Source organism: Aphis gossypii, chromosome 1, assembly GCF_020184175.1.
Source record: "Aphis gossypii isolate Hap1 chromosome 1, ASM2018417v2, whole genome shotgun sequence".
NCBI classification, from domain to species: Eukaryota; Metazoa; Arthropoda; class Insecta; order Hemiptera; family Aphididae; genus Aphis; species Aphis gossypii.
In genome coordinates this window covers 85,982,819-86,104,752 of record NC_065530.1, presented here as the reverse complement: position 1 = coordinate 86,104,752, position 121,934 = coordinate 85,982,819, and the positions used below count along the sequence as shown (strand labels likewise).

At 26.6% G+C, this 121,934-nt stretch overlaps 6 protein-coding genes across 11 annotated transcripts; 3 read left to right on the top strand and 3 right to left on the bottom strand.

Annotated features, from left to right (window-relative positions):
- Positions 1-2,299: 2,299 nt before the first annotated feature.
- On the top strand, positions 2,300-19,774 carry LOC114127828 (aquaporin AQPcic-like). Of its 5 annotated transcripts, none has more exons than XM_027992504.2 (6): positions 2,300-2,554; positions 16,390-16,586; positions 16,667-16,810; positions 16,886-17,110; positions 18,572-18,652; positions 18,730-19,774. In XM_027992504.2, exons 1-6 carry the CDS (start codon positions 2,530-2,532, stop codon positions 18,823-18,825), a joined length of 768 nt encoding a protein of 255 aa, XP_027848305.1. In that variant the 5' UTR covers positions 2,300-2,529; the 3' UTR covers positions 18,826-19,774. The 5 variants fall into 5 exon arrangements, with proteins under 5 accessions (XP_027848305.1, XP_027848000.1, XP_027848154.1 ...); XM_027992199.2 differs by lacking the exon at positions 2,300-2,554 and adding an exon at positions 7,957-8,223; XM_027992353.2 differs by lacking the exon at positions 2,300-2,554 and adding an exon at positions 11,337-11,421.
- Positions 19,775-20,778: 1,004 nt separating this feature from the next.
- LOC114132677 (uncharacterized) lies at positions 20,779-24,893 on the bottom strand. 2 transcript variants are annotated; one of them, XM_027998202.2, is made up of 7 exons: positions 24,634-24,893; positions 24,350-24,556; positions 24,119-24,273; positions 23,891-24,056; positions 23,043-23,237; positions 22,771-22,964; positions 20,779-21,306 (listed from the first exon to the last, which is right to left on the bottom strand). In XM_027998202.2, the coding sequence occupies exons 1-7, from the start codon at positions 24,721-24,723 to the stop codon at positions 21,072-21,074; spliced, it is 1,242 nt and encodes a 413-aa protein (XP_027854003.2). In that variant the 5' UTR covers positions 24,724-24,893; the 3' UTR covers positions 20,779-21,071. The 2 variants fall into 2 exon arrangements, with proteins under 2 accessions (XP_027854003.2, XP_027854011.2); XM_027998210.2 differs by having other exon boundaries at positions 24,350-24,552; positions 24,634-24,802.
- Positions 24,894-26,149: 1,256 nt separating this feature from the next.
- LOC114132212 (uncharacterized) lies at positions 26,150-41,095 on the bottom strand. The gene is made up of 5 exons (XM_027997613.2): positions 40,319-41,095; positions 35,120-35,317; positions 27,597-27,874; positions 26,906-27,125; positions 26,150-26,790 (listed from the first exon to the last, which is right to left on the bottom strand). Exons 1-5 carry the CDS (start codon positions 40,623-40,625, stop codon positions 26,528-26,530), a joined length of 1,266 nt encoding a protein of 421 aa, XP_027853414.2. The 5' UTR covers positions 40,626-41,095; the 3' UTR covers positions 26,150-26,527.
- Positions 41,096-49,577: 8,482 nt separating this feature from the next.
- On the top strand, positions 49,578-52,391 carry LOC114132471 (interleukin enhancer-binding factor 2 homolog). Its single transcript, XM_027997937.2, has 7 exons — positions 49,578-49,968; positions 50,068-50,196; positions 50,267-50,447; positions 50,527-50,689; positions 51,525-51,645; positions 51,742-51,994; positions 52,055-52,391. Exons 1-7 carry the CDS (start codon positions 49,786-49,788, stop codon positions 52,189-52,191), a joined length of 1,167 nt encoding a protein of 388 aa, XP_027853738.2. The 5' UTR covers positions 49,578-49,785; the 3' UTR covers positions 52,192-52,391.
- A 1-nt stretch (position 52,392) lies between these two features.
- LOC114132588 (beta-sarcoglycan) lies at positions 52,393-56,666 on the bottom strand. The gene is made up of 4 exons (XM_027998094.2): positions 56,424-56,666; positions 55,118-55,410; positions 54,524-55,042; positions 52,393-52,856 (listed from the first exon to the last, which is right to left on the bottom strand). Exons 1-3 carry the CDS (start codon positions 56,522-56,524, stop codon positions 54,528-54,530), a joined length of 909 nt encoding a protein of 302 aa, XP_027853895.2. The 5' UTR covers positions 56,525-56,666; the 3' UTR covers positions 52,393-52,856; positions 54,524-54,527.
- Positions 56,667-56,828: 162 nt separating this feature from the next.
- LOC114132714 (proteasome subunit alpha type-2) lies at positions 56,829-61,213 on the top strand. The gene is made up of 6 exons (XM_027998258.2): positions 56,829-57,036; positions 57,186-57,262; positions 57,722-57,832; positions 57,949-58,090; positions 59,687-59,842; positions 60,851-61,213. The coding sequence occupies exons 1-6, from the start codon at positions 56,996-56,998 to the stop codon at positions 61,041-61,043; spliced, it is 720 nt and encodes a 239-aa protein (XP_027854059.2). The 5' UTR covers positions 56,829-56,995; the 3' UTR covers positions 61,044-61,213.
- Positions 61,214-121,934: the final 60,721 nt, after the last annotated feature.

Below are 121,934 nucleotides of genomic sequence, written 5' to 3'. Positions count from 1 at the left end.
TAAGTTCAATTTCAACGTAAATTTATATCGCGTATTCACTGAATCGTATGTCTCAAATTATCTGTTTAATAAAAATAAATAATTAGGAATAGCATCATAGTTGATATTAAAAAAATTATACAAACCAGCATTTGTGGTTATAAATCAAATTAACACAACTAAAGATATAGTATAGTATAGTGGCAGTGCCTGAATTAGGATTTAATTTGGGAGTTGGGCATTAATAGTAGGCAGTAGCATTGAGTATAGATACTCAATGGTAGTAGTTATCGTACGGTTACGAGATAGAAATATAATTTTATCACACACTTAATTACTTACCTATATTGACTATTGCATTAATAAAACCATTGATTATAAATACTATTTATAGTATTTATAATCGATGATAAAACCTAATATAGGCCAATGGGGGGGGGGGGGGGGCAAGGCCACTCGGGTCCCCCTTAAATCCATCACAATATATACCTAGTGGCGTTACAGCCGTATCTTAATATTTCAATTTTTCTAATTTTTTTAGTAGTATTCTTTATTCTGTAAATTATACAATATATTATATTATGTACGTGTCCACTATATAGTCTAGAATTCATAATATCATGAATGCGTATAATTATTGCAGTCAAGGTTGTATCTATGGGGAGTTTTGGGGGTTATCCCTCCCCCCGAAATTTTTTCGTGTTATATTATGTGGTTAGATATGCTATACTAAATACCAATACAATATTATAATAAAATGAGAACAATTTTTTAGCTTAAAACTGCTCCCGAAATTAATTTCCAGTTACGGCCTTGATTGCAGTATATTATATTGGCCTATTGCCTTATTGATTAAATATAAAAACGTATTTTTCATTGTCAATTGGTATTATTCGACTTATGTTTTTTTATAATACTTGGTTAGACTATATTATCTGCTATTTTATTATGTTTACTCGTTTTAGAACTAATTCTATGTTATAAAAACAGTAAATCATTAAAATATAGCAATGCGTCTTATAATAATAGGAATAAGGCACTTACTATACTGTATGTTGCTTGGGTGGTTTACATCAGTGTTTCTTAAACTGTTCAAGATCACGGAGTATTAAAAAATAATATTTTTTATAAGAAACCCATATAACATTTTCTTTTTAAAAAAAAGGAGAGTAGAAAAACATAACAACAAATGGCAACATTGAACAATGAACATACAATACAGCAAAACAAAATTTAAATATTTATTTAATTATTTAGGTATTAGATATAAAGCGGTAACGTAGCACATGCGTGGTGTTTGCCTATTTGGTTTCTTTTTTCATTATTGTTAGGTATTGTTAAATGGTTTATAAAATTATTGTAGAATTTTGAATAACTTTTTCTAAGCTTATTCAGAAGTTAGAACCCCAATTAGTTATTCGCGGAACACAGTTTAAGAAACACTGGTGTACGATGTACCTATATTATGCGAGATTTTAGCGATTTTATACAAAGTACTAAGTTATAGGTATTTTCCTTATCGGTAAGCGTTTGACTGCAATTAATCTCCAGAGATAAGCGCTGAGTGCATACTAAATGGATTAAAAACGATTTGCAATAAACAGTAGTTAGCCGTGTTAGGGTTGTCTTACAATCAATAATAATAAGTGGCTGACAATAAATAGTCCAATGAGAGGAAGTAACCGCGATTACTGTAATCCCTATCACCCTATCCATTACGTGCCGCGTTGTAATTTATAGTGTGATCCATCTTAACTAAACCACTTATATCGCTAATTAATTTCGTCAAGTATGCCATTTAAAAGTTTTAATTTTCTATAATAAACTTTTATTCTAGTTTATAAATTATTTTTACTTTTTAGCAAACATTCAATGTAAATTTGCTTGTAGTCTGTAGGCATAAAAGAAAATTGTACTGAATAAACCTACCCTATCTTTTATTATTGTCCCGCAATTATATGTTACGGGTAAATGGGGAATGTTCAAATCCTTGGACGAAGAAAAGCGTCATTACTCATCAGTCATCACCAATCGTGTATTTTTGTATCTAAACTTTTAACCCCGCTACAATCAATCTCAGTAATCAGCAGTCAGTATCCTTGTTGGTGAACGGGCGGCGCGCGGCGTGCGAATTAAGCACTATCACTCTCACGCCTGCGCACTCGACGTTACCGTTCGGCCGATAAAAATGTTATCGGATAAGGCAGGTAAACCGCGTAACGGATGACACGGAATATAATAAATATAAACAATTCCAACATATGGTTCAACGACCGCGGTCATGGGTGGTGGTGGTGGTGGTAGCGGTAGTGGTAACAACTGCAGCCGGTGGTGACTGGCGTTGGTGGTGTACTACTAACATGTAGTAGTACTGGTGTTGTTATAACGGTGAAAGCGGCAGTTGCGGTAGCATAGTATCTTAGGCGCGATTCGTAGTAAAACTGTCTACAGAATTGATCGCGACGGCACGCGGCGCTCTTCAGCTATTTAGCGTAATATTATACTTTTATTTTCGCATTCCGTTCGAACGGAGACTTCGAGGAAAATATCATGCCGACATACGTCTACAACAGAGGTAAATATTTAAATTTATTGTTATAAGTACGAAGATATTAACATTGGATAGATGAAAAATATTTCAATTATTTTGTATTTCTATGATATTAATGACGTCAACTTTTTTTTTATCTGCTATCGTCATTATTAATTACTATCATCTTTACACTTATCGTAAAAAAATTTATTTTTTCTGCTATTAAAAAATATATAAGAGTTGACAGAATGACTAATTAATACTATGAATTATAATAACGTTTGTTGTACTTACATTAAAGTTAAAATGTGCTCATTGATCAGGTTTACTTCTAGAAATTTCCACCGATTTAATGATAACAGCCTACGAGTAATCGTTTTACCACGCACCCTTAATACATCGAAAGCATCAAAATGTTATCATTTATCAGTTATAAGCGTTGTGTGCGCTTATCGGTTAGACCTTATTTTAGACGCCAAAATGTATTGATTTCGACGAGGTGAACTCCTGCCTGTAGGCTGTAAAATTACATAAGTATTAAGTTTAAATACATTATTTATGCTCGTTTTAATAAAAACGTTAATTTTAAGCAATTTGATGTTTATTTAATATAATTAACACTTACGAATTATAAATACATACAAATTCAATAAAAATTAACTACCTATAGATTTGTAAAAATTAATACAAATAATGATAATCAACATTTTAATAATTTATGATTACACGGTCACTTACGTTACAAAATTATACAATATTTGTACGTCGTATAATATAGTATTATATTATAATAAATAATAATGTACATAGTATATAACTTTTTCAATTGTTATAAATTATTGGCGACCCCCTATTACAATTTCAGGACGCCAAGGTTACGTATCATTAAGATAGATAATCATTGTTTTATTATCACGTGTATGTTACTACTGAAGTCTGCAGTTATGGATAATATTAAAAATCCTCGTAGGTTATAACACTATAAAAAAGTTACTCTTTAGATCTTTAATATACACCTCATCAGTCATCATACCAAAATATGTGCTAGAAATAATGATAAAAATGAGAAAATAGGTGTTTTATTCCATTCATTTATAAAAGTATACTTAATAATGGCACTTATGATATTCTTAATGAGTAAAATAACTCAAAACTCGAAAATGAGTAAAAAAAAAAGTTATAACTTACAAGTGACATTAGAAAAATGTGAAAAAACTTCGTACCTAACTTTGGATGTTCTAAAATTTACCATAAAAGTATAAAATATAAATACTAGAATTTCCAAGCCTTGATTATCAATATAATTTATCCTCCCGAATTCCGAATATCATCTTTACTTTGTTGTAGTGACATTTGTTTTTAGTCAGTGTCAACTTGTCAAGGCTGCGCGCCAGTGCCGGCTTGACATTTAAATCGATGTGACGTATTTTCCGTAACAACAATTGATTACAATATCCGCAGTCCATACTTAATACTACATAATAATGAATATTGATTTTATTATATTAATTATGATTGTTAGTAAAAGCATTGTAAATGTTAATCAGAATTCTGTACTTTCCGGAATTAAATTTACCACCCAATTATCAACTAGTACATAAATATTTATTTTAGTGTTATATTTTGACGATTTGGCCCTCTGCTTTATTCTAGATGGTGAATCTATGACTGATCAAATTTTAACGGCTTGCAAATTATTTTTATATCATTTTTTAATCATGTTTAATTATATTTAATAAAAAAAAAGTTCTTTATACCTAATCGCTGTAATATTTGTGAACGTTTATTTTCCTCAACCTTAATACTAAAATAAAAAAATATATTGTAAACAATATATTTGTATTACATTTTTTAACTATTTGTATAATTTATATATAAATAATAATTAGGACTATGCGTTTTCCTATTATTTAATTTAATTTGAACAATTTCCGAGGAACCTTGCATTAGATTTTCAAACATTTATCAACTAAACATATTGTTTATAGTGATTAAAAGTTATGTTTAGTACTGTTTACTTCTAATAAAAGAATAAATGACTGAAAGTAATATAAATAAATTATTAAATATTCTTAGAAATAGATTACTGACAAGACATCTTCGTCCAAAAATCGTGTTTTCGTATACAATTATTTATTATTAAATTTTAAAAATTGCGAAGTATATTCCACATCTTTTATTTAGCTGATTGGTTTTACCATATTTTTTTTCAATATGAATGTTTATAAAATGTAATATTACTAATATAAATGTATATTATGCAGTTTCATAAAACATATATTATATTGAATATTGATTGGTTCATTAAAATTTAATTGATCAATCATGGGCCACCAAATTATATTTAAGGGACCATTATTAGCTCAATATTGATTCATTAAATGTTCAGTGATTGTTTAAGCTACCCGATAATAATATATAGTGTCATGAGTAAAAATTTTTTAAACTTACATGACAAAAAATTATAGTTATCTTAAAATTTCAATGATTATTCCTTAATAGTTTTGTGAAATGACATGGATTTTGTTCTAAAAATTTCTAAAAAAATTTAAGTGTTTTATTTATCAAATAATTTATACACATAACATATTATTACATTTTATTAATCTTTAATGATTATAGTTTGTTATACTTAAAGTATAAAAGTACATTAATGTATAAGTATTAGTGTGATTTGAGTCTTCAATTATTCGTATTATAATTTTTATAATCTTAGTGATGATTAATAAAGTACATAATACATATGTTAAAACAATTATTAGTCCTTGATATTTATTTAGCAAGCTTAATATAGTAAAGTATTGATCTAATTCAATCTAAAAGTTGCGTCCTATTTATAAAGAAAATTCTAAGATAATATTATTTATGATAAATAACTACAGTAGGTATGTGGCACAAAGTCATAAACATAATTAATGAATTAATATTTTGACATTAATTATCATCAAATATAGTGAATAATATACAATATTTTACTTTGTTTTAAAATTTAAACTTAAATATCGTTGTATTGTAGTCTAACCATAAAATGTATTATTTAAAAAACCTATACAAATTGTTGACAAGTAACTTTTGAAATTTTTAATTGATGAAGTAACATAATGTAGTAAGTTCTAATTTGTTATACATAATTATTTTTCCATTAGGTCTTGAAATTAAACATTTAAAATTAGGGTCGCTGTAAATTGCACCCCGTTTAAAATTTTTTATGTAAATTGCGGCGGCCCGGATACATTTTATACATACGTACATTGCAGCCTGGGTATATTTTTGTATATGCCTACTTAAATATTTTTTATTCATACGTAAATTACGTCTAAAGCTTTTCTTGTTAAATTATTCAGTCTCTGTCTATTTATTATTGGTTCCGAAATTTTTAAATGATTGTGATTTTTAAAACTATATATACAATTATTATTAGGTATCGTTAAATTTCAAAAAATACTTACACGTAACTGTGCAACATATCAAATCGATCAATATTAAAGATAATATTAATGCTTATCTTAATATCTATTTTTTTAATTATATATAAAACTTGTTAATGTTACCTAATAATTAAATATTACTTGTATTCACTATTATATTTATATATTTTTAACTATTTAGAGTAAAGACTAAATCCAACTTGCTATCCAAAACCAACCTTAAAGTTTAAAATCGAAACTTTTTTGACTAATTATACATACACACACTCACACACATACACACAAAATACACATTTGTAGTTTTTTTTTTTGATTATAAAAACAATACAAATAGGTGGAAGAAAGTACTGGTATTATAAATTTTACTATAAGCTAAAATAAAATTTTTGAATAAATAAAATAATTATTAAATTTAAGTTCAAACATAAAACATTTACGCACATATCATGAATAATTATAGACGTATTCGTATGCATTGTACGCAGCTTTTTAATTAGCATCAATTAATTTAATTTGATGACTTTTATATTATTATTGTTTCATCGTTTTAAAATATATTTATTTCTATAAAGGATGTCCCGCATAATGTTTATTCCTATATACGTGCTGGCAGCTTAAATATATTAAACTTTATCGAACTATTTTAATGCTTAATGTTATCTATTATATTATCTTTTATTAAAAATACATTACCATAAATTAACTGTTTTAGATTTTTAAGAAACACGAAAACGAATAATAAAACATTTTTTATTTTAACTTAAATTTCCATGAACTATAATAATTGTAATTTTTAATTCAACGATAGCTACCTATTCAAAATCAAATTTCAGAAATAGGTATTATTTAAAAATAAATTAATTGTAAGGGACAAATTCCATAATATACACCCTGTATGTATAAAATATAAATATATGCATGTAAAAAAAAAACTGAAAATGAATTTCTATTTTAATGTACATAGTAAAATGTAATATGATTTTTCATGTAATCTGTTTTTTTAATATTATAATTTTTATGGTATGATTCATTTTTATAATTTCGTATATGATTACTGCCCTCATAAATGCTTAATACTAATTAGTGCTATCAGGGTTATTTATTCTAAAGAGTAATATAATAATACAATTTTTTTTTTTTTTTTGAATTAATAATGATATATTAACTGTGCGTGGTAAAACGTTTCCATATTATTTTTTTTTGAATTTCACAAATTGCTTATAACAGATTATTGGTTATTAAAAATGTATACAAAATTAAAAATAATTAAGAATAGGTATTGTATAAATAATACTTAAGAAAATAATTTTAACCATACACACACACATATATATATATATATATATATATATATATATATATATATTATACCTAATACCTATACATATGTATTTAGATAGTACTATAATAAATATTTTTTTTTATTCTTTGTATAGTTTTATTATTATTAATAATAATAATAGTATATTATTTATTTTTACTAATCTTAACTTCTTAAATACTAGCATACATATCTTTATTGACTTAAGATGATTTACTCCTATAAGGTATACAAGGTATTTATTTTATAGTTGATTGTCCATTTTCACTTGTTGAAAATTTTGACAAGATACTGATGAGAAGGTACAACTGAGATAGACTTGTTTTATACTTAAAATGTTGGCTTTCGTAATAGGGTCTAAGTTATATCGTGTAAATAACAATAAGAAATATCTAATAAATTATCTTAGTGTACAATTTTCAAATTAAAAAACATATCTTTACATTATTAATTAACTTACCAGTTTATATATGACATATGTATTATAATATGACGTAGGTACATGCTATATTATACTGTAATATATATATCATATGACATATAAGGGTTATCATATGTTTAATTATTTAATTATGTCTATATTATAGATTTTTACTTCATGCAATATGGTACAAGCGTATTATTAGTTTTACTGTTATTGTAACTATTGGATAATAATGGTAGGAGTTCTATTGTCACGGTTCGCTGCCCGCCATTGATTTAGTACGGAAACGGTGTTTCTTAAAAACGCACTTTTGGTTCTTTATACCCATTTACTCATTGTATTCTAAACTGAAAACAGCGTCCAGTGTTTTTGTCATCTGAAAAATACAGTGTTTTATACCATCCTTATTTATATTTTTCAAATTTATCTTTAATATAAATAAACATGCCCGGGTTTTTTGCGCGTTCGGGGAGTGTATCACGTAAACTATTCAAACAACTCGGATCATCAGTTTCCTTTGGTGATTTTTCAGAATATGGTAAATAATAAATGTTTGTTTAATATACAAGTTATAGCATATATATAACTAAATTTAAATATTTTCAATTTCAAAGTTGAAAATTGATATAAATAAACTCTGAAATTATGCTAAGGATTATAATACCTATGCATTAATAATTTTTGTTAATTAGTATTTTATGCGTACAGACATACAGTTATTTATTTGTAACTAAATATAATAATTTATAGTTGATATTTTATATCATCATTCAATTCATTATTGTGTACTTATTTTATTTTAAACTGCATGATTGTTATATGATAAAATCAGTAAATATACTTTGTTTTAGATTGGATTAAAATAATGATATGCGCTTGAGGTTGATATTTTTATCATTATGGATTGTAAATCTTCAAAAATTTTAAATTAACTTAAATTTTTTTTAATTACGTCACACACTTTCATATATTTAAAAATCTTATAATGTCGCGGTTGTATTTTTGATTTGGCTCCAGGGCCGCATCCAAGGTTCTAGATTTTTTACATTTTTCCTCAATGTCTTTTTATAAGTACTTGCAACATTCTGTTAGTTTGTGTAAGATATAGTTAGGATTACTTCACACTATAGTTTCCCATGTATTAACGAATTTTCTTTTGCCTTTTTAAACTGTGTGTTATTCTAATGTTCCACTCCTCGGTTTATTTTAATATAATTTTTTATATTAATGCTTCTTTCAATTTATTTTACTATTTTTTTTTATCATTTATAACTAAGTGGAAGTAAAAGTGTATACGTGATAAGTGATATTTTTATAACTATAAACTATTCTTTCAGCATTTAATTGTGCTGCATGCTCATTTAATGTTTTTTTTTATTTATTTAAAAGCAAGTTTTGTTTAACTAAAATGTAGTTTATGGTTGTTATTTGGTTAAATAAGTACGCAGTCGAGTCTCTATAACTCGAATTTCTTATTGTCCCTATGAAATTCTTATATCCTCAATGCAATATTTGTAACTCAAAAATACATATGTCAAATTAATTTCTATCTCCTTTGAAATCCGAGTTATCAAGACTCGATTGTATATGAATTAAAATAATAAGGTCCTATTTTAACTTAAATAATTGGAGATTTAAACTAATTTTATTGTTAGATTGGTTTCAATTTATTTTAGAATTTTATTTATTTCTCGATGTTGATTACTTCTTATATTTTGGCTATTTTGCTATAACATATATTATGAAATACCACTTAGAGAGTGTTTAATTACAAGTTAGATAGGTACTAAGTAATTTTTTGCAATATGTATAGGTATTTTAAAATATTATCCTTAAAAAACAATATTTTTTTAACTTTATCACCTATACGTTTATATAATGTCATATTGTTAAAAAGTTGTCTCATTACTTTTTAATATTACGCCATTATAATTAAATTTGTTGTTTTTACACCTAATATTTTAATTTAAATGATGTGTAATAAATAATCCTATTACAACTGATAATATTAATAATAATAAATTATAGGTATTTAGTTAAATTTAAAATAATTTGTAATTGTTTATGCCTTATTAACTGATAAGCTTTATAGTTCTTATTAATTCTGGAAATTTATGTTATGGTGGCTAATTGCACTTTTTATAACTTATTATAATTGAAGCAAGTGTATTTGACATTATATATTTCATTATTAAATAAATTTATTTCTTGTGTTGCTTTGATTGTTATATACTTATATTTATGATGATTATTTCAATAGTTACTACTTATATGCCTAACCTAAATGAGATCAGTAATGGTCCGTGTTCAAAAAAATTGTGTAAATTCTTCAGATACGTTTTATAAACCTAATAGACTATAATAAATCAACTTTCGACTTAATATTATCATGTCAATGAAAATTTCAATTTTTCCTATTTTATTTAAAATAGACTGTGTAGTAGGTATGTAGTGTGTACTAAATAAGTTAAATTTATTTATAATTTTAATATATTTAAGACTTATCAAACTTATCACTAGAAAATGTATGTTTTGTATGTGTATAATACACATATCTAGATTACATATATTTATGATTAAAATAATTAATATACTTTGACATTACTCTATGTAGGTACATGCTTATTTTATTTTATTATTGGCGGCCACTAAAATAATATATATTATAATCATTAATCAATAAATATGATCCAGTATTAATATTAATGGCTTTAAAATAATCTTTTAATATAAAATACAAATACATTTTTGGTTTGTCATTATTACAAAATAATTGGTTGAACACATAATAGGTATATTTATACACGTCTGCCACTCTGGTAATAATAGTCAACCATGCGAATTTAAATAAATACAAAATCAATTTTAAGAATTTTTTGTATGTTTAATAAATAAACTAAGTTCTGTGAACTTCAATTATATGAAGAATAAAAGAACTTATTTTAATAAAAAAATACTTTAGTCAGAGTTAGGAAATATAGTTTTAAACATGCAATACAGGTTCGCTCTGTAAGTGGTATAGTACTATATTCTATAGACTACCGCTGTAATATATATTATATTTATAAGCTAAAATAAATGTATTTATTTTGAAATTGAAATTATAATATGTCAAAACATAACATGTACATTGTAAAATGTACTTATAAACAATATACATGATATATTAGTATATTACGTATGAAAAATTAATACAATTGATCTAGTTTATAATTTCAATTAAAATTATCTTTTAAATAGGTACATTTAAAAATATTTACCATTATTGGTGTCTAATATAGTTCAACAATAATTTATTCGATGTATTATGTCATGAAAAAACTGACAACATGCTGACAGATGTATTTGCTTTAAACAATTAACTGCAATAAGTTAATATTTACAGTAATTATGTTATTTTTGGCTGTTTACAAATAAAACAGTTTCATTTTACGGGTGGGGATTGTAACACTTGTATCTAATGAGTATCATATTTTTCTAACTATTCAATAATGTTATTCAATTTGTACACTACATGTAGGTATCAGTGTACCACTTTACGAGTCTATTAAACTAAATTAAAATAATATAAATTGCTGCTACATAATATTATATTAACAGTTGTAAAATAACGAATTATAAGTTTATAAACCTAATAAACAATTTCATTAACGCTAAATAATTAAAATGGAAGACCTAGTTGAACTAACAAATCACAAACATTTCAATAAATATTTCTTTTATCGACACAAAACAGGTATATTGCTATATTATCACATTTCATTATTCATTTTCATTTGGTAGATAATCAAAATAAGTTTTTTTTATTTTAATTGAACATAATATTATTATATTATTTATAAACTTTATTAAGTTCAAAACTTCACACATTGATTTTTTCCTAAAAACATAGTTGATATATTTATTAATAAAATACGTTTTATTATTATTATTACTTTTATTATAATATGTTTTATACAGTTACATTGTTCACTAGTTTTAAATATAACGGTACCTATACATTTATTTCGAAGTTTCATTAATTTAGCGTTACGATTTCACTATTTTCTGGTCGAAGATCTTTGACCTACATCGATATTATATTTAGTATACATAAATAAATTTAGTATAAACATTTACATTTTTTTATTTTTTTTCAAGACAGTAAAAGTATTTGCTCGACAATTAGGTTTTAGTTCTTATGTAGTGTGTTTATAGGGCTTATGCATTCCGACCGTAAAGGTCCATTATGTAACAACAATTAAGTTATTGTTTGTTTAAATCTAAACTTATTCAAATGAAATAGATCTAGTGCGGTAGATGAATAACGATTTCAACATGAGAATTCAATCCATATTACGATTGATTTTTTTTTATAAATATAACTTTTAGATAATTTTATTATATAATATTACAATGTACAATGTACATGGAATATTAGGGTACACGTATTTCAAAAGCACCTATATTATATAATTTCCATATTTTTTGTACTGTATTTTTATAGATATTTACTTATTATTGATGTTGTATACTTTTAAGTATATAATAAAGTTAAACAAATTGTCGCAAAGTATTACAAACTTCGTACTTTTAGTATAAATATAAAAAATATAAAAAAAAATTAAACAAAAAAATGTATTTTTAAGTTTGGATTTATTGAAAATTAATTAAGAGTTCATTTTTTATGTATAAAAATTAAAAAAAATAAAATTCATTATTCATAATATACTTATTTATTTATGTATTTTATGTATTTTATAACCAATATTTTTTATCTAGAAAAAAATACTAGGTATCGTATTTGTCTTTCCTTTAAAATTTAAATAAAAATAAGTTGTACGTAGACGTTTTTAAAATTATTATTCACTATATTTTATTTTATATAAACTTATAGCAAAAAGATACATTTGTAGCTTTAAAATTTTAATATTTATGAAATAAACATATTTTATTAATATACTTCTATACATTTTATCGTTATATTTTATGTCATGTATATTATATAATAATGCTTATCTATATTGAAAAGAAACAAATAATAAGTTTCTTTATAATGGTACCTAACGTACCTAATAATTAAAAAAAAAATAAAATGTTTTACAAGATACCAATAACTTCTGAATAGCATAATATGTTATGTTATGTCACATATGGCACATGTTTGCCTATAATGTTAAGCGTTAAACGATAAAAAATTAGACCGCTCAGTATTGAAAAACATAACCTTATTTCGACACGTATACAAAAAGAAAAAATATATTAAAATACTAGGAAGATATTTTATTGGTTTTAAATTCAATTGATAAATTGATAATAATGCTAATATAACGAAACGTTCAAGATAATTGATATTAATTAGATATCCGTCTTGTCTATCGTTTTATAATCCCAATAAATTTATAATATAGTATATTATTATTTGCTATGTTATTGTCTAGGTATTGATATTAGCAATTGTTATTTGTAATTTGAACTAATAATGTATTTTCTTGAATTAGATATATTTATATATTTATTTGTGTGTATAACAACAACAACAAAATTATAATCTATTATGTATATTGTATATAGTTATTTTAAAAAATATATTCATACATAACGCCCCTCGTAGATAAACCAGTATAAGCTATTATATAAATATAAAATAATTTTTATGTTAATGTGACAACTATAACAACAAAAATTATTATAATACTAATAACCGATAGGTGTAAGAGTACTTTAAAGAATACATTTAAAACAAAATTGTATAGTTTTTTAATAATTATTATCACTAGGTAATATTTTAATCATAAATACAACTAGTTTAAGTAATTTAATTAATTATTCAATTATTTTATTAAAATTTTGTTTAGTAAACGGAGTCTAAAAATATATTTACCACTGTGACCGCAGTTTTTCTGACTTAACATTATACTTTTTTTTTTAATAAAAATTTTATTGAGATAACGAGTTTTGACATATTTTGACTGTTAAAAGAAGAAAACCTTTTTTGTCGGGTCATAGTATGTTCCTTAGCTGGACAAAGTATAAAAACTAATTAATAACGTCCCTCCTTATATATCTGAATGTTTGGTGTTATGTAAATTATAGAAAACATAATTTAGTATTTAAAATTTTAAACTACAGATTGTCATTTTGTCTTCATAGTGGATAATTTTTAATCGAAAAATACTCATTTCTTCTAAATCTATTAATGTTTTTGAATTTATTTGTCTTACATAATTACCGAATGAAATAAAATAAAAACAATTTTATCGTTTTTAAATTTTTGAATTATACCACCTTAAATTTTTATTTCATATTCTGAAGCATAATATTTTTAGGAGTATCTATTTTAGTACATAAAAATCGAAATTTAGGTGAGTTGTTTATGAAGAATAAGTATATAAAATTTAGATGAACAAAGTGGAGTGGTGTGGTAATATATCTTATCTACCTCGAGTCCCCGTATAATGTTGGCCTATTAGTCCGATTATTTAGTACTTATTTCAATTTTGTTTCATAGTACTCTATAACTGAATAATATATTATACATTATAATAATGCCTATGATACAAATCGCATTACAAATTTATATGTTATGATGATGAGTATATTGGACAAATGGAGTTTGGATTTCAAAAGAGGTCTTTGGATGTGGATTCTAAGAGTTGATGGTTTTACTTTATTGTTATTAACTATAAAATATATTTTAAATTATTATTATATTATATTGACATTTAATAAATTCATGTTTCTTTATTAATAGTCCTTATAGTAGATTCATTTTTATCATTGAGTTGTTTTGCCTAATATTGAATTGTCTGAGTACCCAATTAATTTATAATAAATAATAATAAATATTATGGTCGTGCTCCAGCGATGCAACACAATTCAAAATTTAAAAACGTTTTCTCTCTTGTTCTTGTTCAGTTGGCAGTTGATTGTTATTGTGGTTGATTAGATATTTCAAATTTAGATGACGCATTGACGTACGCCTGAGGTATAGTTTTCGTTTGTAAAACGTATATATGCGTGCTGTATAGTTAAGCAATTTCATATCTACAACCTATGAATATTTTCCAGTAAATTATCGATTAGCGATTTATAAATTATATTTTATATTCTATTCTATAAAGTTGGTGAAATCTTTTCAGACATTGGACCGATATTGTGTGTGGTAAATAATTTTAAAATGTTTGAATATAATAATTTTGTAACATAAAAGCATATCGAAAATTATTTCAAATTTAAACACATAAATAAATGCGATTATAATAATAAATTATGTGTATCGCATTACTGCAGTGTTATTACTAGTGTGATTATAATTTTAGAATTAATAAATATATTTATATATTATATTTTATTATATTTATAATATATAGTTTAAGATTAATAATCTGACAAAACTGATGATTTATCTGTGTTGAATTATGGTAATAGACTATTACTATTTAATCATAACTTATAAAACTATCATAATAAATATTAATAATGAGATTTTATAATTGTGTTTAATATAATTTGTGAGAAATAAAGTTAAAATAAACATAAGATAAATAATATTACAATAATTATTGTATTGTGTAGTTACTATAAAAATATAGTCCACGAATTTTTTTTATATTTATATTATATTCAACAAGAAATTATTTTCAGCAGCAAAAAGCCTAAATGGCTTGTAAAGCTAAAAAAAAAAAAAAGAAAAGAAATTATAATCAACAATTTCAACCAATAGCCTAAATAAATGCCCGCCAACATTGTTTTGAAATTTATTGATAAGGTAACTAATGATAACGTGTGATAAAAATTCGTCGATATAAATTGGAACGCATTACGCAGTTTATATACTATGTAATAACTAATAATATACTAAAGACTAATGCTTAATATTGTAATATGTCTAATGTCTCTATTAAACATTACTACAAACAGTATAACATTATTATAATAGAACTATAGAAATCTGTACGATGGAATTATATTATCATAACATAAGTAACTATAAATAAAGTATTGACATAAAGTACTTATCATTAAAAACTAAATAGGTATAGGTACTATGTACCCAGTGCCCACAGTATATTTAATTTGGTTCAGTAATGCGTATACTAAGGTTGGATACTCTCGCATTTTATGATCTTATTTTTTAATACAATATACATAATACCAACCACTAATGATAAGCAGCTGAAGCTCTCATCCTTCTTTTCTCTAAGTTGTGATCATAATATTCATAGTTTATACCTATTTAGATTTTAGTTAATTAGTTTGTTATTGTGATACATAGTTATACTTTATAGTATACCCATAGACTTAAGACTATACTAGGTTCATTATTATATTTTCTTAGTAGTTAGTATGTATAATTATTAATTAGGTAATATGTATTAAAGAAGAATAAGACAATGTGTTCATAAAATTTGAATTTTGTTCTTATTAGATATTCTAGTAACCATCTATTTAAACTTAATAACTATAACTTCAACTACAATAGGATGTATTCTTTTATTCTTTAACATTACCTAGTGATAACTCATTTTCATATTGAACACATATTAAACAAACCAAAACCAAAACAGTCACGACATAATTAAATAAGTTGTGTTTAAACTTGGTGTTCAACATTTAAATGAATTATTTAACTTTTGATACTGTACCTTTATTAACACAAGGTACACTATATTATACTCAGTTAACAACAAAACAAAACTCATAGATGTATTTCTTCTTTCAGGTACAGCTGAACAGAACCAATTATATGAGCGGCAGCCATGGCAGAAACTTTTGTTGATATTCTTAGTTGAACTGATTGGTACTGCGATTTTAATGTTATTTGGTTGCATAGGATTAGTTCCTAAACATCCAGGCAGTGAAGTTGGTGAATATAATGGTGCTATTGGATTTGCTGGAATTGTAGCTGTTATTATTGTTGTAAGTATACTATTAATTACTTGTATATTAATATACTTGTAATATATTGTTTACTAATTATAATTTTTCACTAAATTCAGATTATTGGTCGCATCAGTGACTGTCATATAAATCCATGTGTTACATTATGTGCATTACTGCTTGGTAAATTACCAATATTGACAGCTTTTGTTTATTTCTCTGCTGAGTTTTTAGGAGCTATCATCGGTTATGGAGTTTTAGTGGTAAGAATCTAAATTGAATTATTCAAGTAATCAAAAAGAAGATAGGATTTTTATTTTTGTTTTATTATTTTATAGGTTATTTCACCTTATAATATATTGAGTTCATCGACAGATTCTTCTGGAATTTGTGTAACAAGCCCAGTTGTTGGATTGGCTGCATGGCAAGCCCTTCTAATTGAAGCTATAACAACTGGAGTTTTAATACTTCTAGTATGTGCTGTCTGGGATCCTAAAAGTGGTAATGGAGATTGTGGTTCTCTGAAATTTTTAGTTATGATATTCTTGACATCAGTTGTTATTGTAAGTACTTTTAGAATGTGATTATTTATTATTGTTAAAAATATTCAGTTAACGATTACAAGATAAAAACGTGTTGGGTCATTTTAAATGTACAAAAAATATAATTATATTAAAAATAATATACAATACATATTTGTAGCAGTTAAGAGGTTTTAAATTTTAAATATTTAAAATTATACTTAAAATATTTATTATTTAACAATGATTATAGTAACACGTTTTTTCTGTGGTATTCGATAAATTATAAAATGTTTGCGCTTAATTTATGCTTTTTAAATTTTAGTTAAATATAAAAAATTATTAAGTATTAGCATGTCTATCAAAGCCAAAAGGTATATTATAGTTGTAGTAGTAAAATAAATAATCAAAAATATTTATATTAAATAAATATTTGGAACTCAATTTATTAATAGTTTGTATTTGTTTATTTACACATTAAATTTAAGTAGTTTAATAAAATAAATTAAAATCAACCTTTTATTTTCATGGTAAATTTACTACTACAAAAATTTAAAATAATTATATAATATAGTAATATAATTTTACCTAAAATTGTTTCTATCACTACTATTTTACTATTTGGTAGATATTAGAATTAAATCAAGTTTTAATTATTGATAACTCTTTGTATTAAAAATTAATAAAAATATACTTTTTTAAAATTTTTATAAATTTATGAGTATATTTTGTGTGTATACAACATAGTATTTTAAGAGGACGTATTATTCGCATGTGTTGTTTCCGTCTTACACACATATGACAAAGCAAATTTTCATTCACCAGATTCAAAAGTATGCTGTTAGTTTTGATATTAGAGTGAATTGACCTATTATATAATTTAAAGGAAAGATTATTATTTTTAGGGCCCATGTAGCCTTTTATTGATATTATTATTTTTAAGTAAATTATGACCTTTTTGAAACTATATTTTAAAATGATCATAACTTACTTAAAAATATTAATATCAATAAAAGGTTTCGTGGGGCCCTAGATAAAATCTTTCTTTTAAATTATATAATAGGTCAATTCACTCTAATATCAAAACTAACAGCATACTTTTGAATCTGGTGAACGAAAATTTGCTATGTCATACGTGTGGAAGACAGGAACAACACATACGGGTATGACGTCCTCTTAAGACAAAAACACAATATAATCTAAAATCTTTTAATTTATCACATATAATAAATCAATTTATTATCAATTTAATATTTAGTATCTTTTGTTAAATTTATTTTGAAGGATATTTTTATGAATTATAAATGTTTAACAAATGAGTTTTTCAATTGTTATTGGTTAAACAAAGACAGTAAAGCATTTTCTTGACTCATCATTTATAATTAATATAAAAAATAAAAAGCATAAAATATAAAATTTTGTCTCACTATTAAAAAAAAAATATTGGTTTTTTACATTTTTAATTGCCTTCTATTTTGTACTATATTTATAATTTTGTTCTAGGGTCCTTTCACTGGAAACAGTTTGAACCCAGCACGATCATTAGCACCAGCAATTTATAACAACTCATGGGATATGCATTGGGTAAATTTTATCATTATAATAAGTATAACTTTTAAATATTAATGTATAAAATATGTTTAATTATTTTTTTCTCTTAGATATACTGGGCTGGTCCATTTTCTGGAACAATAGTATCAACACTTTTTTACAAATATATTGTTATGGCATTAGATAACAACGAACGAGAGAAATAAAGTGATATTATTTTTTAAATAGACTTAAGTATCACATACCTGACAGCGCTCAAAGCTTCCATTGTGCTTTTTTTTTTACATAAAATGCAGAAGTCAGTGTAAATTGTGTCTTGTAATATCCTTTAGGATATATTTATCTCCATATTTACTTATCTACTTAATTATGTTTTTATCTCCACCAAATTATTTAGTCTTTATCTGTTTGATTGTATTTTACTAGTTTTTTTTTTTATTGTATATGAGTTTTCTTTATATATAAGCTATGTATACTAAATACTTTATACATCAAGCTATCTACAATGTTGTTTACTAACAGTATTATGTAGATTTATTTAAGTAAAAATAACTAATATTTATTTATTGGCAATAACTATTCATTGTTATACAATACTACATATTAATGATAATATGTATTGTGTATTTATAATGAATATATATTATATTTTTATTTTATGTGCATAATAAAACTATTATATTTTTAATGTAATTATAATGTGGTTCATTTGAATTAATATAAAATACATATGGTAAAACAATATGACAATCTAAAGTTAAGTTTTATAACTATATGAATGTCCTCATACTTGATGATGTCCAATGTTAATATTAATTGTGTCTCAGTTCAATAAGTGATTGTTTTATATATTATATGGTGCCTAACCTTATCTATAATAGTTTTGTACTAAAATGCACAAAATAATGTATGTATTATGTATTTATGCATGTAATATGTACCTATAATATATTATAGTATACCTAGTATAGTAGTTAATAGTTAATTAGCAATATTTATATTTTTTATACTTTATTTTTTTTTTTTTGCTGGGAAATCGATGTTTAAATATCTATGAAATACTTTTGTGATAATATAATTTATATTATTAACTATTTAAATATTTTTTTCTCATCCAAAGTTTCAGCAATATAATATTGGTTATTGTGTGTTTAATTCTTTAATTATTGTGCCCATAAGTATTCTTTATTTTGACCTTATAAAATTAATTAATATAGGTATTTATTGTGGATAACAAAATAATTATCTGCAATTATTATATATTATGTTTTTGTTACAATCAAATAATGTGTATATGCCCACTTATCCCCAATGAACCCGTGATACATTCAATATGAAGTGCATCTTGAATTAACTGTCAAATGATAATTAAACACTCAAATTAATTTAAATTAATTTTGTCGAAATAAAGTGTGCAAATTGATTCCCAATAATAAATTCATACATTTATATCAGTGTATGAATTGGTTTCCATACACATAAATAAGTAACTCTAATGTTGTTAAATTGTTATTTTTAAGAATATGAGCTACATTTTTATGTATTTCAGAGCAAATTACATATTGTTATGATTCGCTTGACAGAAAACTTTTTCAAAATATTTTCTTTTAATAACTATCCAAAACAGTAGTTTACTGACTGACTTGTCAGTTAATTTTTATAATTATGATTTATAAATTTTTTTAAGTTATGTGAATATTTAAAATTGACACCTATTCAAAGAAAAAGGTTACATTGTTAAAATAAATTAATGATTAAAAAAAAAAATTTACTTTATATTTGTATAATTGTGTTTAATTTGTTTATGTATTTAAACTTAAAGTACCTACCTACCAACACTGTACTAATAAATTAAGTATATTATGAAAACTGTAAAGTGTATAGTGTATACTTGGTATTCTAAAATTTAAACTATATTAAAATCTAAAAGTCTACAGTTGGGTAGTTTCAATGGTTAAGGAAAAAATGTGATACCTAATTTAAATATTGTTTGACTTTAAATCTATCCATTTAAAATGATAACATTTTTATTTGTAAAAAAAAAATTTATTACCTATTAGAAAATAAAAGTGTGATGATAGGGCGTAACATTATTAACTCATGATTAAATATTTTATATTAATGATTTTGGTATGAAACAACTGCACAATAAAACGATGTATTTTTTTATCGTTGAATTATTTTAATATTATTATAAAATCTAAATGAACACAAAATCCGTATAAATGTATAATTCTATAATATATTATTACGTAGGTATCCAGTACTATTATTAAACGACAATGATAATGTAACAGAACAAAAATTTTAATAAGAATTATGAATTAAAAAAAAAAATAAATAACAAAATCTCATGTTTCATAATATCTGCGGCTATATAGGTAATACATGCATAAATAAATGACAAAGTAAGACAATCACACATCGTGTTAACTAGCCCAACATAATATTATTATGTTAAACATCCGTTATCCACGAGTTCTTTAACTAAGTCAGCAATCATTTGACGGCATAAGTTGCTCGTGGTCATGACGGGGTAAGGTTCCTTGCTAGGTTCGTCGTCTATGTTGATCGTATCTTCGGTGTACATGTCGGGAGCTGACTCCGAGTCACACGTAATGATAGGTATCATGTCTAGTGCTACTCCTAGACCGAACACGTTGTATTCACGCACCTCTTCGTACAACCTGTATTACGACAAATACATTAATTTATTTTTTGTAAAAAATTAAGTAGGTAGAATCCATGCAATTTGTAGTAATATTGATAAAATATTATAAAAAAAAAAAAACAAGCAAAACTAATTGGAAATTGATAAAATACTAATACTAGTCCCATTTTAATAAAAACGATATTTATTTCAGAACAATTTACCCTACTCAGAATCAATACTAACGACCATATACGATTCGTTAAATATTTCAACTCGAGAATACAGAACTGGGATTTTATCGCGAGGAGATCAATATGAAATTTCTAAACGGATCATAAATAATTGGACAATAGGTATTTAAAAATATTTAAAATAATAGAAAAATATAGTATCTTTCCAAGTTCATATAATAAGAAGACAAATTAATGTATAATATTGTGTATTATATAATAAATACCTACCTACCTACCTATTAAAAAATTACAGTGATTTACCAGAATATATGAAAATAGAAACTAAATCAATAATCGATTCTGAGTGAAAATCAGTTAATTAGAGATATGAAATTGTTCATACTTTAAAAACTCATAAATCATAACATAATATTATATTGTTCTGATTCATAATGATATAATATAGGTATTTACTAATTTATTATATTAGGTACTTGACTACGCACGAGTTAAAATTAACTAATTTTTTTATTGTTTTTATTTTTGTTTCAGTTCAAATATATTATAATATCTACATTCTACGTATAATCACGATTACAATGATTAATTTGTATGATTTTCTACTTTCTAATAAATTCTGGACATATTTTTGATGTAAACACTAGCAATTGAAGACAGATTTCACTAACGCTTAAAGGCTATATAAATCCAATATTATTAAGATTGTTATTTCGTCCTTTTAATTTTACATGATAAATGTGTTCAGAATCATTCAATCATTGTAATTGTGTTCATAAGTATATTTGATTAATTATAGTACCTAATACCTATTTAATATATATATAACCATTATACTATAATATACATAATTTATTGAAAACAGTCCTGTAATTTTGAATTTATATAGTTATATAGTTATTATAATAGTTTTTATATTAACATTAAACAATATATAGATTTAGATTATAGCTATTATTAAATGTCAGTGTTAGCCAACAATACACTCAAACGTCTCAATGTATCATACTTAATCAAATGCAATACAATAATATAGACACAGTAAGTACATGGTACACAATTATCTAATCCCATTAATTAAATTATCATAAAAAGTACCTATATTTATAATAGAATGTTTAATTAGATTATTTGGTAGATACCTATACTCTGGGAAAAACTTATAATATTATCGTTGATATATTTTACATAATTAATTTTAATTTTAAAACTATTAACATAAATTTATCTGCAATTTTAGTACCTGCCTAGTTACTATTTTAAATAATTCAGTTCTAGGTAGAAAAAAGAAAATATTTCGTACTAACTTTTGTCGAATATTTGGATAATGGTTCAAACAGTTTGTTTGCGTTAAAACACTGACAATTGAATCATAATATTCTTCCAACAGCTCAGGTAAATATTGTTTCCTTAATTCTACGCTGGTACAGCAATACAATAGACTGACCAAGTCCAATGCAGGAGAGCCATACCTAGCCAACTGAAAGTCTACAATAGACACCTTGAAAATGAATGAAAAAATTATTTTATTTTTTTTTTTGCAATTACTTAGCTCATAAATAATGTTACATGTTATTACTTCAGATATACTTCCGTCTTGAGCGTACTGAAACAAAAAATTGTTTGTCCAACAGTCACCGTGACAGAGCACAGCTAACGACTCTTTTGGTGACACTAGTCCTACCATATATCCAAAGAACGATTCATGGTTGACAAATTTTCGAAATTTATCTAAATATTTTGGTTTCTCATCTTCGGTCAGTTCAGACTCCAGCTGTTAGAAACAAAAAAAATATCGTAAATTTTATCGTTGATATAATATTACCATGAATGGCACCGTTGGGGGAAACATAGAGAGACCATCTCCCCAATAATCACGGAAAAATATAATTTCTTTTAGTTTTTTGAAAAATTATTTTCAATTATAACTCATTGTCAAATACATTTTCTATGTACGTCTAAATAATATTATACACATGCCTGTGTTTGTAATGTTTTTAAGAACGAATCTATACGTTCTGAGCTATTCTTAGTCTAATTTGTTATTACTTATTAATTACGTAAATTTGTGTGATGCATCGTATATTTATCTCGTTTTTGATTTAATATTTAAATTATGGCATTAAGAGTTAAGACATTGTACGTTGGATAAATTATTGGACAACGATTTTCTTAAATTATATTATGATACCTAATTCTAATATAATATAGTACAAGTAACTATAAAATATTAATCTTTTTAGTTTAAATTAATTAACTTCTTAAGTACTTTATGAATTCGAATTCACAAATTCACTCAATAGTTATAGACAAAAGTTAAGTCTCCCTATACCTACATTTTATTCACACATCGCTACTGAATATTATACGTGACTTATATGATAATAGTTAAGTATATATAAAGGATATCGATGTGCAAATAGGTACCATTTTCACTGCGTTCTCTGCAGCTCGCCTGTAATATCCTTTGTACCACAATTCGTTTTCACTCTTGTAGTACACTTCATTTATTGCATCCGAAATGCATTCCTTAAATTTTTCTGGTTCATCGACTTTCATAGATAGCGATAACCCGTGGAATTTTCCCAAGACTCTATAAAAACATCACGCCAATTCAAACTAATAAAATCATATTTCCACCAAAGCTTTACCTACCTTAGTATGGCTCTACAGTGATTAAAATCAAGACCCTTCATTCTGTCTAACATGGTGAATCCTTTGCATCGCATATCTTCTAATATGACGATATCACTTTGGGCCAAATAACATTGCGGCACACTATTAAAAGTGTCAACCAATTTTTTTTGCTCCTAAAGCATTAGTTTAAGCCTCACGATAAAAATAAATATAGGTATTATAGGTAATATTATACTCTATTATACGGACTTGATATTTCATCAATGTTGTAAACGATTTCGTGTAGAATGTTACTTCGTTATTAAATAGTATTTCGGATTTATAAGTACTTCTCGCTTGTCTGTTATCGGGTAAACATTTATAAATCAAAGATTTTGACCATCCATTGTCACCATATAGTTGGATTCTGTACAACATTGATGTGTAGTTATCACCTCGTTTTGATCCTAACGCTATCTGCAAAATACAGTAATTAATAGAACTAAACATTAATAAACATACCTTATAATATTGTACTATTTTACACCACTCACTTCGTACGAATTAATTTTCACTCCAGGTTCGGTTTTGTCAATCATAGATTGTAGGAAAAACAAATCTATGTTTTTACATCCAGACGTCATGGTGCAGCGTTCTTGACTACAGGATGAATATGATTAAACTGAAGCTAAAATATTCCCGAGTACGAGACCCATTTGTCAATTATGAATATATTTTTGTTTATACTACTTATGTCAATGTGGGGACTGACGCACATCCGTGTACACTCAAGCAGTTAAGTACAATCAGCAAGACAACCGTGTAGCTTCTGTTATGTGATATAACTATTTTTTTTATGACATCACAAAGTATTATGCACCAATTGCACCAAATACTATGTAGGTATTATGTATTAGTAGAAAAATTTGTGCATATTGCATAACCAATGGAATAATGATTTTATTGTACACAATAATTTATATTTTGAACAATTGGCTCGAAAACTTACTATATTGAAAAATATAATAATTATTGAATTCGCCAAATATGAAGACCAGTTTTTGATTTAAATATCTTAAAAATTATCAGACATTAAAATATTTAAAAAGAATAATATGTAATAGTATTATTTGAAGTTTAGAATCTAATATTAATTTTTAAAATTAAACTTAAAAAAATGCTTATAGAAAAACTATATTTAAAAAAAAGTTTTTATTAAATATAACAATTCAATCATTATAGATCATCAGTTTCTATTTCTACTATCATATTACTTGAAGGCTAAAAATACTGATATGCTGTACTGTCTGTACTACTGTTAATTGTTTAAAAAGTATAACAAATCACAAATGTCAATATGTCATCATTGTTAAAATTTTAATTCTATTATTATTTGATTTTTACAAAATATATTTCACATAATATTTAACATAATATAGATGTTAAAACATATGGATAGTATGATTATAGACAGATGAATGATGACATGTAATCTAAATTACTTAGTTAAATGTTTCCTCAGGACTTACTTGTAATGTCTAAAATCTAAATATGTCACTATTGTTACTTGTGACCAATGACCGACCATATATAGTTTGTAAATAGATTAATAAAAACATATCTATTCAGTTTATAAAATTAATTTAAACAGTTTCAACTGCATATTTATTTTCAAATAACTATATAAGTATACCTATTTAAAATATATAAATTGACAATTATTACTATTTTGGTTCAAAAATGTTTGACATTAATTTAGTTTTAAATTATATTAAATAATAATACTAACATGTATTAAAAGGAAAAAAGTAATTAAAGAATCTATTGTGGCCTGTTTGACTCATTCGTTGAACCATTTGTGTCACCCATAGTATACGAGTTAAAATTTAACCAATGCATGAATGTAAATAGAACTAGGAAGCACTTTATAATAATATGTAGCTATTATGTACTCATAAGCCATAACCTACAATTTTCTGCCAGAGAGGAACGTTTGCACTATGTTTATTAACAGGAACGTTAAGAACAGAATATTAATATATAACTTATAACTACAAAACCAGTAAGTCATAAATGTTCATTATTTTTATTTACATAACACAGACATTGATCATTTACACGCTATAAAATAATATGCAAGTGAATAATTTATATGTAAAAAAAAACCAAATTGTCTTAGGAAATTCGATAATCAGGAAGTTCTACTTTCACTCAAAACATTAATCGCATAATACGCAATATCGATTTATTAGATCCTTAAAACTACTGAGACCCATCACGTTTATATAGTGTAGTTAAATAATAATAATAAAAACAATAACAATACAATGTAACAGTGATACACATTGACCTAAAACACGTTCCATCGCTTGAAAGTCGACTAGGTCATGGTTGATATTCATCGCAGCCATCCAACGAATTTCTCTTCCAGTCAGTAAGATACCATGGTTAGTTGGTCGAGTTTTGACATTGGAAATCGTGCGGCTTCATCGGTATACCTGTCGGCCCGTCGGTAAACTGACAAATCTGCAAGCCCATTTTGGAAAGCGGATGACATTTACTGTGCTGGTTTCCCCATTTACCGTAATATTGCATCCAAATGGGAAGTTTTTTCGACGAGTTTAACACGTCGATCTTAAGCCAAGTTTTCCACGGAAATCCGTAACCGCTGTCATCGTACAATCGTGGTATACGTACGTATTTGTGTTTTCCTGTAAAACGAATCGATAGAATTAATTTTGGTAACGCATTATGCATAATATCATAAATATTATTGTTATGTTTTTGTGACGAGAGAATCTATTAGAATTGAGTTATATATCTGACCTGGAGCGGTCCATAGACCGTGAGATCCTTTGGCCGCGAACAACACCGGATGATTGCCCTCGTCTGTCAAGTGCACTACTTCAGGAAACTTAGGTTTTTGCAAAAAACCTTTTCGAACTTCTTGTCGATTAAACACGAACTTCCGACGATTTCGGTCGAACCGGTAAAACGCGCCAGCATCGTGCACAGACACGTACATTTCTTCTGGTTCATCATAGCCCTGCAATAAAATCATATGGATATTATTATGACTTTATACTTATAATAGGTAAACGCAATGGTTATGTATATGCAACACTTTATAGCTGTTCGAAAATATCACTCTAATATTAATTGTATTGTAATTTGTTTGGTTATACTATGTATTTTGTCTACATTAAACAACGTTTTATTTTTAAATGAAAATATAATTTACATTGATTTTTAAATTACAATTGTAAAATTAATTGTTATTATTAGAAATACGAATATGTTAACATTATAGTCCTATTATAGAAAATTTATCAATGTGTATCCAATTGAACGAACATGATTAATACGAAGATTGAACTTAACTATTTCAAAAATCAGAATTTTAATAGATTCATACTTTGGGGGTTATGAACATAGTTAATCAGTAATCACCCTATATATAAAAGATATTACATATTATAACTTTTATGGTTATTTCATATTATAGTATCATACGTACGTTAAACATGAGACTCATGTGTTCCCAGTCACCCACATGACTGCCGAATTCTTTAAGGGTACCAAAGCATCGGTTGTTGAAGACTGGCAACGGGAGTGGGCCAAGTACGCCCATGTCCAATGTGCATATCGGTTTGCCCTGACTGAACGGGAAGAACAGCCAATATGACACGTGAAAATTTTTACGACCACATTGAGTGACGTGTGCGTAGATGGGAACTGTGGTAGTGTTCGGGTTCTGCCCATATAATATGGAAGTCGTGTTTTCCAAAAGTTGTTCTGTGGTAAACAAAAAATAGCTGTGATAAATACCATTAAACGTACTCGAAATAATTCTTATTATATAACATAACATTATTATTATTATCATATCAGGGCTCATGATTTATATATTTTTTTTTATATATTTTGATTTGAGAATTTTAAACTATACTTGTCACGAGCGGGCTATACTTTTCTGTTTCAAATAAAGAGGTATAATAACTATAGTAAGAACAATTCAACATTTAAAATTTCGTAATTTATATATGTATTGATTTTACAATTATACGTGTGTTAATATTTATTGTATGTATAAAGTAGACGCAATAAATAATCAAATCTCTAATATTTAGAGTGGTTTTTGGTAGGTCATTTAGATTTTTTAATCGTGTCGTTAATCTTATAGTTTGTACTTTGAGAGGTCAAAAGACTATAAGATTCCAATTATAATAAGGTTTTTTTCATGATTAATGAATTAGTCTCGGCAGTTTATAACGAGCTATCAAAATAGATATTTCAAGTTTTAACAAGTGTCAAAATAATTATTTTGGTTTTCATTCAATACGTTTTTATTTTTGTAGTTTTTAACATTTAAAGTGCATATTAATATTATTAATTAATTATAAGTAAGTATTTATAATATTAAGATTTTTAGATGTTTCATTCACTTTTGTATTTATCTAACATATATAATAGGTACTAGAATTAGGAAAAAAGTTAGAAAGTGTAAAAAAATGTTGAGCGTACCTGAATATTTAAAATTTTAAATGCCTTATTGATTTTATTAATTATGATATAAATATATAATTATAATGCGTACTAGGCTTAATAACTCAAAATTTAAGAAGTGATGCACGAATATGATAAGTGATAAGCCTAATGATATACTCTTCTATTGCAGCAGTGAGTTCAACGTTATTGTTAACCATAGACAAATTAGTCAGCAGTAATTTTGAATGATGTCTTAAATAATTGTGAAATGAACTTTAATTACTTAATTGGAATCAGTTTTATCTCATCAGGATCGGGTGTTTGAAAATTGAGATTCGAGAGAACAATAAATAAGCTGTACATAAGATGACAGTCATTTTTTGAATAATGTTTAAGAGGTACGTGATAATAAAAAAAATGCATTAGAAAAAACAAAAACTTTCAAATATAATTCATTGAGTTAAATTAATCTTATTAAAAATTAATCCCTAACACTTAGACCATAGTAGATAAGTATAGACTATAGATATTTATAGTACCTATATCCAACTATATTATAGTTCAATATTAAAATAATTGATGAAATAATTTATTAATAATAATTTTTATTTGGTTAGTTTATTCTTTTTTAATTTCGAAAAAATATATAATCTACTTAAACGATTAACGATATAATAATTTTAAAATGAAAAGCCGTGTTACTGAAACGAACAAGTTGTAATGAATCTATCACATTTTAGAAAGTTTATGTACGTTTATATACCTATTTACGTCTTAAAAATACGCGTTCGTTATTCATATAACAAGAACATAAAATATTATCTGCCGAGTAATGAAAGCTGTAGAGTTATTATCAAAATAACTAATTAACTTTTACACAAGGTAACAAAATATAACATATACGAATACAATTTGAAATAAATCTATGGATTATAATTTATAAATAGTCAATAATCAAAATATCATTTTCATAATCTGCAGAGTGGAGAATTTATACCATCACTAAAAAGAACTATACAATAAACCATAAAAATACAGAAAATAGCAACAAAAAAATGTTTTGGTTTGTATTAATTTTGATTTATTATAATCATCACTCATTGAGTATTTAATTGTAAGTACTTAATATATTTTAAATTTAAATCGTTACAACAATTTTATTATTAATTAATTATTTAACGATCTTGAAATTGAATAGATATTTAAAGCAATCTATAATATATTATGTCAACTTTTCTCAATTATTTTTATTCCAAGATACTTCTATTAATAAACTAAAATGTATGAGGATCATAAAACAAATATGATTTTAAACACAAAACATAGTGAAAGCACTGTTATTACAGAGAAAATAGCACTACAAATTTAAAATACTTAAAATATCAAATATGTAACATAAAGATTATGTTTGCAATCCTAGATACATATAAGTTATCGCATATTCACATTGTACATCTGTTACCTAATATAAACATAGCAATTTACTAATTGGTTTGCCCAAAATGAGTATGTACTTTAAAAGGTACTTATGTACGACATTACACATATAGTTATAATAATTATGTACTCACCTAAATTTGAAACTAATACTCTGTTAATTAACTATTGACAATTTATGTAAATAATTTGCCACTTTAAACAAGGCATGTCAAACGTAAATTATCAATTCGGCCAATAATACTGAATATAGTAAATAGGATAATATGCGGGTCACACAAAAAATGTATGAAGAAAAAACATTTCATACAAATATATAGCAATTAAATTATCATTAGGAAAACACATATTCTATCTAATGTGTTTATCAAAATGTATCTCTCTCTAGCATAATTACAACACAAAATAAAAATTGTGTTATCTATTTTACTTTATTTTCACTTAATTTTCCAATGAACCTGGTTGCTGCGAGACGCAAAAAAAGAAGCCGCGGACCACAATATGAGCTAGGTTTGTGAGCTACGTGTTTGACAATATGACAATGTTTGCTCTAAAAAAACATTAACTTATATGAACAACCTACATAAATATCAGTAATTAGTATTAGCAAATAGTTCAAATATTAAAACATGTATTTTTAAAAAAAACTCATAATTTATGGAGATATAATAAAATATTAGGTATATATTGAAAAGATTTAATTCTGATTTTTTTACATTTTTGAATAATATTTTAATATCAATGATTGAATAGCTGAGGCGTGTCCTCGAAATCATCAAAACAAATACTTACTGATTGAGTTAGGTTTAAGTACATAATTTTAGCAACTATAAGTACCTATAATTCTAAATGCTCGCTATATCCGGTAGCAATTAACATTAAAATATGTGCTACAAAATAAATTATAAGTATTTCTAAGATATAACATATCAGCATAAGCCATAAATTCTATAATATACCAATTCATTATGTACAATATAATTAATAATATTATCATAGTTGAATGGCTGCAATCAATACTACATTAGGCTTTCAAACATTGAACTTGAAATTTTAAACATGTTTTTGACCAACCCATCTTTATGTTTTGTCAAAAAAATATATAAGTAATATTTATCGTTGTTATTTCGTCTAAACACTAAATTATTCTAAAAAACATTAAATAAGTTTTGACATAAAAAAAAAAACCAAAATTTGTATTATTTATATTATAGACTATAGTGGTTATAAGTATTTTTTTAAACACATAATGAAGAACAATATATACATAAAAGAATCAATGTATATCATCGCTTTTCCTTACTAGATTCTAAACGGATCGATGAATATATTGACTTCAAAACAATAATATGTTATGAATTTTTTTTGGTTGTCATTATATTTTAGAGTAGTAAAACTGTTTCAATTTTCTACCATTAAGGCGATTTTTAATAAAAATTGAATTGAGTTGGTAGGTAGTTTGGAGGATAGAAAGTAAAAAATTACCAGTAGTCAGTAGGTACTATAAAAAATAATAGATAGGTATATGATTAATTATATTGATGTGTTACTCTATTTAGTTATTGATAGGATTTTGAAATGTTCAAATATTTATTTAGTTTTTTTTTCTTTGAATACTTGATAATAATTTTAATGTTATACATTTATAAATATCAATAAAAATATTTTCCTCGGGAAAATGCTTAAAAATGTTGTTTAAAGTTCTTCATACATTTATGTTGCCACAATTAAAATATATAAAACAAGTATAGTGAACATTTTTTTTATAAGCGTTTAAATTTCAAATTTTCACAAGAATATATAAATAATTTAATATTTTTAAATTCAGAACAATTTTAATTTCAGAACCCAAAGTTTAAAACACAAGATTCCTGATAAATTTTACTTATTTTTTTTTTTTAACTATCGAAAATACATAGTCATGATTTTATTTTATAAAATAGATAATTAGAAATTTGAAGTCAAAATTCATACAGAATTGGGTAATTAAAAGAAAACTAATTAGATTAGTTTTTTCTTAGACTTTTAATTATTTTATTTTGATTTTATTTTATACATAGTCAATTCAAAAATATTATTCGTTTGAAATTGAAATTTTTCGTTCGTGCGTATATATTATTATTTATTATACCTACCCGCACTATGAAAGTTTCAATATATTTAGATTTGTTTAAAGTTATATTTTATACTATGAATTTACATAATTGTGTAAATATACACAGTTTTTCGATGGTATTGAGTTATCAAGCTTATAACAGCAATAGTAATATTACGTATATGAAATTGAAATAATGTAATATAAATAAAAAAAAATACTTTATTATAAATATTTTATAATATAAGGATGTGATTTATTTATTTCAAAAATGTATTTAACCTACCAAATTATTTATTAGTCATTAAACTAATAGTAAATTGTATTGTTTATACCAATACAAACATTTAACAAAACATTCTTAGAAATATTGTCTTACAGACAGACTACACGTCTACTACGCTTAAAATGGTTATTAATCATAGATAATATACCTACCTATACCTGTCCTTACAATGACTTATCAAAATTAACACAGTAATCACAGGTGACCTTTATTATGAGGTACAAGTTTACTATACAGCAAAGCGACTTATACAGTTTTTTGTTTATAAATTATTAAGCAAAAAATATTTAATTTTTTTCTCGATCATAATTTGAGTCAAAAGTGGTGTTTTTATTAGTGTTTATAGCGTATAATATAATGTACATTGATTATCATTCACCAGACACACACATATTATATACACCGCAACCGCATTAAAATTTATTATGACATTTTATAGCCACAGTATGCCACCTGTACAGCACAGTCATCTAAATACGGACATAGACAACAATTAAAATAATGTAATATGTTACATATCAACAGGATACGAGGAAATAATCCTGTGTTTATTCGTGTATATGTATATAAATATTGTTATGTAAAACTGTACAGGGTTAATATGCAATTGTCTATCCAATCGAAAGCGTTTACGCAATTGATTGACTAGATCATTGAATCGTAAACTCACATAATGTAAATAATATAAATTTATTGGTACTGATTTAGAATGTTGTGTCTACCAATCGGCTCATATTTTTATACATATATTATTATTATTGTAATTTGTGTTCCGGTCACCCAATTATTGGTCTATGTTCACCGACAATTATAATATAATATTATTATCCAGGACAATAATCGTATTATGATATACGTCATCGTCAGTTGCATAATGATAATATTACATTATTACTATTATCATGTACAATTGTGAAGAATTCGAGCCCGAGTCGAGACCTCTTAGCACCCTGATGCCGATACTTGATTGAAGGCCCAAAGTCGCGTGAGAAAAAAATAAAGTCCTATTTTTTACCGTGTGTACATTATAATATTATTGGCAACGCTTTGGCGTACACGTAACATTAAATTTCTCATTATTAAGAAATATTATTAGTATAAGTACCGCCATATTTAATATTATAATGAATCGAATATAATACTCATTACATTTAATGAAAAATATTAAACTATTGCCTTTTTTAAATAACATAATTCTAACACATTGTTATTACTTCAATACTTATATAATCGTATTACTTAAGTTTTAATGTTTAATGAGAATTTACATAGCACTAACACTTAAAAAGAATAAAACCTTTTTTTTATATAACATTTATTACTTTTTTTTAATACTAAATACATACTATATACATATTTAATATTTTTTAATACATTTATAGACCTACGACTCGTATTTTTTATGTATGCATATTTATTTGTATCTTTAGGTTAAATTGTTTTATTCAAGTAGCTGAAATATGGTCAAAATTATATTGATGATAAAAACATTCAATACTAAAATAATGATGACCAATGTTGTTTTTGTTATCGAAAAGTCATAATTTTTTGGGAAAAATAGTTCAAAATATATTTCGAAAATAGAAAATAGTCAAAAATCTGGTCTAGCGATATTGTTAAGCAGCACAATTGTAGATCCTAGATGGTATTATAATACTTCTATTTTCACACGAATACATGGAAACTGAAATAACGCTGTACTTAACATACTTTTTCTTTAGTTTGTTTGAAAATGTATTTTCTTACGCTATAAAAACTAAAAAGTATAAATGACCAATTAATCTAACTTATACTGACAAAATTAGGGCAATGTGCCCTTTAAATACGTCAATACGTGTTATCAAGAGACCGGGGTCATAACCCTTTTAATCCGAACTTCAAAACGATAGTATATAACAATTACTATTATACAATTATTATATTATAACAATATGTACTCGACAGTGGCGGATGAGGGGGGCGATGGGGCGATAGCCCTCTCCTTGGGCTGTATTTTTTAATTTTAATTTTATAAATTATAATATTGAGCTGGAACTTACTGAAAGCCGATATTTCATTTGTGAAAATCCCCCCCCCCCCGTTTGGGTGACTTCTAGATCCGCTACTAGTACTCGAGCAGTCCCACGCAATTTTGTGATGTTATTTGACTTTTTTTACGACAAAAATAATATTTCGATCGTTATATCATATTATTAACATTATTATAGTTGTATACGAACACGTACTTACCACGACCAATTCTCAGACTCTGCTTATATACTTTATTATTATACACATGAGTAGACGTTATAATACAGTAATACGTAACAGCTATATAGATACCAATATATACACAGTGATCATGTTTTAAAGTAGTAAATCTAATGAGTATTTCGAAAACTTTCCCCAACATTTTTGACTTTCAAAAAATAATGAAGATGACCTTTATTCTGTTCACCATCATCTGAATGAGGTGACGGATAAGTTATTAGTAATTAGTTACTATTAATATTGACTTTTGATTTTAAAACGAATACCTATAATATGTCATCTTAAGTGAAATGCTTTTGATAAACATACAGTTAAAATGCTATTAAATAAGTTTCTTGAAGTTAAATAAATAATAATAATAATAACGAATGTTCGCTGTTAAAAGAATCGTCCTGTATACAACGTTTTACGGTATTAGCACCAGTCGCTGATATGATATAATATGATATATATGTATTATGTATACACTATAAGTATTACTCACCGACTTCAGACTTGGTGACTAAAAACCACGACTGCGAATCCGGGCCCATGGGCACTTTAGAGTGTTGCTGCACGTCGCCAGGCAGGCTACGTGGTTTAGGCGTAACGTGATTCAAGAAATCGGTCACGGAACCGGGAAGGAATTGTTCGTCCGGTGCCAACCATATAAGTGGAGCCCAGCGGCGAACCATCTTCTCCACTAAAACACAAAAAACGTGACAATAAAATACATTTACTATATAAAGTATGTAGTATATTTACATAATTAAAAGAATTGATTTCGTATATATACGAGTATGTCGTATTGGAGTAGTTTTTATGAGATTTTTTCCGTGTTAAATTAAATAAATTATTTTAAAATAGATAGTATTTGTCATTAACGGTACTATCATACACAAAGTGTTTCAATAAGCATACTACTCATGTCTGCAACCACTATTATAAATTCTGAGCAAACTACAGAATATTTGTTTTCGATGATATGTGTTTATTTTTTAAAATTATGTTCAATTTCTAAAATTATTCTTAGCACAAAAAGGAAAATAGCTAAGAAACTATTCGTTCGAATTTCAATAATTGAGATTCTTCATAAAATTTTCAAAAAAAAAAGTCTGTTTAGTAGGTATCAATTGGTTGTAAAAATGATGATTCTATCTTGAAAAAAAGAAGTTTATTTCATCAGTCACTCCATAGAATTTTCTTTTAATAGTGCAAAAAATCTAAGTATATAAAAATATGGTGAAATAAGAAAAAAAATATAAAAATATAATAATCGAAAATTCCAAAAAATTAATCATTGAAAAAAAATGGATGGTGTCAATTTGAATATAACAACTTAACCTAATATGTTATAAATTCTAAAAACAAAACTTGGGCTTTAAAGCTTTTCAATATTTTATTATGTTTTGATTAGTTATTTAATGTATTATAAAGTTGGATGTGGTTAACTTTCCCTGTACCTACCATAATAGTTTTGAGAAAATGTCTATTTATTTTGATTTTTGTCATTATACTCGTATTACCTAATTGTTTATTGGGATAATAGGTTGATGGAATTTATTTTATTGGGTCAAATGCTTCCAATATCCATCAACATTATTTGTCAATAATTATTAATAAGTACTATTTTTAATTTTATATTGTTATTCTCGACGATGGCCGCCATGGTCATCATTCATTATAATGCATGTCGCTTTTTTTGATCATAGTATGAACTATGAATATTGAATATACATAAATGTTGTATTAACCATACTAACTATAGTATAATTTTAAGTAGGTTAAATTAGAACTTTAATACAAATGTATTTTCGATATAATATAATATAGATTATAACCTAAAACCGAAAATCACATAAATTCTAATTAATTTTGTTATAATCTTAGTTATATTTTTATTGTTGGAAAATGTATTTTTGTTTTTATAGATTGTATTTTAAGTTAAACGATTTTGAATTTAAATTTAATCTAACGAAACATAAGAAAGTTTAATATAATTATAATCTAAATAACATTATAAATATTTTCATAGTATAACTGAAATAATTAAAATAAATAATATTTAATTTACGAGTATAACTACAATGCCGGTTTTAAAGAAGGTTTATCAATTTCTAATTATTATTTTTTTTTTTTTAAATGTGTTGAATTAGAATAGGTACATGTGTTATAATATGTTAATATGTTACCATAAAAATCCGAAAAATATACCATAAAATAAAAGTATGATTTTATAAATAAACACAATAATTATATCAGAACATTTTTATGATTTTATATGAAAAAGCTTAATTATGAACAATTTTCTCTGATGTACCTATAAAGATAATGAAATAAAATGTCTCTTGTTCAAAATTCGAGTGGTATTTTACGAGTATACAAAAATTATGTTTTTTACCGTGAAAATAAAATAACTATTTGTTAAAAAAAAATTTAAACAAATTACTACCTACATTTTTAAAATTCTTAATTTTTATTAACTCCCCCAATTCATAATCTTGGCGTTTAGTAATATTGTTACGATAAAATAAAAACAATAGTCCGAAAACTGTATAACAACTCTACATCTAAGTCTACAGGATCATGATATTTTTTCAAAATAATATATTGTATTCGGACCACTGTGTCTGTAAAATCGTAACGGTTACTGAGTGCTAATAAGATGTACTGGACAGGTTATTTTTTTCTGATACAAGTGCATAAATTCAAAGACGTGTTAATTGCATTTATAACTGTAATTGAACCCAGCGATATTTTTTAAAAAATTAGGTAAATAAAAAATTATCTGAGAAATTCTATTAGACAATGCATTTTCTTTGCAGTAAGAGAGTTATTAAATATAGCGAAGATGAAAATTGTAAGACTTCAACATAAAAAAAGTACGATAAATTTTCCCAACAATGAGAAAAACTTTTTAAGTGACCCGTTGTAGGTAATAAATAATAATAATAAATTTATTTATTTTACATTGTTTTCTTATTTATAATTTCTTGTTGTAAAATGATATATTATATTGATATATATTATACAAAATAGAATAAATAAATTATTAGAGTAAATTATGTTAATATTATGATATACTCGTACTGTGATAAGCGAAGAACGCAATTTTTTGGAACCCCAAGTACTTACAACTTACTCCATCTCAACTCTACAAAATTGAAATTCTGAACTGAGTATAAAGTTAATCAATGATAATATACGTGAACATCTATGGCCATACTAAAAATAATAATATTAACCTCACCAAAGATTTAATATAAATCCTTGGCATATTATACAACTGAATTCTAGACTAGTGCCAACTTTTATTAAATGAAATTCTACTTTGTTTTTCTATGCACAAAACTGGTTTGTCCAATGTCACATTTCTTTTTAATTCCTGGTTATTAAATAAATATTCCCCTCTCCCTGTCAACAACTTAAATAATGAAAACTCCTTTGATAACTTGAATTGATTTAAAATAGTAATTTTATACTACTTAAAAGCAACCTACTTATTTGTTGACAAGCTTTAGAAACTTTTTAAAAGATCGACTTTTAAAAATAAATGTTAATATAATATAACGGGTTAAAAAATATACGTCATTTTATATGACCGTTGACATTAAATAATGTATTATGATGTATATGCACTATGTATGTATATGTATACATCCAACTAGTGTTTGTTGCAAGGGGTAAACTTATACGATATTTTTAATTTCCTACATTACCTATTTATTCTTAGGGAATACCCCTTGAAAATTTATGATACCCCACTCTGGGATAAAAGGTATATCTATAAATACTGCATTCAACAACCATAATAACTAACGGGAATCAAGTAATGATCAAAGCTGTTGAATACAAATCATCGTATTGTATAATAATATATTAAACAGAAAACATCTTAAAAATATTATATTATATTATTACCTATTTATTATTATACTATATTGTAGCCGTATACGTCATCCAAGTATAAACATTTTACGCGTTTTCAGCTTAACTTAAAAAAGTGTATGGTACGAAAAATACGTATATGTTCAACCTATGTATAGCGTATTTTTGACCAGACATATAGAAATTTAATCAACAGGTATTGTTACCGAATCTCTCAACAGTCTAAACACTCTAAACCATCTGTTGATTTGTAACTGTACAGTTTTAAATTTGTTAATTTCAGAAATTACATCCTATTATAGGGTATCCACTCCAAAACCATCCCCAATATGTTTTGTTTATAATGACGTATTGACGTGTGCTACTTTTTTCGAAAAATTTATCGATGTAGTACCTATATACAGAGTGTAACTCGTCTATTTGACATTATTGTATTTGCATTATTATTGCATTTGTCAAATAGACGAGTTGCAGTTTGTATACCTATACTATAAACAAAATTTGTAGAACGAGTTAAATTCATTATTAACATCATATAATACGCCAGTTATCCCTTGTTAGTTAATAATTAGCTATGCTAATTCGATGGTGAAGTGCATTGTATCTAAAATAACTATTATTTACACTTAAGTAGTTAGATTAGCTGTACTAGTAATAGTATATATTATATAGGTACTATTTCACTTTACAATAGTTTCACCAATAAGCGTTTCTACAAGATTTCTTAATAAAAATTCTGAATACATCATATTAGAATGGATGCCAAATCATATGGTGAATTTTTCTATGAATTAAGTTGCGTTGAGGGCCAATTATTGTCTCTAACTAAAACGATTGTTGCGATTTATATTATTTTAAAGATCATAATTCGTAGTATTGGGTACAAAATGAGCGATTTATTTTTGCAAACGGCTTTTTAAATAAAAAAAAAGCGTCATTGTCCTTCGATTGTCAGCAGAATGAGTTCGTAAATATAATAATACATATATAATAATTTAACATAATATTTTCGTAATTCTACTTATTCTGCCAAGTATTTGATTGAGTGTACTTAGTACCTTATATATTAAATACATTATAATAAGATAATATATACTTATTATGAAGTACAGTATAATGCAGCATGACTGTCAAATCATACGTATTAATAACACGTTTGTGAATATTGGTGTAAGTAAAAATATACTCGTATGTATATATTATATTATACTCCTCGAGAACACGTTATTGAAAACGCGTGGCAAATATGACTTACACATAAACGTGTCAACGTGTGCATTGTGGCAAATACATATAAGAACTAATCGTCGCTCGTACAATGCGGAAACCCCATGCTTTATTGCAAACCAAACCAGAAGAGGTGAAAAACACAGAAACTGGGTTGATTGCTATTTACCTCTCCGTAGTCTTCACACGAGTATAATATAATATATGTTAATTATGAATAGGTAAAATAAGCATCGTACAGCTAGAGTTATAAAAACCAAAATAACTAAAACAAATTGTAAGCTATACGCCTATACGTTATAATATGTTACTTTTACTTTTATTTTTAAAATCGGCAACATAGGTATTTTTATACAATTAATAAATTGTATGTATTAGTTATAGAGTTATAAAGATTTTGCGGATTAAAGAATCGTTCACTTGGATGAACTTGGAAGTGAGGGTCGTGTAATTAATTTAACAATAATTAACTTGTGTCATGAACTCGCGCGGTAGGTTAGATACTAACCATGTGTGTAATACTTATATGATAGGTAGGAAAAATGTTGAAAGTGCGAAAAATTATTTAGATATATAATAACAACTCAACTGTATAAGGAAGCCGTATAGTCGAATAAGGGCTCGACGGGCGCGAGAGGAACCGATGGTTTAGCACGATGGTCTTCGACGATCTCGTTGTCCTGCAACCGTTCGTCGCGGTCTTCGACGACACTGCCACCAAATCTCTGAGGTCGCCAACGATCGGTCGGGCCCAGCGTCATCGTCGTTATCCCAACCGATAACTGGAGCGAAGGTAGCTGAAGGAGCAGAAGGAACAGCAACGGACCGCCGACCCCGACGCCTCCGCCGCCGCCGCCGATTCGCAAAAACGCGGACACGCACCCTGTCCGGTCCATCAAGACCGCCGCAGCCACCGCCACCACCACTGAACCAACCGCGGCGGCCGACGACCAAAGTCATAGCCAGTACAGTTCACATCGGTCGCGGCGATCGTGTCGTGGGTACGATAATAATGATAATATTTATGATACACTACGACTTTTCGTTACGCGTTTCCGACGGGGCGGCGGTAAGGTCGCGGTCGAGTCTATGTATATTTATATACAGAGATTATAGAACGATCTGTAACGGTTGTAATAATGTAGTATCATATAATAAATGAATCGCCAAGTTATATTATAATATATTGTGGTCGGTGGTATGACGAGCACGCAAAAACTCGACCGGCCACTCGAACGTAGGTACTGTTTCGAATTTCTGTCTAATAACGTAAAAAAATATAATATATTATCGTCTGAGAGAGTATGTATCGCGTGATCGGAGGTACCGGCACGACTGGGCCGCTGCAGTCTTCGGCCGACGACGGTCGCATTTAAAATTTTAAAACCGCCCGTGGCACTTTCACCGCGCGCGATGGATAGCGGCGGCGGCGTCCGTCAGGATCGCGAGTGTGCGGTTTCTGATTGTTGTTGTTTTGTTTTTTAACTTTGGGATTTTTGGCACCAAACGACGGTGAAAGCGGAGATCGGTAGGCAATTTTTTACCCATTATCTTTTATCTCTTCGCGGGTCACGTATATTGGCCACTTGTTAAATCCCCGCCCGTTTTCCATTTTTTCCGGCAGACGCGACTCTGCACAAATTGTACCTATAAACGGATACAACTAGGCCGCGCAAAAAAAGTAAAACCATACGATAATCGGCTGCATCGGCCGACTTTTCAGTTTCGAGATTTTCGGCGACCTTGTGCGCAATTGACCTGCGAGAAAATTCGACTATAATATGAGCATGGTTATAGCTATTAGCTGATAGGCAGGTAGTTATAATGTTATAATATATGGTCGGCGGTCGCTATGATAATCATTTATCTATTTCGAATGAGCGTGCAGCTGAGTCGCCCGGAGCACTGAGCCTGAATGTTATTACTTATTATACTTTAAAATGCACGCCGAGACTGTATCGAGTTTTTTCGTTCCGGTCTCCGTCGTAGTATGGCAGTTTAGTTATAGTATTAATATTAAATCAAATAGGTTTGACTATTCCAGCATATTATATTTTATGGTTTATTATGATTTCCGAGAACAATAAATCTAAATAATAGACAAACGGTCGTACGAACTTGTTTTTAAATACAGACCGTGGTTATTGGTTGATATTTTCATTCCTGTAGACATTAAAAAAATCTTAAGTAACTAATTAAAGTTATCTATTATTGAAAGTTGTAATTAGAAGAAAATTACGATCATTGTATGATAGTAATTGCAAATCCATAGTCTCTGAATATATATATTTTTTTATGAACACATATGTACTCGTATCATGTACTAGTTTGTATTAAATAATATAAGGTAGAATAATGATAGTTGTTTAGATATATGATTAAATATATAATAAGAGACTATGGTTATTGGTTATTATTAAGTATTATGCAATATATGAGATACTTTTTTGCTTCAAAAAGAAATTCGTTCGGTGTAAAATGAAAGTTAATATCCGGACTACCTATAGAGAAGTGGCTACATAAATCTGCATTCGGTTTTTAGAAGCTTTATTGTAATTACAAAATTTATTTTTACGTACCTATTTACAGTTGAAATGTTATTGTATTATGCGTTGACCACCAATAGTATGAAGGTAAGACTATCTTGTTGTGGATGTATCATATACCTATGTATACCTACCTATAATTTGTAATTGGTATTATTAAAAAATGCCTCTTGTTTTGATTTACAATCGAATGTACCTTATATAATACTGCAGTTTTTCACTTCGTTTTCTTCCAAAAACTGTATGATCTTAAATCTTAAATCTAATAATACCATCAAAACTTCGAACACATAAACAAGTACAAACAATTTATGAATTAAATTTAACATTTTTAATTAAAATAATAGAATACGTTGTTAATGACATTAAATTATGGTATTATATAAGTATAAAAAACAACATTATAAAATAGAAGTAAAAATTAAAGTTATATTATTTTTCAAACTTCTTAATAGTTTGAAAGTTCAAAGTAAAAAAAATATTCATCTATAGTCAGAGGCGTACACACTGGTTGAAACTGTTGAGAGGAGTAGTGTTGACATTACAATAAATTGTTTTCTTATATTATTTTATAAAATCTACAGTGTACGATTACTCTCGGATTTTCCATCAAAGAAAATCTCAATAATTACTTTTACTTCCAAGTTCAAATTATCAAATGAAGAATAAACAAATAAATAACAAATTTAAACATAAGAAATTACTATTGTTATTATATAAGGTTATAAAATAATTTCAAATATCATCATTTTTACTTAACATTGTTGTCAACTTGTCACCCAATAATTAAATATATATCATCTACTATAGACAACATAAATTGTCAGTATTATGTTAGATTAAATATCCACTATGTAGGCGTATATAGAAGCGTATTATAGGTGATGGTCATCGTCTGTAAATTGTATAATAATAATATGGTGATAGTCGAAAAAAAATTTAAACGAAATCGAGTGTTTCGTATGTAGGTAACGTGTATGGGCGTATAGCTCGTTAATCGGTGGCACAACATCAAAACAATAAAGAAAATGGATAAAGATCGATTCTTACGACATTCTAATCATATGTGTAGACAGAACCTAAATAGGTAGGTATAAAGTGTATAATAGGTATAAAATATACTGTATGTGCACAATACACATAGGTACTATTTTAAAATGTCAAACGTTTGAATGTGTTTTGTTAGTTTGTTACACGCTCAGACTTATAATATCATAATATTATTGGTATATCTACGCATTCTCTTGCGTCATGGGAACACAAGAAATTTTAAAACTGTACCTGTACAGATACAGTTGTTAAAGAAAAAACTAGAACGCATTACCCACCATTTACCAAAATTAAAAAATAATAATAATTGTCATTGTACTATTTGTATTCATAGCTTGTCACATACCCACACGCCTATCATAATTATATATACCTAACAATATTGTACAAAACTACTAAGTGTTATCAAAATAGTAAGTAAAGCAGAAATTAAATTTAAGTTAGGTTAGTTTTTATTTTTAGATATTTTATAACATTAAAAGTAAAAATATTTCCTATCAGTGGTTTTCAGGTTTTATTTTCATAATAAATTTCAAGGTTTCGAAGGTTCAATAAAGTTGTAATTATTTAATTATTTTAATAGGTCAATAATAATTTTAGGTTAATCTATAAATCATTCAACCTTAATCTAAAACTTAAATTAATAATTTGATTTTACAGAACATGATTTCACTATATTACGCTTACACACATTGCAAAGATATGGATAACAGATAATATAATATATTGGAGTGGTGGAAATGTGGCAACATTTAAAGAAGACACAATCTGAATATATTATAATGTGTAAGAACATTATCTGTGTTCTCTCATTGGTTTTTGCGATATTTTAATATAAATTTGATTAAAATATACTTATATGCGTCTTGCACAATAGAATTATTAATTATTATGTATCCAAAACACATATATTTTCAAAGTGTATGTTTCATAAAAATTATATTATAATGTATCAGCCGTAAATGAATTTGATATAAGTATGATTGTTTTTTTTTTTTTTTGGAAACCTCGATCATTCAACACGGAATCCCCACCAAAAACCTTTGTTCGTTGATTATAATAATATTATTATTCAAAGATTTCCAATTAAATGACCCACTTGCCACATAGTGTAGTAATATATCTTATAAAAAAATGTTATCTTTTCGTTTTGCAAATAATCTTAAATCTATAATATAGGTAATATAGGTATTATATTATTTGACTTTTTTTTCACTGATCTTATCATACATGATACATACTAACATTAATGACATTTATTTCATTCATAGTTCTATTTGTGTCAGTAGCTGGCCTAGTATCAGTATATTCTGACAGACAGGTGTTTATATACTTTAATTAATAAGTTATTGTGTATATAAGTTACATGTCAAGGTAGTTGAAAACGTTTAATGGAGATGGGAAATTATATATATTTTTTTTAGGATCGTAATCGGAGCGAAACGAGTTGATGGCATCTCAGAGATTAATTTTTATCTTATGAGTACACGGATTATTTTTTTTTATGTTTTATGGTCAATTTGAATGATTTGAAAATTAAAAAAAAAAAATTGTTTTCAAAGGTTTTATCATGAACTTATTTGATCAATACCTACTTAACAGATTCTGAGCGAATCTTTTAAAGAAAAAATACGATTTTCAGCTAATTGCTGATAGTAAAATCAATTTAGTACTCAGCAGAGTACTTTGATATGTTAAAAGTAAAATATTGTAATAACTAATAAATAAGAAAAACTAAAAAAAAAAAAGAATATGGGAAACGGGAAAATTCACGCTATTTGGTTTTTTGTTGTAATTCAGAAAAAAAAGCCTATAACCTTGAAATGTCTACCAAATATTACCATTCTTCAGTTATAATATAATTATTGTTTCATTTTAATTTAGTTTAACCTTGAGCACCATAAAACCACTCTAAATTTATTGTATAATCATTGACATCTATAACTCATTTTTTTTATAAAAAATATTCATAAGTTCATACATACTTTTTAGTATTTTAAATTTTTGCACTTAACTATTTTCATTCTTCACTTTTCTTTATAATTATTCTTAAATCTTAAAAAAAAAAATGGTGTTTATAAAATCATTTTACTTGCTTCGAGAAGACCTCTATTCATTTTATTTATTCCACAATTATTTTAAATCCTTATTACATTAATAAAATAGTTTCATCATGGATTTTAACTATTTTTATAATTAAAAAATTTTGCTTGTATTTTGCACTTATTTTTTTAGAATAATTATTATTCATAAGTTAAATTAAATTTTCATTTTGCTTTAAAATAGATTTTTTTGCGGGTGCCTACGGAACTCTTAATTTTGTAGCGATGGCTAATTAGTGATGACAGACGACAGTTCTAGTGTCGTATCAACGTAATGAAATAAATTAAATTTGTAATATATATTACATACCTATATATTATAACGATATCGATTAAAACCATGATAATTGGTCGTAACACTTTTTGAAATCGCTTACATGTCTGTACCGTCACCTTTTATACTATTTCATATTATACTATTAACTTCGTGTAATTCTAATACAATTTTTTACTATGAAAACTGTATAATAAGTTCCAAGTCTCATTTGTATATAAAATATAAAAATGAATTGAAATTGTTTACACACACATCTAACATTTATAGAAAATGCATTGTTGGTCACTTGGTTTGAACATTTTATGTGTTGGAGGTTTGAGGGACATTCGGGTATCGAGTTTGTTATCTTTTGATGGTCGAGACACTTAAAACCAATAGTGTTAATTATTTTTAGATTATCGATAATATATAGAAATATAATGCCATAAACAATAAATCACTAATAATCGATAATAATAATATTATACAATTTTACATTATAAGAACATTTAGAACTTAATCATAGCTTAAATTAAATTTTAATTTGTTAATTAAAAAATATAGGAACCCATACAATTTTCAACCGAAATTGGAAGCAACGCCTACATTGTTTGCACTCCACTATGTAGGAAAAATATTATAATAATCGATCAAATGCTTTGACACTAACACAGTCCACAGAAAATAGAAATATATATTAATATAATCATTACATATTGATTACTGCATTCAAAATTTAAAATTAATATAGTATTAGTTGTTTGTAAAATTATGTTCATGTTTACGTATTATAATTAACTACATGTAAAGCAAAAGCAATGTAAATAGGTAACAAATACATTTTTTTTCAATCGATACCACTATTACTTATGTCTTATTAGTTATAATTTATAACAATACAATAAAATAAGAATGGGTAAATATTTCTAATTATAAAAAATGAACAATATGTGTACTAAAAATTAGCCATAAATCGATCAAGTCATGTATATCATTATATTATAGAATTGATGTTAATTTTTTAGTATAACGTTCACTTTTAACCCACATTTAGAAAACTTTTTTCGTTCATTAGCAGGTTATGTGTACATGTGGTTTTATACACAATGCTTAAATAATTGCAGACCTTCAAATTAAGTTAGAGACAATCTCAAATTAAATACAGATGAGTACCTATAGTGACTAAGTATATACACATTTTTTTTAATAACGTATGACTGAATCCGTAAAACACGATTTCTGCAACTGACATTGAATTAGAACGAATGTTACAATTATAACAAACCGTGAATAATATATATACATATATTGGCCATTAGTTATTAATGTTATTATAATAATAATAGTTTGGTATAACGCTGCAGTATATGCAACATTTTAATAAAATATTGCATAATATATCATTGATATACTTCTATAACTTACACTCAACTATACACTCTGATGATTTTTTAGAACATAATAATTATTTATTTTTAACGTAAAAATAAAATATATTATATTTTAATGTTATGATCTCAGCTAGCTATTGGCTATTGTACTATTCAAAACTATTGTATTATGATAACATTTATTATAATAATAATTAATAAGTTTGTTTGTGGATATAAAGTTTAAATATATGTAATTTGTGAAATCCAACATAATTTTTCATTAGGTATATTCGTATATTTAATAATTATTTTTAAGACATAACTACCTACAGTGAAAATAAACTGCACAACTGCAATAAAAGTACATAGGTATATATTTATTATATTAATCTAGTAATATACTCGATTACTCGAGAAAGATGTGATTAACTGAAATGGCCTGATTGGTCCATGTATTATACCTAGTGCTGTAATTATAGTTTATAAGTATATCTGGAATCAGCATAAAATCTACATGAAATTATTCTATTCTGTGATGAAATCTACAAACTATTTGTCAGTATTCAATGAAAATGAACTTTTACTGTATAAAAGTTAGGATTTTTTTCACTTTTCATAGTTCCACGTGGGTACTATATTATATTCTTACTTCTCAGCAAGTTTAAAATTATTAAGTTCCTTATTCTACGTTTAGTGTATTATACTGAATTAATAGTGTTAATATGCAGCAATAGAAATGTAGTATAATAAAAAATAAAATACAAAATGTGTACAATATATACAGACAACAGTAAAACAGTAAAATATAAAAATAGTTAATTTAATAATATATATATTATATTATATATTTCTATATCCTATGAGCTAAATGAGATGTTTTGTACGTACCTAACATTATGCCTAAATAATTTTTATGTTGTTATATTATTAGTTATATTATTAGGTAGGACGGCATAGAATATAGAAGTTATAGAAAGTAGAAGTAGTTATAGAAGTTGGCTCCCGATGTACGAGTATACCTATACTGAATTTTATTGTAATTATTATTGAAGTCTTATATTAGTTGCTGCAAATGGGCAATAAATAAAATAAATATTATAGGTTGTTAAACGATTCAAAAATAATTTATCCAGACCTAAGTACCCGACAAAGACTACAATAAGTCAATAACCATACGTGTCTAGGTCGTGTGTGCTATCGTAAATTATCGATTATCGTTAAATGGTTTTAAACACTAGCAATGTGATCGTTATATTATTATGATTTTAATTTTAATTATTTAGTGATTTTAAATTTAAAATTTATATCTACATTAAATATTACTATGGACATAATTTTTATAAGTATACAGGTATACCTATTGTACGTAAACAATATATTGTGTATGCATTATTAATTTTTTTTAATTAAAGGTATATATGAAGTTTGTGATTAAGGTATTCAATATTAAAAAATAGACTTCAATGGAGTGGGAGGGGCTATGGAAAATTTTTTTTCTGCCTATATGTATAAATTTTAAAATGAAATAATAAAATTTTGTTGATTCAACCAGACATACCTAATCATTATTCCTATAAAGTTTATTTTTGAGAACATACCTAATAACATTAATATTGGTGGGGGGGATGTTATTACTGTTAATAATAGGTAACCATTTGTTTTCTCTCTTTCAAACAATCGTTGAATAGTTTTTTGTCATTTTATAGTAAAAATCTCTTATTAAAAAAATAAATTGAAAATAATATTTTTAAATACTTGACATATTGGCTTTGTATTTTAGTTAATATATGAGTACCTATAACATTTGTTTTATAAATTTAATGGTTAATATAAGTAACTATATATTACATTTTAATATTAAACATAATAAAATTACAAGTCATACTATCATACATATTATAATTTTTTATTACTTTTAGAAGATATTTTTATTCAAAGATTACTTACTCAATAGGAATACGTTTTCAGCTTTGTCTATTGTCTATAGGTACGTTGTAGCTGTGTTAGAGAAAAAACTTAATAGTGCACAGTACATTGAAAATAAATTACCTACTTTTGTCTCTTAGAATAGTAAATAGTTATAGTTTATCGCATAAACAACAGCGTCCTGCAATAATGTATTCGCTTATTTATTTAAGTGTATAAATTTAGAACAACGGTTAGATACGAAAAATAAACTTTTCAAAAATATTATTTTTTTATTAAAACTTGCGGAAGTCTGATGTACGTAGGTTATTATACGCAATGCTTATTAAAAAGTACAAACTTTTTAGGAAAGATTAGTCACTAATAAAATTTAAAAAATAATAAACTAAAACAAATAAAAATTGCTTAAAATGAGTTAGCGGCGTTGGCGCTAAAAAATTAAAAAATGAACACAATGATATTGTTATCATTAAATGAATAAATTATAATATATTATATTTTTTACTCCACGAAACAATATAATCTGTCAGTGACACTAAATTTTTTAGAGGTTATGTTGTTAAACTTGTTGTTATCGTTATATTGTATATTTTTATTCTCTACTTACCAGCGTACTCGGCGTAGTAGTAGCGTCTGCCGAGTGCCGATTCTGCCGTCTTAACTTTTTAGTCTTCATTCTTGTTTAGGTATCCCTAAACTATCATCGAATATTTATGTTTACTAAATATTTAATAATTAATTGATAGAAATTACTAATCGCCGTCTAAATTAGTCAGTATTTGACTGTTCGTCTTTTAAAACCAATGGTTCGTGGTAGTGGACGTATCAATATGAATAGATTTCCACCATCGTTAGCCGGTCCAATGGTTCCTCCGTTCATGTCCCGCAGAGTTCCTAGACATCCTTTCGATATAGTCCTTTGCGAAGGCGCGTTTCCTCGTGTGAAGCCTGGTGCTCATACTACAGAAGAATCAGCTTTCAATGCTGTAAGTGGAAATTCCTATTGACTACCTACTCTTGCAACTGCTTTCAACATAATGACATTGAACACCTACTTTTTATTACACTATATATTTATTCTTCAGGCTTTACTCAAAAGGGCACAGGTGTTAACACCCTCTCCCGAAGATCATTCATCCCTGCTGGGAGTTGTTTCCAAGATACAGTCTATACTGGATAATATTATTATATCTCCAGGCAAAACTGAAGTATCTGTAGGTTTAATGTTATGGCAGATACTTTTAATTATTTTCAATTTGTTATATTATTATGATTACATTTCAGATAGAAGAGGTTAGAGTAGTTGGATCTTTTAAAAAAGCGACTATCATGAAGGGTCATACTGTGGCTGACATGGTGGTTATTTTTAAAACTTTACCTACCAAAGAAAGTGTAATAGCTTTGTCACAGCGAATTATAGCTGACTTTAAAGAAAATTATCCTACTGGAATGCAGATTGCTGATGGTTGGTTTAAAATTTGTTTATTCAATTATTTTTTATGATGTTCATGTTTATTAATTTATATTTTTAATATTATATTTAGATGTTTTGATGGCTCCAGACAGCACTGGTTTTGATATTATTTCATCAAATGGTACAGTGCGTTTACTAATTTCCACTATATCTACAAATTTAAAGAAACTTACATCTGGCCTACACTTGGATGCAAATGCAATGAAACTACACATGGGTGCCATACGCCATAGGTGATTTTTATTAAAATATTTAGAATTTTTATTGTTTAGTTTCATATGTCATACATTTTTATCAAAATCACTGATCAATTTTTATGAAAAAAAATATAAACACTTATACTCAGTGGTGTAGCAAGCATATTTTAAAACCTAAGAAAAGTATTTCAATAGTGACTGGTCCATTAAAAAAATATAATTTAAAACTGTATGCTTATTTAGAATTTTTTTATAGGACATGGGTCATTAACAATTTAATATAAAAATAATACTATGTAAGTTATGACGTGTTCCTATCAACACAAATTTTAATTTTTAAATTCAAAAGTATTCCACCGTCACTGTAAATTGGCATATGTCCTTATTATGCCCTCCAAGTATAGATTGTATATTTCTTATAAAATATAAAAAAAAACAAGAAACATTTCTAGTGCTAAATAGGTAATCGCATTAGGCAAACATTGTTGGCCATGCCACTACTTAGATAAAATAGTATTATATTATGTTGATAAATAATTGATCATCATTACATGGCTTTTGACATAATATTTAAATATTTATTTTTAAAGAATCTAAAATTATAAATTTGCTGCGGATCATCAAGTTAATAAAATACAAAATATATATTCACACATTTTTAAATTATGACACTATTTTTGTGTTTTTAGTAGCCTTAAATTTAAATTGTCATTTTTTAGAAATAATATTTAAATTATCCAGACATTTTTTTATTATTATTTTAGTGTATGAGTTTACATTACTATTAAGTTCACCACAAAATATTATATTATATTATTATATAAGTAATAATGTCATTATTTATTAAACCTCTTTTTTTGTTTATCTATAGCCGGTGGTTTGATGATAATGCTTCTCATTCATCAAATAAGATGCTCGTCAGGCTTCTTAAAGATTTGCGCAACCGTTTCAGCGGGCTGAAGTGTTTAAATCCATGGATGATAGACTTATTGGTTAGTTTAACTCAAGAAATAAACTACTAGTTAAATGACAATAATGATTGTTCACAATAAGTTTACTAACACTTTTTTTTAATATGTTTCCCTTAGGCTCACCGTTCACTGTTGAACAACAAACAAACATTGCCTATTCAGATAGCATACAGGAGAGTCATACAACTATTGGCTGGTGGGCTATTTCTTCCTGGTTCAGCTGGAATAATAGATCCCTGTGAAAGTGGCAATATTAGAATTCAAACTTTACTATCATTGGAACAACAAGACTTATTGTGCATGACTGCACAACACTTAGTTCGCGTGATGGCTCATGGTGGTTTTATTGCTATACTAAATGGAAATGATAGTATGCATAATATATTATAACATTCGACTGTACATTTGATGTTAAATTTTTATTTTTCAGACATTCTAAAATTGAAATCCATCAACTCTATAATTTTTGAAGACTTGCAAAAAGCGTACGAGAAACAAGAAGAAATGGTAGAAGATGTGGATTCCACAGGCGCAGAAAATGAAGAAATAGCAATGGAAAGCACTTGAGTCAATAATTATAAGTTAGTTTTTAAGATTTGTGATTTTTCATGTATATATTTTGTGTTTGTATGTGTATTGATTGTGCATATCTAGTACATTTTTTTTCTATTGATTAGGAAGTTATTAAAACGATATATATATGTATACATTCAAAAACCTCATTGTTGTATAACTCTCATTAAATAAATATCTTCTCATGTACAACAGTTTGAAAACACAATTTTTTTTTATTGATTGTATTATAAAAACAAGAGTAATATAACATATTTAAAATGTGTTTAAATTCACAACTTAAGTACAAACGTGACTAGATTAGTGTTTTTAGGCAATATTATTTAAGGCTAGTAGTATTATTTCAGTATTTATATAATATAATAATAATAATAATAATAATAATAATAATAGTAATAATAGAAAAAAAAACAACAATAATATTAATTTGTTTACTACCTCCTAATAATACTAATTGTATTGGAGATATTTCATTAATTCAGTGAACAATGAAATATTTAATTGTACTAACATAAAATGCACTTGAAACGGTAGTTAGTATGTAGAAATCCATTCAGCACTTGTCTAATATTTTTTCTTTTTTATGACACACTTTGAGAATACTTGATGGCTCAATTGATCCCGTTTATAGTGTATAATGTATATTATATCATTATAAACTAAAACAAGCAATAATATTTTATTAATTAACTGCTGTATACAACATTAGCATTGCTGATTATTTAGTTATATTGGCTTAAAATGACCTAATTGGTTTATAAAAAAAATATTCTCTAAAGATTATAATAACAGTAATAGTAAATTATAATAAAAATATTAAGTAATACTGTCGCTATAGTTGTTGGTTTTGTAAAAATTACATATAGCAAAAAGAACATTTTTTTTTTTTTTATTTACAATTAATTTTTAGATCAAAATCATTTTAATAAGAAATAATTTAGAACAGTAACTTAATGTATTTAAAAAACTGATAAAATATTATTACTCGATATTTAAGAAAAAAACAATTAAAACAGTAAAAATGTTTATATCAGTAAAATTGGTTATTGGTTAGCGTACATGTATATTATATAATATACTGTTTTTATTACTTTGATATTTTTTTATATTATATATTATATGTATAATGATTGAGACAACATTAAAGTATAAATAACTAAAAATCCAAAAACAAAAAGAACTTAAAAATTAATATTTAATACTAGCATTATTGCAATAGAGTCAAGGAACTAAAATGTTAAATATTGCCCCCTTGCATATAACATACAAGAACTTTGAAGTATCAATGATATGGTAAATACATTTTGGTATTTTTTTTTTTTTTTTTACACCCAAACGAGTGGACATACCAATTAAAATTACCAAAAATTACTCAAATTTAGTACATAATTTTTATACTTATTCATTAATTATAAATAAAAATGTATTATTGAAGTTTGAGATTTGTCATTAAATATTAAGAGTATACAATTAAAATGACTAAAATATCTATTTAAAATAATAAGGGAGTATATTACGATACATGTAACATGTATGTAATACTATAATAATAATTTTTAAAAATGCTAACATTTTTGTGAACATAATAAAATATGCAGTCAAATTTTGTATTTAATTTCACCATTTCACAAATAATTTTATATTCTAATTAAAATAGACCCTTGTTTATCCAGGTTAATGTTGGGGAGGGGGCCAAACAGATAAATGAAAACCATGGTTAATCGGGATTTTCTATTTATTGATTCAATTATATTATTTGCGTAAGCAATGTTGTTATTAAAAAGTTATAGCAGGATTTAAAATATGAAGTGATTAATCTTTGTTTTTTTGCTGTTGGAAATTATTTGTTCACTTCACTTATTCTTCTTAAATTCATGATGTCAAGGAAATCAACATTTTCTTATGTGTATAGTCACTATACCATACTACATACAAATTGTTGAAAGGGGGAATACAATTAAAATTGAGGTTTTACTGTATACATATTCTGTTCACTGAGAAATGGTATAATTTAATGCACTCAACTTATAAAAATTACTAGTCTCCACTTGAGAGCAACTGGTGATAATTAGGTGGGTTTAGCTGTTTAGTAATGTAGTGAAAAGAAATGACGAGTTATCTTTCGGAAAGTGTAGAATAACAATAAAAAAAATAAAAAATTCCTAAACTATAATAATAGCTTATACAATTATAATTTTATAAAACCATTGACTTTTTATAATGTTTATAATTAATATTAATATTTTTTTTCTCTATCTTAATGATAGAAATAATGATTTATCTGAGTTAGCATAAATATAAATGAGCTTTACATAATAATATTTACCATTTTATTTGCACGGATGATTGCTTTCACCTAAATCAATCATACTGCAAGCCATGTGAGAATTGTAGCTTGTTGACACTGGCACTCTGAATACCATTCCACTAGGCATACATATGCATAGTTTATATTGATGAGCAGCAAATTTGTTTGACAGTACTACTGGTAAATTCTGAACATCTAAGTAAATGCCTGCAGAACTCAGTACTACTGTGCCATTTACCGATCTAAGAAATATATCTCCTTCGGCTGACCATTTTATTTTAGAGCCATCAATGATAGTTCCTTCATTACCTTTCAGCCGAGTATAGTTTGAAGATTTCAATACTAGCGTTTCGTTTATTGGACTTACTATCCGATTGGTATATACTGTGGCTACATCCAAATGACGGACACCTTCTGGAAGTCCAAAGTTTGGAAATGACGTGGTAAAAAAAGGGTTTTCTGGATCTCCCACTGTGAATGAATCAATATTTTTTACTTGTGTCTTAGAAAATCCAAGTTCAATTGCTGATTCCAAACCTAAAGAAAAAATAATAAATTTCAGTTTACAATTTTACTACAGCTTTTATTCTCTACCAGATTTGTACAACTTACTTTTGTCTTCTGGATTCACAACATGTAAAAGAATATTATCATTTGGACTTGTTATTTCTAATGGTATATCTTTAAACCCTTCCATGATACCATCAACTTTATATATATCATCTAAATCTATATCGCCCATAAGTTTAGTCAACTCGCCATCAGTTAAAAACTCTATACTTTCCATTCTAGTAGTGAACCGTAATACAACCATCAACATAATTGTAGCGCCTAAGCCAATAATTGCAACTACCATTAATGTCCATGTATAAATCCAAAAATACCAATTTGTAGCAACTAATAACCTGGAAAAAAAAATGTAATTAAACTTTACAAAATTTTAATTTATTTAAAGATTTTAGTAAAAAAGGTAAAAGTTATCCAATATTATAAAATAATGTATATTTGATTAATTTTTTAGCAGTAAGAAAATAAAAATATTTAACATCATTTCAGTTAGGCCAGTTGGATTTTTACAAAACTGGTTAAGTCCTGAATGCAATTGTGATTAATTATCAATGCTTTCAAATTTAAAGAATAGGTTTATTTATTATCTAATTACTTTACAAGAGAACTAAAATAATATGCTTAATAATAGAAAAAAAAGATATTGATATGCATTATAACCACAAAAATACCTCGATAAAGAATAGTTTACTAACTGTAACTTATAATTAAAATTTAACACAAGTATTATAAAGTAAAATCACAAAAAATTATATAAAATTAAAAACTTATAGGTACCTAAACATTTAAATTTTGAAAAGAATACTGTCTATTCATTATTGTGTATGAACTATATGTATGTGATAAATAATAATTAATTTAAATTGAGTACTAACTATGATCATAATACATTTGGTAAATAAATATAAATTTTATTAGAATAAATAATTTGAGAGAATAGTAAAAAAAAAATATAGGTATGCATGTTTAAGAATACCTAAGAAATTATAAAATATAATATCAAAAATTAGTATGTATATTGTATACTTTATGTACTCCCATTAATGAATTCAAGTACTCTTTATAAGGATTGTTTTTATTTAGTTAACAATAAAATCAACACCTAAGAATTTATCCAAATAACTTACAATATTATATATTCAATGTTTACTATATATTTTAAGCATACACTAAACATACAAATGTATTAATATCTAACATAGAATAAGTAAATGGCAAGCGCATTCATAAACTCGTTGATATCTAATAAAAATAGTTTAAAAAGTTGGCTATCTTAAATAATATTAGTCTTTTTTGATACGAGAATATTATTTAGAATAAATTAGTTTGTATGTACATTCTTACAACTCACCAGTCGTTTTCTTCTGTTTGGTTTTGTTTCTTAGTTGGTTTTATTAAACGGTTTGGCAACAATAAATTTTGTGACGCTACGTTTTTCAAATTTTTCATCATTTTTATTAACTAAGTACAAAACTACTAAAAACCCAATTGGCAATTATATTAGGCAAGCAACTCATAAGTCGTAGGTAACGATATATTTTAGTAATTTACAAATATTTTTATAAATAATAATACTGTATTATTTTAATTTTTATCATATTATCACTAAAATTATTCTTACTCCTTATTGATTGTTCTTGTCATGGACTGAGATAATAAGGTATAAGCACAGACACGAATTATTCTGTGATTATACCTGTGGCAATGTTATGACGTCACTACTATATATTTTTTGTAACCTCAAACAAATATTTTGGCACAAATGTACAATAATGTAAACTTTAAATTTTCCGCTTAGTAATTGTAATCTGGACTATAGCAAGATACTAACAACAGAAACAGAAAACACAGAATATTTTTCTTTTGTCGAATTTGTCGACTGTCAATTGTCACTTATTATTATTATAAAATTTCTTGTTAAATATGGCTACTGAAAGATACAGCTTTTCATTGACCACATTCAGGTAAAATTAAGTTTTTCTATTATGGCTCGACAATTTTATTACATTAAATAATTCTATAGGTTCTGTCAAAATTGTATTCTGCATTTAATATAAATTTGAATAATCCACGTTCTCTAGATTTAGTGTAATTGTATATTTTGCTTTTATAGTCCTTCCGGAAAACTTGTTCAGATTGAATATGCATTGGCTGCAGTGTCGGCTGGTGCAGCATCAGTCGGTATTAAAGGTATGTACTAGAAGATTTTTCATTTAAGTTTTAGTGATAATATTACATGAATGATTATTTAAATGAAGTATGTAATTGATCAATACATAAAACATATTAAAAGTGTCTATTATTTCTTTAAAAAAAAAGTCCACGTTCAGATTTATCAATTTCTTGTAATCATTAGGCGATAATGATACAGTTGAAATTTATTAACTCAGATTTTATGAGAGTTTAAAATTGTTGAAAATGTATGAGAGTTGAATTAGATAATTTGAAGTTGATGTACTATGTTTGGAGTTCCTGTAGCTCAATTGTATTATTTTTAAAATAGTGTGATTCGTAAATTTAGAATTTAGATGTTTATATAATATATAAGATTGTTATCTGTTATTGAAAATTGTAATTGTTATACATAGCTTTTTTTTACTGTTTTTAATGTATGTTAATATTGTATCAATACTAAATTTGTTTTTTTAGCTTCTAACGGTGTTGTAGTTGCTACAGAAAACAAGCGTAAATCTCTTTTATATGAAACAACAGTTGAAAAAGTGCAAAAGATTACGCCCAACATTGGAATGGTTTACAGTGGTAAGTATAAATTTGATATGGTTTAAATATTATATCAAAAATTTTATTTTTATACATATTAAAATATAAAATACTTATACTCAAGGTTTTTAATCAAGTAGTTTTGGTATTTTAAGGTATGGGACCAGATTATAGACTTCTTGTTAGAAAAGCAAGAAAAGAAGCAGCACAATACCAATTGAAATTTGAAGAAGAAATACCTACAGCTTTATTGGTACAAGAAGTTGCTAGTGTTATGCAAGAATATACACAATCTGGGTAATTATTTTAAGTAATTTATTCTAAGTTGTTTGTGTTATTAAAAGAAACTAAGCAAACATCCCTTCAAATAGTAATATAGTCTCCTACAATAATCACAATTTTAAAGACTTTTTTATAGTTGTTTCTTTTGTTTCAAAAAAAAAAAAAAAACAATAATAATATTTTTGGTTAATAATATAAAAAAATCTGTTCTCAGACAAAGCTTATATTGTTTTACTTCTAATTTTTACCAAGTCCATCATGATAAATTATATTAAAATATAATGTATTACAAGTATTCAATATGTTTATTCTGAACAATATGTCTTTATTCCATCTCAAAGTATTATGCCATTATAGATACTTATACTCTCATAAAAGAGTTACCTCGTGAAATTTGACCAAACCAGACACAATTAATATTGCTTGACTCCTGAGTTACTTTTATATAAGACAGTACATTGTACACAAGGCAATATGCCTTTATAGTTGAAGATTTTGTATTACGTGGAGAGTAAGTCTCCCATGAAATGGTAGCATTACATTTTAGATAGGATTCCTTTATCTCTATTTTTTTCTATTTATTATATTTTTAAAATTAGAAATTACTTTTATAGAACTTGTATTATAATGATAAATATGAACTCAGTAAGATTTTTAAAAAAAATTGAAATTTTTTAACACTGTTTATTAAAAGTTAAGATACTGTATAATAGAAGTATAAAAACATTCATTTTTTTTTTATTAAATTTTAAAATATTGTATTTTGATATAGGTTCAATTAAAATTCTAGATTTTTATAACCTCGAGTGAATTTTAATGAGAAATGGGCTACTCCTAGTATGCAATTTACCGTTGTACTACCTAACTTTAAATATTAGACTAGTATGCAGTTTACTAATGTTTTGTGGTTTACCATAGATAAAATGCTCACATTCGTATTTTATACATTTTATCTTTGTACTTCTTTATATCTATCATCGATATGACTAATATTTAAAAGTAATTTACCCAATTTATGTTAATAATTATAAAAGCCGTATCTAGATGAGAGTTTACTATTAGCATAAAAATAATTTTTATGTTTTAGTGTGATTTGTGGTATATAGAACTGAATAGTATAGTAGATTATAATTTGTATTTAATTAACTTTTTTTTATTCTTAAAATGGATATATACATATATATTTACTAAATTAGTTTTTTATATTTTTTTTTCATTAAATGCGTAAGGTTTTTTTCTTATATAAAATTTAGGTAGGTAATTAGTAATTAGTTTTATGGTAGACCATGTTCATTGGGAGGTAGCCCAGAAATGTTTTTAGTAGAAATTAAAATTGTTGTTTTTATCTTGAACTAAAGTAATAATATAATATTTTACATGGATTCTATTATTATAAATATTTCAAGTAAACATTACAATTAAGATGTTTACAGAATAAAACCCTTGATATAAGTATTACTATGTTGTAATTGAATTATAATTTATCCATCATTAAAAATAACATATAAAGAATATTTTGAATTATGAAAAGATTTTTTTTTAAATTGGAAATTAAAGATAACAAGAATAAGATATTGTTAATGACTTAAAATTGTATAAATTGATTTTCAGTGGTGTAAGACCTTTTGGTGTATCATTGTTGGTGTGTGGTTGGGATAAAACTGGTCCTAAACTTTATCAATGTGATCCATCTGGCGCTTTTTTTGCATGGAAGGCCACAGCATTGGGAAAAAATTATGTTAATAGCAAACAGTTTTTAGAAAAAAGGTAAATTCTATACAAACTATTTAATATGTAATTATTGTTAATTGTTATACTTATTTTAATTTACTTTTAATAGATAAATAGTATTTTTATGTTTGGAATTAATAATATTATGTACCTATCAGACTATGACATCTAGAATTGTTGTCATTTTATTAAAATAATATTAATGGATAACTGTCAATGATGTATTTATAAACAGCAATTCTTTAAATGCATCACCATGATCCACCACATCCTTACATTCCTTACCAACAGCATAACCCGTTTGGGAACAGTAAGAAAAACTTACCTAAAAATTGTTAATACGTTTGGGCGCATTTATAAAAACAAGTTTGGACACAATACTGTAATTCGATTGACTGTAGACCAGCGGTTCTCAACCTTTTTATACACCTACACAGTTTAAAAAATTTTATGTACCAGCTGACCATTTTTTTTGCTTGTTAATAATGTTCATGCTTTTATTAAAAGAGATTTTCTTTGCATTCCATCTATGAGCTTTCCGCGTTCCACAGGTTAAGAAGCACTGCTGTTGACCATATCTTAACTAAAACACGTCAAATATAGCTATAGATAGTTATTTAATATTTAATAATACAGATAATATGTTCTGTGTTTGTTGTTTCATAGATTACAATTGCTGTATAGTTGTGTGGGTATAATGTGTTATAACATTTTGATTTTAGTTCTGCTTTCAGCAGATTTTTAAATATTGTATTTTTGTTAATAAATAGGCTAATGAATGTAAAGAAATATACTTGTCCAAGTATGCTATTATGAAGGGATATATTAATCCCTTAAGTGTTCTGTTTTGGGTAAATGCGCCAAACATATTTCTTCTGCCCTAGAAAACCATGGATCTTTATTTATTTAATTTTGAATTTAAAAATTCTAAAAATGAAGAAATGTTGATTTATAGTATATTTTTGAATAAAATGTAATTAATCTAAACTTAGTTATAGATTATAATTATTTGTCATTTACCTTTATTTTTAAATTGTTTTTTAGGTATAAAGAAGACTTAGAGTTAGAAGATGCTATTCACACAGCAATTTTAGCATTAAAAGAAGGGTTTGAAGGACAAATGACTGCAGACAATATTGAAGTTGGTGTTTGTCGTAAGAATAGACATGATGAAATCATTTTTGAAAAGCTTGATCAACAACAAGTAGCTGATTATTTAGCTAATATACCGAACTAATTTTTAATATTTGTAAATGAGTACCTACTAAATATTTAATGTGTTTAGAGTTGACAGCTCTTAAATAATATGAAAGAGTATTGTTAATTCATTAAATTTTATAAATACGTTTATTAATGAAACATAACTCATTTTTCAAAGTAAAGGCAAATGGTATTTTGTAAGCTGTACTATTTTTTTGTATTTATTTCCTTTCATGTATTGGTTTTTTCAACATTAGATTTACATTTTTTATTTAAATAATATGCTTTATAATAATAAAAATTCATTTTTCAAAATTGATAATTTGAGATATTATATTTAATATAAAATTAAATTTTTTAAGTTAAAAAATAATAAATAAATTGGTAATTAGTCGGTTCAATTAAAAATTTTCATCAAAATATCAATATTAACTAATGTAGTTTGTTTTCTATATTGCAAGGTAAACACTAAACAGTAAGAATTTGTCAACAAAATAAAATAGTTCTTTTTTATTAATAATAAAAGATAAGGAGTAAAAAAAAAATTAGCTAATGGCATGAATTTTTGGTTCAATAATTTAAATGTTTAACCATTGTAGCTAACTCTTAACAGATATAAACAATGATAAAAATTGTAAATTTATATAGTCGGGTTAGATTGATTTTATCAGAAAACTAAATAATAAAAAAGTAACTTATTGATTTAAAATTATTATCATAGGTACTATATTAGGTATAATAATAGGGGTTATACATCCTTAATATTCTTTTTTTAATACAACAATTTCTTTGTAAAACAAGTCAATTCTGTATAGGCACTACCAGGGTATTTGTCAGGGGAGGAGTGGCAAATATTGACTCAAAAAGTATGAGAATGCTTATTTTTATTATAATGTACCTATTATAGTTTATTTACTTTAAAGTTAATAAATAGTACACAAATGTGTATTTATATTTATGTATAATATTTTTATATAAAAAATAATAAAACTTCTTACATTTGTACTCATAAATTATGTAAATCATAAGCGCAAAATGATGAGCATGCCTTTTATGGTTAATACCGTGGCTGCTAGTGTAGTGGGTCTTGATATGAATGTTACGATCAAGATATTCACAGATAAATATAACATAAATAGATACAAATTTTGTCATACCTATTATATTATGATTTTTTTTAAATTTGTAATAAGTATTAATTGGTGACAAAATAAATTTTGTAGTTTTAATAATTATGTTTATATTCTTAAGCATACATAGAGAATTCACTAAGCAAGGGGAAGTACATAGTTAAGTATAAGTACATTTCTAAATAATGCAATTGAAGAATTTGGAAAAAATTTAAGCTAAAAGTTAACAACTATCATTCAAAAAGTAGTTCGACAATAATTATTTAATATAAAATATTGTCTTTACCATTCAATTTTTTTTAACAGTCAGGGGAGTACTAATGTACCTCTGCATCCTTGAGTTGCCTATGATTACTAATCAATTAAAATGTAGAGGAGGTATGTGTATAAATTATATAATGTATAGTTAGTTCTTTGATTCTGAGCAGAGTAAAAAATTTATTGATTTCTCAGTGATGTGAGGTTTTTTTTTGGTGTGTAGTGTTTGTTCACTTTGTTTTGGAGCATTATAAATATTGTTATTTTCAACTTAGGAAGTGGTTTTTGGTAGAAAATTGGATTTAGTTGGTAATTTAAGGAGTCAAAAGTAAAGAATCCCTGTATTTTTCTTAATAATCAGAAAAAAACTAAACAAAATTATGGAAAAACAGGAATTGTTAGACTAAACTGATTTATTTGCTTTGTTATAATGCTTAAACAGATAACTGTAAATACTTGAAATTTTCACTAGGTATTTATAAAATTGTTTTCAATGCATGATAACATTTTTTAAATGTTCGACTTTTTTGAGTTTTTCAAATAAAATTTTAATTTTTGATATCATTTAGTGATGTTTTAGATTTGTTTTCTCTTGTCAAAAATTTAATAAGTCCTATGAGCAAACATTCAGAAGAAAATTCATCTAAATCTGATATCTGTGATACGGAGTTTTCTTCTGCAACAAAATTAGGACTGTATACAATGGCACATTATATGGAAAACCCACATGAAAGTGATGTTTTCAATGAATGGATTTCTCTAATAGAAAATATAAAAATTCCTAAAAGCATAGATACAGAAGAAAATTCATTTATATTTGGTATCGGTAATAAAGAGCTTTCTACTTCAAAAAGTTTAGCACTACCTAACCTAAACTAACCTAACCAACAACAGATGCTGTGACCATACAAATTAATTTGATGTCTACAATGAAGTGTTTTTTCAAGCAGGAAATTTAGAAAGTCATTTTAACATACATACAGAAAAAATCATAAGTGTGAAATTTCTGTGACAAAGATTTTCTAACATATTATCAAGTTTACAAGAAAATTCATCGACACATATCGATGAAGTAATGTATGGTGTTCAAGCATTGTGTGATTAAATTGTTAAATCTGATCATCATCAACCAATACATTTTTATTAAAATGATTGTCAAATAGCTACAGAAAAAATGTATATAGCATACATTTCTATTATCAATCCTTAATTGTTATAAATTTGATTATATCTTATGGTACATCTTTGTTGTAGGTATTCTTTGTCATATTATGTGAAACTAAATGAATAGGTAGTCTCTTTATTTGAAAGAATTAAAAAATTATTTCAGGAAAACTATGTCTGAAAATAGATTTGTTGATTAACTAATTTTTAGAATGTTGAAACTTTTGTTTTACTAGGTATTATTTAATTTTATATTATATTTTGTATTAATACAATTCATATTCTATGGATTTTTTGTTATATATTTGCCCCTTTCTTAAACCCTTGTTGAACCATTGTTCAGATCTAACTAAATTCGTTATATAATATATCGCTTTAGCTAGAGGTTTGTAAATATTACCTATTAGATTTTATATCTTATTTTTCAATTATAAGAACTCAGCTTCAGTATAGGTTCTATCACTTGGTACTTTAGTTTACAAACAATAATATTAATAAAATAATATGTTAAATACGAAATAGGTTGGTACCTATCTATTTACCATTATTGTAGTTGTGGCTGAGTCTCGGGTTGTCTTAATAATTGTTGGTTATCAAACTGTTCTTAAATATTTATAATAGTGTGTATAGACCTCTCAGTTTGTTGTGTGTAGTGTGTAGGTAAACATATTGTGCCTGCTGACAGTAGGTAGTTATTGTATTTGCACGTTGCACCATGTGCGTTTATAAATCAAATATTGTCTGTAGTTTTTGATTAAGTAACTAGGTATAAATGTATACAAAGCTGGGTAAGTTACAAGTTAATTGAAAAAAGTAATTTAACTTAGTTAAAATCAGTTACTCTTAAAAAAAAATTAGAATTACACCTTTTTTATGACTTGACAAATAGTATAGTAATATAACAATAGGTTTTACAACTAAAGATAATTTTAAATGTATGTATTAAAAATTCATTTCAGGTACCTACCTACTTATATAGTTTAATGTATGATGAAATCCAATAAAATAATTACTATTTTATATACCTATATTATTATTTAAACTAGTATTTATATATTAATGTATTATTTTATTTTATTATTCTATATTACTTTTCTCGATGTGATGATCCATTTTTTAATCACAATAATTAATTTTATTATTGGAAATAATTATACGTATAGTATAAAATTTTAATCAATTAATAGTTAGAATAAAATATTTAATTTATTATATCATTACTTTATTTAATATTTTACTATTATTGTGTTAGACAATAATATTAGGTGTATATCATATACAGACATAACAATTTACAAGTAAAATATAATATGGCCATTAACGCCTAAGGACATTAACTAAGCTTTTCTGTATTTAAACTTTAGTTATCCGAAAAACTCTCATACGATGATTATTAATTATCCAACATTGTTAAGAAGACGTTACATCCACATATTGTATTATCTCAGTTTTACAAATGTAAAACGGCGAAAACTTCTAGAAAGCTTCGGCTGTAAAGTATCGTTTTTATTTTTTCGATATTGGAGTAACAAAAAAAGTCATTCAAGTTTAAAAATATGCAATTTTAAAACAATAGAACACTTTTTGTACAACTGATATCAAAAAAATATTAACTAAATTTCACATCCAAAGTTCTCTTTTTTATGCGATGAAAAAATATTAATCAACTCTTAAGTATTGCTAATCATGGAACAAAATTAATTCGTTAATTGAGAGAAGTTACTAGGTATTAAAAGAAGTAGGTAAATAACTTTTTAACTCGTTGATACTCAGCCTAGAATATAATATGTGTATACACTCGTATGTTTATACTTATGTTATACCTATAACCTATACTATAATATTATACATTATACTTGCATAAATTAATTGAAGTCTATTTAACTAATATATAGGTTTTATCTTTCATGTAACATTATCATTCCCTAGAGAGAAAAAAATATTTATAAGATAATATATAAAAAATAGCCAACCTCGTTCACGATGGTCATGTTTGAAAGCATCACACCTCACTTTTCTATATTTTTCGTAGACTTATAGAAGTTTCCGTTGTAAATTTTGAGAATTTGTATACTAGGTACCCTTGTTTATACGTTGTATATAATTTTACTTAAACCACGCTGTTATTTTAATATAAATTACCAATGTGAAATGGAAATTATAATGAAATATTGTAGAAAATGAACAGATGAGACGCATTAATTTCTATCGCCAATGAAGATCCCCACTGTTTTGTCTAATAGTTTTTCTTTTTGTTTGATTAGATTATACTTAATTCTGTGTTTTATTTAGAATTATTTTTATTTTTATTACTTTGTATAGGTACTACTTACCTATATTGTTATCTACTTACTCACTTATAGTTATAGTATGTATCTATTTCTTTTCTTTTCAAAAGGCACTTGCCGTTAATTGTTAAAATAAATAAATAATAATATACTCATATAATCTTAAAACCTTACTAATGACCAATTAAGACTTGAATACATTCAAAATCGATTCCTTTCTCATACTGCAAATGTTCTCAAAACTAAGTATTCACTTGTTACGATGACTATTTTTTACAATGAGCATGTTGAATATTCCTCACTTTCTTCATATCGTCATAAATCAGTCATCAGATTCCTTATTTCTTTATTTTGTAATTCCCAAACGCACCAAATCTCTTTCCAACATTAACTTTTTATTTTCTATTTCCTCGAAAGTCATATTCGCTTAACTTCCTGCTGTCATTATCATCCTATTCATCAAATAACTCACACATACGACATTTTTCATATGATTATATATAATATTATGTTACTTGTATAAATGCTGTCAGACATCAGTATGTTTAAATAAATAAAATAAATATAATCATCGTTCTACTTAAAAAATAATTTAAAATTACTACCTATCGAATATTATGCTTACGGAATTTATTTTCTTGTACCGTTAGATATTATAATTTATAACTCTGGTTAAAAAAACGCGTGCAAGCACCACTTTAAAATGCGAATTTTGTAAAATGCTTTTTTATCGCATACTAAATTTGTCTTATGAATGTACCGTGTAAATTGCAGGCATCGATCTATCATTGTTCAGGTTCTACGTTTATCAGTAAGTGAGTTAGTCAGGTTATATTATTATATTATATTTTTTTATTTTATTTAAAAATAAATTATTTATAAATTGTTGCTATTAGTTAGCAAATACAGCAAATACGGCAAACTTTGTACTTCTTACAACTATTTAAACAATTAGCTTTTTAGACTTTTCTCTTTTGATGGCTCATCTGCACACCGAATACTTGGTTAGAAAAATAAACCATGGAAATCGGTCCAGTAGAACTTCAGATATAACTGGCATAAGAAATTGTCTCACGTTTTAATAACACATAAAGATTATCGTACAACAATATCACAATGAGCATAATATAATAATATGAATGTATTATTATTATTAGGTATAGCAGCTAACTCTGCGGACTTGGAACTCGGACTTGGACCGCAAAACAATGGCCCGACCGTGGTGAACTGGCGTGTACGAGAACGAGCACAATGGGGACGTGCGTAACGCCGCCGCTGATGTTCGCCTTCCGCCACCGTAAGTCCGTAACCGTATAGTTATTGTCGCCTCCTTCCATTATACTTTACACAACACACACACACACACACTGGCGCACGTGTTCGAGCATGGCTTTGCGTGCGTATAGTGACCGGAATGACAAAAGGGTTTGCGTTGCTCTTTCGTTTCGTCGCGACCTCTCCTCATCTCCACAGCCACCGTATATATATGTGTGTGTGCGTCTGCACACGCCTCTCCGTTCGGCTCGTTTCCTCAGAAAACGATGGCTTTTCTGGGCGGAATTTCCTCTGGGCCTCAGCTACGCTACCCCTTCGTACACGCGCCCACACCTGCCCACCCGAACCTTCCGCACACACACACACATACACACACTCACACGCCGCCAATATATATTGTTTCTTGTACACGCGAATCGCGTGTGCTGCGGCGGTCGCTACACATACGCACACGAACTCAAAGGCACATAACATATTATATATCCTCTGAAATAGTTTTCCAATGTCTTCCTTGTATATATATATATTATGTAAGTGCTATTTTTCACCGCCGCCACCACCTCCGTCGCGACAGCTGCTGCTGCTGCTGTACCGACACAAAAATAATAATAATATAACACGAGCGCGCCTTGCACACACGTGTATACGTACGTCGCGTAGTCGTAAGTAATATAGGCGCGACGAGATTTCGGAAATGCTTTCCGTTTTATTTTTTCTCATTTCTTTTCACGTATGTGCTTTGGTTTCCATTTCGCCGGACGATTTCTACGCCTGCACCGTCGCTCATTTCCGACCACCTTCTTGCGCTACTCGGTTACAAAATATATTTATTACGTCCCTCGGGTTTATGACGACGGTTTGTTGTATAAGTATCTGCCTACTCGCGTGAACGCTATACACAGATATTACTCTGTTTTTCTTTCCTGCGGTATAAATTTTATTTTCGGCTTTATGTTTTTTTCCGAAAAACTCGACTATACATTGTTTTGAACTGTAGTCTGTAAGGTTATTATTTTTTTTTTAACATCAATTCATTATGTATAAGCTTTAGGTTATTTTTTTTTATACATTTTCACAAACAGCAAGAAAATCGATTGGTGTAGAAAATATGGGTATTTATCGTTTTTCTTATCCTATAATTTAAATTTTTTTCTTGTCTATGAAAGTTAATGAAGTAATAAATCTAACGTGTATGCGTATACGTGTTTATTTTAAAATGTACTGATTTCGATGATGAGAGAAGGGGTAAACGCTAAGGAAAATGTTCGTCGTTGGCGGTCGTCGGATCGACGTCGACTTCCTTATGACTACCGTTCACAGTCATCAAATAATTATTCGAAAGATAATTATGCTAATCGACCACCGATATACGTGACCATACCGTAACGATGTATAATCCATAGCTTATCCAGTCCTTATTTGGATGCTGTAAATTTGGTCTATAACCGAATGAAGTAAATAGATTGTTAGCGTCTGCAGCTACCGCCGTCAGCCTATTCACGTCCGTTGTTACAATTTCTCAACTTTTTTGGTACGACGACCAGAAGGTTAGGTTTAAATTCGATTTCCGGACCAGCTGTCGGCGTCGGCCGGCGAACGGTGGTTCCTCTTGACAGAATTTATCAATTATCGGTCCACCAATCCCCTTATTCATGATGATAGAAAACAAAACTTATAAATAAAATTATAGTTAATAAATAAGTAGTTAGTAGTATAACAAATATTATTATTGTTACAACACACTATACAATTTATTTTTTGATAATAATTTTTAATCAATGAATACTTACATTGTTGATCAGGAATAAGTGTAAGACTCCTTTGTACCATTGAAATAGGTACATATACTACAAGACCGTTAAACTATGCTGGTATTGCAGCATTATCTACTTTCCTATCCCAACCAATGTTCGACCAATTCTTTGTAGTACATTCTTGCCATTTTATATTGTTTCATCGTTTAACTCGCAGCTTCAATAGTTTCGCTTACAATTTATTGAAATCCTTCATCACTCATTCACTCATCATATTTGGCTTGGAAATTTCGGAGACGATAATATTGCGCCCGCAGGGCTTCTTTGTTTTAGTATAAACTGTTGAGAAAAGTATAGTTAAATTATAAAAATTAAAATATTTAAATTCAATCTAAATAAATTGTCTTTAATTATCTTTCATCTTTATCTTGATGAGATTTTAATTATTTATGCATAATACGAATTCCAACCATTGTTGTTTTATATTCCACTAATTGCGTATTGTAATGTAATCATACAAAATTTGAAAAATAAGTTTTTAAGTACCAAAACATGTTAACAGTTAATTAACAGCTATAGCCTCAAGTAGAATTTTATTTATATAATACGATGAACTATGTAACATAATTTTATAATTTCATTTAATCAACTAAAAGTTAATAGTATCTAATATCTATGTATTTTTACATATTCCAGAAACATCAAAATTAATTTGATATTTAATTTAAAAATAAGTTCAGAAAAAATTCGTGAAAAACCGCTTGAAGGGTTTGATATCATCTATAATATCAGGTGTAATCGTGTAAATACGTACTATGTAATAATAAAATATATATGAAAATCTATAGCGATATTCTACTATTTCTATCTCTTCATATTTATGATTTGACGAGTCAATTAATGATTTTTCATATTCTCGCTCATAAAATGAAAAAATATTTTTATGTAACCCAACCGAATCTTTAAGTTTCGTTTTATACATATTATTATGATTTATAAATGCTAATATTTTATTAATGCCATCAATCGGAATCCTTAAATTATAAAAATGATAGATAAATATTCCAATTTCCAGTGACATATTTGTTGGAGATAATGGTGCACAAGTACACAACCCCCCTTTCTTATAGGATAATTGAGTCTTGATTATTTTAATGTAAATATAATGATATCTATACAAATAAACTTGCCAAATTTGAAATTAGCATTAAATAAGATGAAAAATGAATATTTCTGCAGTTGAAAAAAAAATAAAAACTTTGATTGATATAATAGAACCCACAGTATCAATATTTATATCAACAAATTTAATAAATTATCTCTTGCCTCTTCCTTAGTCAAGCTTAAAATACACCATTAAGGCATTATTAAATTTATTAGATGTTTATATAATTTAATAAATTATTTTTCAATTCAATAGTTACATACAATTAATTAAGGAAAACAATTAATGAATAATATAGGTGCAAATAAATAAATTATATTATAATCTATTATATATTATCTATTATCTATAATATATTATAATAATGTTACTCAACAGGGTGTAAATATTATATTATTATATGAATGTATTTGAATAAATTTATAACAAAACTGTTATTATAAAATATTGATACCTTTAGGCTGTGTGTGACAGCACATCAAACGGTCGACTGACAGAACTGCTAAATACTTTCTGTTAAAATCAATTAATTTTTTAAATGATGTATTTGAAACTTCTGTATAATTTAGTTTGTATCAGTTATCGTTTAGCTCTATGTAACAATTTTTTTCAAATAAAATTGGTTAAAAATAAATCTAAATGAATCTAAAATTATTTAATATAAGATCATGTTAAAAAATAATATTTCAGAAAATTAATAAAAAAAAACATATAAATTCATTATAAGCATAGTAATAATTTATGAAACATTACATTTATACTTTAAATCATAGCTCTATAAACCATATTTATATGCATATTATTATAGACTTACACATCATATTATTTAAAAATAAATCCATGAAACAATCAAAATATGTACTTAACGCAAAAATAACCTATTGTTTAACTTTTTTGCCACTGGAGATTAACCACAAAAATATATTATGCGGATGATCCAATTTCCTGGGGTCGTAAATGGCTACTGAATATATTTTATTAAAAAGAATTAAAAACTAAATCTCACAATTCCATTAACTATTTATATGTTATTTACGCGAATGCAAGGTCAGTGGATCAAGTTTCAAACTTATAACATTATACGATCAATTTTTAGTACGTATAATACACTTCAAAACCTCATTATTGTTATTATTATTTTTTTTTTAGCGAGCATAATTAAACAGTATCATTATCTAAAACACTCAAAACTTTCAAACTAAAATTTAATCCAAGTATAATAATGAAATATTTTATTAGGTGAATAAATTAATATTTTAAAAGAACTGGGGGATTCGTAGAAAGGCGAAGAAGATTTTTATCTTCACACGCAATACCCATTAATATAAAGTATAGGTATAACCACGAACTCCATTATTTAAATTATAAATTTATAAATCAGGTCTCAGGACGGTTTTGGGATTTGATCAATAAGTTTAATTTTAACATCTATATAATGCAGTCAAAGTAACCTTTTTTCAGAAAAAAACCTTCAAGTTTAATGGTTATGGAAAATTTAAAACTCTAGGATGAATAATATTGAATAGGATTTACAAAAATGTAACTTTCGTGTAATATTATAAAATAAAGAAACACTTGAATTATGATTATTTTGGTTACTGCAGCCTGCAAATAGTAAATCATCCCCCGCAAAACAATTAAAATTACAAATTGTTGTTTGTAACAAAAAAAAAAAATATATAAAAGTTTAAAGTGCGAGATGCTGTTGTAAATCAAAAGTTAACTATTTTTATTTTCTCGTTTAATTTGTAACAAAAACAATTTGTAAAGTATTTGATAAGTAATCAAACACTTTATAAATTAAAGTAAGTTCTATTGTTCGTGTTTATCTTCGCTTCAGTTCTCCGCTGGTAATTCACGTGTCCAACAAAATGGTTCGAATGTTAAATGGAGCGACCATTGGTTAGATAGACACACACATAATCTAATGAACCGATATAGACGCGACTAATCGACCAATCGAAAATCGAGTGAATATATTATTAAGTAAGTGTACCACATTATTTATCGTTAATACCTTATAATGAGATGTCGATAAATTATAAGTCGCTTCACAACACATAGTTTTTTAAGTTTTTAACTCGGGTGAATTTTTTATTCTTTTTTTTTTCACTTTTTCAGGATAACTTTGTAAGTGTGACATATGTATGCTAACGATATAATATATTTTGTTGAAATAAGTGGTTATTAGTTATGCTTGCAGTATTTATGTGATGAGTAGTAAACACAATTAAGTATACAATTTTTCTACTAGAATTTCACACCAAAGTCGGCGATCGTGACTTTACGTTTTTCTTAAGTTTTGTATTTTTTGTTTTCCAGAGTGTTATAATAATTGCCACAGAAATAGAAACCGAAACATAAATAAATTGTAATTTTTTATAAAAAAAACAGTTACAATTAAAGAGTTAAAAACACAGTTTCGTAAATTAAAAATAATTATTAACAGATTTATCTCTCATTCGTCGTCCTACACTATATATTTTCTATACGAATATCAAACTAGAAATCATTTAATTTTTTTACCATTATACCATTGATTTTATAATATACTATAAAATATTATAATAGTATATTATAAAATCAATGATTATACATACCTATATGATGACTTACCATCCGGGATCTATATTTTTCCTGTGCAAATAGTTAAACTTTCAAAAAAAAAAAAAAAAAAAAATACAGAAATACAACATAAGCCAAGCTGTATATATCGATTGTTTAATTTAATAATAAAATGTATGTGATTTAAGTGTTATAACTTTTAAGACACTATTTTTAACAAGACGATGAAAGTTGGGAGTCCAAATTGTGATTTCATATTGACTTAACGTAAATCGCAAAGAATAACGTATACTTAATATACAGATAAATAATAAAATAAAAAATATTTCAGTCACAATTCATTCAAAAGAATTGACTATACTGTATTAAAAGAATTATAATCTTTATTGGAACCCATATTATTATTTAATATTTATATATATTTTTACTCAAATCTCATCAACATAACTGAAACATTACTCTACTCAGATTTAGCGTGATAATATGTTTGACTCTTATATGACTCTCGAATAAAAAAGCTTAGATAACGCCGTGTCAGAAGATATACAAAACGTAAAATTATGTCAATATTGTCCATCGACTTTAATACGCATCACATATCAAATATATTTTGCAGTCCCGCAATATACCTATAAGCTTGTTCGTTTCATCTACTCATTTCGTTATCGAAAACTATAGCAAACCTCTGTGGGTTTTGTTGTAATTAATAGTTTATAATCTCACACACTGGTTTTACATACAAAAGTTTGTATATATATATATATATATATATAAGTCGGCGCTTCTTGCTTTCAGTTAAAAGAAGGACCCCTGCAGATACCTAATATCTATGGTATTTATTAGACGAGTACGGGGGTCCAAATCCCCGTGTATTCCCCACTGATTACACGGCGGTCGCACAAATCAGTCTGCTGTGGAAATTGATTAATGACCGTGATGCAGAGTGGGAGTTCTGCCAGTTGCAGACTTGTGGTCGAAAGTTTCACGGTGGTTTTTTTTTCATTTTATTTCGATTCCTTCAAAACTACGAACGCTAGCAATTCAACTAGAGCGATAATAATTGACCGTAAAGTTCGGAATGACAAAGACTTAGATTATCAGTATAGACGAGTGGAACTAAAAAGAAACCCTCAAAATCACACCTGCACGTGTGACACACATATTATAATATAATATGCTATGATTTATAGGTATAATTATTAATTATATATGTATATATATATCATCGAAGTCGAAACATAATTGAATATAAAAAGGAGTTGAGAGGATTCCTAAATACTTTTTTTTTTTTACAAGTCCAGTGCTCGGTGAGACGGCGAAGGCTGTATGGTTATGTATTGATCGTTAAATCCGAGTGATTTATCGAACCGCCAAAAACACTGTCCGTATAATATACCACAACACACACAACTCACATTCGCATATTATGTATATATGTATAAAGTGACCGGCCATTTAATTGCGGTCAATTATACGAGGGCACGGTATGCGTTTGACGCTTAAAAAGATTAATTGGTCTAAACGGACGACGAGTGAAGAGGGTTTGGTCGTTTGGAAGTGTGGTTTGTTATTATTATCATCATTTACTCATCTGCAGTACGATATATAAAAATCATGACTAAATTAAGTATTATACGCGCCATCCCTCAAGAGTGTAACTAATATTATGTTTGTTTATATAAATTATTATTTTATGCTCAACTAATTCATTTTCAGATATTTAAATATTATGTTAAAAACGAACGTATTTGCACGATAACATGCGTAGAACACGAAATATCAACACATTTTTCATTTTTCATTTAGAAATTTACTTTTAAGTTCAAAAACTGATACAATATATACCTACTTAAAAACTATTGATTTTTGTAGTAATACGAATGAAATATTTTATATAATAAAAGCTGATAAGAAAATTACTTGAATTCATTTGGCAATCACGAATAAGCGGACAACAGTGCTTAACTAATAATATTTAAATAATTATTATTATCTTGTGTATAAACTCCACAAGCATACCGTGACTGTAGTGCCAAATTGTAAGTCATAGAATCCTAATTTATAATAATCGCGCGAAAATGATAAACCCCTGTAGAGCGCGAGAATCGAAGGAAACGAATATAACGGACCGGGATAGAGGAATAAGATAACCGATAACGTGGTAACAAATTGTACGCCAACGTATAATAATATTGACAGTAATACGATTTACTAATATAATATTATGATGTCCAATAACAGCACTAGTATCGTTGAATAAGCTATAGCTGTAAGTAATAACGACCGTAATCAGTTCGCATAATATCATTCTACGGTATACACAGTTAGATAAATTGGCCTATATATGTATATTATATCATATTATCATAACGACCGAAAGTCCGCGACGTGGTCCACCGAAATATGCTCCATTGCCCCGTTCAATAGCGTATTCCGTACATGTATAATATAATATAATATTATGTTATATTAGATCTACGCGCGTATTATAGAGACAAGAGTACTGCACATAATGTCGTTTAAAATTGTCGAGGGACGACTACTAATGGTTCAGTCGATAATACGCGATTATGGACCGAGACTGCAGAACGATATTAATGCACTAATGTCGAAGACGTATATTATTATTATTATAATGCGGCTAATACACTGCGTAGTATATTCTGTAACACGCCTAAGTATCGTTATTAATATCACAATTATCATAATTATTATAATATTCATCGACATTAATATTATCATTATCGTATATGGTTTCCGACCTGGCCCTATGCCTTGTTGCTGGTTATAAATTAATGAAGACTACCTATTTGTACACAAGTCGTATTTCTTTTGCTCGTTTATTCAAATTTTAATTTTTGGAATTTTTAATTTTTTTTTTCATGTTCACTGTTTAATAGATGATTCTGTGTATAATATAAATATTTTATCGATGTACTAGGGATTATAGTCTAGGGATAAGGCCATAAGGGTAATGGTTTTACATAAAATATAATATAATATAATGGTTGTAAACTAGATAAGCCTAAATTACTTATTATACTAGAAGGATTTTTACAAATTATAAAATATTTATCGATTAATATTTTAATAATACATCTATTTTACAATTCATTTTTATTTTTACCAATAAAAATTAAAATAATATAATAATTTACAAATCATCATAGCTCTACGTCTTTCAAACCTTCGTGTACTGGTCTCATTATCCTAAGTTCACAAAACTAACTAAATAACTCAAAAATAGGTAATTTAGAATTAGTATTTCGATATATTAAAAAAAATACATATATATTTTTAAGAATTTACTATAAAAAAAAGGTGGTGTGTCGTAATATCTAGTTGCACTCACTATAATGACCAAGCATCGTCCGGCGACCGGAGTTGTTAGCTCACGAATTGGAACCACCGAAGATCATAGAGGCGAAGTAATGTTCCACATGCCATAACACGTGTTCCAAAAACCAAATGACCATGGTTTCCGAAACTTAACTTAATAAAAAATAAACAAACAATGTAAAAACGTTTTGTTATACAATCACTTAAATTTAAAGTCGGTAAGCAGGTCCTTATATATGATATAATTTGTCACAAAAGAATGATAATCAATATACTGCAGTATCATTATGGTATGTTATTTTGGTATACAAATAAATATATTATTGTTATGGTAAAATAAAGTATAACAAAAATATTTATTTTAACTATGGATAGATTTGAGGTAATCGAAATAAAATAACTAAATAGTTAAAAATTAGAACAATTAATTTAAGTTACTGTTTTCTAAAATATTTCAAATTTGAACTAATAACATACGAATGTAGCAAATATTTATGTATTATACTCATGTAATCTGTAGTTTGATTTTCTAATTTCTAATTTGTACTAATTTGTATTGCATTACTATAATTATGTTAATTTCAAAAATAAACGGAATAATCCAAATGACGCACAATACAAAAATAAATATATTACCTTTAGTGGTTGGAAAATATGAAAATTCGCTAAATACATATGTACAAATAATGTATAAATGTTAGTCGCTTCATACATTTTATAGGTACGACGCTTTTTTTATTTCCCAATAAAAATGATATTTATACAGTTTCTGAGTGTTTAATAAAAAGTAAATATCACAAGAGAATGAGGAATCAATGAGGAATCTAACTGCAGTTTCCGCAATAATTTAATTTATACTGGAAACAAGAATGTTGTATGTATGACTCTATAATATTTTAGAATTTTCTTGAGATTTCTAAGATTTTTTTCTATTAAATTTAAAATGAACTAATATAATGTATTTATTTTAGTTTGGGATAAATTATAAAATAATAAAAATATCTGTTAATAAGTGTAAATGCATTATGTAAAATTTAGCGTTTAAAGTAACAAAATATGTATTATTTATAATGGAAAATATTGTAGTACCATTTATTAATTTCTATTAAACGTTATAACCACAATAAAAAAAAATAACTGGTAAATTACTTTGTTTTTGTATAAAAAAAAGTAGTGCGATACAATATTCCACACCATATTTTTAAATTACTTAAATATCATAATATCACCTAGAACTGTTATAAATCAATAATAAGCCACTTAATTTTTATAACTTGCTGTATTTGTACAGTATCTGAGTTCAATACTTCAGTACAAAAACATATATAAAGATAATAATACTATATTCTACATTTTTAGAAAAATAAATATTTATGAGTTTGGTATAAAAAATCAAGAATTATGTTGTATAATAAAATATTTTTTTATATTTAGTACTTATTGGGTTACAATATTTCATCACTGTACGAAAAAAAATATTTTGGCAAACATGTTCACCAATTTAGTGCATTGTACGTTATTAACATTCGTAAAATATTTTCATGGATTTATTTCAGTTTTCCGTAATAATTATTATTCTGACCCACATAACGGTATCGTCAAACAGTTTGTAGACCATGAATTATGTACATAAATTATGATACTGGAAACTGTTAAAATTTAATTGTTGAAACAAACAATATTGCCGTAATATTTTATAGCAATAATAACATGCATATTTTAGAAATAAAAAAGGTAGATAAGTGTCACGAGGGATGAGTTTTGGTCGTGTATTAATTTAAATAATAATCCACATGAATAAAGGTTTCACTTTCAATATTTTCAATGTGAACTTTTTGTTTAGGTATAGGAAAATAATACTTACATACATAATAATTTTGTGTGAAACAATATTATATTTTTATAAATAAATGCAGTACAAACATAATATTATCGTATTATAGGTTATATAATTAACTATATTATGTACCATTTTAATAATATACACTTATATATAAACCTATATTATGTGTTTGTGAGTAAAAATAAACAGATTATGAATAAAATAAATGACAATTTTGCTTTTTCATTACTAGAAACAATGTTTTACCATTAGGTATCTAAACTCTAAAATAATATAATTACTGTTAACTCAATAAAAAATGTTAATCAATGAATCCAGTTAACAGAAAAAAAGATACAAATTCAAGATTTTCCCGGCCATACATAATTAGTAGACAATGATTAACAACCGATGCAAATATAATATTATTACGAAGTAAGTTCGTTTGAAACTCGAAAAAAGTTAATTTTTATCTGTTTATTTTGAAAACAATTGATAAAATGCCTATTGCGGTACACGAAAGAAGGTACCACTACAATGCACCGGGCCATACTGTAGGTTGGAATTATTTTAAATCGTTTCCCGACTGTGGTCTGTGCTTGTGAGTATATATACACAAGCTGAACACTATCAATTAATTATACCAGTCTTATCGTTGAATCACGAAACTAATTGAAAACCATCGGACCGAGCTAATTGCGAAATTTAAACGATTGTTTATAATAAAAGCTGTGTATAATAGTATATTTATGTATTATGTATATTAAATATATATATATATGTGTGTGTGTGTGTGTGTGTGTATAAACAAAAGCGATTTCAGAGTTGGCGTTTCACTTTTTGGCGGGTTATCAAATTCACGCAGTTCGGATGAGTGGTGAAAAATTGTTAAAGTTTGGTAACTACATAAGCAGAGGGCGTATACAATTTAAGCGCTTCAGCGCTTGGGAGCTAGTCTCTTAATATATTAGATATATATTAATATATGCATTGCACTGCGCTCTTTCGACGGATAATTAATGTAATATTATATGTATACAAAATACAAATACGTTCAATAATAATATGTATTATAATAATTTTGAAAAAATTATGGTTAAGGAAATTTTACTTTTCATTTTTCAAGCGTTGTAACTTTCAGATTTCTAATTTTTTATACAACATATATATTTTAATAGCTAAGAACAGTTCAATAAAATGTAATTACATTTTGTTTTGTTACATAAATATACCTCTGATACTAAAAAAATTTTGAAGACTGAGCAAAACTTTGTTTAAGAATTGGGTTAGTCTAGAAGTGAACGATGAGGGATGAACGACCATTTTCACTGACAATTATTCAGTCATGACATTTTCATCATGACTAAGCAACAACCCGTATTACACAAGTCTTAATCATCTTCAACAGGTTTAATAATAACTATAAGCAACAGCATAATCAAGGATTTGCTGATTAAGAACCTCACCTAAGTGTTTTCAACTATTTATAACCTAATAAGTGACCCATATAATATTTATATATATTTATATAAATATAATAAAACTAGTCAATACCATTGAAATAAATTATAGTGAAAAGAGAACGATCAGATTTTGGTAAAGAAAATTGGTGTTTTTTTTTATTTGAAATTCATTTATAAATAATTACTACAATCAAAAAATAGTTTTATGTGAAACTCAAAAAAACCGCGTTTATTGTTAACATTCTTCCAAAACCATAAACTCAATGGCTGTTGGTCATCGGTAGATTTAGCGTTAGCAAAATAAACTTAAATATCATTAATAGAAAAATCTAAAAATTAACCCTTCTAATAATGTAATTCATTGTATCATCTATTTGATTCCTGACTTCTGTGAAGATTCCATACGTTATTCATTTAGAGCACTTGCTCTAGTCGACAATGTGCAGTATGAAAAAAGCTATACAATTTTAAAAGTCATCGTAAAACCAATATTATACGTGTCTCTTGTTTCTTTCCGCATCTCTAAAATACAAAACGTCAAACGATAAAATTGTAAATGAAATATTTTCTTGTATTGGAAAAATCACATTTGTGATTTGTATATTAATTTGAAATCTAAAAACGAATCAAAAATCTAATTGCGCTAAAGCTTAAATTACATTTTTTATAAGTCCTTAAGTAGTTATTTTTATGAAAAATATGTTCTCCAAAGATAATTTTTATCTTTCTCCCACCGATCTACTTTGATACTCATACATATAAGAACTATCTTTTATTTCGTACTCTCATATTATACGTTATTAAAATTTCACACGGCGTAAATTGGTTGAAAAATGAAAATAGTTTAACGAAAACCATTGTATAAGAAATATGAAAATGTAATTTGTATTAGTGGACATATTTTCTATAGCGCTCGATTTGAAATAGTTATAATAAATAATAAATGTATACCTATATAAAGCATCAAAATATTATTTGGTAAGTAATAAACATATAAAAAATAAAACAATTATTGAAGTAGAAAAATTCACCATAGTTTTTGACAAATCTAAACATCTGAATAGAAGAGAAAACTATTGTCAATGACTATAAAGCCAAGGTTTCATTACGTAAATTATTTTCGGCTGCTCAGTGCTCAATAATAATAACATATTTTCATTATTGTGTAAGTATCAAATAATGTTTTTAGTTCTTCCTTATACTTTAAAATTGTCTACACTAAAATTATTTCAAATTATAAGCGGACTATTAATTTATTTAGTGTTAAAACTTATAAGTCACTATAATCATAATGATGAAAAAAATATTTTTTCCAAGTATAAATTTTCTTATTATTATAATATAGTTACAAGGACTTCGAGTTTTAAAAATTCTATGTGGTGTTCGAATATATTTTTTTACTTTTATATTATTAATTTACTAAATATATTTTATATATTATATTAAATACATTTTTTTTTTCATGTTTTTGTCTTTCATTATAATTATCACAAAATAATAATAAATCAAACTTTGCTGTTGCTTTAAGTAAAACTAATTTATTTAAATAATTAAATCAGATTAGAATTCAATAAATTAATCACATAAATTGTCACACTATAGTTTATACTTAAATATAAAATAATTATAACCAGATTTGTCAGACTAGATGGGCTAATTAATAAAAAATAAAAATAATAATAATAATAATAATAATAATAAATTATTCATAAAGTATTTTTCCTAACTGTAATTACATTAATGAACTGGTTTGCAATATCATCAATGTCGAGTGTTTTTTTTTTTATGTGCGTAATTTATTGCTAAATCGTTTAGTCTTATTTGTATCATTGTAAATCTCAAAAAAAATTTTAGTCAAAGCATACAATAAAATGAATACTGCTGTATATTATGATGTCACTGATACACTTAACAATATTTTAACTAATTGAACTACTTCTGGTATTCAGTCATCTTAATATGTTTCTTCTCGTGAAAATATAATTATATACATATATAATTTAGTATATGAATATTATTTTAATTAATATAAATAAATAATGCGTATAATATTATAATATTTAGAACCATGTTTGCTAAATTTTAAATTGGTTTTATCATATTATTACAATTAAATTTAATAGATACGTAATTATAAAGAAGATAAATTAAAATATAGGATTGTGTCCATTTTAATCTCTGAACCAATGTGTAACATAAAACTAGGAGCTTTAAGAGAAAACAATTTTGGAGATGTACCTATTAAGTGCTGCAATATGTTAAAAATGAAATATGATAGTTATCGTAATAAATGCCCTTAAAAAGAGAGTATCATTCATAATATGAAAAATTACGAGTATTCAATTTCAAAGTTAATTGAAAAATTCCGAAACAGCCTATATAATTAACGAATGTTTGAGTGATAATAATATATCGCATACTCGAAAATTTAAATGTGTAACATATTTGTAAATGACGAAAGGACATGAGTACCTATAGCGATATGGGATTGTGGATGTTGAAATCTCCACAAAACTCACTGCACATTTTCATAATCATCCAAAAAGAATCGGGGTATAAGCTTTAGCTCATGATTAAAATGATTTATTACTTTTTTTTGTTTACTTAATTTTTCCCGAGACGACAGTATGATGTAGAATATTGATGCTTCTGTTACATAAAAATATAATCGAACAGTATAGTTTATATTTTATAAAATATATGCTGCCATATCGGTAATTTTGTGTACTTGTTATATTGTACATTTATTTTTAATATTACTTATAGTTATATATACGCGAATCGTATCGTGCGTTAGTTACCGATCGATTTTTATAAGTCTTTATGTACTCCCCAAAAGTCAGCAAACAGACGTGATGGATTAAAAATTAATTACACTCAGTGGCATAATATTTAATATTTATATATGTTTATGATTATGATATTAAATATGTAAATATTTAGGTCCATTTGCATTATTTATAATCGAAAATCATCGAATTTCAAATGTTAAACGAATACTCGTGCAATTTTATCCATCTAAATGTATGCATGATATAAAATATTATATACGTATACAGAGAAATATACAATATAATATTTTAATCTGCTTAAAAATTAAATTTCAAGCAGAATTTAAATACTGAAGGCGTATTATTATACGCCATCGCTATATTAGATGACGAGCAGACAGCTGTCGTTGAATTGTAATAATGTCGATGCTCTCGGTGCTGAAAATGCAATATAATATATATTATATCCAGCTGGAGAATAATTTATATGTAGCACACATGCGATACAGTACCAGAAAATACTATTTATAATCACTAAACCTTTTTGAATCGAGTGTATATAAATGTATAATGCGCAAAATATACATAATAAATTAATAAAAGATTTAAAATATTGTGTTATTTAATAACGATTATGACTGTGAGTTGATGCAAAACAGAAAAAAAAAATACAAATTGATATGGACGCGAATCGCGATGACGGTTCGACCAGACGACGGAGTAGTTTTTAAAAGCTCACAACGGGGTGATTATATCAGTCATTTTCTCTTTAAACTAATGTATTTTTGAATATATATATATATACATAATTTGAAGTCATTACAACACGACATTAACGATATAACATAGAAAAAAACGTAACTTGTCTACATAGAATATTTAACTGTAAATATTCTGTTACAGCTCAAAATCATTTATAAAAAAATTGCTTTCATAAACAGATAAGTACACCTAGGAAATGACTGTAGAGTTTATAATAATAAAAAATTCATCTAATATGTCAAACTGACACATTTTAATCATAAAAATAATATTATCGTATAATATGTGACTGGCTATTAAGCATGCAAAGTCAATTGCGTATATATTGCGAATGAAAAGCCTCATAAACGGACACGTTGATAATATATAATAGCCACCTGCAATAATATCCATTATCCGTATAAACATATTATTATATAATGTGTTATTTAACTTTTGTTTAATGCAATATATTCGACTATATTTAAGTATTAGTCTATATAATATTATTATGTTATTAAAATTTGAAAGCGACAATGAAATAAAATGCATACAACATAAATTATCAGCAATACATATAGTGGCTCACTGACACGATACATAGAATATGTTTATTTTAATAATTCAAAACTATAAATCGATAAAGCAAAAGCACTGCATAATCAAATAATAGTTTATTATGCATACTAAATCAACAAATAAAACACCCTATTAAATAAGTTTATTAATTATGTATTATGTTTAAAGAGAGAAATAAATCATTGGCGAAGTGTACATTTTTTAAATATTCATGTTATTAATATATGAAATACTATTAATTAAAGAAAAACCGTGAACTACTCGTTAATAATTAATGTTTTCTTAGGAAAATATAATTTCCAAAACAAATTATTTTAATGATTTTTTTTTTATTATTATTTAGACTTTTTACTATATATAAGTATACAACTTGGTGAAAAAAAAAATGTTTGACATTTTAAAACATGTTTGCAGACTATTGTACAATATTATTAAAAATAAAAATAAAAATCAAGTAAGTAAGGCTAATTGTACCACAAAGGGTAAACAAAATAATTTGATAAAGTATATAAAAGTATAATTATACATGGGTAACGGGTATAACACTATAACATTACATTACTTACATGGTAACTATTATATATTTTTAAAGATTAAAATGATTATACACACACATTATACATAATAAAATGTGCACAGGTTAAATAAAGAGAGATGGTGGAAGATTTTTTATTCTACTAAATGATTTAAGGAGTCTTCGGAGTTAAAAATACTGAAGGATTTAATTACACAAAAAGAGTTACACCAATTAAGTCAAAAAGAGATTATGTATAAATATGTATCATTACAGAGTAGTGGTGTGTAGAAATACTAGAAATACTATAGTACGTAGTTGTATACATACTATTATAAACAATAGATGGAAAAATTGCAGTCTGCTTTTATAAAATCCTTTGAGAAATTTTTGTAGTTTGTTGGCACGGTTTCCTTATTCAATTCTCAGAGGTACCTATAACAAGTACAAGTTTTATTTTTTTTTTGTTTTGTAATAATTTTATTTAACAAGTGGCCTAACTTTAGATAGGTTACTATAGTCGTCGTGACTTGTGCTAGTTTATTTTAAGATTATCAATAAAGTTCATCTTAAATTAAGTATTCTCCTTGTATTTGGCATTTTAGTAGATACCTATTAGTTTAAATACCTACTGCATTGTAGAATAAGTGGATTTTATTTTAATAAATATAAATTCTAATTTTTTATGTTTAAAAATTACCTAATATATTAATATAAATTTTAAATGGAATGAACAATAAATAAGAAAAATAATACATACATTTAAAAATCTTTCTTGTATTTTTAGACTTACAAAATATAAAAAATACATATTTTACTATACATTTTAAAATTATGATATTACATATCCAACATTCATACTACAATATTGAATATTATCAATAATATTATACAGTTAATTATAAAAAATATAGTAACATAATGATTAATATAATAATTATTCACAGAAGTTTTTTGTTAAAAAATCGATTAAAAGATTAACGTATATCAATTATAGCTTGTCGCCAAAAAATGTTACAGAAATAATGAAAACTATACATAACCTCAAAAACCCTTGCCCTGTATATATTATGTTTTTTTTTTTTTTTTTTTTTAATTAAAAGGAATGAAAAACGGTCTCAGAAAAGTAAAAACGGACAAAAGGGTGGAGCAATATTCTCTAAATCAACTCTGGCAAACAATTCAAGTGATTAAAATGACACGAATTGCGGCCAAAAAAACGATGGGGTGGATCGTAAAACATGGATAGCATAAAGTGTAGCTGCAAACTGGATAGAATGTTTGAAAAAATAAATTTATCGTCAAAAGAAATGACCTAAAATAGCGCAGTGGAATGCTCGCCAAATAATAATAATAAAAAAAAATCATAAATGAACAGACTTTGTATGAAAGGATATGCGAAAAAATAAAATAAAAACAATTAGACCAACGTTAAGTGAGATAGGCTAAATTTTTAATTATTCATTACGTCCCACATCATAGTAAAATTTATTGCAAACATATAAATATAATTACACACATCGACGTCGTTTTATTATTTTAATAAGTGAAAATAGTTTCACCGTTGAAAATCTTCAAACAAATTAATTTTATCTTATTGGTGTATATTTTATACAGGTTTTATGGTTTTATTTTTAATCAATTTGAAAAAAGACAACTAAATAACGCCATAATAAATAACAGCAGACATATTTGGTTTATTCAATAATTATTAAAAATATGCAAAAATACATTTTCATGTGGCATTTGGTAATATTATGTTAATTGTATTCTTATCACAAGAAATTAATAAAATCGAACTTAATTAATTGATAAATTATCAATAAATATATACAATACGATTATACAATACAATATTATTATTAATATAGGTATTCGTCGACTGTTGATTATATTTCTATTTCAATAAATCTCTTATTATTCATTAATCACAGATCTCATGTTTAATATTACTATACAATTAAACATATATAGATAATATGTCTTTAAAAAATAATAATAGAAATATAACAGGTTATTGTAGAAAGTAAATATTTAAATTGTATAAATGTAATACACAACAATTTTAAAATTTTAAATAATATTAAATTTCTTAAATTAAAAAATAATATTTTGATTATACGTGTGTTATTGTTATCAGATTAAATATAGTACTCAAGTCATTGTATAGATAAACGTCGAATGACAATAGTTTAATATTATGATAATACGTTTAATTTAATAAGTTAAATAAAAAACAAATCGTAATCCGTAATCAAATATTATAATGATTTAAAAGTTAAGGTTGTATATAAACTTCCTTCAAACTTTTAAATTAAAAGAAAACTACTTGAGCACAGTACGCTTTGAAAATATTTTTGATGATCGCCCAAGTAAAGAATATTATAATGGAAACTTTAAATTATTTCACTAAAATCTGCAGTGCTGCAGTGACTCTTAGCAAAAATTAATAATATAATACTCGCAGGTAGTATACAATCGATTAAACAAAATAATTGTTTAAAAAGTAAGATTTAAATTTTAAAAACCTTAATATTCCAATGAAAACAAAACAATAATTCAGGCGTGAAAAAATCTGCATCTTAATGATAGAATAAACAATATAAAAAAGACGACTGAAAATACATCGTACATGAAAGGTATGAACATTAAGCAAGAGTCCAGCAGTTTAATCTTGATTTAATCCAACCCGTTTTTTAGAGACTCTTCTTATCAATGAGACACCATTCTTTCTTTATTCGCATGTAATTATTTATTTATTTTTTTTTAAATAAATTTCCTTAGAGATTAAAATTCAACAGTGACTCGTTGTTTAAAAATAATGTTCATATAAATATATATATTTATATTTATACACTAGGTGATCCCTATTTAACGTACGACACTTATTAAAAAAAAAAAAAAAAAATTGTTACCGTATACCTATTTAACTTAAAACCATTGTAATCATATTACGACATTTTAAATGAAAAAACAGTATTCCTGTTGGAGATAATATTTTTCAATAAATTTCAAACTATAAATTTAGTCATATCATTCTAAAATTTAATTTTGATTAAAGACATTAACTTTAATAGAAATACATAATTTACGTTTACAAATTCATCGTACGTTTCCAATTGATTTAGATTCAATAATCAGTACCCGCTGTACCTAACCGTAAAAATACGTTGATCTACAGACCACGTGTCCGTGGTTAGTCATAATTTAATATTAGATATCATAAACTTTAATCTAGCAATAAAACTGTTTATTTTATCTGCTTTAATCCATAATTATAACGCTCTTTAAACCATCAGAGCCTACTACTGAATGCGGTAATACAATAATATTGTATTAAGATACCATCATCGAATAGTAGAAAAAAGAAAACGGTTTGTTACGTGAACCACTTATAACAAGAAAAAAAGTATAATCGTTTTAATATAAAGTCACGGTTTAAAATGTTATTCGAATACAAACCTAGAGAAAAGACAATAATAAAATGTAATAAATACAATTGTACTTATTACACTTAGTAGTTGAATATTAATTATTTAATCACATAATAACGTATTATTCTATGATGATTAACGATTCAAGAACTCTATAGCAGACGAAATGCTTGAAAATTTTGCGACTTGAATCAATGAAAATCGTTTCACAAAATATTAAATTTAATATATATGTAATATTTAATGTGTATTTGTGCAAAACGAGCAATGCACTGATGATTTTTAGAATTAGGTTTATATCAAACAAATTTAATCGTGTACGGTACAGGAATGTTGGCATTTAGTATATGCGACAGTGTGTTTTATAATAATATAACAATATATCGTCTGCAGTTAAAATTTTTTTTTTTAAATATTTTTCTAAGCTCACAATACGCTTATTTACTACAAACTTGCATTTATTCTGAGAGAATTGATATATAATACGCTATAGCGTCGCTATTATATTTGCCGAATACGCGTACACAAACCAGGCGGATGTAAGCTCGTTGGCTCGTATGCCGCCGCCGCACGTGGAACGCGTTCCAGCGATTATCTCACGCCTGGTGCACACTTTCCTCTTATCGTCATTTCTGGCCGATCGAACGAGGCGTGTGTGTCAGAGTAGTATATTATAAATAAATACTAGTATACTGTGTGTGTACACCATAAAGGTGCCGAACAATAAATCTAAAAAAATATCTCAACGATAGTGATCGAAATAATGAAAATAATGATGTTTTATTTGAATTCGGAGAGAACGCAACTCTTATGAAAATGTCGAAATCGACTTTTAAACAAAAAACACAACTATAACTACGGGACTTAAAAAAACACAATAGAATTATTAACGATTTAAAATATATACATGTATATAAGACTATCTGCGCATCATAGGAATAAATAATAATAAAAATAATATTGATGAGTTGACCGATTAAACTTGATAACAAAACTAAATTAGATAAACCAAAATATGAAACCATACAACGTCTACTTTAAAAAATCAATAATAATGGAAATAATAATAAATACCTAGATTGTAATAAACGACTACAGCCCATAACCGCCCAACTTAGGGGTACGTGGTGGGAAACAATAAATCCATAGCATGTACACAGTGAAAATTCGGATTAACTAAATATATAACATACATATGATATTGTAACCGAATGCTTATCCATAGACGAAAAAAGAAAACTACCATTCAATAAACAGACCCCAACTTATTTGAAAACAATTGACCTCTGATTCAACATCCATCAATGTTTTTCTCTCATTTCTCAAGGCTGCTAAATTGAACAAACAAACTTAAAAATAAATAATTTACAATAAAAAAGCTACACGGTGGTAATCACCGGAAGAAAAATCTCATTAATTTACATAATATGATTTCGGTTTCAGTGATATATTATATCATTGTGGTTTTTAAGGATTTAAGACTTTAACTTATAAAAAGTTACAGCATTCTATTGTTACTGGTCGACTATAAATCGTGACTGAGAACATAGTAATAGTTCGGTAGTCTTGTGGAAGACATTGGTAGGCAAACCTCTCGGCTCGACGGAAGATTATACACCGGAAGTAGAGCCACTCTGTGAAAGTGAAGAATGGCATTGAAACGTATTTTAAAAAGTTTTAATGCAAAATGTACACGGATATAACAGAAAATTTTCATTGTAATTATTAACCAATCTAAGAGGGTTTAATGATTTCAATAATGTACAGTTAACATTATTAGATAGGCGTTCAATTGTAAAATCTGTATCCGACGTCGTATTTCACATTCTTATCTCTGATGAATTAAAAAAATCGAATAGACGACAGTATTTTTAAATAATAAATTAATTTTAGATTAATTTTTTTTTTCATAAATATCTCGAATAACAGAATGAATATAACATGTTTGAAAATCTTTATCTTTGAATGGACTTTATAAGCAATTAGTTTTATTATTATTATTACTTCCATTTTATTATAAAATTATTTTGAAAAGCTTGCGTAATTAATTTATGGATGATAATATGTTTACACTAAATATAAAAAAATATGATAAAGTAAAAATAAATATATCTTTTTGCCAATATTTATATTTATTTAAAAATGTTAAAAACATTATTAGTTGTTCTTAAAAAACGTATATTATAACCTTACAAAAATAAACAACTTAAATAAAACAATGGTATACAAAACTATTATTATTATTCATCTTAAAACAAAATTTTCTATATTATAGATATAATTATAAATATAATAAAACATTTTCTTCAATTTTTATTTTATTTTAAATAACAGTATTTCAAAACTATCCAATCTCAATTTTACTATACAAGATACGAGAAATTATATATTTACATCTAATTACGCATCTACCTTATAATTATCTAATGGTTTATTTTCATAAAATAAATAATATATTATTTTAAATAAATTAAATTCAACTTACTGTATCTTGAAAAATCCAACGTCCATTTTTATAACAATTCAAACATTTGTAAAGCACAAAACTAGAGTTATGATATACTTTCGTGGATTAATAAATTAACCACAAAATCATGAAATATAAAATATTATGTTTAAAAAATGGTATTAAGTATTCTTTTATAATCTTTTACAGTGCAAATTAAAATCCTGTTAATGGTAAACAAGACTTAAAAAACTTCGTTGAATTTATTATATTATTCATAATTAAAAGTGATAATTTTCCTGTATTATTTGTATATATGTATAATTATGTTTGTATACTCGATTAATTACAGTCTAAATATTTTTTTCTAAATAGTAAATACCTATTAAAATATTAAATAAAAAAAAAATATATACATAAATTAAAAATACTGAGCTCAGAATTTAAACTGATAATAATTTTAAAAAAGTGAGAGTTTACTACGGGATAAAATGGTAATTCAGACATAAAAACTATAAAATTACAAAGTAGACAAGAATTATAAATTCATTAAGTTGAAAATGTGTAAAAGTATATCAATAACTCTATAGCAAACTATGTATGTACCTACCTTATTATATTTGAATTCAAATGTGAATTATTAAAAATATATACGAAATAAGTAATATAAATATATGTATATGTATGTGTGTATGTGTGTTGAATCTGTGCATAGATAAAATGAAGATGAAATCACAGTATAAATCGTTGGTGGTCAAATGCAGTGAGCGGAGAAAGAAAACTATATTTCTCAATGCATAACTTATATTATTTATATTTATAATAATATTATTTATAAGTTATAATACATTTATAAATAAAATCATATAAATAACTATGGTAAATTCTGGCACAAATTATTTTTAATATTATTAATTTTTCAGATTATAAGATGCTGGCACATCATCTTAGTTTTTGTCTTGCAAATTTAGGCAATAATTATACTAATTACATGCTAATTGTTTGTAAAAAAATACAATATTTTTGAATAGGTATTGAAAAAAACGTACGTTGTTAATAAATACGAGAAGTAAAATGTGATTTATATATATAAATATTGTCATAAATATAGATTATAGGTACTCATTTCTGAAAATTTATGAAGATAATAACAACAATTTAATGTCTGTACTAATTTGTATGGTTATCTTGGTAATATTTTGCAGTATATAATTGAATAAAGCCTATATATTATTATGCTTGCATATTTACACTATTTAAGTACATTTACCATTGAGTTATTATCGTGTTACATGGTACGCATTGGTTTTTATTATTTCTCTAGACCATTTGTCCATTAACACCGACCCTCGACTGCGTTTACAATAAGTTTTCACCGTTTATTTTTAAACTAATGGGTCTGACGATCGATTTCATTGGACCTCTTTAGCTCAGTTCAACAATAATGGAAGTGCCAACACGGATACTTGCAAAAAGCAATTTACCAGACACAATGAACGATCGTAGTCGATATTGTCAAAAGGCGAATATGATAGTTGCACAGCTAAGACTCGGATTCAAATATTAGATTTACGAATAAATCAGTGTAAAAGGTTTGCAATAGAAACTAAACATAATGTTCAATATTAAGATAGTGGATCCAAAGAATTTTAAATCGAACAATATATTATAGTATAGAATATTCTATATATAAATTAAAAATGTACGCACCAATATTGTCCATTGATTTATTCGATACCACAAAAATAGAAAATAATTATATGTTTTATCTTTAATTGATTAATGTATTGAATTCGGAATAATATGCTTTAATATAGTGAAATAAAATTATTTAAAACATCAAAGCGTAATATCAAAAATTAAAATACTCAAAAATATTATTTATGTAGATTCGTGGATTCACTGTAATACCGTATTTAATGTTTTAATGGGAAAATTCAATTTTTTTACTCACAAATGATATTTGTTTATCTCAACTACGGTACATTCATAACAATAAAAACCTAACACGATTATATCCGTTTAACATCAAAGACTAAAAATATTTAAAAATAAAAATAAAGTCATCGAAATAAAAAAATAATCGAATAACTATATATTATAATAGTCGAATAAAACTATATAAAAATCCATGCTACAAACGTAATATCAATAATCGTGTCATGGAATTAATTTAAGTATCGACTAAGTACATATAACTATTTTTGATGATAGACACATTTATAACTGGAAACATTCGTATAAGTAAAATAAAATTAGATCGCATAGCACTTAAACGTCACATTTATTTGATTCTACAAGAATGTTTATTACGCACAGCTTCATATTATTATAACCAAACGTTAGAATATTTCTACCAATAACGGGTTTTGGTTACGTTTTAGATTATTCGTCTTAAAGTTAATAGTTTTTTTAAAACGCATAAAATTACAATGTTATATAATTAAAAAAACATTTGAATAATTATTACTATAAGAAAAATAAATCGATTTAAATAATAAATGAAACTAATTAAAAAAAGTTTGTAATGGAATAATCCTTAAAGATATTTCTTAATTAATGTTTATTGTTTAATGTACCTAATATTCTTTGTATTTATTGTTTAATACAAACATTGATAATAAAATATTTTAATTTAACATATTTTTCTTGTAAATTATGTATTATGAGCCAATATTAAAAGAGTTTCACTTTTTCATAATTGTTAATTATTGTTTGATATTTATTTTTATTGGTATACTTGGAATTCTGGATTGTTCAAATAAGAATATTACAAGAAAGGTTTTAACAAAACAATAATTTTTCAATCAAAGCTACAATAAAATTAGGTCACCGATGTAATACCGCAGAATAATATTTTTATCGTCTTTCCTTTAGCATAATTAAATGACTATGGAGGATTTGCGTTTTATCTCTGCGTTACATAACATAAAGAAATTATCATACTTAATCACATAATATATACGGAATGGTATAAATATGGCATGAAATGCAACCATAGAAATGAGGAAGAAAATGTTTTAAAATATTTTTCATTAACAGAAAAATAAAAACAACATTTTAAGTTGAAATAATATAAAAACTTTAAATAATGCGGAATACTTAAAGTCTAAAACTGTTAGTATTTTCTTGAACAGAATCGTTTTTGTTTTTTTAAGTATTCCGCTTGCGGTAGGTATACGCATTACATTGAACAATAAATATACTATATTAGTTTATAAAAATGAAAAATTTACCATTATAGTAAGTTCTATCTCCGTTTTAAACTGTAATAAAATGTTACGAGAAAAAAGTCCTTATATTTTTGTTTGTATTCTCAACTTATATAATCAATACATTTTATAGTTTATACTGTAATATAATATAATAATATCATTAACAAGACTAAAACCATTTACTTTTAATGTATATTTTACGAAACACTATTTAAATGTTTTTTATAATAACGTGTAGGTACTTGTATGCACTAGTATTGAATTTTATGTGCATTTGAACACTTTGCAAAATACAAGCTTTTTTATCGTATTAAAAAACTAATCAAATGGTGCACTTCTAAAGTTCACTTGTAAAAATATTCGTACTGAACTTCGGTCGTTTTATGTAAATACTCATCCTACGAAACACAATTAAAACTTCTAACTTTGTACAATCTATATCACATCTAGGGTACCCTACTGAGAATATAACGTTTATAAGACCTAGCTAAGTGAATTTCCCTCAAATACTGCTTTAGTTGGAGACTTGACGACATTATTCATTCGGACAAAAAGGATATTTCATCATATAGTAACGAGTATATTGCTATTATTCATTTATTTCCCGATTAGTAATGCGGTAAGTTGAACTAATTTTTTGACATAAGCAAATCATAATATATACACAATATAATTATTTTTATTAACTTATAAGCCAATATATACCAACGTTTAACTTGAACTGTAGTTTGAATAGCTTAAAATTTATTTAAATAATTTGAAAGTGTTATTATGTTACTTTCAACTATAGAGTAAATAATAATTTATGTAGTGGCAAAGCCGTTCAAGTTCTTGCGAATAACATTGTTTGGATTACAAAAAAATAACATTAATTAGTTAGTATTTCGTCAAAATTAATTTAATATTTCAATCATTCGAATTGGAAACGGATATAAATAAGTAAGTATAATATACCTCTAATAGATTCATATTTGTTTGGAAAAAAATTAATATAGCTATTATTCACATTTACTCGTAAGTCGGTGCATATAATTAAATTTTTGAAAGCATAAGCGCAAAATAAATATCAACGAATTTTAGTGCCACGTGTTTCAACCCGATTTTTTTTAGAATGTATGCAATAATTTATCACATCAGTTGTAGAGGTAAATATTTAACCGAGATGACGACGGTCGGCATCGACCGATTTTCCGCAATCTCAACACCGCTGCAGGTATATATGGGTACTTACTCGCGGCACGTCACGTCGAACAAGACGAAGCGTACAAATCGTGCAATTCCCTGCAGTGTTCTATTCTCGTCGAATTCCCGCAGACGCCGCTGCGTGTGAGCAAAAGGAGACGGTTGAATGAAAGCTCGGGAACGTGACAAATGACAAATGACGATAGCTGAACGACAGAATGATACGTCAAACGCCGACTGGAGCTGACAAACGTAAAACGCGCGCTATTCGTAAAACAAACGTTTATACTCGTATATATACCGTGCAGATGGAATAATAATTTGTGATTTCACTTTTGAAAATATGCGTTTATCGAATGGCGCTCGAAAACAACAACTGAAGCATGTATACAATGTCTATGTAAATAAACATAAACGAATGTTTTGTAGTAAAAAAAAAAAAAAAAACTCAACATTTAAAAACGTACGAACGACAAAATATAAAGTAATCTCAATCGACCCATCTATATATATACTATCTGGTAGATTGGCGATGGTATGAATGTCGGCTAGTAGAATATTAAATTTGTCTTAAAGATTACAAATCAGTTTGACCTTGCACAATACAAAATTTCAAAGTATTCCGTTAGTAGATCTTGAGGTTTAACAATTTTATGAGAAAGATATATAGTCTATTTTTACCAAGATACTTTATTAATTTCGTTTAATTAATAAAACAAATATATATATTGGGAATATATAACACCGGCGTTCCTATCTTATACCTACTATTGCTTGATTTTATTATTCACATTATTAGATTTATATAAAACAAGATAAATATTATTTTATCTCGTCCATTCCAATTGAATTATTATAGTATAATAGTTTAACTCATATATAATATATCAAAACCACTATCTAATAGAAAAATATTTTTATCGATTATAAACCATGCTAAATGAAATATTATATTGTTTACAATACGTTGTCAGCTAAACAAAAATATAAAATGTATTGGCATTTATTGTACAATCAAAATATTAATCTAAACCTATTTAAAGGGTTAAAGTCAATTTGATTGATTTCAAACTTTGATTGTCGTAACACAATACAATGTATTTAATATACACATGTAAAATTAATAAAAAATTATTTTATTTTAAATCATCGCACCCTTTTTAAATATTAGATTATCTACATTATACTCCCGTACTTCGTATATCATGTCAATCATATAAAATCAAGTATTTTTTAACAACGCAACAATATGCTTATAATACTATATGTGTATACAATATTTTGTATTTATGTGTAACACACGGTAATTTTATACAATAGATTCTACGCACGTCATATAATATTTAAATATTAAATTGAATATCACATTCATGCTTCACATACATTTATAATAGTTATAATATAATAGTCGATTCATTTAGTAAATATTTGAACTACGAAAAATGGGTTTGTAAATGCTTAAATACTTCTCGTCCGTTTATTTTACACAGCGTATATCACGTGTAGGTATATTTCATTTTCAGCGACTCCGTTGGTTCATATACAACGCGGTGTAGCGGTGTATGGATTAAATGGCCCGTGGTTCTAGAACACAATACGATATTATGGTTATAATCAACTACTTACTTGGGTGTATAATATACAGCCGCAATTTAATATTACACCGTGAACAGATGATATTATATTATGTACGTAGCGTGTTTATATATAAGTAGTAGGTACGAGACTGTTTCAACATTGAATTTGTCGAAAAGTCTAAAACGAAAAGAAGAGTTTAACTGGCGTTAACTTATCAAAATATATTGCGTGAGTGGTAGTGGATTGGGTATCTTTTTTCAGACATTTTGCAACCGAGTATCTAACCTAACCTACGTCTGTATAACGGTTGTATGCTTGAGTTTTTTCCCCCCACTGTGTTGTGGTTGTTGTTATGCTGTTCGTGAGAGGTCTGGGGATGAATATTTATTATGAATTTCGGGAACCCCGGGTGTTGATGTCCATCCGGTTTTTTCCCCACGTCCACACTATTACGCACTACTAAAATATATATTACTATAGTGTTACCATATCATACCGTAATAGTTACCACTACCGACCACCATCGCCATAACACGCACGGTTGTCGTGTACCCTTTAAATCGGTCCGGTGATCGTTGGCCAGGTCATCGCCCCCTCCCCCAGCGATAGCTGAAACCATAAAACGCACGTTGGCAAGTACACGCGACGCGTAAAACGGTCCTAGAAATTAGTCGAAAACGACCGACCGGCCGGCGTTGACACGGCGCTCCAAATAGGCAATTTCGATACAGTCGGGTTCGCAGGTATACGCTGCGCATGGTAGGATCCATGGCAGGAGCCGCTGCGACGGTAATTTAAGCACCGCAAAATATTAATAACAATGTTACATGTTTAATATGAAAATTTACGGGTATTGTGTGTGTGTGTGTCTGCATTTTAATTGATAACGTTGGAAACGTGTGTTCGCCAGATGTCGTCACGACTATAGTGTAATAATAATAATATATTAGGTAAACGGTCAAAAGCTCATCGTACCGCAGCAGCTATGACGTTGGAATGAAAAAAAAAACTGTAACGCCACCCAACCGGGTCGACCGAACATTTATCAAAATCAAATGACCGTACGTCGTAAAAACGATCGAATTAATAGTAATATTATAATATACGAGTATGACGCGTTTTCACCCTTTGTTACGGTAATATTTCACATTGAACCAGAATAACGTATTGACCGTTGATATTTGCAAAGTACACACCTTACGACTGTTGTACATGTAAATAAAAATTGAAACGTTACAGTATTTAATTAATATTTATCGACTTATATTCGATTATATCCCTACGGTATTTATGTTCTTTTTTTCACTATAACTACATTATTCTTATATTTTAATACCAATGTAAACTGAATAATATGTTTTATTATATTTTTATTTCAGTTCAATTCACAAAACTATCGATAAGGCGTTATTTGTTTAATTAATTCTATTTGGTGGAAAAAAAAACATTTACATATCAAACGTATAGACAAATACGAATATCGTATTTAATATTACGGCGTGTATTATCCGAGGTATCGGTAAATAATATATGCTATCACTAGAAGCATATACATATTATAGCTTCATTATTGATTTTATTTCTAGGAGTATACTAATATAATTTGAATTTTTTAACTCACGCAAAAATAGAAACTCAGTAAACACTGATATTGTATTTTATATGTTTATAATGTATTTATACGTGGATCTGCATCGTATCAATTATTTATTTATATTGTGACATTTTTTAATTACAATATTATTATAATAATAATATTCCTAAAAATATAATAAATGATAGTCTTTTTGGCTTTGAATATTATACATACGATATAGTAAACACGTTATCATGGGAGTACACGTGAAGAGGTTTTATAGGTCCAACTACCTTCCTCCAAAATTTCTAGAAAATTATAGAGTATGTTTTTATGGAATAAAAGTATATTTTTTCTTTAAATTTCTTGTTATACAAGTATATCTTAAACTACCTTAAATACCTTCCCCAAATATTATTTTTATATATACCTACATTTTATTATAACATTATTGATGATAATTCTTTAATTGAGTTTTAGTACCTAGTTATTTGTTTTTTGGTCCAACTTGGACCATCGTCATTTCAGTGTAACATTGACTGATAGAGGAACTCACGGTAATTATTTCGATTTTTTACTGTTATTTCCGGCATTCGATAAGAAGCTTCTCGGTGGTTAATTATTGTACTGCGTAGTCAGTGAATTAAGTCGAGTCTTTTTTACACATAAAGTAGCCGTATGTGTAGGGTAGCTTAATGTTTATTAACGCGTTAGAATAACATTTATTTTTTATTATTTAAAGTGTTCTGCGTTTTATATACTTGGATCATTTTCTACCAATTTTAGAACATAGTCTCTCTACGCGTTGTCTAAAATTAATTTATGTTTAGTTGTTATTTCATTATTTGTCATTTCCTTTGCCAGCTAATTTCCTTCAATATTTTTGTACCCTGAGGAATAGTGATGTTATTTTCACAGTTTTTGCTTCTCACATTATTTTTAGTTTTAGGTCACTTATGTTTTCGTTGTTCGTTACAGTTGAATATAAAAACTATGTAATTATCAAGTTGTTCACAGTTGTTTTATACTTTATGGCTATGTATATTGCCAAAATTTTGACTGTGTTATGCACAACTATTTCGCAATTTGTTTTTACATTAGTAATTTGATACAATAATTGATGAAGCAGTAGGTATCCTTTTTCAGCTTTTGATGCGTCATAATAAATAAGTTTATAATTAGGAAGTTCTTTGAACTTTTTATAAAATATTTGTTTATCGTCGTATTCGTAATATTTTTTTTTTAAAAATTTGATATAATTTGTTATAATATGGATGTTTTATAAGTTGCTTGTGATAGTAGATTTGATATCTGTTATTTTATTATACTTATGTTATAGTATAGTATATGTATAGTTAATGCAGTGATAATTTAATAGTTTATAAATTTTTTTGCAAATAAATTGTATTATTTAACTATTTGTTGTTGCTGAATGTTTTAGTAAGTATAAAATAAAATATTGTATAGTGAGTGAATTTTTTTGGTTCAGTATGCCTTAAATTTTCTTTATTTTATTATACAAATTAAATTTTAAATATTCATATACCTAATTAATAACTAATAATTTGTAACAATAAGGAAAATGGTTACATTATACAATAAATTATTTAAGTAAATTAACTATCAATATTTATGTACATGTAAACATTAAACATACAAACGACTCAATATATATATTATTATATTATTTGATCATATTGTTAAATTGTAAAGACCATGATGAGGATTTAGGTTTCTTGGCAAATATTATGACTGCAAATAACAAACTTAAGTGATTACTTAATATTACAACTGCTGTAGCACGGAGATTCAATTGTTTTAACTCGACCAACAAAATGAAATGGGTTATTGAATGAATCCCACAAAACGATTTTAATAAATTCATGAACTTATCTCAAACATAGGTTTTTTGTTGTATACCTACTATATATCCGTTTATACCATCGGTATCAGTTATAATTTATGGCCATATTAATATTTTATTATATTCATGGACATATAATATACATTTTGTCTGTTTCAAAGATAAAATAATATTATTACTGATTCAATTAACAAAATATATAATATAATCAACTGGTATTATATTATACTATAGATTATAGAATGCAAATATTATGCAATAATTTAGTAATAAAATTCACTGTTTTGTATAATATCAAAATTAATTAAATAAAGACACTAATAGTTTTATAATTACCTATGATAACAATTCAATAAATTATTTTAAAAAAGATTAGTATTGTATTTCTATAATTAAGATTTTTAATCACATTTAATTTTATACATGTCTGTAATATTAAACCCAAAATATAATGTATGGATAAAGAATGTATTCAAAAAGTAATTATGGTAATATTTTGAGCAAATAAATTCACATGAATTATTTAAAATAAGAGCGCGAGTTGTGTAAAATATAATAGCACTAATTTTTAAATTGTGAAAAATGTTTAACTACAATACTTATTCTATTGATATTTAGCGTTATTCTAAAAAAAAAAATAATTTCTTGACTTTTCAATTTAAAAAAGCAAAGTTTTCTGGAAAATTATTAATTTCGGAGACTTTTTTTTTCCATAATAAAATAGATTAATAAAATAGTATTTAAATTATTATTTATTATACAAACGGAATGAAAACTTAGCGGTTTTGTTAAAAATAAAAACCATTCGACCACCGCTTTTGTGGCTTTTTATTTCCCAACAAACAATATTTAAAAGTTTTTTTTATTTTTAATTAGTGTTTCAAACCAAAGTGATAATTGTGATTTATTATAATATTGTGTCAGTCAAAATAAAAAAAAACAATTTGAGCATATATATTTTATAATTATTAAAAATTCATTTTTGTATTGTTCTGATAAGTGATATTGGATATTTATACATAAAAAAAAGTAATAATAGATCTAAAAACAAATGCTTTTGCACATAACAATTTATTTTATTTTATTCCAATAAAACTTGACATGATAGTGACAACAATATCGCTATACAAATATAGGCTAAAAAAACATTTTTTTTTGTTTTTTACTACAACTGTTTTTGTATAGGTTTTACATTTTGCTTTTAATATTTATAGAAAAAATACTTGCACCCAAAAATTATATGAATTTGATAATGGTATTTGTAAAATTCAGATGGTTAAAATTATTTGTACTTTACATTAATACAACTGTACTTTTTATAAATACCCTACTTGCTGCAGCTAGGTCTGAGAAAAATATTTTTAAGGTGAATAAATTCTTATTTATCGCTTGTTATTTTCTCGTTGAACATCGAGCTACAAAGGAAATATTCTTTTTCAAGCATACATAATGTTCTTGGATTTAATTTTTCACATACTATAAACAACCACAACAGAAGACAATTTATCGTTGTAAAGTCTTTGATTTTTATTTTTGAATTGTTTAGAATCTTTTCATTTCTTAGAAAAATATTCAAATATGATCAATCAGTAACAATAATGAAACTTTTAAAGGAAAAAAATTATTGATTAGTGACACTACATATTTTTTTTTTTGGTAGTAGATTAATTAATTAGAAAAATATAAATAAATATAGAAGTACACAATTAATTAGTTAATAGAAGATGGTGGCATCAACCGTGGAGTGCTTCTTGGGATGAATAAAGAGGATAAATTTTGTACAAAATAATTAGGATGGTAATGTAGTAAGTAGTTTTATATGAACAATTTTGCAGAATAATTCAACTTTATCGAGTAGGGTAATTATTTTTTAATCTTGGAGGGTGTGATTAGAAATTAAGAGAGAAGCGTTAGTTTTTTTTCCGAGGAAAATGTTTAGGAAAGCTTGAATTTTATTTATGCTTGATGTTTTTGGACTATCCCAGACCTATAGTTCCTAGGTTAAGATGGATTTTAGAAGGGTTTTATTTTTTATTTTTAAGTTTGTTCTCGTATTCTTGTATAAAAAAAAACTTTAAAAAACAAAATAAGCGTTATTAAAATAGGTACCTACTTTTAACAATTAAAGTACAATAAATATGTAATATGTATTTATGATTTAGTGTATTATATCACAAATATTAATCAGAGTTTCTGTAACTTATCAGCTCAATAATAATAGTATTGTAACAGATCATATTTTCAATTAAATATTTTTTTCAAAAAAAAAAAAAAAAATGTATCGGAACAACTTAAAATCATTTAATAATACGATCATAGAAAAACATTTTCAAGAAAATGTTTTCTCCCAAAAATGAAACAATACATAGAACATAATATTATATTTTTCAGCTCTTGCAATCCGTCCAACTATTGCAGTATCCTGAGGCAAGCCGACGGCCATTCAATCATAATAAATTTTTTTATGTACCTACATAGGTTAGGTTAAATACACATAGGTAAAAATAGGTCGAATTCTGGGCGCGTTTCCTTATTCAGTCCCACGTTCCGTTCGATCGTCGCGGTAATCCTCACTCCATGGGATAGAGCCACTTGAGTGGCATGTGTGCGCGGAAAAGGGGATGAACGGACGTTTTCGCCATATAAATATATACTTAAACATACTCATCACGGTATAGGAACAAAAACTATTTATGTGCTAGTGTGTGTATGCGCTTATACAGAGTGATTCAATTAGAGTGCTGTTATTCAAAATCCGATTTTTTAAATCTTTAAACATAATATTAAAAGCAACAATTTCAAATTCTTGATACTTTGTAATACTCTTTAAGGAATGTAATGGAGTTGAGATGCAAACTTTACTTTTATTTTTCAAATGATAAACCTCTATTTTCCACTTTGAATTATTTAATGAATATTTTTTTGATAATGTTTACGTATCAAAATCCTATAAGGAATTTTTGAGTTATTTAATTTTTTGCACTAATATTAACGATAATTAGCTTGTAAAATATAAAGACTATGGTGATTTTAAAATATTAGTAATTAATATTAATCTATTATAAAGTTTATGATTTATAAAAATGGTTCAAGTACCTATAATAAATAATAGATCCTAATAACGCTCATTTTATATTTTTATAATAGCACTTTTAATAATTATTATCCTTAGTGTAAATATTTTTTTATAATTTAAAAAATTCATATTTGAATTTTAATTTGGGTAAGTATATAATCATTTTCAAAAAAATTATCCATTTATTGTAGAAAAAGGGGTTAATTATTTGAAAGTATGGTCTTTAAGTAGATTTACTAATATCAAAAATCAGAATTTAGACAAATTCATAATTCATTATTAAATGAAAAAATTGTGAATTATTATATTTTGCGAATCACTCTGTAGATAGATAGAGTGTTTAACTACACCGGTGTGGCAGAGTGCGTGATTCCCCGCCTATCCTTTCGTCTCTCATTACTTCTTCGTTTGCAACGTGCCCACAGAACGGTCTAAACTTTCTTTAACAAGCCAATTTATCACCAGCGTTTTTCTGCGCTGTCGCCCAAAAATATATATAAACGCAAGCACGTTTAACATAACAGCCCAGCCGCCGGCCAAAAATGATTCTCGACGATGTCGAAAAAATTAATTTATACTAATAATAATAATTTTGAACCGTTGATCGAGTTCCTAAGCTGCTGCAAGAACGCAATATATGATGATAAATGTAGCTTCAGTTATCTACAATAGTCAATCATCCCTGAATCCAGTCAGATGCAGTCGGTGCAGCACAGCGAGATGTTATCTTTATATATAGGATGTTTCATCAAGTATGCTCACTCCCATTTATTATTTAATTTAATAATGCGTTAATTTATACAAATCTAAGTTTTTAAATTTTTAAATACACTTAAAAAATGAATTTTAAAAATGTTCAAGATATTTTATACTAATTTATAACTGGATCCATTATCAAACACTGAATTAGATAATTTTTTAATTTATACAAATTAATAATTGTTATTTCTAAGTGCATCGGTGTTTAATCTGTTGATGGTGTAGACTGAAACTTATTTAATATATAAATAACCAATTTCTGCGTAAAAACTCAACGGTTTTAAAAAAAAACCTATTTTAACGTTCTTAAAAGACCGCACTTATCACAAGTTCACTCAATTGAACGTCGAACCTTAATCGCATAGCTATCATACAGCACATTTTAATGCTTATCGTATGCAGGAATAAGCTGATTTGATCATAAAAATATATCATGTATTACAATATTTTCTGATTAAAAATATTGCTTAAGTCTGTAAGATACTGTCTACACTAAACACTGTACATGCATTATAAAAGCTCGTTTTAAGTTGTACTATTATAACAACAAATAATATTGTATAACATGACTAGTGTATGCTTAAAAAAATGTAAAAACGGACTTTGTTAATGGGGTTTAACTCAACTTCGGTAAAGACCCTGCCGCATTATCCTGTGATGTATAGCGGGGTGCCATGTGCGTATAATATAATATATATTATGTATACAAAATACATATATATATATATATATATATATATATATTGAAGAGCGTAATACTTCATTATCACGATTTACTAAAGTTAAAACTAGTTATTTAGTTGAACGAAAACTAATTTGTTACACTACTTGAACTCAGCGTTTCTACGTTGTACACATTTAATTAATGTGCAGCCGTGTCTCCGACACACAATGCGAAAACATTAGAAATTAACAAACACGAATACGATTCAGAGGACATTTAAATGTTCGTTTTCGTAATATCGCATAATAAAAGAATATAACGTTCGTTGTTTTTTTTTTTTTTTTTTGAAGTTTCAAAGTGATTTAAATAAAATTATCATTTATTTTTTTAATTAAAATATTATTATATATATCAATGTGTATTCTAAAATAAATTTTAAATGATAGAGACTGTATACTCTTATATTGCGCTCTAACGAATTTGTATGTATATATTTTACACAAACGACAAGCCTTATAAATGCTAAGTTTTTGTTGAAAATTAAAAAATTAGTTTTACGGCTTTAGCTCACAACTATAATATAGTTTTCGTCGTTTTCGACCATGATAACCTAACCATGGTTTAACATTATACACGGGACACCTAACACTCTTTCACGTAAATATAAATGAAAAGCAAATAAATAATATCGTTCCAGTGATATCAACAATATGATTTACATATTATACTATTTGTCTCAAACTCTTGTGTTTATGAGACTATTTTTCTTTTGAAAACAACTTAAAACAGATTTTTGACTTAACTTAAAAATATTTATGATTTTACTTTATATATTATATTACAATTATTTAGGGGATTTCTTTCATTGTTAGAAGTCAGTACCGATAAGTTTTAATTTAGTTTAATATAACTGTATACGATTATAAATTTAAAAATATAGTTACCAAGACTTTAGGAGGGTACTAAGGCTTCCACAAAATATGTAATTTGATAAAACATAAAATAAACACTTTTGTTTCGATATGATTTCAGTAGGTTGGTATTAATGTTTTATTACACATTAAAAAACATTTAAAAATTATAAATCATCAGATTCGTTTGACTACTTTAGTCCCCTATATTTAAATAAAACTTTGTTTGAAAAAAAGTATGCAGTACATTAAATTGGCTTGTTTTAAATGGTTTTTTAAAATAACTTAAAAAAAACCTCATTTAATCACACTTTATGTTCAAACTGTACATATTCCAAATCTACAGTCTTCAGACACAACGACATAAAATAAAATAATTATATTAAAAACCCTTAAATTTTTTTCTAAAAAGAAAATAATATATCACATATCGAAAAATAATATAAAACCAATACAAATTATATTTTTGTAACTAGTCAAAGCAATACCGAAAGTGTAAAAAACATCGTTTAGATTAATTCCTTAAAAAATAAAATCTTAAATACAAACATAATTTAATGATATTTTTTATAATATACGTATATGTGGATTTTTTTAATTATTTCTATACTAAAATTATACATATTTTATTTAAATTCAGTGGTTTTGAAATTTTTATGTAAATACCTATTGATTTTGATTGTTTTTCTAGAATGTAATGCGTTATTCTGCGTAGATCTGTAAGTAATTAGTACGAAATATTCTATAAAATAAGCACTGACCCAATGGAAAAGTCAATCCGACTTTAATTAATCAGTCAGGATTTTTTTCGTTGTTGACGTCGTGAAAATAGAAAAAGAAAAGTATAAATCGAAATTTGTAAGCTAATCAATCGTTTTCTTTTTCTTTTAGTTATTATTTCCGTATTCTATCAGTAGGTGTATTTATCTTCATACCAAACTATATCAAGCTACATTCACAAAACATTTTTGGTTTTCAAGGAATTTAGGAACCTCCTTTTTTGTGTGAATTTTTAAGTAGATGTGATGAGATTTAAATTTAAACAAGTATTTTCTGAATTATTCTACTTAATGTTCTTAGAACAATAGTCTTCTGAATATTTTAGTATAATTTTATTTAAATTATGTATGGGCTATGCTTTTAACAATAATGGTTATACATTATATTTTCGTGTATTATATTACATAAAACGTAGAGGTTTTGAGTAATTCTTATGGAAGTAAGTTTTATATATATATATATATTTAATTATGTTTTATATAATATGACCCAGTAGTCCTATAATTTCTACACGGTTCTTAAATGTCGTAAAAAAATCAAACTAATTCAAAATTTAGTCAACAAATCAAAATTTTAATAAATGTATAATTTAAGTATAACAATATGTACACTATAAACTTATGGACAACTTGTATGTACATAAAAACCTTTCAAAGTGAATACAATGGTATTAAAAATATTTTGAGTGTATTATGTAATATTATAATATTAACTTATATTGTTATTATGTATTTTCTTGTATATTCAGATAGGACATATTGAATTCTTCGTACCGTATGTCATGAGATAAAATTGAACCACGAGGATGTTATGATTGAATTGCGTTTACATCATTGAACATTCCATTTTGAATTGTTTGAGTATGAGGAGTACTATTATGGATGTAAGACGTGCTTTAAATAATGTTGAAAGAAGAATCAATTCCATACAACTTTATTCCCCGCGTCGAAACATTTAAAAAAAAAATGAAATTAAAATACGATTTATGAATAAATTCTATAAATCTCACTGATATTAAAGTCTACACAAATAATTTTTTATAACATAATGATTTTTCCAAATTTTGTGGATTCTATTAATATCTATTAGTATAATATGCTCGATGTAGATTTCAAACGCGATCATAAAAAAGTAGGTACGCTTAACACTTGAAATATTTATTTTTAGTACCATCATAAAATTACTGTTGCAGAGTGTAAAATCGCTGAATTTTTGAGATTATCAAATCGTTTTTATCTGTTTAGCCATCGGCTTAATAAAAGTATACTTCTTGTTTTCGATTAAGTTTCAAATTTAAAATTTAATCGGGGTATTTCTCCTATTCAAATATTTACGTATGCCTGGAATGAAGATCAGCGTAACTGTTATAGATTATTTTGGACGAACGCAAGATATGAGTTTTAAATATTTACTTATTTCGTGCCGTCGTATTAGAATGTTGACAAAGCGTTATCGACTTGAAAATTTTGAAAAATTATACACTTGTAAACAGCGCACCTTGCGATTTGAACAATAAAATTAATATTTTAACTTTAAATTCGATAACTACTGTTTACAGCATATTATACACCAACGCACACGTCATAGTAAATTATTTTATTCCCCTTCTCGTCCATACTTTATATTATTATACACCCATGCGCGCGTGTATGTGTGTTATCATGTACGTTATCTGTGCGTTATGTACGAATACATTTTCATATTATACTCTACAATAATGAAATGGAAAAGTTTGGTCGAACGACCCTATATTTACGGAACGGGTCCGGTTAATCGAACACCGCTGTTGACGATCGTCGCAAAGTACAATACATCATTCGATTCGGGTCGACCGATTTGCATTTATGCTGCACGCAGCTGAATTATTATATAGAATACGGACGTTTTCCTAGATTTATGGTGAGACCGTCGAAAAATCGTCCCTCAATCGAACACAGTATTATCAACGTATCAATACTGCAATGCGCATAATATATAACACGACTATTTATATTATAATATTATAAATTATTACGTTAACCTACATCCTACGGTGTATGAATATATAATTGCAGCATTGTATTTGATGATGCGTGCATCGGTCTCATTTACGGTGATTTTCTTTACTTCGATACCTTATAATATTGTTGCGAGTTTTAAAAAATATATTCACAGTTACTAATTGTCAATATTTTTGCTCAATTTGTCTAAAACTCATTTATACAGTAAGAAACACAGAAAATACAGGCCCCAGTGGTGTGCGAATGAGCAATATTTTAACGATTGCCATTCGTATATTTGGTATATGTGATATACAAGAAAAACAAATTTAAAAAAAAATTCGTTGTCCTGAGCCAATCTCCATAACGGGTAAATAGTGATCATAACAACTATACTGTTATTATTTGAGTTAATAATAAATACCATAATCATACTAATTATTGAATAATTTCAATAATCACCAAGGACCTGCTTTAGTACTCGATTTGCCTATCCGATACGCCGTGTATCATATTTTTATAACAATTTATAATGGCATAATATTATATGTACCTATAATAAGTTTGTAATAGGTATTAAATTATATTATACACTTATTATACTACGATTCAGGAGTATTACACTTCAGATGTTTAACTAATATGAACGTGAACAAAATTAATTAGCTTAAATTTAAAAAAAAATGTATAACAATATTATCATGACTAATGACTATCTAATCAGTAAAGTATCCTTTCAAAGAATAATTAAAACAACAATATATCATAATTTTCTGAGATTTATTCAATATTTATCAGTAGAAAAGTTTTACTGAACACGAGTAAAAAATAGAAAAAAAGCAAAATATCACTACTTTATCTTGTTTCAATATTAACATGATTTAATCGGTAAACAATATAGATAGAGCTACATAAAAATTATATTGTGGTTTTCATGAAATATAATATCTACAAAATAAAAAACCATCATATAAATAAACACGTGTCACGTATTAAAGAAGTAAAAAAATTATCAACTCGTTTGCAACTTTCAGTCACCTTCGACGAATTTTCAACGACCACGACGAAAAAAAAATAACAATGGATGAATCAATTTATTATTCCTATTCGGTGCTTTTAGATTATTATTATTATTATTATTATAATATCACCTTGTACGCAGTCGAGTGCAATATTATTTCATTCAACCAGATCGTTACGCAAAGCTCATCGGGATGCAACATTTTTAATTCGATTAAGCACCAAAGGTATACAGGTATGTTTGTATTTTAATTTAAAATCTTTCAATGGCTTGCACATTTCCCGGTGCCGTACGTTGATTACATCGTGCGCTCGGGTTATCGTATGTTACGCGTATTCTGTATATATTAAAATCGTTACTACGTAAACATTGCAGCGAAGCGGACGAAAATCGTATTTCTATTGTCTGCGTCGTGAAAGATCAAATATATCGCAGTACGACAACACGACTGCTACAGGATTTAAATCTACATATATCGCGTACAGCGAATATAATATGCAGTTTCTTTTTCACCAGACAAAATAAATAATAGTGCGGGGTATATTTTCGCCGCGGCCGTCATCGACAGTTTCAATCTACTGAAACCGTACCAAAAAGGATCGGTAATATCGGTAGAATCAAAACAGAGTTTAATATACCTATCCTTTATACGTATGTATGTGCGCGCGTGTTTTATATAGGACCGTCTTTATGGGGAGGCGGAGCAGTCTCGATATTTTAATCACAGTAAGGGCATCGCTTTTGAAATAAATTATATTATTTCATAGAACTGAAAAAGGTTATGTTCTATAGGGTGATTAAGTAGATAATATACAGATAATATTATATGTGATAAATAAATAACTGTTATAATCCAACACATGATAATGGGTCAATTGTGATAGAACAAAACCGACGAGTAAAGAAATACTTATAAAAAAACCTGTGCAGTTTTTTGTTCTATGATGTATAGCTCGGATTTAATGTTTTATTTCTTGGAAATATCGGATATGATACCATGCTGCAATGATTTTTTGTTCTTTATATAATAATTCAAAAACTACACTCTGGACAATTCTTCAAAAGTTCATTAATTTTGAATAAATTGTTAAAAATAGTGAGTATTTTAAAAACTGTCATGAGTATAAATTTAACACGCTTCGCAATTATTTTCACACTGGAACTCGAAAATTCTAAGGACGGTCCTGTGTGCTTATTGTTCATTACCTCTGTGTATCTTCATTAAAATCGTATAAGTCGATACAAAAAAACAGACACTGTTTTTTTTTTTTAATGACCTCATGTGATGTTCCGATCAAGTTCACAATGTACTATAAACAATAATATTCGTTTTTATATAAAAGCCGACGTCGTTAAAAACAATAAACAATCGGTAGAATATTATAATCAACGACAGATATCATAATATAGTACACATATATCGTACTTAATATGTCATATCCAAATATTATATTTAAATAATGTTTACGTTTTTGACGATACAAAACCCGTCAAGTCGTAACAGACGTTCTTGCCAAATCGGCTCGGGCTATTAACCCGTGAACATACATAATAATAATAATAATAATAATAATGTTTACGATATATTATTATTAACGTTACGGTTACGAGCACTCGTCGCCCGCGCACGTCAAAAGGCGCTTATTGTTTCACACCGACTCGTATTATATGTATTATATTGTTTTATGGGGCCACACAAATCCATAAATATTGCTTTTTATTATTTTTATTATTATTATTATTATTATTATTATCATGACATTATTGTGTACTGACACGTTTGCAGTACTCGACCCGCTGGTCGACACTTCAAAAGCGCATAGCCGGTCGACCATCGCCGCGCACCTAATCCGTTTACCAGAGTCAACAACTCGACGTGGTTATTATTACAATAGAAAATATACTCGAAACATAATTTTGCTTTATCGCATATCATATATTATAATATTACGCGTAGACGCAATAAACATTATAATGTTACGATTTTGTATAATGTAAAATATATTATTCGCCATAATATATACGATGAGTATAAAATATATACGCTTAGAAAAACCTAACACGTACGTTATATTATATACAATTTATTTCAACGCATTACACGAGTATACGGCAATTATGGTAATAATAATACGTCCTAAGTGTGCATGTATTACGATGATTATTATTCAGTATTCTCTATGTATTCGTGTATATAATTATCATTATTTATTACAGCGATATTGCTTTCCCGAGCCCGTTAATAAATTATTACGCTCCGTGATATTATACTAATCTATAACGGACCTAGATATAGTTTTGTGAAAACTTGTACTTACAATTTATATAAATAACTTCATTCTTAAAATATTATTAAAACGACTATGTACATATTTCAATCATATAATCTATGAGTTAATGTATTAAAATAATATGTACAAGAAAAAATGTTAAACACAAACGCACCACCGTCCTTAATTCTTATTTTACAAAAACCAACCCCTCCCCACACAATGTAACTAATTAGATTGAAATAAATTAAACATTGTTTTTTTTTTCATAGCTAAAATGTTGAAACTATTACTATATCTTTGAAACTATATTTTACAAATGCTTCAAATATTATAAGTATTATAGTAATTTATTATTATTTTTTTTTTTTTGCAGACTGCACTCACATACATACGAGTACATATATCATAGAGTTGTAGGTCCAAACGAACGTATTCATTATCGTTTATAAAATGACCACGCGTCGTAGGTATTAAATGCTCGTCGAGAGACGGTCGTGTTTAATGGGTCCTAGGCGGGTTTAAAACCAAAACGTTTATGCGATTGTTACGAGGGACAAAATGGTGCGTAATAATTGGGAATTAATGTCGGAAGCGCGGGCGGAGATTTTCGCGCGGTGTCTCGTGGTCGTGACAGCCGAAAAGCCAGCGACGTTTTTGTTATCGAAATGAAAGATAGTCGTCTCTCGTAATCCTCGCCCTTTCGCCGCCCGCGCTTTTCCGCATCGCCCCTCGCCATGCCCGACAACACTCCAACTCCCTGCCTACTAACTTCCCCTACCCCATAAACACTCACCTCTCTCACCGATCTCCTTCGTCGTTCTATTGCCAAGTCTCACGCACGATATATATATATATATATATATATCTCACTGACGCAGTATCCCCATTCCATTCCATCACCACCACCTTAGAACCTCGAGTTTCTAAAGACAGTTTTCTATATATATTATATATAATACGCCCCGGACGTTTTCCACATCATTTACACTCTAGACGCTTTGTTTCTATGAGGTTTTTTTCTTTTGCTGCCCCCACGCGGCACTCCTTAGAGTTCTCTATTCTGCGTAGATACCTATACATCACGTCTGGTGTCATATATAGTTACCATAGTAACCAAATTTATACATTATATTGTATACGATATTATATTATACACACGCCGAGGTCAGTTATCGCGATGCACCATTCACAGCTGTTAAATGAAGCTCCTTCGCGTCTTCCGTGCATTTATAACTATAATAATATATCCGCGTCTTCACATTTGAATCTAGGCCAAATTAATGATAAATTGACAGTTTCATAATTAATATTGATTCAAAATATTATTAATGCATTAAAAAAACAAAAAACAAACATCTCCCATTAAAAATACTCGACCGTTTTGGCACCAGTTAAGACGTACAAATCGTAATAATTATACAACCCGTACACTATAAATCGTATGCTTATATAGTAAGTGATTGTACAAGAACGTCGACGATGATGACGCTCGACGGCGTGCGGTCACGCTGATAGGTCTGCGGTCATCCCTTCAACCACTATATATCATCCCCTTATCCTCGAGTCAAATACACACACACAAATGTATATTCGGTATTACTACCCCCTCGCTGGCCCACCGCCGGTCACGAATTTCCGGTAAGTATTCGACCGACCGTCCGACCGAGACCCGCGCTCACCACTCCGAGTGCGTGACACAACAGTTTCGTGTCTTTAATTAAACTCCCGAGTTCCGACTACCGCCCACTCCCCGCGAAAAACTTCCCAGACGGAGTTGTATTATTTGAGAGGCCGAGGACGCCAGAACTTATAAATATATATATATCTAACTGCTGGCTACCGTTTCTAACTGCCACATAGTGGTAGGAGAGATGACTGCGACTATAGAGCATGCCACCGCATGCGTTGAAAACGATTTCCCGACGGCGATGGTGGTGCAAACGACGCTAACGCGAAAACCGCTCTGCCTTTTGTTATACGCACACATACACACATTTATATATATATAATCTCCGAACGATTCAAACGGATCCCAAATTAGCTAGGTCCATTATAATAATATATTGAAAGAGAACCATTCGCCGACGTCCCTACCGCGTATATATATATATAGTGATTTATCGAGTTAAACACTTATACTGGTGCACAATGCCAAAAATTAAACGGCCAACTGTATTGTATATACGCACCATGTAGTAGGTACCAACGTTTAATTTATGTCAAATATAGCCCGAGGGATTCACGTCACGTGAGATGCAAGGACTATACGTCGTCCGTATAGACTACTATATAGTGATACATTTTCACAAAAATTATTTTCTCCGTTTGATTCCAATAAATCACTTTTGAAGATATTTGGACCAATACTAATCCGGAAAGTAATAAAAGAATAATACGCTCCGGAGAGTAAATATGACACTCAACCGAATAAAATCGCACTAATACGAATCACTTCTGAAACTTTAGTTAATCAGTTAAATAATATGTGTTATATAATAAAGTTACCAAAAAAAAACTCTTACCATACAACGATGACGAGGTCTCATGCATTTCACTCGATATTTTTAATTATTTTAAAATTATTAATACAATTAGCTATATTAATTAGTTACGTGCCGTCTCTGTTTTATTTAACTTAGGTACGTAATGCGCACTTACACGCTGTGGTTAAATTTAAATGGAAATTATATTACTAATAATACTGTGTTTTATTGTGTTGCTGACCGTTATTCCGTTTCTATACAGACGTTTTATCAGATGGACATTTTAGATTTTACACGTCCAACTCGTCTGGAGATACCAATCCAGACATCACTTCGGGCATATTTTATCATCACCGACTTTTATGTTATTCCTGAAACCTGGGCGATACGTTTTACTGTTTTATACTTTTATGTTGAACATTATTATAATAATAATATAGATAACACAATATTTCGTTTTTGTTATTATTAACTATTCAGCTAAATATTATGAATAACGACTACTTTAATATTATACATGATGAAAATTTATTTGAAGTATCGGTAGGCAATAACATTATTATAATATACTCTCATCATATTATCATTATACGTTTTGATAACATAAAAACCAACGTGGTTCAGTCGTTTAATGTATGTAGCGGTACCTTCCGTATTATTTTAATAACGTACGATTTAATTACAAAACACACGAATTTACTGGTATATAAACACATAAATAATTTAGACACGCGTTGATGGTATAAAATACAATTCAAAGTTTAATGTTTCGGCTGAAACTTTATGTACTTACAATTTTGACGTAGGTACATTTTATAATAATATACTGTACCATTATCATTATGATTTAATATTGAACCGTAAAAATAGTCACACCCCATCCTGTGAAGTGTACACTCCGGGGTTTTGATTAACAATAGATGGTTTCACTGAATTATGTCTCTTATCGTCTTATCGATTTAACTTCACTACACATTGTGATATATGATGTTGACCCAAGTTTGTCACCGTAAGCCGGTGAGAAAGTTTGATACTCTAGCGTAAGATTGATACTCACTATGCCTTAAGTTTCCGAATTGTAAATTACGGTTTTTGTATTTTAGATTTCAAGTAGAACGATAAAGTAATTTATTACAATATATACCTACCTAAACAGCATTATCATTAGGAAAAAAATGAAAATCGTATAATTCTGCGTGTGACACAATTAAGTCGAGACATTTATTTATTTATTTTTTTAGTTGGTTACCTATTAAAGTATTATTTTTTTTAACTTTTTTTTTTACCATAGTACAAGTTTCATAATTTATTATTGGAACATACTTAAAAATTTAGTTAAAATCCATGTATTTTAATATGACATGCATACTATAACTATTTATATGCAGAAAAATAAGTAATTTGTAATTTAATTAAAATACTAAAATACTATTATGGACGATAATGTACTAAAACAATGAATATTTATTGAGGGCATAATATGAAATATATACCTATATACCTATTATTATATTATGTATATTGATCTCAGTTTTCGTGTTTTGTATGATTTAAACATTTGTCAGTTATTAAATTATTAATGTCAAAATTGGGACTATCACAATGCGTACAAAAACAAAGAGCTATATTCAATTATACAATGAAATAATAATCTCTTGTCATTAGCGTTCAAATCAATGTAATCAAAATTATTTAAATATTCAATTATTTCTATTGTAATAATTTAATAACTGTTTTATACAGTATTATTGCTGCTGTTATATTATTATGTAGAAAATAAACTTGCACTCTAACTACTGGTTTTAATTGTATTTACATAATTTATTTTATTTTATTTATTGTTATACCGAATATAAGATAACTTGACAGGAATACTAGCACGAAAGGAAAATCTAAAATATCTTTTATTTTTAATAATAAATATAAAATGGTTTTAATATTTCTATTCAAAACTTTACGGAATAAAAAATATTTTTAAAATATAATATTTAAAATTTTAATGACATCATTAGGTGTTTATTTATTGCTTATAGACAATCTGTCTTAGCAATTACTCAATATTATCAGTTCGTAAAATAATGAACAATAGTGAATGAAAGTAATGATAATTCACTATACCTTTGGCACGAGTTGATAATTGTAAATATGAGATAATATAAATAAATAGTGGCATGCCTGATGAGAGGTTTGCGATTATAACCCCTTCGAGGGGGGGCAATCACCATTGACATTGATTATGTTTTAATTAAATATACTTATTAAAGCTGGGCATCCGTATTAAATGTGGTACCCAAAGTGAATGTATGTATGCACTACTAGAAAAATAATTTTATGTAGTTGTGTATAATTTTATAGATATTGTATATTTGCAGCTAACATAAACTGCAAATGTTATATGAAAACATTGAAAACGAATTATTCAAGACAATTTAAAGATATCTGTACACTGTACTAATTAGATATTAATATATTTATGTACTATTCTGGGACTTACAGTGCTAAGTACCTTTGGATGTATAAGGATACTCACCTATAGAAGGTCTATAATAGACCTACAACACCTTGTCATGCCAGTTTCGTATAAACTATTATAATGTATGTAATGTACAATGTCAACTTGTGGCTCACAAGGCATATGTGGCTCTATAGTCATTGTTAGGTGTGGATGTCTTATTTATAAAAAATATCGAATTATATAAAATGTATGTATTCAAATTTTGGTTCTTGGTATCAATATATTTATTTATGTGGGCCGTAAACCGATTCATGTTGGTATATTTGTGTATGACGTATATACTATATATATATAAAATTTAATATACGTAACGACACTATTCGGCATAACTTCAAAAGTACGGTTAAATAAAGTTTATTAAATTAACTAAATTATAGTTTTTCGGATATTAAAAAAAAAAAGGAGACAATTTAAATTATGTTATTGCAAGTTTACTGTTTAGGGTTACACTATAATAAGAACAAAGTGGGGCGCACATCAGATTATATATGAAATCGCCGCCGGTGCGTGGAATGGAATATTAAATAGTTTATTACGTTTAGAATTAAATGGCAGGAGAACAGTTAAACCAATCTGTTCAAAAAACTGCAGCTGTAGAAATACGTACGGCATGCACAGTACTTCATACAATAAGCATACCGTTTCCAATTAAATTAAAAATAATGTTGGAATCAGGCCATTACGAGAAGTGTATTTTATACACGTGTGCATGTAATATATGTGTATGCTTAGAATTTAATGATTTAGGTAACTGTGTGAATATTTCAATGAGATATTTAAATGATATATATATAATATATATTAGTGATGATAGAACATAATTTGCATTCATGCAAATGATATCTGACCAGTACAATATATTTTTGATTTTTATCGCAGTGATTTTTTAACCATAATACACACGCTTTATTATATTGTTGTACAGGTTAAACCGTGCATTTATTCAAATCCTGATTTATTTCAATTTATATTAAAGCATCTTTATATTAATTTCAAATTCTTAGATTTTTCATATCATTTAACAACTGTGTGTTGTCTTACAAAATAATATAAACATTCCTATGGAACTGTAATTTGTTAGATGGTTTTTATGAAAATCATCTCATTTGAAAAACAACTAGCTGTTTGTATAACCTTACATACCTTGGATGCCATGAAAAATATAAACAATACCAATTTAAAAACACAATATTTTAATATAAGCAATAATTTTTGTTTATGATTATAATCATACTTAAAATTCCAAGAATTGTATTTTAAATAAATGTTGCATTGTTTCATTGTAGGAGCAAAAAAATAAACCACGAGCGCCACTATAATTATTAAGAAATCACCCTGTATATATAAGTACTATAACAATATCATTAATAATGCATAAATGATATATAGGTACATCATCATAAATCATAATATACCTTAGCATAAACGTGGATAATGCGGTATTCTATCAATTATAATAAGACACATTTTCTAACAGTAGGTACTAACGCACATTGTTGACGCTGTAATGTAAATCGTAAGAGGACCGAAACAGTAAATAATAATTAATAATGTTAACTTGTAACAAAAAAAAAACATTCTTGTTAAAAAAAATCAACCGTGGAAACAACATATTATGTGAACGCCACCGTTTTATTTGTAATATGTATAATAGATAACAACATACATCTATGTAGGTGGTACATGCGTGTGCCTACTTGCGTGTTTTCTTCGCAATGAGAGTTTTCCAAACTTTTTAGTGTTTGCAAAACTCTAGAAACTATGTCACCAGGATAAATACAACAATGCCATACTTAGGCACCTCTATAACATTACATAGTTATCTTCTCTTCGCCGAAACCCTGTGTACACATTTGCATGTAAGTATATAACATGTGAGCATTTCTCAGAGGTCTCCTGGAGAAGCTTCTCATCCACCTACCTATTCTATGGTAACTTTCAAAATAAACTAAAACTGCCCAACGAACAAATTTTTCATAAAATTAATTAATTCTGTCCGTGCTGCTAAAACTTAAGTGAATATAATAATAAACCACAGTCGAATAAATTGCGACGTGCAAACACAAAATCAAAATATATTATGGTTGGTAGTAAACCTTTTAAGACATAAAAATTGGTGTTTATTATGTAGAATATGTTTTTATAATAATTACATTTTTTTTATATTTTGAAATTTAGTTTCCAAGTATGAAGTTCAAAAATCTATAACAAAAATAAATAGCATATTAAAATTGTTTGTATATTTTACTCTCACATATAACAATTTCTATGAAAACCAAAAAAATTAAATAAATTAATATATTATTAATTATGTACGCGTATAAATCTATAATCTGAAAAAGTTAAAAAATTGTATTTTCACATATTTTATTTTTTAATAAAAAAATAAAAAAATATTAAATTTAAAGATTTCATAGCATATTGGGAGGGGGTAACCAATGGTGGCGAGAACTTTCTTATTTAACGAGACCAGTATAGGTTCTAGCAGTCTATAATTGCTAAACTTTAAAATATAATAATGCCATATTTTATAACCAATGAAGACAATGGCCTCATGAAATACCCTATAACGTTTCAACCGAAGCAACTCTTAGTCACGAGGGCGAATCTAAAAGGGGGATTAACATTGGCTGACGGGGTTAGTGAACGAAACAAGTAAAAAGCAGAGCCCCTAGCTAATATTTATAAACCAAAAAAAATATATATAAAATATAAACATGGTATTTATTTTATTATTAATAGCTGCTTAATTCCACATGAAAAAATAATGGCACGCGGTTGTTACATTAGTTTACTTAAGAACGATATAATGATTTTTGTTTATTGATTAAAATAGGATAATATCTTAAAATCTGGGAAAAAACCAGATTTTGAGTTTTTTATTCTTACGCACGTATCTCGTAACTATTATTAACTTAAAATTTAAAAAAGTATACAATTTTATTCTGGAATTGTGCTAATTGGTATAATTAATATAAATGTTAATTGCAGTTGACTTAAAATGTTCTCATGTCCCCAATAATCTAAAATAGTCAATAAAAAAAAATAATACTCATTTATATTTTAAGCACCTAAGCGGATGTATTATGTGCAATATATATGTAGGAAGTCACGACAACGAAACGTAATTTGTTATATTTACGTTTGGTGTATATATAATATATATATATATTAATATATATTGAAGTCAGCAGTGTGTGTGTGTGTGTAAAATGTACATATAAACATTATATGCCTCAAACGTAGTCATTTGGTATATACGCTGTCAGGTCTTTTGGACAAATAATAAATCATTCGAAAAGAACAGTGTAGCGACAAAAAAAACTTAACTCGCGTTTAGAGCTTTTTTTAAAAAAAAAAAAATATAATGACACGCCGCCGCGAGGAAATAGCGGACGAACAGTTGCGCTTGATGGTTGGATTGCGATATTAAATTTTTTCGAATGATTGAAGATCTCCGCATAGGATTTTGAAAATAGTTTCTCAGTCCGCAGTTCCGCACAGCGCATCGCCACACTGCAATCATAATATTATTATAATATAAATAATATGCGCAATAAATACTATTGTATAATATATTACAGTAATAATATTGTTATTTTGTCATCATCAGCCGCGTAGTTTAGACTTTCCAAAAATCTTAAAACGAAATCTAACCTACCCTCTGTACATAACAACATTACACCATAATAAGAGTAAAAATTATGTAAAAATCCATACAAAACTATCCCTCCACCTAGAAAACTTTTTTTATTATCCAATACAGAAGTATAAAGCCAAATAATTTGTTGTTGACATTCTACAAAAACTTTCCGTATATTTTAATTATTAACTCCACAAATGAAATATTAAAACATTGGAAAAAAAAACTAATTGTACAAAATGCGTATAAAACAAAATTTACCGATTTTCATTTGTTTTTTCCGTGAAAACTATTTTTAATTAATTGTATTTAACGCTATTTGAATTTATAATGAGAGGAGGTGAGGTGCTATAAAATATCGAAAGAAATACAATTAATTCTCAACAACCACTCCGGTTCTTCGTAAATCACAGCGACTATAAGGGTATTAAAGTATTATAATTTATAATGTATTATGTTTATAATACCAAATACCAATGAATAATGAACTATATTTGTGCAAAATAATTTGATAACATTTTCAGAAAATATTCGGCGTTAATATGTTATCCAAAACCATGGTTACTTTAATGGCTTAATATATAAATTATAGTATAGGCAGTAAATCTGGAGATATAATCGTGAAAAAAAATTTAAAAATAGTGACCCACTATATAATATTAGTATGACAGTATGACTATTTAAAACTGTTGAAAGTTGTATTCATTTGATGAACTCACGCATATATAATAGAACAGTAAAGTGACAATGTTTAATCTCCAAGTATACATCCAACCAGAAATATAACACAAAAATAATTGTGTAAAAATAGATACGTATTTTATACTCTGTAGTGGATAATTAGTGACTTGTTCGTAAAATAAAGTAAGCGAGCTGCATCTAAACTATATATATATATATTATGCTATATTATCTGAAGTGACACTATACAGGATTGATTAGGATAAATAATTAATGCTCATTAATAATAACTGACATGATGTTGTGTTATATTAAACACTGTGATAACTGATAGGAGGATAGGACACGGTAAACTTAATATAAAGAATAGTACCTAAGTTATAAGTATTAAAACAAGAATAACCATTAAATACAATTTAAAAATACATTAGTCCTCGTTACTAATTTTGCTTGCTTACAAAAAATAATAATTAATACCTATATATTAAAGAATAATTGAACAATTAATTAAAAAATAAAAATTAACAAAATACATTTCTATTTAAACTTATAATCCTATAACTTATGTTAGACTCAGAACGAAGTGATGAATGTATTAATTTTACAATGATGTGTTTTTTTTTGTGTCTATGTACATCATAACTATAGTCGAAATAATCCTTCTATTTCAAATGTCGGGGGTAGTTTCCGATAGCATAGTGAATATCCTTGGTGCATTATAGAGGTCAAAAGAAAACATTTTCTAACAGTTTTCAAAAAAATTAAGAAAAAGAAAAAAAAAGTGAAGGAAAAATGGGAATTTTTACGCAAAACCAGTTTTCTACCAAATCGATTTTTTTACATGGTAGTAACTCAAAAACTAATCATTGTAAATACTTGAAATTTTCACTTACCGATTAACATAATATATGGATGTTTTCGTTTAACACAACTGATCACAACAGATGTAGATGCCGTGCAGATACCGCAAGACCAGAATCGTTGCGGTACCTCGGCTAGCCGTATAGTCATTGCGACAGTCTTCCGTCATCGTCCCGTTCGACTAAATCCGCAAAAGGGCCCTCGCCTGCTGTCTCGCGAGTCGCGACCGGCTGCGTGTAGGTACCTGCGGTAGCCTATAACGATTCGCTTTTACACTGCTATTTTGCACCTCTCATTCTACTCTGTCGCCGATATTATATTAATATATTAATATTATAAAAAAATATAAATATAATATACATAATAATAAATTAATATATAATATTATAAAATCAATACATTCATCACTTCACTTTGAATCTAAGTCTATCAGACATAACATAACATTATCACATTTCCAGTTGTATAGCGTTCATATTTTTGAATTTATGTTCCTTTTAAATTCTTAAACGCCCTTATAGTTGACATTTTGCTATCTAGATTTTTCCAGATGGTCTAACATGTTTGACAATAATTGCATTGAGTTATGGTCTTACCGCCATGGCGCCATAAGTTATACCTTATGAAATCTATTAATTCATTTTATAAAAAATATGCAGACATTTGTATTATTTATTATGTACACTAATGTTAAAAATAAATTTGAAAATTTGTGTAAGTCACACAATGTGTTCTAAATAAAATACTAAACAGTAAGACAACTTTAAAAACTTTGAACTTTAAAAATAATCAAAATAATATAATTTAAGTGCAGGAAACTACGTAGATATACCTATTAATAAATTGTAATAATTATTTAATAAAGAAATAGTTTGATTGTAGTATGATTCAAAATGGTCAATAGAAATGTCTAAATTTTGAACACTGATAAATCGAATATTAAAAAACGAAATATTCACGATTTTGATGAATTTTTGTCAATATTTGAACTTAATACGCTAATAAAACAATGTGCATATGTATTCTTATAATTTTTGAATCATTATAAGATTAACTTATGAAGAACTTTGTATTACATTTTCAAGTTTTTTGACTCGGTCAATAAAATTTTATCGATATTTATAAAAAAAATAATAAACAAAAAACGAATATTAATTCA

Coding starts and splice junctions, on each gene's coding strand:
- LOC114127828 (XM_027992199.2), top strand. CDS start 8,130: ATGCCCGGGTTTTTTGCGCGTTCGGGGAGTGTATCACGTAAACTATTC. Junction 8,224..16,389: donor TGGTGATTTTTCAGAATATG/GTAAATAATAAA, acceptor TTCTTCTTTCAG/GTACAGCTGAACAGAACCAA. Junction 18,653..18,729: donor ACTCATGGGATATGCATTGG/GTAAATTTTATC, acceptor TTTTTCTCTTAG/ATATACTGGGCTGGTCCATT.
- LOC114132677 (XM_027998202.2), bottom strand. CDS start 24,723: ATGACGTCTGGATGTAAAAACATAGATTTGTTTTTCCTACAATCTATG. Junction 24,557..24,633: donor TGAAAATTAATTCGTACGAA/GTGAGTGGTGTA, acceptor TGTATTTTGCAG/ATAGCGTTAGGATCAAAACG. Junction 24,057..24,118: donor CACTGTAGAGCCATACTAAG/GTAGGTAAAGCT, acceptor ATGTTTTTATAG/AGTCTTGGGAAAATTCCACG.
- LOC114132212 (XM_027997613.2), bottom strand. CDS start 40,625: ATGGACCGGACAGGGTGCGTGTCCGCGTTTTTGCGAATCGGCGGCGGC. Junction 35,318..40,318: donor CTATACGGCTTCCTTATACA/GTTGAGTTGTTA, acceptor TTTGTGTTTTAG/TGGAGAAGATGGTTCGCCGC. Junction 27,126..27,596: donor ACATGAGTCTCATGTTTAAC/GTACGTATGATA, acceptor ATTTTATTGCAG/GGCTATGATGAACCAGAAGA.
- LOC114132471 (XM_027997937.2), top strand. CDS start 49,786: ATGGTTCGTGGTAGTGGACGTATCAATATGAATAGATTTCCACCATCG. Junction 50,197..50,266: donor CAGGCAAAACTGAAGTATCT/GTAGGTTTAATG, acceptor ATTACATTTCAG/ATAGAAGAGGTTAGAGTAGT. Junction 51,995..52,054: donor TATACTAAATGGAAATGATA/GTATGCATAATA, acceptor TTTATTTTTCAG/ACATTCTAAAATTGAAATCC.
- LOC114132588 (XM_027998094.2), bottom strand. CDS start 56,524: ATGATGAAAAATTTGAAAAACGTAGCGTCACAAAATTTATTGTTGCCA. Junction 55,411..56,423: donor CAAACAGAAGAAAACGACTG/GTGAGTTGTAAG, acceptor TTTTTTTTCCAG/GTTATTAGTTGCTACAAATT. Junction 55,043..55,117: donor TGTGAATCCAGAAGACAAAA/GTAAGTTGTACA, acceptor TTTTTTCTTTAG/GTTTGGAATCAGCAATTGAA.
- LOC114132714 (XM_027998258.2), top strand. CDS start 56,996: ATGGCTACTGAAAGATACAGCTTTTCATTGACCACATTCAG. Junction 58,091..59,686: donor CAAGAATATACACAATCTGG/GTAATTATTTTA, acceptor ATTGATTTTCAG/TGGTGTAAGACCTTTTGGTG. Junction 59,843..60,850: donor AAACAGTTTTTAGAAAAAAG/GTAAATTCTATA, acceptor ATTGTTTTTTAG/GTATAAAGAAGACTTAGAGT.